Raw genomic sequence first — 140,182 nt, 5'->3', positions numbered from 1 at the left:
CGCCGTCAACTTCTATGCATGGCGGCAGAGTTGCCCTCCACAAGTCGAGCATTTGGACAACATTTAGTCACTTCACAGCAAATGCAAAAAAAAAACAAAACAAACAGACAAAGAGATAGACGGACATGGCTAGATCGACTCGACCATTGCTTATCTCACCCTGTTTCACACATTTCCACAAAAACAATACACCCTTTTTGGCAATTTTCAATGGGTACAGGGTATAATAAATAAATAAAAAGTGCTGCGAATCCTTTTCTGTGTTTCTAGCTTAATGTATGTGATTATATTCGCAGCATATGCAAGGTTTTTTCTTTATTTTATTTTTTTTGCTGCTTTTGTCTTTCTCTAGCGTATTTATGCTTTTTCTTATTTTCCGAGCGGGAGTTTTTTATTTCCGTTTTCCGTGCAGCTTAAAACGAACGTGGCTTAAAAGGCGTTCTAAAATGTTAAGCCATACGTGTAGAGTTTTATGCTGGTTTAGTCAAAGACAAATTTTTCTCATTGCTTTCGCAAAAGCGCTGTAAAGTTCAACTGTGGACTGCACTCTTGAACAAGTGTTCACTTCTTTTAAATTAAATGTTGAATTTTCAGTTGAAATTCGTCTTTTGATGCGCAATTCGATTTAAGCATGGAAGAACAATTTCCATTTGCAGCATAAATGTATATGCATATACTATATATTCATTTGTAATATGTTATACATTTTATAATAATAAACGAATAATGTTGCTAGATTTAGATGACGAACTATCCGAGTGCAAATTCAGATGCAATTTTCAATTTTATAAAAATTTATAGTTTTCGAATTAAATTAATTAATAAATTGATGTACTTACCTACTTATAGTTAATTTTCAGTAGCTTTCTTTTTTTTTCAAAAAACTTAAAACACTTTTATCACAAAACGGAAAACACACACTTAAACACTTTTTCATTCGTACTTTTTTTTCTTAAAAATTATTAAACATTTTATCCGTTAAACACAGAAAAAAGAAAAAAAAATTGTAAAGCACACCTTCACACACTTCCTTTTTGCATTACCTGTAAAACATATATAAAGAATTAGAAAAATTAATTAATTGAAGAGAATATAAATATCTAAAATCATATATAACAAGTAAGAGGTTACAGTCGGGAGCTCCCGTCTAGTGGATACCCTGAACTATCTTCTTCCAACATCAAATGCATATATATATTCTATTTTAGAAGCTATATGTCAAGTTTGGTGACTCTAGCTCTTATTATTTACCAAAATTGCCCAAAAAACTGGATATCGATATCGATTTTTATCGATTGCTTGGAAACGGAGTAAGTTATCGATCATCGGAAACAAACCCAGTTATAAAGGTACGCTTCTTTATCGCTGAGCCTCTGACCAAAGCCACGGACAATTACTGGCATTTGCTTGTGCTGCAGCTTGGACAGCTTTAAGATAAATACCATAAATTACTTATACGCAGTGTATGAACTGAAAATGATTCATAAATAACATTAGCGTCATGACAAATTGTACGTTGACGTTGCCGGCGACTTCAGCCAGGCAATACAAATAGCATAACTTTTTAAATTATTTCTGCACACTCATTTTGTGCGAATTTTCCGAAAATTTGCAGTTTTCTTCTTCTTCTTCTCACTACTCGCGTTGGTTGATGTTGTTGTTGCTTTTTTATTTTTGAGTGCATTTTCCCGTTGCGCCAAAGTTTTGACTTCCCGTTTGCAAGCGCATAAAAATGTTTTTCAGTCAACATTTCCCCACCACATCTCATCCCCCTGCCCCACCCCGTTTACAGCCTTTGCCCCCTGCCCCACCCACTTGCCAGCGTTGTGCTTTAGCATTTGTTTATCTTTTTATAGAGCGACAATTTTGTAATGAATTTATTACTATGCCCATGCTGCAAGGGTTATGCATAAAGCAACAACAGCATCAGAATAAAAACAAGAAAAAAACGAATAAATCTATGCCACAACGATGCCTAAATACCCTGCATTTATCAGCTGTGTGGCATATTTCATTACTTGGCTGTCCTTTGATTTATAAACTTTATTGCCGATCGGGCTTTTCGATATATATTAACAGTATTCTATCATTATCCGATGCTTAAGCAGAATTAAAACTCAAAAAGCTGCCAACTTTGAAAAAAAAGTTCATGCACACATCTAGTTGCCTTTCAATTCTGATCAAGAATACATGTATTTCTATACGTGATCAGCGATACTTTCTGCTATGCTTCACTCATCTCATGCAAAATTTAGTATACCATTTGGTAGTGTATAAAAACTGTTGAAAATAAACTTAAATTAACTTGCGATGCATTGCCGAAGGACGCGGCTTACATAAAGTAGTTGCAAGGCAAGGGGGAGCATTTGGGCCAATGGGGCACACACATATATGGGAGAGGCCCTGGATAGGATATTTCCCCAGAAATTTGTCAAGTAACCAACGACGCACAACTTTTTGAGTGCCATTCCTTTTTAGTCCATTTTGTTCTCTTCATTTTATGATTTTTTTTTTTGTATGCATTACACTGAGCATAACAAATTTGATTTTTACTCTGCAATTGCACAGGGGTATATAAGAAGCTGTATGCCTTATCAGAGCTGCAAGAGCATCGATTAGACCATCGATAGTATCGTTTGTGTGCTGCACGTTATCGTTGTTTCAATATTATCGATAGTAGAATCTATCGCCTACGCATTTTATTTAAAAGCAATTTATTGCTATTATTTTAGAGCCCTTAGCAATTTTTTCAATAATTGTAAATGCATTTATGAAATTTCACGCCGAAAAGTATGCTACATGGCCCAAATCTTAAATTAAAAATTCATAACTAATAAGAACCCTCTCTTCATTACCTTTACAGGGCATTTATGTGTTTCACCAGTGTAGATTTGAAGTTTATCTTCATTTTGCGGGCGCAATGCTAATTTTTCCGCACAGCCAAAAGCCAATTTAAACTGCATAAATTATTCAAGTGGACCACATACTATGACATATTTTTTTTTTTAACTCCAGCTCAAAGCATAATTTGTGGCATGAAACAGACAACTCTTTTGATTTTTTATCTTTGATCTGGGCAGACGGGTCGCTTCTAATTATTGTTAATTACATGCGTTAGCTTAATATTTATGTGCATATGTATGCGTGTACTCTCGACGTGGCTCGTTCAACTTAAATGAGCCTCGCTGATCCTTACAAAACATTTAACAATTTATACACGCCCCATTTGAGTCCTCGCCGGGCAAGGGGACCATGTTGTCATAGAGTCCTGCTTCAACTGTGTATGTGTGTGAGTCAAAGCTTTTACACTTAATTAATTAAGCGTAATTGAAAATCAAATAAAATGTATACCAACTGAGACAATAGAATGGCAAGACAATGGCGTAAAATGGCAATTGATATTGTCATTAAGAGGAAATGAGCAAAATAATGAACTGCATTGACACGCACACGTCCACGCACACACACCCACCCACACACTCACACCCACAGCCGCACTCTATCGAAATGAGTTCATGTTTGCAGCTGCTGACAAAGGCTTTATGAACTGCCAGCCAAGACAGCTGCCAAGTTGCCTCGGATGGCAAACGACGATGCGGCAAGTGCATTTCTGTGCTGCCCACAACAGCAAGAAGCCTTAGTGCAGTAGAAATGATCGACTAGAAGATACCTCTTTGGTGACTATACTTGAGCAGCAGCTGTCGATATTCTTGAACATTTTTATTTAGGATTTTCCAGTTAATGGGTACAGACTCGAGGAATAGAGATTTTGGGAACTTTTTCTTTGTTGTCTTTTTTTTTGTTTTTACAAAAATCGCAAATAAAATCTATAACAGAATCGCACAAAATATCGTATGCAGTATTGTAAATGCGAAATAAAAGCAACCAGTGTTGAATAAATCTTGTGTAAGTATGAGAAAAGACTGTGAAAGCGTTAAAAAGAAATTGGAAATAAAAGCCCGTAAATTAATAGTCCACGTGTTAATGCGTTCGAACCTAATCGAACTGTACTAAGAATCATATATTTTGCATTTACACAAGGTCTATTAACACTGTTTAATATAGCTTATCCAACCTTGGATAAGATATTTTTCTACGATTTTATTATCGATTTTTATAAATGCCACAAATAAAGAAAAGGTAAAATAAAACTTTAAGCAGGTAAATAAGCCGAGAAGAGCTCAACAAATTCCGGGAAATATATGCAAGCAATTCCTCACAAATTATTCAAAGCATAGCATGCATTTTCACAAGCCGAACATGCCCCTGTGGCAACAACAAGAGCACATAAACAAGATGCCGAGCACGCAGCCTGGCAACAGCTGGCAGCAGGAGACAGCGAGAGGTAGCTGGAGATGCGCTGCAACAATTGTCTTTTAGCCGCCATAATAAGGCGCGAGTGGAACTGGGCACGCAAAGTGCACTTGAAATGGGGCATGCCCCCCAACCACATAGTAAGAGACGACGGTAGGAGGGGAGGGGAAGGCTGCATGTACTCGCATTGTATGCATTGCATTGTATTTGGCGCGCCATTTGCGTTAAACGCTGACAATTTCAATTGCTGTGTGCAGCTTGTAAATGGCAATGCAAACATTCGCTGTAGCCAGAAGGGTGCAGCTTGGCTGTGGAGAGGGAGGGAGGCTACCACAGCTAGTTGTCTAAGTTGTTAACAGGCCAAAAGTTGAACAAGTGCATAATTAATGGCACCTGCTGCTTTGATTTGAGCAACAGCAACAGGTAAGCACTTAAAAGGGGCTTGGGGTGGGGTGAGGGGTTTGCCAAGAGTGGAATGGGTGGCAATCACTAAACGCAGTTGATTGGCTTTAAGGCCGTTGCCCTTTAAAACGCAATCAGCAATTTGTCAAATGACAAGCGAGCGCAGACAGCAGAAAAAAGCGTATCTAGGACAAAAAAAAAAATGAAGAGGAAGAAAACGGAAAAACACCGAACGACTAGTGCAATGCAAAATTAATTACTAGAATGCAAATTAATTGCTGTCCGTTTGCTTGCTTGCAGCTTGGCAAGCGCATAAATCTTAACCTCCGTCCGTCCGGGACAACTGTCCGGGCCTAGTGTGTGGAGCACACTGACGATTGGCCTTAGGAGCCCGGCCGGGCGCTGCTGTGGCAGACAGAACGTGGCAGCCAAAGGAAAATGTCGAGCATATATACACCCCTACACACACACACTCACACACACACACAGATGTGCACTTGCAATGACAAACAAATTGCCTAGGCGGCGGCGGCAACCGAAAAAAATCTAGTTGTGGCTTGCAGCTGCCTCTGCGCACTCGTTATGCTGCGTGGGAGAAGGGGGGCTACGACAATAATGCCAAAGCACGCTCAAATGAATTCCAGCCAAGGCACAGCGAGTGTCAAGATTTTCCACAGCTCTGCCCCCAAACAAAACCCTTTGCATCATTTTTTAGGCATTTCTCTGCTGCTTTTTTCTGCCTTTTCTCCTTTTTTAGTGGCGCTTAGCGTCATTGTCGTCAGCTCTGTAAGGTTATTGGCAAAAAACTTGAAGGCATTTAACCAGGCATGTGCCAGTTGTAAGAAGGCTGGACTGAAAGGATGCGCAAGTGCATAAAATAATTGACTTTATCAATAATATGGTTTACTGCAGTTTTGTGTTTTATAATGCCTCACGAGAAGCCGGGATTGTGTTTTGGGAATTTCCAATATCCGACCGATCGTCCTCCAATGTTAATAGTATTTAGTATATGTATGCAACGATAATAGTTAAAATAATAAATGTCGACTTTAGTCAAGATATCCTGATGATATCGTATGAAAGATCATATCGTATTTGATTCAAATATTTCGATAAACAAATAATTTTCTCACACGAGAATCTACTTTTCGAACGATTGTTCCTATGACAGTTACATGATATAGTAGCTCGATCCTGCCTGCAACAGAAAGACGAAGCTATGCAAAGTTTCAAGAAAATAGCCTTAAGGCTGGACGACTAGAGAGAAGGACTGATGGACAAGCAGGCACAGCTATATCAACTCGTCATTTGAGGATGATCTAAAATATATATATACTTTATGGGGTCGGAGATGTCTGCTTCTATAAGTAACACATTTCATTTATCAAGAATTACTTTATCCTCAACAAGGGCATGCAAATAAAGCATTTGTATTATCTAAAATAATGATAATCATATAGATACATAATCTTATAGATTATTATGTCTAACTATTTATAATGCAGATGCTAGAAAGAAATATTTGATATATGCCTGCCTGCCTGCTGCAAAATGTGTTTATATTTTGTTTATATTATTATTATTGTAGGAGGGTTCTTAACTTCATTTAAATGCGACCTCAAATTAGCCGCAGGACTTATGGTATTAAGTGTTATATAAGTGAAGCAAGCGAGATTGTTGTTGTTGTTGCTGTTGTTGTTGTTGCTGTTGTTGTTGTTATTGCAGCAGCTGATCCAAAATAATAACAACATTTATCCAACGGCGACAAATAACATAAGCCGCAGCAAATTTAAATACACATGTCGCTTGTATTGCAGCTGCTCGTGTTGTGCCTTTTGCTGTGGTTCTTCTTGTTGCTGTTGTTGTTGTTGTTGTTGTTGTTGCTGTTGCTGTTGGCTATTTATGTGGCTTTATGCGGCAGTTGTTGTTGCAGTTGCTGCCGCTGCCGCTGCTGAGCGGAAATTGTATTGCGGCCAATATGGTAAATTGCCTTGAATCTACCTTAAAACCATATTTCAACACTAGATTACACAAACAGGCAATGCCGTGGTTGTAGCTACAGCAGCAGCTGCTGTTGTTGTTGCTGCTGCTGCTGCTGCTACACTGCGGTACGCCATTACACCAAAATACTATCATAAAATTTCGCGCAAGCGTGTGTCTCGGCATTTTAACCAACAGTTTTGGGCCATAGCAACAACAAACGACAGCAGCAACGGCAACGGCAACAACTCGCGGCGGGCGCTGCGAACAAGCCGCACACACACACACAAACACACACAGCACTATACAAAATGCACACATGCAAGCCTTACCCACACTCAAACACACGCACACACTTACGCTCGCTCTGTTATTCCGGCCATGCCTCGCTGTTGTTACGGGCTGCGGTTGCGCTTAAATGTGTCATTAAAGTAACAACAGCAACAACAGCAACAACAACAACAGCAACAACAACAGCAACAACAACAGCAACAACTTGATGGCAAACAAAGCGCGCAATGCCAAAGCTTAGATTTGAGTACCGAAATATCCCATTTAAAACAAACACAAACTACGAAAGGCAAAAAAAAATGGTCAGAATGCGGCTCTATAAATCAAACGAAACGCTGACAGCATGTGAGTCCTGTACATTCTCTTTTGCCACTACTTGTTTTTCCTTCTCTGCTGTGCAAATCATTCATAGGGACCAATTTCTGAGAGGGGAATAAAAAAAAAATAAAAAAAAAAAACTAGAGTAGCGACAAAAAACGCAAGCGCAGTGCAAATATGCAGCATAACAAATGCCTCATTAGCATGTGCACAGCCCTAGGAGCCCGTAGACCCTGCCGCAACCCAACCCCACCCCCCCTCCCCCTTAGTTCTAGAGTTGTAATTCGCATTCCCGAATGCAACAACAACAACAACAACAACAACAACAACAACAGCAAGAACAAGAGCAACACATGCAAAACGTTTTGAACTGCAAAGTGACAATGCGAAATTGTCTTTTGTTGCCTTTCGCTAGCTGCTGCTTCTTCTGCTTGTTTTCCTCGTTTTTCTCAATTTTCAGCTTTTCTTTTCGCTTTTTGTTGCATTGTAATTCGTTCAGTTTTTGTCATCAGTGTTGAATTTTTGCATAGAAAATTGAGCTTTTGCCAAACTAACGATGAACTAAAATATGCAAATTTATTTAACATGCTCGCACAGAGAGCGAGAGCGGAGCATAGATTAAGCAAGGTCAAGGGGCGTGGCAATATATGCAACGGCACGGGGCACTACAATAAACAATCAAGCATAGCACAATGCACACTCGAACCTGTGTCAAAGAAAATATAAAACAATGCGCAAGGGAAATAAAAATATAACTTATATAAAAAAAAATTTGCGATTCTGTATTTATAATTTTAAAAAAATATTTAATAAAATAATTGTTTTTTTTTTGTTTAGTTAAATTAGTTATAATATACAGAGTTTAAAGATCATGGTATCAAAAATACGCCTTCCCTATACCAAAACCTAACCTCAAAATTAAAAACGGGAATGGAAAAAAACACATATTTTTAGTCACATAAATTCCATTCAGAGTTAAGAGCTGTTTGAAACGTGAACTCCAGAAAGTGCTTAACAAGCTAGCATTCCACATTTGCTGGGCGCATACTTAGCCAGCTCACTGTCGCAAGCATTTGGCATACGTTTCGGGGCAAAGCCAGCAAGAAATCTGCCCTATTTCATATTGTCGGCACCTACAAGGTGCACACACACACACACACACATACACACACAGAGAGAAGCTTAACGCTTAACGATGCTATAGCATGCAGCTGCACACACACACACTAGCACGTGTGTGACTTGTGTTTGCATTAGTGTGCGCGCACATGCATATGAAAACCGCTTTCGTTTCCGTTTCAAGAAACAACTTAAAAATGGCGTCTGCTGCCTGGCTGACTGCTTGTGGGTTGTTCTTGTTGTTGTTGTTGTTGTTGTTGTTGCTGCTGCAGCCATCAGATAGAGATAGGTGCAAAAAAGTGGCAACTGCAACGTACAACAAGGCAACGAGATGACAATCAGGCAGACACTGCGAGCCGGCAATGGCGAGAAGTGAAAAAGAATAGTAAGCAATTGCTATATGTGGCTGGCCGAAGCTGAAATACACTTACTGACATATAAATAGTAACATACAAAGTGGTGTGTATAGGAGCTATGTATATATTGGGATCCCAATAAGATAACTGGACACGCCTTTATTGACGCGACTGTTGATACTGATCAATAATATATATACACTTTGCGAAATCGGACATGCCTTCTAAGCGTCCGAAATTTCGTAACAATATAACAATACCCTTTGTAAGTGTACAAAATGAGAGAGAGAATTTATTTCAAACTGTATTCTAGTTAATTTACGCATATATACATTTACATACATACATATATATATATTAATGCATGAGCACGCTTACCCGCTTAAGCTTAAGCTTCATGCTGCTCTCTTTGCGCGCTCTCATTCTCGCTCTCTGTCAAATGCGCGCCTTTTTGCGTTAGGTGAGCAAGCTGAACAGCAAAAATTGAACGCGCGTATGTTAAATATATCTTTAAATGAGGAAAACGAACGCAAGTTACACACGCGGCATTTTACAAACACATGTAGCACGAATTAAACTCATTTAACACAATTTGTTTATTTTACTTGGCGAAAAAATGATTTAATGCACACGCGCAGCGCAGATAACCGATCAACAGGACAGACGCGCACTGACTAAATTGCCTCCACACTCCGATGCCCGCAAAGCGCTTAGCGCTTTAATCTTTGTACAGAGCTAAGGTAACGGGATCAAAAGCGTTACGACCAATGGCGTGAGTGCAGTGGACATTTCAATAACCTCTCCCTCTCACAACTTTTACATTGCTTGCCAGCTCTCTGGTGCTCTCTGCTGCAGGCTGCAGCATAAGTGTGTCCATATGTGTGTATGTATCTGCAACGGGATCAAAAGCATCAACGAGTAAAGTAGGCCAAAAGTGGGCAAAGAAATTACCCATAAGAGAAAATATCCACTCTCCGCTTAAGAGCTCTTGCAACTACTATTGCAACTATATGATACGTTCTTTGGCTAATTACATATACTTTATAGGAAGTGTGCATTGTCAATTTGAATGCGTTACATACGCTATTACAAAACTATTATACCCTTACCGCACGTATATAAAAAGTGAAAAATACAATGAATGCTCGTTCGTGCATGGCTGAGAAATAAACAGGAGCACAGGATTTCATTTGGTTTGCTTGTTGGCATTGGTGTTGCCAGTGCAGGTGTTGTTGTTGTTGTAAGTTTTTTCATGCTGTCATCCAGGCAAAGTAAATTATGCGACGTGCAAAATCAATAAATCAACACGTTTATTGCTGTAAACGTATTTTGGGGCCCGCAATCGTGTGTGTGTGTGTGTGTGTGTGTGTGTGTGGGGCTTGTCGAATGAGAAACTTTCGTCGGGTGGACGGGAGCTGCAATCGAGCATATACATACACATATGTATATATGTATGTATTTGTATTTTATTTTGTATATAGAATGCAGTGCCTGATCAGCTGTTAATGCCTTAAATGTGGATTTTAAATGCGTACAAATTGAAAGCTGGCGAACTCCAGCTGGCATATGCCAATGAATTGCAAATCAGTTGCATGCAGATGCCGCGTTCTGGCACAGTTGCTGCAACAGCTGCGTTTCATTACGAAATGTGATTTTCCTTTTTAGCAGCGCGAAAAACTTTACTGCATTTTGCAGTGAGCAATTTTCAAGCTCGTTGAGCAAACTTGGCTAAAGCTAAAATAAACACGCTCAGATACATTTCGCTCCATATACATGCACATATATATACATATGTATCTGTGTGTCCAACTGTGTGTGTGTGTGTTGGTGCCTGCTCTTTACCTTTGGCTTCGTTTGGCACATGGCAAATGTTGAGTGCTTTATTGTTATGTTTTAAAATTCAATGAATTCTAAAAACTCTTTTGCACAGCTCTCTGCCGCCATTTGGCATCGCATTTTGTTGGCTTGCACTTTGAAACGATTCGTTGTTTTTTTTTTGTTTTTTTTTTTTGCTTTGGCAGAGGACAAGTCGACAGAATTGTGTAGTCATCGCATTAACAATATAATGTGGCGCCACATTGTTGCCATTGTTGCTGCTGCTGCTGCTCGCATCGCCCTGATCTGCAGTTCATTTATTTAAAACGTGTGCGGCAGGTGCCACAGCTTCGGCAACAAGGTCAAGCCTGGCAAGACACAGAGGCTGTAAAAGTGTCAAGCAGGTGAAAATGCAAATGGAAATGCAAGTGCAAATGAAATTGTGGCACGGCCTACATTGATTAAAAAAAAAGCAGAATGAGCAAAATAATCACAAAAGATCAGCCATTTATTCTTTAAATATATTATATTTAAAAAAAAAAAACAAAAACAAAATGAATATTCAAAAATATATATATACAACTTAACGTTAGCTTGTCCAAAAGTAAAAACGTACTTTTAAGTACTTTGTTAGAATGAGTATGAGTAGTACTCAGAAAAGAAGTATGCTGCTCAAAAGCGTACTTTTGAGTAGTTTGTCAAACAGCCAATGAGTAGCAACAGTAATGAGAAGCATGTTAGAGTCAATGAAACATCTTAGCTTTTTTCTACTCATAAGTTTGTTTTCTAAAGAGTATGTGTGAGTACTTTGCCAGAATGAGTATGAGTGTACTACTTGTACGTAAGATGAAATTAATTCAAATATGAGGAATAATGATTAATACGTTTATATAAGCTCAATAATATACTTAAAAGTATGCTGCGCAAGAGTGTACTTTTGAATTGTTTGGCAAAATGAGTATGAGTACTAGTCGTACTCATGGTCATATCAGAAAAATAAAAAAAATAAAATGCCACACACATAAGAAAACTTCATTAGAAAGTATTCCTAAGTAAAAATAGTAATATTGATAATCAGCAGTCTATACAATTGAATATGAGTACTATTCATACGCATCACATAAATCATGAGTACTTTTGAGTATGCGTAGCTTCATATCACTAACGCGAACCTTATACAGCCGCATTTCCCCAGTTTTATATGCATTTGCTATTCACTAATAAATACAAAAAGTCCAATATCTATACATCAAACTGAAGACTAGTAACTGTCGCTTAAGCACATTGAAAGTCTTCAACTCTTGATAACGATGCCGCATTGAAGCACTTGTAAGCAGAAGACGCTGCAAACGTATTTGCACAATAGACCACAATTTACCGCCGACCATTGGCATTTGCATAAAAATATGCCGATTGCACTGAAGTGCAAAAAATGTCATCAATCATGGGTACATCATAAATATTGAAGAGCACACACACAAAAGAAACGCACTGCATTAATTCGCTCATGTGTGCGGAGAGGGAGAGAGGGAGAGAGAGAGAGGGGTGTGTAACGTGCGGCGTGTCGCGTACTCATAATTATGGCCAGCGCAAGCGGCAAAGGACAACAGCTGCCGCAAGTCCTTGTCCAGAGCCAGCGCCTGCGCTTATGCAATATTAATTAAGCGCCCAAAACGTGAAAGAAAGGAAAACAGCGGCATACTTATTTGCCGGCCATTGGACAACGCATGCCATTGACTAGAGCCCGGAGCCAAAGCCGGAGCCGAGCTGCAACAGCAGCACCAGAGTGTAAATGTCTCGACCTATGCAACAGCGCAACAAGAGCCACAACAAGAGATCAGGCCGGGCAGCGCCCGGTCGCTTTTGTGCCTGTTAATTTCCAGCTATTGTTGCTCGACGGGCCGTACTTCAATTGAAAGCGCCGGGCATAAATTAAATTTCCAGCAATTGCTGTGCTTGACGGCACTTGCTTTACTTGATGTGTGTGCGTGTGTGTGTCAGAGTGTGTGTATTTGAGAGTGTGTCCCTGTGGCAGTTTCAACACTGATGAGGCCCTGATCTGATGCTGACGTTGAGCTCTGCGCGTGTCGTGTCACAAACACGAGCGACACTATAAAAAAGTATCGAATAAGTATCAAAAATAATTTGAACATCAATTTTTTATTATATTATAATATAATTATAATAATAATGAAAATATTATTAACATTATAAATAACGATAATAATAATAATTAGAAAAATAATAATATAATTATAATAACAATAATATAAATTATAATAATAATAAAAAAAAACTAATGTAAATAATGATGACAATAATAATAAGAATGATGATAATAAAAATCAAAAATATAATTATATGTAATTATAATAATAATAATAATAATAATAATAATAATAATAATTATATTAATAAAAATAAAAATGACCATAATAATATTAACAAAAATTAAAATTAAAATAATAATAATAATTAAAATATTAATAATAAGCATAATAATAATTATAGTAATTACACTGATAAAAATAATTATAATAATAGTAAATTCATAATGTTATGTAAAATAATACTTTATTAATTATGATTAAATAATTCAAATTTCTGAAAGTTCCTATTGCATTCAGAAATATTTGATACATTACAATGTGAAGTTCGTGTCGCGTCACGCGATCATCTCGAAGCTGGCTCTGCAACCGAATCTGACCCCTGGCAAACAGACAATAAAACCATCTTCGGTGCTGTTTTCGTCCATTGTTGCTGCTGCAGCAGCTGCTGATGTTGCCTCAATTATAATTTGCAAATTTACGCCCTGCTGAAATGCATGTCTCACTTTATAATAGTAACTCAAATACGAGTGGCAGAGCGATTACAAGTGCGAGTGCGAATACTCATAATTGCGACGAGTATATCAAATTACTAGCATCAATATGGACCACCATTTGGCAATGCTGCCTCAGTTTGTGGCAACTTGACTTTCGCACATGTGCAAATAGACTTTGCAAATGCAAATAATTATGTTGATAATCAACTAACAATTTGCTAGCCACAGTCACTTTGACCCTTCCTTCTTGGCCCCAAATCAACCAAAGTCCCAATTGCAGCTCTTGCGGTCATCTCATTAATATGAATTGCAACTCATTTCGAAAATATCCATTGAATGCATTCGGTTCGCAATTATTTGCCAAAAACTATTTACCGAAATATGTGTATTAAATATCTGTTGACTGTGCACACGACAGGCTTGTGGATTTTAACTGTTTATATGGCTTTAATTCGTATTTCAACATTTAAATTATCTTGGTATTTAATTGAATAAAAGATATAATTAATTTTAAGTTTTAATATTGATGTAACTTAGAATTTGCTAAGAATCGCAGAACATAGAATATAGAACATAGAATATAGAATATAGAATATAGAATATGGAATATAGAATATAGAATATAGAATATAGAATATAGAATATAGAATATAGAATATAGAATATAGAATATAGAATATAGAATATAGAATATAGAATATAGAATATAGAATATAGAATATAGAATATAGAATATAGAATATAGAATATAGAATATAGAATATAGAATATAGAATATAGAATATAGAATATAGAATATAGAATATAGAATATAGAATATAGAATATAGAATATAGAATATAGAATATAGAATATAGAATATAGAATATAGAATATAGAATATAGAATATAGAATATAGAATATAGAATATAGAATATAGAATATAGAATATAGAATATAGAATATAGAATATAGAATATAGAATATAGAATATAGAATATAGAATATAGAATATAGAATATAGAACATAGAATATAGAACATAGAATATAGAACATAGAATATAGAATATAGAATATAGAATATAGAATATAGAATATAGAATATAGAATATAGAATATAGAATATAGAATATAGAATATAGAATATAGAATATAGAATATAGAATATAGAATATAGAATATAGAATATATAGAATATAGAATATAGAATATAGAATATAGAATATAGAATATAGAATATAGAATATAGAATATAGAATATAGAATATAGAATATAGAATATAGAATATAGAATATAGAATATAGAATATAGAATATAGAATATAGAATATAGAATATAGAATATAGAATATAGAATATAGAATATAGAATATAGAATATAGAATATAGAATATAGAATATAGAATATAGAATATAGAATATAGAATATAGAATATAGAATATAGAATATAGAATATAGAATATAGAATATAGAATATAGAATATAGAATATAGAATATAGAATATAGAATATAGAATATAGAATATAGAATATAGAATATAGAATATAGAATATAGAATATAGAATATAGAATATAGAATATAGAATATAGAATATAGAATATAGAATATAGAATATAGAATATAGAATATAGAATATAGAATATAAAATATAGAACCCATGTATAGATGAAGGGTTTGAACTGCGACACCTGCTTTCTCTCAGAACAAATTCGTTTGCTGTTTTTGTATTTCTGGCTGACTAGTGTAAACGTGCATGTAAATGTGTATGTGTGTGTGTGTGTGTGTGTGTGTGCGTGAATGGAAGTGGTCATTTATGAGTTGTCTTTGGCTGTCCGCTGTGGGCAATTCAAATGAATTTCTGTGCGCCGCTCAACGTTTTTAATTGAAAAACATGTTCGTTTTGGTTTCGTTTCGGTTTCGGTATGTTTTTTAAGTTCGGGAAGCAAAAAAAAAAAGGGGAAAACAGCCGCCACATGCCACTTGCCGCACGCTGGCTGTAAGCCGCTGGGGTCTGGCGCTGCGGCTTGGCCTTGTTGGGGCTGGTGCTGCTGTTGCTGCTTTTGGCCATGTCCAATGGCTGCTGGCAAACAATTGCCGGACGCAGAAACGTACTGTGCGCACGCGTTCGTGCATAAATTCCGCCAAGTGTCCATTTTTCTGATTTGTGTGCAAAGTTTCGGGTTTTCCTTTCTTTAGTTTTTTTGGAATTTCTTTCATTTTTTCTCCTTTTTTTTTTGCATTACTTTTGGCATTGAGTGACTGAAAGTCTGCTGGCCATGCAAATGCGTGTGGCTCAAAATACCAAAAATAGAAAATGAATTCATTCAAAGCAGAAATAGTAGTAAGAATTTTCTATTACATTTTGCGGTAGCCCAAGCGGCGGCAGCAGCAGCAGCAGCAGCAGAATTGGAAGACGCTAGAAAAATGCGCGCAAACAAGAAATTAAAATGCTGGCAAAAACGTTTAAAGAATTTTTAATTAAAAATCAACGCTGTTGTCCGCAAAAGTGACTACAATTCGGTTTAATCAACGCTTAACCACATTTTGCGGCCAAGACAAGTTTTGGTCCATGCCAAATATATATATATATATATTTCTTCTATATATTGCTACGTATACGTAATGTATGTATTGCGCATACGCCGCGTGCCACGCGGCATATTAATTTGTTGCTTAGTTTTCAACTTAGTTTAAGTTCATAGCTTATCTTCTGCTTGATATCGAAGTTAATCTAAACTTAGATATCCTTATCGCTTTTCAACTTGCTTTTCGCCTGCTCCAGCGACAGCTGCGACTGCGGCTGGTGCTCGGCATCGCGCGGCCCAAGGAAATCGACCGCATCCCAGGGCTGCTGGTCGGTGGTGCCCCAAATGATGTACACCAAGTTGCCAAAGAAGAAGACAATGGCCGTCAAGGCGAACACGATTTGCCACTGACTGCGCGAACCCTGCAACAGGAGATTTAACCAAAACAAAAGGCGTTAACAATAGTTGTCCGGCGGCATGTATTGGCTCGACTTACGGGGTCGGTGACAATGACGCCCACCAGCAGCGGCGTTAGCAGCGGAAAAATGTTGCCCACGCCGTTGACGATTGCCATTAGCATGCCGGAATGATTGGGCGACATGTCGATGATGGTTAGAATGCTGCCAATGCCGGAGCCGGCATTGAGGCCCGCATTAATTGTCATCAGCGCAATGGCCAGGCCCGTTTGGCTTTTGTCAAGGAAACCGATGCCAATCAGCGCCGCAGCCGGACCCCAATAGGATATCGTATTGATGGACTTGCGCAGCGTGGTCAGCGACATCCATTGGCGGGACATGGCGATATCGGCAAACACCAGATAGACATAGGACATGCACCACATGGCCAGGAACGGCAGCGCTGAGAACAAGGCATTGCTCTTGATATCCATCTCGAGTACGCCATGCATATAGGCCGGCGTCTGCAGCTGCATTGTGGAGTTCGCCCAGCCCTGGGCGCTGCGAACTATCAGCAGAGCATAGAAGGGTACCGAGGTCCAAATCGCAAGCCACGGTATTGGTATCTTCTGGTCATGGAAGCCATCATTGCGCTTCATCGAACGTTCGATATACAAACGCTCATCGAGTCCCACGAAACGAGAGCTGGGCGCATTGTTGGCACCCAGCAGCAGCCAGAGAATACACCAGATACCGCACAGTCCGGCCGAGACATACGATATGCCCGGCCAGCCCAGCGAGCTGTTGGCAATCAGGCCACTAATAGCCATGGCCAGAACGGAGCCACAATCGGCGCCGGAGTAGGCAAACACGCCTAAACGATTCCGATCCTTGGGCGGTGACCATTTGGCCAGATGCTCGTGTATGCACGGAAAAATTAGGCCCTGGAACAGCCCCATCACAATGCGCAGCACACTAAATGCTACCCAGCCGCCCCAGCCGATGCAGTAGGGCGTCAGTGCGCTCAGCACGGCCGTGGCGCAGGTGGGTATAAAGAGCACCAGCTTGGCGCCAAAGCGACGCACCAGAAACCCAGCCGGAAACTGGGTAATTATGTAGCCCCAATAAAAGCTGGACAGTATGTAGGATCTCTGCGCCTCCGACCAGTTGTATTCCTGCAAGCAGACATGAGTTTAGCGAACTTCACTAGAATGTTAATTAAAGTCATGTTTTAAATACCGGAAAGTCTGGATTGGAGGTCGCGGCATCCGTCATGGCCACAACGGCCACGCTGACATTGAGCCGGGCTATGTAATTGACGACAATCGCAAAGAAGAGCAGCGCTGCCTGCAGATGTCGTATGCCAATAAATGGGCCTTACAGACGAGAATTGACAAGTTTATTAATAATACTCAAGACCGCAAGACGGAAGAGATTGGGGTAGGTTATGTTGGGCTTTATAGTATAAATATAATATTATGAGCACAGCTTTGTTTTCAAAGTCAACAAAGTCAAATGTACAACAAATATTCAAATGTAATTATTCAAATAATAACAAGAGGTTCTAGTCGGGAGCTCCCCATTCTTCTTCCAACATCAAATGCATATATATATTCTATTTTAGAAGCTATATGCCAAGTTTTGTGACTCTAGCTCTTATTATTTACCAAAATTGCCCAAAAAGCAGGATATCGATATCGATTTTTATCGATTGCTTGGAAACGGATTAAGTTATCGATTATCGGAAACAAGCTCGATCTGCGCAGGCACTAGGAGCACCTACATCTAACATTTCAAGTCTCTAGCTCTTATAGAGATCCTGAGATCCCTGCGTTCATACATACGGTCAGACAGACAGACGGACATGGCTAGATCGACTCGGCTATTGATGCTGATCAAGAATATATGTATATACTTTATGGGGTCGGAGATGCTTCCTTCTGCCTGTTACATACATTTGGATTTTTCACAAATACAATATACCCTTATACCCATTTTTAATTCAAATAATATTGTCATATTGTTTCGATATGTTCTGTTGAAAATCTTCTAAAGATATAAGATACTATTCATCTTTCTAACTATTTGACCTTTCTCTGGAATGTTGCACAATAATTTCATTAAATATTTGTAGCTTCTAGAATAGCATTTGTTGTTGATAGAAGAAGTTACAGGGTATCCCCTAGTCGAGCTTTCCTCCTGACTTAAACACCTTTTGCTTGTTTATTATGCTGCAGTTGGAAGTACATGCAAAACCAATTTGTATACTGATATCGAGCTGGTTTTAATTAGGCCAGCTCGACTAGTTTGTGGGGCATTAACATTTTTAACCATTTTTAGTGGGTCTCAAATCAATTGGAAAATCTACGGCAATAAGTTGAACAGCACTGCAATTAATGATAAACACTTATGAAAACAATATTAAGAAAATATCTAGCGTAAATGAAGAACTTGTTGTTCCATATATAATCGTGAGAACAAAAATATTTTAGTTTACTTTGCTGATGGCATTTGTTAAGCTGAGAATATGTTTATTTAATTTATTTTTATTCAAGTTTTGAGTATTATTATGATTAAGAATCGATAAGGCCAATTTGAGGGCGTTGTCTTTCACTTTGAAGAAAAACAACACTTAATAACATTTTCTTTCTAACTAGCTTAGATTATTCTAATACAGACTAGACAGCCATTAAATTTAGTTATTAACTAGCATATTCATTCGTGACACACTTTAACAAGTCAATTTTGAATTATACATGAAATATGCACTGTTTTAAATGACACACATTTAATTTATATTTGCTTTCATCACACTTTTTACGCACATTAAATACAAATTTATTTCATTTGAGCATTATTTGTTATATAAATAATAAAATACGTTCTTAATGTGGCATGTAGAGCACTTAAAATTGCATTTGAAAGGGCACAATCTTTTGTGATTCTTTACACTTGACCTAACCAAATCCTTTAGGCACACGCAAAGATATTCACCTGCATTTTCAACGGCCACGCTCATTTAGACAAATGTGTGTTACACGCTACGCGATTATATATTTTATTGTTTTATACATGAACACACATATATATATATATATAGAGAAATAAAAAAAAAACTGGCTACCCGTTTACAGCCAGAGACAGTCGACAAAACACGAAGCGTCCACGCGTGTCAATAACTGAAATACGTCTGGCGCATTTTTGAATGCTCCGCCTCGGATATATGTTAGTATGGAATTCCATAAAAACTACAAGTGCTAGACATTTATTAGTGCAATTAGACGTACTGACTCGGTTCACAGCCGTTGTGTTCCTTAATATATGTTTTATCATGCCACTGATTAAGCGAACGATAACCGCACCGGCATTTAATTGCCCTGCCTGCATAGCTATAGGCCTGACGACTTATTACAAGCCATTGCATTTTACTACTTTACGATATTATATAGTATAGCATTTAACCCTAGCATATGATTATTTTTAGTGACTTGCAGTATGGCAAATAAGTTTGATAGCATCTCTTGTTAGGTAATAATTGCAAATTATCGAAAGTGAATCTACAAAAAATTTTTAAATTTGCAACAATAATATTAAAAGCCGGAACATTTATAGAAACGGTTTGCCGAAGCTTAAATACCCTTACTCTCTAATATAGCTCTGTTTCCAACTGGTTCTCTCCATAGATACTATATGGATTTCAAATTATCGAAAGTGAATCTACAAAAAATGTTGAAAAATTCAAGCAATGAGCATATATATTTTATATATATAAAAAAAAGCCGAAGCATTTAGAGAAAAGGGTTGCCGAAACTTGAACACCCTCTCAGACATGCTTTATATAACCCCAAGAATCTATTTTCCCTATAACAATATGATGAAATAGTCCAATTTTGTAAACGGGCTGCCGAAGCTTAAATGCCCTCACAGATTAAGTATATTAGGTACATATCAAGCCAGATATACCCTACATAACCCTGATACTCTGTATTCAGCCGATTCTCCCTATAGGACCTAGGATATTGAAATCCAATGTTGAAAAGATTTGGATTGAATGGTTGCCGAAGCTTAAATACCCTAACAGATAAGCCTTACACAATCCCAAAGCTCTGCTTTCAACCAAGGTTGATTTTTATAATATAATAGGAGCAGAGTAAATTTCGTTGTTCTATTCTATAATTCAATATACAATATATATTGTTACAATTCTCATAGCCAGTTGCTAATTAAGGGAATATTTCTTAAGCTGCGATAATATTTTTAGAGCTACAGCAATTATTATTCATAGACAGCACCCACAAAGTGCCCATATTTTTTAATCCATTTTATTTTCTAAATTCGCATTTCTCGTAGGAAAACTCCGTTAAATCTAAGCACTTTGAGAGGCGGCCAAAACAAGCAATATGTGTACATATATGGATGTTGAACTCGCCAACAAAGCAAGTTCTCTAATCTCTCGTATTTTTCTTCTTAAAAGCCATATAACACAAAACATTGAACAGGCAAAAATACATATGGCCAATGTTGAGTTTTTCATGTTGTTGGGCAAGGGGCGCGCTTTTAGCCCAGAGCAGCTGCAAAATAAATGTGAATTTCATGAAATAATGGCGCAAAAATGCTTGATGATGCAAAATGCATGATGGCGACTATAGAACCCCACACACACACATACACTACCCCCCCACCCCCACCCCGCCCCTTCCAAACCGGCCATTCTTAAGGGGTTTACTGGCCCGGCTGCTAAGCTGTGCAACTGCAAATGGCTGTGGAAGCTGTAGATGTGGATGTGCATGTGGATGGGGATGTGGTCCGAGCAGCAGCTGAGCGGCAAGCAGCTGCCACAATCAAGTCAACAGGAGCCGAAAAACGCACATATAGGGTATATGCATGTGTATGTATGTGCTCATGCATGTACAACAGGCATGACATGGTAAATGGACAGTGTTCATGCCAGCGTGTCTGTATACGTGTGTGTGTGTGTGTGTGTGTGTCAGGGTCTAAGGTCATTTTCAATTTGCATAAATCATGTATGTCCATGTGAGACCCAGGCTGCATTAGTGTGTGTCTGTGTGTGCAAATAAAACCACAACAATTGCTTGGTAAATAAAACTCCAAGGCAGACTTAGAGCAGCAGCTGCTTTAAATTTGCCCGAAAATCTATATGCACCATATATGAATATGCATATATATAATATTTTATCGCCTAATCCTAAAATCAGAGCTGCAAGCCACAAAAAACCCAGCTTCCAACTGGATCAGTAAAAACCAGCTGGCAGCCCTGATACCTAACCATACAATAATAATGGCCGCAGGTCTACAAAAAAAAAAGCACGGCTCAGTATAAAACCGGCTGGCAACCCTGGTGCACACACACACATGTATTAGGTAGCTTTCCTTCCACACACACATACATGCATACGTATACGCAACGGCCTCGCAGAATTCTGGTTTGCCTAATCAAAATTTTTGACAAACTACTCGCAGTGCCAACGCGCAACACGCAAAAATTTTGTGCTAACTTAGCAGTTGCAGTCAAAAAGTCAACCGCATGCAATTGTTCTGGCCTTGGCTAACAGCAGCCACCGTGCAAACACAACAACACCCAGGAGTTGATTTATAAGACTTTCATATGGCGGCGCTTGGCTGGTTGTTCGTTTGACGGGGGCGTTGGGGCGGCGGATTGCGGGCGGCTGGCGGCGTTGCCAGACCGTCGCTCGTCTGTTTTGATCATTTGTGAATCATGTCTAGCTGTTTTGACTTTGATTTATATGCTGTGCATATGCACACAACACATGACCACAGGCCCAATTGCGACGCGCACGCAACGACGACAACGACAACAGCTCCAACATTGCCGGAAACGTATATGGCAGCGGTTAGTGTCCAAATATATATGCATGTATGCGTTTATATACTGGCTGAAACGACGAATGCCTGTAAAATGCAAATGGCGCCAGTTCCACATCCACAAAACGCCAGTGCTATAACCAAAATTATTTGATTCAACCAAAAATTGCATTGCACTCGAATTGAGTAGGTGGTCAGTCGGTAGGGGAAGAGCAAGGCAGCCGACAGGGGCGGATACGTTGGTTCGGCTGCGCTTCAGTTAATGCTCGGTACGCTGCCGCATTGTAAAATTTATGTAAAACCACTTAATTGGGTTGAAATTATTTTGTTTATATGCGCAAAATTGTAAAACAACCGCGACTCTAACGGCACAAAGCGTTCAATTGTGGTTATTTAAAGGATCTTTCAATTATTGCAAAAGTATATACGCTTAGCAAATAAATATATTTATTAAACACAAAACAAATCTACCAGACGCGCCCTATTCTAGTATTAAAGGATTAACACAATTCTTGTGGTATTTTTGAGCAGTTTTTACAATATATATGGCAACATTTTCAAAAATGCCAAAAAATATTAGTATGCGAATAATATGGCAATGTTGTGCATGAAAGTTCCAAAAGCTGACAAAAAAAAAACGAACATATTTTAATTACATTTTTAATAATTAAACTAAAATTTAAACATATATATGTAGTTGTAGATATAAAAGCAACGCCGGCAGCATACACCTATCCGTTCCTTTGCATTATCATATTAAACTTGGTTATGGCCGCCTCCACATATTTCTCCTTCTCGGCGAGCTCCGATTTTAGCAGCGTACGCAGCTGCTGTAAATTCGGCATGCTGCGACAGTCGCGCACATTGAGCAGCGTACGGAATATGGACTCCCATGTCTGGCGACTGAAATAGCGTGGAAATGCCGTCTTTGGCATCCATATGCCGCCCGGCTGTCGTTGTGCTACCTCCATATAACGTCCAAAGAGCAGCACATGCATCACACCAACCAATCCGAACAAATCCAATTGATATGTCCAGCGGCGCTGTGTGCGCATCTCGATGCATTTGAAGGCATCCTCATTGTGCACATAGTCGAACGTCTGATTGGGCGGAAAAAGTTTGGTGTCAATCGCCACACCAAAGTCAATCAACTGCACACTAAGCTCATTTGCCTGCACGCTCAAGCTGTAAACAGAAGACGGAAAATGGGAAATGGGGAAAGCAATTTGTAAATTCGATTCTCTCTCCGTTACAAATTTTAGTGGCTACGACTATACTAAATTATATTACTGTAAAGCGGTTTTATAGCTGTTTGGGAACAGCTTTGACACATATATAAATATACTTATATATATTTGTTATTTTATAAGACACGCTCTGCAACAATTTTGTGAGCGGCAGCAATTTAAATTTTGGGTTGGACTCGTCTTGTCATTAGGTATACATTAAATCTTTCATACTGCTATCCGACATAAGAATGCTCCAATCGAGTGTGCCCGACAAGAAGATACCCTTCATGCTTAAATTCAAAACATTAATTCCTAAATAACTCAGATAAAGATTGTCGAATAGGTTTCAGGGCTTAAAGATGCCATAATCCTTGATGATAATGTGATGATTATGTATCAATAGAAACGAAGGATCAGCTCTAACAAACACCAGGCAGTACTTACGGTCGCATGAGCAGAAAATTATCCGCCTTGATGTCCGCATGAATGATGTCCAGTGCATGCAGATGATCGACAATATCCAACAGTTGACAGCACAGATGCATCACAACATGCTCGTCCATATTTTTGCTAGTATGCTTCTTGTACTTATTGCAGACGGTGATTAGCGAACCATAATCCGAGAGCTCCGATATATAGACGCTGCTGTTGTTGCCCACCAGAGCATAATCAATGTTCATATAGGCGGGAATCTACAAAGAACTTTAGTTAGACGCTAAATGGGAAATATCTAGTTTGTAGATAATACCATGTTATCATTTTTCAGACGAGAGTGCACCTCCAGGCAGATATAGTACTCCCAGTAATTGGTGGGTTTCTCCTGTTTGAAGGCAACCTTTTTGCCCGACTTGCAGTGAATGCCGCTAAATATGGAACCATAGGCGCCCTTGCCAATTATTTTGTGCACTTCGAACTGCTCGCCGTTCACCTGCAGCGTGGATTGCGGCGCGACGCGCTTCACATGACCCGTCAGCTGGCAATTGGGCAGCTTTTCGATGTACATCGAGAACTCCAAATGGTCCAGCAGTGAATTGATGATGTCCACACTGAAGGGATTCACATTGCCGCTGGCCAACGTGCTATTCAGCACGGATTCATCAAAGCTTGCCTTGCGATGCCGAAATTCCTCCTTGGACGGCGTGCCAATACTTAACTCTTGCCAAGAATGGTGCGATTGCTTGGGTGTCAGCGGCGTGGCCTTGTAATAAATGCTGCGTTCATCGTCTTCGGGCTCGTCCAGAACAATAAGCGGTACGGGCTGGCTAACGACTGGAGCTGGAGCGGGCACAGGAGCGGCTGTTGCAACTGGAGCGGGCGAGTTACTGCGCTTGCGCGTCTCGGGCAGCAGCGTCGAGTTCTTGATCATGCTAATGTTGCTGGCAAACATTTCGGTGGCGGCATTTAGTTCAAAGTAATCATTGGCAGCTTTGTTGGACTCCGTCTGTGTGCTGGATTTTTCCAAATCCTGCAGAAACTTAAGCTTTGTTGTGCTCTTTGTGGCTGCTGGCGTTGTGGAGCGATTGCCGGACGTGCATGGCGGCGACGGGCACTTGCTCAACTCTGTGCAATCCTTCATAAAGGAAGCGGTTAGATGTGCCGGTCCGACCGTCTCCAGGTGATCCAGCACCGCAGCGCCTTGCGGCTGCGTTTCGGGCAACGTGCAGTCCATTGGGTCAAGCGCCAGCGGCGGCGGCGGCGGCATGTTTGGCAAGGATTCATCCAAAAATATTTCGAAATTCTGTTGAGCTACCGTCGCTGGACTCTTAACGGGCACAGGCAGCGGCAGGGGACAGCTGCTCAGATCCTTCATGAAGGAAGCCGTCAAATGCGCCGGGCCAATCGTATCCGATTGCGTTTCGGGCAGGGTGCAGTTCATCATGGGCGGCGCCACCGGCGGCGGCGGCATGCTCTCATCCAGAAAGATCTCAAATTTCTTTTGTGCCGCCGCTTGACTTTTTCTATCCCTCAAAGCCGTTGGCTGCTGCGTCTCCGGCACAAAGGAGAGATCCGCCATAAGGGAATCGGCCAGTTTGTTGACGCTGCTCGTCGCTTTGCTGCTGGGCTTAAGACCCGACAGCGCATAGCTCTCATCCTTAAAGACCTCAAAGGAGTTCTTCTTAGCGGGCTCCACATGCTTAATGGATTTGCTGAATATTTCGGGTGTGCGCTGCTCGCACATGCGCTTCGAGCTGTCCGCGTAGAGCGGCGAGCCGAATGCCTTTGTCTTGGGCGGAGTCTTGGCGAACAGTCCGCACAAGTCATCGTCATCGTCGTATTCCGTTGGCAGCTGCGGCACCGACGGCTGCAGCAGCAGCTTCGATGCGTTCGCCATGTCCGGCAATGTGAGCGGCAGCTTTGGCAACGTTTCCGTTTTGTCCTCCTGGTAACAGGCCATCAACGGCTTGGGCACCGTTTCTGTTTTGTCCTCCTGAAAACGCAGCGATTTCAGCAGGGGCACACTGGGCGCATTCGGCTCCCAGAGCTCCAAGCGCTGAAAATTACCAGCCGCCGTCGGCTCCTCGCCCACTACGGATAGCTCGCTGACCATTTGTCGCTGCAGACGCGTCGGTCCCGGCGTGTTGCTCAGCATAAAGGCTGTCGCCTGCAAGCTGGGCGATGTGCTGTTCGTGTTGGATGTGGTCGATGTGGTGCTGGTCAGTGTGGATTTGGTGGTGCCATTTGTGGCGCCTACACCATGCTCCGATGTCTCCAGTATGGTCGACAGCTGTTTGCGCAGCATGGGCGATACCGTCTGGCCAGCGGCTGCGATCGCCGCTTCCGATTCGGCTGGCTCCTCGCTCGCGGGCGGCAATGTGGCAGCTGGTGCTGCTGTTGGCAGCGGCGGCGGAGTCTCCTTGAGTAAGGTGCCAAATTGTCGTGCCGGGGCCTGTTTCTGTGGCGCTTTAGGCGTGCTCACTGCCTGCGATTTTATGAATATGTTAAACATTTGCGTGGAACACGTCTCATCTGCATCAAAGAAAACGCTGGGCACTGGCTTCACTGTAGCCGGCGGCGGCAGCATCACATCATCTTCGAATATTTCAATTTTGCGTGTGGGCGGGGCAGGCATCACAAATTTATCCTCGGGTGGAGATGTTACAGCTGTAGCTGGGATTGGGGTGGGAATCGGAGTTGGAGCCACACTTTCAGTTGGCATTGGGGGCAAGACCTCTGCGGCAGGATCTTCCCATATTTGCATGACAAGGGGCTCAGGTGTCTTTGGCTTCTCAACCTGCTGCTGCTGCTGCTTCAACTGCTCTTCCTCTGCCTCCCTGTCCTCGTCTTCCTCCATGACACAGGATATGCGCGGCATAATCGACTTCCTGCTCGAGCCCGGCTGCAGATTGGGAAAGAAACTCTTGCGTCGCGGCATTTGCTCGCCCGGCAGGCAGACCGTCTCCTCCATGTCCATGACGCCGCGCTGTGTGATAAGTTTCTGGCGCCATTTGGCTACTAGCAGCTCCTCCAACTGATATTCCTGCTGCTCTTCATCATTGTAGACCTTGTCCAGCAATGTAGCTAGAGACGGCACCGCCGGTGGCTTGTAATATGCATCCAGCTCGTCGCGTGCCTGCGGCTTCGATACGCTGGCAAAGTTTGGATAGCGACGCACGCCAAAAGCAGCACCATTACCCCACCAGGCCTCGTTGCGCAGCACATACGGATGCTGTTCGTTGCGACGCCTGAACCAGCAATAGGCACGATACTCCTCGGGCGAGAACTCCATATTGGGACGCGGATAGAGCATGCATTTATTGTAGCAGGGCAGCGTATTGGTGTCCGGCTCATCCTCAATGGTTACCGGTGTTACCCAAGGCTCCTGTGGTGTATTTTTCGGCTTAAAGTTGGGTGGATATTTGAAGGGCTTCAGCGTTTTGCCATCGGGATCAACAATCGGCGGCAGCGCCTTCTCGTCCACGTGTATGGGAAAGGCCGGATCGTGTGCGGCCGTCGAGGCAAAGATTTTGCCATGCTTGTGCGGCTTGCTCCAGGCTATGGGCTCTTTGAGATTCTCCTGCTGGCGTGCTGCATCGATTATGGAACGCAGACTGGATTTGCCGTCCGCCGGCGTCTCTAGCTCAGCGATTGGTGGCGGTGGCGGCACATTGAAATCCGCGTTCTCATCGTTGAACACCTCTAGCTGACGGTTGGCATTGCGACCCGCCCGACTGGTGCTGGCTCCAACGTTCTGGAATGAAAAGGAGTTTAGTTTCTTTTTGTATTTTTGTTTTTCTTCTGAAACTTACGTGCACCACGCCGGGCATATTACTCCGGATAGCCGCGCCCGTGCGCACGCTGCCGACGGTGAGCGTATTCTTGCGTTTCTGGCCGTGCAGCGAACGCAACGCCAGGCGGCGATCATTGAGCTCCTGTGTGACAGCAGTTGTCTCCTCGCCCTCGCTGTAGAGCATGCGCTGAGCGACCGTGTAGCCGAAATGCTGTTGCGCCTCCTTGAGCTCCTCCAGCGGCTCGGCGCGACAATCAACGCCCAGGCGAAAGATCTCGTTTGCTTTGCGCATATTGCCGCTCAGGTCGTAGCTGTAGGCCCAGGCTATATAGAAATCTGCCAGCATGGTGCCAATGCCGCTGTTGTACATCTGCTGATAGCACTCAATCTGATCGCCCTGGCTGCCCATCTGTCAGACAAGGGAGCTATTAAGTTTTATCAATAACCCAAGTCACAGACTTACGAATTTGATAAACAACTTGATCAGGCGTGGATCCTGTCTGTAGCGCTCGTCCTGCTCGAAGCGGGTCAGACATTTGTGCATGACCTTTTGCAGGCCGGAATTGCTGCCGCCCGCCGGATAGCTCTGCTCAATCCAGCATATATAGGCATACCATGGCTCCAGCGGATCGTCGCCAGTGTAGTTCTTGATGTCCAGCTCCAGCTGCTTGCGCTGCGCGTTCAGCTCCTGTGAGGCGTCCTGGCATAGCGATGCCTGCAGCAGGCTGACATTGCGCCCACTTGCCAAGGGCTGTATGTTCTCCTTGGCATTATCGAAATCCATCGTTTTTCGACAATACTTAACTAGAATATACAGTAGACAATGTAATACAAGTCAGATAGTACAACCAAAATGCAACAGAAAACCGCGCGCACAAAAAAGCAAACGACGCTTATTTTAATTGAATGGCGGCGCAAATAATCGATAACATGTCGATAGAATCAGTTCAAAATAATAAGCTTGGTACGCTGCAACAGCTACTCAACCAGACAGAGTTGCTAAGCTGTTAAAGTGGCTGTTAGGTTTCAAAATTTAAAAGATTTTAAAATTTTAAATTGCTGATGATAATCGAAATAACTAAAACAAATTTAAAATGTCAACAACAAAAAAAAACTGAATGGTTAAAAATTAGCTTAAGGAAAAGAATAGAAAAGGATTCAAACGCCTGGACTAAGCATTTAGCTGCAGCCCTGGTCATACATTTGGCAGCCCTTGTTCAAACATAACGGCAAATTCGTGGTCAGCTGAAATGCAAACTTTTTAATTTTATTGTCTTCCACGGCAGGGCCAAGGATTTATTATAAATCTTTAGCAATGTCCAGCATAGTATATATTAGCTCAGACGAAGACTCTGATGTAACTATACCCTTCGACTTTTCAGCGGAGCGCCTGAAAAACAAAACCGCAATAAAAAACGAAAACGCTGCCAAAAAAACAGCAACAAAACCCACACAAACCTTTCATGTCAAACATTTAATTGAAATGGATCACAAATATGCCAAAAACTACGAACGCCTTAAATGCGCAACGAAAAAGCTGCGCAAATTACTCCACGAGCAACCGGCAAATCTACACAGTCCCCGGATTCTGGACGAACTAACTCACATTTGGAAGCTGGACAAGCGCTGGGACTGGGAGCTGAGCGTCCACCAAGCACAGTGCCAGACCCGCAGCCCAAAGGCTGAATATGCGCTAACGCCGGACGAGCTGTTGGCCAGCATCAAGCGCAAACGCTGGTGCCACACCTGCCTCAATGCGGCGTTCATCAGCGAGGAGCGACTGTTGGCCAAGTACTTCTGCAGCATCGAGTGCCAGCTGGAGTACTATGATACATAATTTATATACAATTAAATACTTATTTATAATTAATTTATAATCTTCATAATTGAATCATATCAATCATATTAATCATAATACAGCAAACTCTGTGCGTTGTTTTTGTGATACGATTATGGATCGTAGATATTTATATTTTATTTGTAATCAGACATAATTATAATGCATAGCAAAGGTAAGGATTAATATTAAAAAAATATTTAAAAGCGACGATTGGAAAAGGCGCCCCAGTTGCCGCCCTCACTTTGAAAGTTGTTGCCGCTGCCAAAGCCTGCTCCGCCATTGTTAAAGCCGCCGAAGCCTCCTCCATTATTGTAGCCATCGCCTCCTTCATTGTAGCCGCCGTCTCCTTCTTCATTATTGTAGCCATCGCCGCCGCCGCCGCCTCCTCCTCTATTGAAGCCACCACCGTTACCATTATTAAAGCCACCGCCTCCACCACTATTGAAACCGCCTCCGCCACCATTGTTGAAGCCACCTGCACGGTTGCCATAGCCTCCGCCGCCACCATAACGGCGACCACCACCGCCACCGCCATAGCCTCCGCTTCTGCCACCGTAACCAGGACCACTATCGTAGCGCCCACGTTTAGCTGGTCCGCCGCCAGCGTTGTTGCCGCTGGCAACGTTGCGCGACATGTGGGGCAACACACCGCATTCACGCTGAAGCTCATAGTCGCCGGCATTCTGGACGCACAGTTCCCTGATTACGCGCACCAGCCGGGCGTAGGGTTCATCTAGTTGGAGTACATTGCTGGGATTGTCACAGGCAATGGTAATCAGATCCTCAAGGGCCGGTTTAAGTGCACCAATTTTGGCCGCATGCTCCGGATCCATTTCGAAGTTGAGCCAGTTATCCACGCGCACCAGGCCATTGGCCGCCAGATCGATTTTGCGCGAACCAAAGAGCATCACCTGCAGCGGCGCCACCATGGACAATTGCTTGCAAGAGACGGCGCGTGTGCGTATCTTCTCGCCAAAGACAAAGAACGGATAGGGGAAGGTCACGGCCAGATTGCTGCAGTTCACCGAGGTCTTGTGCAGCAGGGCAGCCTTCGATTCGGTGGTCAGGACCTTGCGCTTCTCCTTGTGCACGCAAATGTTGGGATAGAGACCCAGGCAGAGCAAGGCGAGGGATATATCCAGCTCGGGATCATCCGAATTGGCATTCACGTGATGCGGCAACATGCACTCCTCCGGAAAGCCGGCCTGCTGCAGCAGATCGAGCAGCTGAAGCTTGGCATCAAACATTACATTCATTGTGGACATCTGCAGACCCTTCCAGTCGCAGATGCGTGCCTCCTCGTGCTCACCGCGCTTCTTGGCACTCTGCCACATCTGTGAGGCGACAATCATGGCCACATGATCGGAGCATTTGCGACCGCTCAGAGCCTTCTGATGATTGGCCAAACGGCGCTGTCCAATGTCCAAGGCGAACACCTCCGAGAAGGTGCTGGAATAGGAGGCCATGCTGGCCACCAGATCAGCGCAGCCAAACACCGCGCCCAGCACCAACATCTTGCCCAGACGCGGCTCGACGGGCAAACGTGCCAACAGGCGGCCCAACGGAGTCAGCTCATCATTGGCATCCAGGCAGCGCATATCGCGCAACAGCACCTCCGCCTCGATGACAGCATCCACTGGCGGCGGCTCCAATGCCTTGGACAGAAAATGATGTATGGCGCCGAGGCGCAATAGCTTCACGGTTAGCGCAATCTCATGCAACGGTGTGCGGAACATTTCCGGCGTCAAGTTCTCCTCCAGCTGGGCGAAACGTGCGCGTGAGCAGAGCGTAAAGCAAAAGCCGGGACGTACACGTCCGGCTCGACCCTTGCGCTGCTCCAAATTGGTTTTACTGGCCCAGACAGTCGCATAGCTGGTCAAATTGTTGTGGGACGTGAAGAGTTTCATGCGCGCCTTGCATATGTCCACAACAAAGACAATATCATCAATAGTTATCGAAGTCTCGGCAATGTTTGTTGACAAAATGATCTTGGTGATGCCATCGGGCACCGGCTCGAAAACCCTGCGTTGATCATCGCGCGGTATCTGCGAGTGGCAGGGCAAGATGCGATAATGTTGTGGATCACCAAAATTGTTCGAGCTTTGCAAGAACTTCATCAAAGCAAAGATCAGATTCCATCCGGGCAGAAAGACCAGAATGGCGCCGGGAATGTTTTTCGATTTGATATGCAGCAATAGCGATTCGAGCAGCTCGAAGCTGACATCCGATTCGGACAGCATGGCCATCGCATTGCGTGTCTGCAGCGAGTACTTATCCTCGCACACTTTATTCAGATTCTGCTCACCCTCCTCCTGATTGTCGCTGAGCAACAGTTGCTCCTCATCATCGGCCTCTTTGCGCTTGCGACGCGACTCTGCCGAGGGCACAAAGCCAGTCATTTGTATGATGTCCTCCAAAAAGAATTGCTGCACCGGAAAGGCGCGTCCAGGCACCTCCAGCACGGGGCAGTCGCCAAAGTATTTCGAAAAGAGAGTTGTATCAATTGTAGCGGACATCAAAACAACTAGAAAAAAAATTTGCGATATAAAATGAGCACAAGGATTAAGAGCAAGAAATCCAGCTATAGCATACTGTGCAAATCCGGATAGGTGGCGACCATGTCGCGTAAAATGACCAACAAAAAGTCACTGTTCACATCGCGCTCGTGTATCTCGTCGACAATAATGTGCGATATGCCGCGCAGACCCGCCTCCAGTTTTCGCAGCAGAACGCCGACCGTGCAGAAGAGTATGGCGCCATATGGACGTGGAAAAACGGATTCAAAGCGCACCGAATAGCCAATAGTATCGCCCAGTTGCTCGCAACGTTCGCGTGAGACACGCTCAGCGACCGAAATGGCCGATATGCGACGCGGTTGGGTCACATAAATATTGGCATAGCCGCCCTGGCCCGAGGTAATATAATCATCGAGTATATACTGGGCGATCTGTGTGGTCTTGCCGCAGCCGGTGTTGCCGCGTATAATGACAACCGGATTCTCGTTGATGGCGGTCATGATTTCCGAGCGCATGGCTGCAATTGGCAACTTATCGCGAAACTCCAGAAACTGACGGTACTCGGGATTATTCTGGCGACGCTCACACAACTGACGCTCATACTCAATGGACAGATCATCCACCGCGGCGGTGGCCAGTTCGCCCTCATCGATGTTGCAAGCATGCCAGGCATTCCAGTTGGGCTGCGGCGGTGTCCAGGGTATAACGGCAATATTCTCCTGGCGTGCGCGTGTCTCGATCTCCTGGTTGGTGTCCAAGCGATTCGCAGCGACCTACAATGAGAAGGATTAGTAGAGCTGCGAGAATAATGCCGGCAGCACTTACAATCAGCGACATGGGCGCAGCATCGGGCTCCACTTTGATGTTGCGTGGATTAACCACGGGCAACTCCAGCTCCTTGATCACCTCGTCAACGCTATCGATGAGCTGCGGATCTAGCTTAACCGGATACGGCTTCAGTTGCTCGTCCTTCTTCTTTTTGAGTGTGCCGCTAAAGGCCTCGATTACCTTTAGATGGAATAGCTGACGCACCAGCGACAGGGCGCACGACTTGCTGGCCGATTTCTTGTTGGAGCCGGTCTCACGTGCGGTCACCTTGCGCTTCAGGGCCGGCACAAATATGGACAGCTCCGCCATAAAGCTCCTGGTTGAGTGCAATAGACAATTTAATTGTTAATGCTTCGTGCACAACCTTTCCACACTTACCATATCGGTCAAGACATCGAAAACTCAACATGCTGTGCGCAATTGTTGGGAACTCTCCCTCTTTTAAACGGTTTGCCGGAGCTTTCAGAGCCACAATGCGCACGTATATTACAACTCAATCTCAAATCAATATATATACATATATATGTCTTTATATATGCAAGGCGCCCCGTCTTTACTTTTGTATCTGTTGTGCCAAATCGCTCTGAAAGCCCAGCAGCATGTCGCGTTTGTATTTAAGTACAGTACACGCTCGATAGACGCAACACTCTTTCAAAATACAAAAAATACACTAAACATATATATATATATGGAAACAAGTGAAAAAAAGAGAGTGACAAATGTTGTTAAATCAGTTCAACGCTGAGAAAGCCAACACACTTTTTATACCCCTGCAGATGAGATCATAATAAAGTCTTTCTAGTTACAGTTCTAGAGATATTCCGTTAAAACTTGGTATAACTTGGGCAGGCACATAACGCAGTCGATCGGATCGAAATACTATATCATATAGCTGCCAAAGCAAATAGGATCTTACAAGCAAAGTCATGAATGCAATTGTTTTATGATGAACATCGTATTACCATATCATATAGTAGCTCACATCGGAACAATCATTTGAATATATATAATATATGCATATGCACATCTGAAAGGGTATTTAAGCTTCGGCAAACCGAAGCTAATTCGTCTTTCTCGTTAAAACTAAACCACAAAATGATTATAGACAACTTTTAACTAAAAACACAAATCTACCTAATATGAAAGAGTTGAAAGCTTTTCATTGTGTGCACCTTATCGAGCGTTTACTGTCTCTTTATGCTTCTGTGCATTTGCTTGCGGTATATCTGTGATGTTTTGTTTTGTTCATGGATTGCGCACAGCAGTCGATAAGCCATAACTTACGAGCTGCGCTCCAGATTTAGGCCAGAGCAAACGCTAAATCCAGTGCGCAGCTTGCCATACAGAAAAAAAAAATAAAAGAAACCAAAACTAAATCATAGAGAAGCGCAGCCAAGCAGCTGGCTGTCAGGCGGCGTGGCGGCTACGTACCTAGCATGATCCGGGCCCACGGGCGTATACTTGTAATCGTCGCGTATGTTGTTCGATTGTTTATATATATTCAAGCGATCCTTGGCGTTCTCGATGGTCCAGTTGCCGTGTATGGCCGCGTTCACGTCAATCGATTCGGCTTCGTTCATGTCCTTTTGCTCCTGGACATGATCGATAATGTTGAAGCGGTCGCGTCCGCCGTCATGATTCAGCGGGCGATAGGCCTCGCCCAGATCCTGTGGGCCCCGCGATGCATCACCAAAGAAGCGTCGCTGCTGGCCACCCGTGATGCGTCCGCCGCCACCACCGCCTGCCTCAGCACCACCTGCCGAAGCTGATCCAGCCGTATCCGCTGGCACATCTTTGGCATTTAGTTTGCCGACGCGCACCAGATAGTTGACATAGTCGCGCGAGGCATTCTTCTCGGCGTCCTTTTTATTGGTGGAGTTGCCCACGGCCACATATGGGCACTGATCTACGCGCACTTCGCACAGAAAACGCTGGCGGTGCTTTGGTCCTAAAAAATCGATATTCCTTAACGAAATCGGAAAACGGAAAAATATGCCACCGGCTATTGTGACCGTGCATGGCACTTACCCGTTGGACGCACTTCGAACTTCGGTTCGGTTTGATTCTTGGCACAATATGAAAACAAAAACGATTTTATATCCATTTTGTGCAAATATATAATTCAATGAAAAAAAAAAATTTCCAAATTAATTGGAGAGCTCCGCTTCCGTATCGAACGCTCGCCAAATGAAGAATAAATTTTTTGGAAATTGTGAGTTTTATTTAATGGTTTAATGGTTCGTAAACGGCTCGCTCAGATGAATAACTGAACTAAATGAACACAACACGTTCGTTCATTGAGTATTTTCTGTTAGTTCCATACAAGTTTGCATTTTTCGAAGCCGTTAATATTCGTAAAATAATAAAATTGTTAATTTTATTGATGCATTTTTTTAGAAAACAATATTTAAAAAAAATAAATGTTCAAATCTTGTTCAATTGTTTGAGCATCTGTGAAAAAGGCACATAAATATTGCTTACAGCTGTTAACTATCGTAACTGAACATAATGTTGGTTAACATTATTCGATTTTAACACATCGATACAAATTTGCATTTCGATATTAGTCGCTGTGCAAGCCTCTGATGGGCACACATGTATCGATGCTATCGCTTTAGCAGCGCTATCGTCTGTCGCGCAGGTTTTCGGGGAGCCATTTTCGCTGCAGCTGAAACTCGTAAATTAAATAACTTAAAAATGTAAAAGAAATGCAATAAGTGATCAAAAAGATTAGAATAATAATGTGTGCATGTGTTTTAATAGTTTATCAGTGTTTTTGAATTGTTTTTTTAATGGTCGCGTTCGTCTTGTTGTTTGACCATCAGCATCACACATACAACATATACACACACATACATGCAAAAAATCAGAAAAATACATACGCCGAGTTTGTGTGTGTGTAAGCATTTAATTTAGTTAGAGAGTGCTGCAATAAATTATAATAGCCATAAACAGTGGCAGTGCGTGTAACAATAAATTGCAACACCCACAATAAGCCAACATAAATAAATTGATGAACTGACGCGGCGCTAGGTTCAACGCGCAACAAACATAGGCAGCAGAAGAGCGAGAGAGATAAGTGCCAACACCCCATGTTGATCGCGAGTGAGCAAATAAGCAACAACAACAACGAATTGTGAACTTGTGTGTGAGTGTGTGTGTGTTGGCGTTTGCATGCGTGTGTGTGTTTGTCGTCCTCAGTATAAACAAACGAGTGCAATTGAATTGTAATTGGCGTGCATTCAGCTGCGTGCGCGTCTGTGTGTGAGTGAAAGTAACAGTTACTCCACAACTGCAACAGTAAAATCAACTTGGCTTCCATTCATCGCATTTAATACGTCACAACTTACGCACTGAGCGTCCGTTATTTGGCCCAAACTTCAGCGAAACTTCTACTCCCCACTTCAATCACACAATGGGCAATTGTCTACGCACACAAAAACCGGACAACGACAAACCACATGCTGGCGATGTACGCAATCCGCTGGATGATCCCGGCGCCAGCATTGGTGTGGTCGGCGTCGGTGTGGGCGTGCCGCAAATAGCCATGCCCATGCCCGGACAGCCGGCGGAGCAGATACGTCCGGTGCCGCAGATACCCGAAAGCGATGCAGCCAATGCGAATGCCAAAATATTTGTCGCCCTCTACGACTACGATGCGCGCACAGACGAGGACTTGAGCTTCCGCAAGGGTGAGCACCTGGAGATACTGAATGACACACAGGTAAGTGAATCATAACGGTTCCAGCAATGTTGAGAAAGAGAGAGAGAGAGCACGCCCTGTGATAACAGTTTTACAGTTAAATATCTTATCGAACGAATATTAATAAAAAAAAATAAAACATTAATAGCATTCATCCAATTGGTTGCGCTCAGCCTTTTTCGCAGCTATGCATAAATTACAAGTTTATTTAAAAGTTCGTGAAAGCTTTAATTATTCGATTCATTGAAGCTGAAGCGAACGGCGCTGCATGCAATTTCATGTTTAATCATGTTTTTTTTTGTAGTCATGTTTTTATACCTGCTTTGACGTCACAAATGGTTGTTGTAACGACTTATCGATAACTCTCAACCGATTGTTCGATAATTTGATATGCTATCAACAGTTGTGTATAATTTGCCTGTACAACCTTGTATAAAAAATATTCTTGAATATTTTTAGATGTTATATGGCCAAAGCCATAATTTTCTTATCTACATTTGTTTTCTTGCCTTATTTTAAACGGTTTTTATGTTATTTTTTATTTTTCCCGATCCCGATATCTATTATCAAAAACTTATTGATTGTTTACAAAATTCAGTTTCTACTAGAAATCTATAATCATATTTCTGCGCTGCATTCCCAGCTTCAAGAAACTTCCTCAAGCTTATTTTATTATTTATTTACCTAGCACAGTTTGTGGTTTCATTTTCAGGTCTTAAATTACGGTATTTTCTCTATATTATCCACAATTTTAAGCCATGCGTCATGCGGCAGTTAGCCAAAAAGATCTCAGCTATAATTTGCAACTTTTTACTATGTTTTTTCGTTTTCTTCTGCTTTTGTTTTGCATTTTCCTACGCTGTTTGTTTCAATGTCATTTGCTTTTGGTGGTATTTTTTTATGTTTTGTTTTTTTTTTGAAAGCTGGCAGAAAACCAGACGCTGTAATTGCGGCCAACTCTGCCGCCACTTGCCACTTGCCACTTGCCACTTGAAACAGCAACTCATAAAACCAGCCGCCAACAAAACTCAAACTCCAACTTGAAATACCGACTGCACTTTGTATGCCCGCCTCGCAATTTTCGTAGCTGGCTGGTTTTTATTTTTCGTATGCATATACCCTTACTGAAGGGTATGATGAGTTCAATGTGCAGCAGGAGAACATTTGCTGTAGAAACGAAACTGAGTTACAACTTTTTGCATAGCTATCTATGGGAGAGAGAAAGAGAGAGAGAGCTCCGAGCAAGTTATTCTCAGTGGAGATGAAGGATGCATAGCATAGAGAAATAAAGAGAGAGAGAGAGAGAGAAAGGTCTGAGAAAGATATCCCTCTGTGGGTCCTTCTCGGACCTATCTCGTTCTATCTCTCTTTTTTTCTCCCTCTCTCTCTCCCACTCTCTCTCTCTCTCTCCCTCTCTCAGCTTCCCAGCTCCTAAGACTTTCTTTTATGCGTTGATCACAAGTCAAGTCAGTTTTTTATATATAATCAATATCATAAACTATCAAGAAGTATCTCTGAAAGGGCATACAAATATCGACAAGCCGCTCCTAAGTATAATTTCTGTTTGTTTTTGCCATTGGTTTATAATTAAAATGAAAAGCAACAACTGCAGCAGCTCCACTTGAGTAAAATATAAAAAACGAGATCAGACTGTCGCTAGCTGCTGTTGACATATTTTTGTTGGCATATTCTATGATTAGCCATGTGGAGGTTAGATTCCACCACACGCCACCCCACCCCACCCCAACCAGCCACCCACCCATCCATCCATTATCGTTCGGATTTCAGATGCCTTTAGATTGTGTCATGTGGCGCATTCAACTCTTGCACAGATAAATATTATGGCATGCATATTTAAAGCGTTTACGTCAGCACACAGCACAGCCATGACCACCTTAAGGAGGCGGTTGCCGGGGCGTGGCGGGGCAGTTGGCCAATTGCGGCCGCGCCTGGTCGCCTCGCTGACTGCTCAGACAAGTGGCGGCGCCTAAAGGCATGTCGTCCACCTTTGGCTGACGGCCAACAGTTGCGCTCACTCACTCACCATGGATGGGCCAAAAGGGGTTGGCGGATAAAATGTGCTGCAATATTTTTGGTAGCCCTGCTAATTGAACGCATCAAGATTTCTACCGAAGCCAACTCTCGCTCGCTCACTCGCTCGCTCCCTCTCTCCTCTCTCCTGCCTTCCCCCCTGGCAAGTAGAGTAATCAGCCAGCAGCTCTCGCTGCTGTTTCCGGTTGCGTTTAATTAACGTACAACTACAACAGCAGCAACAATTGCTTGCAGTACAGCAACAATCATACTTAAAAACAACAACAACAAACATGTAAGAGTACTCTAGTCGGGATGGAACGACTAGAAGTTACCCTGCAACCAGCGTCAGGCGGTCGTTAGCATCTTTCTGGTTGCATTCTGTAGGTGGAGGGGTGGTGGCGGGGAGGGGGGCAGGTGCCCAAAAATGAAACATTCTTGATATCTATTAACTATAAAATAATCGCATAATCGATTGTTATCGAACTTGCCTCAATTGAGGTTGTTATCGATTATTAAGAACTTGTTTAGTATATTAACTGCTTACTTCCGCCTGTTATACCCCTCTTGCGCCCGTTTGTAATGCAGGGTGTGCAAAAAGCTGCCCGGCTTCCTTTTGTTAACTTTTTTAACTTAACAACAACAACTTCGCACAGCTCAACGTCATGCATAGATATCAAAATAGTATGTTTAAATATTTTATGGGTGTGACGCCGCCGTCGTCTCTTCTTTTTCTTCTTCTGTGCATTGTCATTTGGCGAAGAAGCAGCGCTTAAACACCCAACACAGAAGACACACACACACACACGCACACACACACAACATGCACACAGCACACACTCATCTCGCTCAGAAACGTACACTCATTCGCACACACACACACACACACAAACACGCACACACACATGCACATGCAGTTTTGTCGCTTGCATATTGCACATTCTTTGCGTGTACAAGAAGAAGAAAAGACTGAAAAGACTGAAAGAAAAAAAAATGAGTCGCTTTCAAAACGCTTTTGGGCCCGACCGGAAGCTAAGTGAAACCCTTCAAGGATAATCAACTACAGACAGAGAGAGAGAGAGAGAGAGACTGAGAGAGAGAGAGAGAGAGAGAGAGAGAGAGAGAGAGAGAGAGAGAGAGAGAGAGAGAGAAAGAGAGATTACACGCTGACAACTTGCTTTTGTTTGCCTTTGCAGCCTCTTAGTCTGGGCTTATGTATGGGCTTTTAGTTCAATAGAAAAGTTCTAGATGATTATGTGTCAACTTTTAGAGCTAGAGAACATAAAAACTGATAATTAATTGCCAAGCGCAAGCCAAGGCAATGCAAAATTGTTGGGTTCTTAGATAACTTGCGAAATATATCTAAAAGTTCCGCTGAAAGTCTTAGGTACTTGTTCTAGCCCCAATCAAATTATACCTACACTTAAATCTCGACAGATTAGAATGAACCTCGAGTATTTCTTAGATAACTGTCTAGAAAGATACATCTCGAAGAGTTGAAAAAGTTATTGAAAGAAGTTAAAATCATTTTGAGCATTTTCTACCAACTGTAAAACCAAGTGAATGTCTGCATTTGGGTCAATGTCTTATCTACGAGCTACGCTAAGCCTTAAAATTCTTGAACCTAACTAGAACAGAAATCGATTTATATAAAACTCAAAAGTCCGAAATTTTGTCTTAAGCTGGCAACAAAAGAAAAACCGACTGGTAATTCACTTTCGAAGCGTATCTAAGAATAAAATCACTTTAATTTTCATTGGAAAAAAGGCGCACATAAACACAGATTGGTATACATATATGTATATATACATATATACATATGTATATATGCATGTGTGTTGTATATGCTTACAGTAGCTACCAAAAGGCAACAGCAAGCGATTATGAAATGCACTTGTAAAGCAAGGAGGGTGGGAGGAGAGAGGAGAAGAAGAGCGAGTTAGAAAGAGAGCGAGAGAGTAAAAGAAAATCAAAGTAAACAACAAATAAACAATGAACCCTAAAACTGTGCTGTGTGTGTGTGTATGTGTGTGTGTGCTGTGTTCATTGACCTTTCCACTGAGTTTATCGTGTGCCAGGCTAATGATAGCAAAAGGCACTTGACTCTGAGAGCAGGGCGGCGGGTCGAACAGCCGTGGGCGGGGGGCGGGGGTAGGGGAGTGTGGCAGTCGATGGTTATTGTCTATCAGATAGGAGAAGATATCGCTTGGCATACAACAAAATCAATTGCAATTAATTGTTTTGAATTTTGCTAAAATAAACTAGTTTTTGTCCTAAAACCTTCTGAATAGCTAACTGTTTCTGTTTTGCCCGCTTTTATCTAAGCCAAAGCCATGCACAAATTTGGCAAAAGCGAGTTTCGGTTAAAGTTGTTAATGTTGTTGGTCTTTAACAAAACCCCGGGCCCAGACATGGAAAGCGCGTTAGCAAAACCAAGCAAAAGAAATAATAAATAACAACAAGCAACAACCGATTGTATTAAGTTTTTAATTTAATTTTCGTTTTTTTCAACAACTTTTTCGTTATTTCATTTTTTCTTCATTTTTTTTTTTGTAACGAAGCGCAGCCAATGTGTGAATGGTAAATTGCACGAATATAAAGAGCACAATATGTAATAAAAATTGCAGACTGAAAAACAGTAAAGCAAATAAACAAAAGCAAGTAAAGTATTGGGTACGACTAGAAGGATACCCTGTAGAGAGCAGCAGTTGAGCTAAAAAGTCAAGTTTCTGTTAACCAAGTTTAAAGAATGAAGTTAACTAAGCTACGCTGGAAAGGCCGAGAAAAGCAAGCAAGATAGACGAAAATTTCAAGTTAAAATTAAATATAAATTCTGAATAAAATAAAATTACAAGACTTAGAGAAAAATTTGATATTGAAATTAAAAAAAAAAAAAAACCAGATAGAGAACAAATTTTAAATAAATACGAACACAAGTTAAATGGAGAAAAATTTTAAAATATAAATATATAATTTATAAGACTCATAAAAGTTTGTTGCTGCAACATTCCTTGAGTGAAAAATGTTTTCCATTCAAAAAATTACAGAAATGCCAATTTAACTGAGAAATAAAATTTACAGGAAATGGACTGCGCTCTTGACATGTTGTATGTAAAGTTCGTGTGCTAAAGCAGACAGAAAAAACACATATGCTCATTTTTTTTTTAAATTTGCAAACAGAGTATGCTGAAGCAGACATCATAAATTGAAGTTCATCTTAATCTTAGCACGCTTCAAACTAACACTTCCGCATTTCAGCTGCCAATGGGCATATGCTCGCTGCACGCGCTGTTTACAGGGTATTGCAAACAGAAAAAACCGTGGCTTGGCGTGTCTGCCTCCTCGCTGTTGTTGTTGTTGTTGTTTTAGACTGTTATTTTGCTGCTTTTGCTGCTGACTGGTTGCGTGAGTGCGCGATTTTTGCTGTAGCCCCAAACAGCTGGGCCCGTCATCGCCCACTGCAAATTGATAGTCGAACAACAATCGAGTCAAACTTTTATTACCCGCCCAGACAAATATGAACTCTGTGTCCAACTACTGCGTATGGCCAGCGACTATGCCGTCGGAGTATTGCCTCCAAAATGATATGGCATATATATATATATATATGGTATATATATGCATAACTCTCCATAGTGGCTGGCAAGCAATAAAAGACTGCGAAACACGTTTTTCAAACAGCGAAATGAAATTGTACGAATCTTAATTCATACGAAATTCGCGTTCGCTTTTTTATTTCACTCCTTGACGACAGCTAAGTTAATTATAGTTTCAGCTTTTGTGTGAAATGTTGTGTTGCTCGAATGCAACAATCACAACAACAACAATCACAACAACAACAATCACAACAACAACAATCATAACAAACACCTGGCCGCTAGAAAAGTTGTTTCCTAATTAATCACAAAATTGTTAAGCTTTTAGCAAAATAAATCAAATACGTTTGCTTGCGCAGTATTTCTGGCTTAAGCTTAAACAAAGACACAATTTTATTATAAATATATATATTTAACTAATATTTAAATGTCTTGGATTGTTATTATATTAAAATATTTGTATCGTTATTCACCAGCGAATACTATTTTTGATATATTTCTGACTAAGCCAAATGCACATTTCTCTTAAATTTATGTCAAACAATGCTTAAGTTTTGGCATATTAAATTCATTTATTCTACATCAAACTTTATGGCTTATAAATAATAAATCTATATGCAATTCGTCTTGTATAATCTTGTATAATCTCTCTAGCAAATATATTTAACTTTGTGGTTTGTAAATAATAAATTGACGTAAAGTAAACTGCAGCCTCTAGCTCAGCTTTAGTTATTAACTAATTTTAATTGGTGAGTCAGTTGTGTTTATTTCCCATGTCTGGCTCTATATAGTATATACAGATAAATATATATATATACATATATGAAGCACAATCCATGTTTGACGCCTATCGCACATTTGTATTAAAACCAATTCCCTTGATAACTAGCCACTTAACGAGTAGCTTTATCTTGTGCCTCTTTCTCCCTCCACATTATATGGTATTTATAATTTGGTTTAACTGTTTATCTGTAGCTTATTTAGTTTTATTGACGTATTGTTCATCATTTACAGGGTGACTGGTGGCTGGCGCGCAGCAAGAAGACGCGTCAAGAGGGATATATACCATCCAATTATGTGGCCAAATTGAAGTCTATCGAGGCAGAACCGTAAGTAACAAATAATTAACAGACTTATTAATTAAACAATTAGTATTTCAAACAATATTTGAAGGCATACGTAATGCAAATAAATCAACATAAATTGAATTTAATCCTAAATGAATCTGTGCACGCTCCCATCTATACGTGTGGTTTGTGTCTCTGCTAAATTCACGCGATGCTCAAAAGTATGCAGCAATTTCTTTGCCCACATCGCTGGGCAGCATTCAAATGATTTTTTTTTGTTTTTTTTTTTTTTTTAATAAAATTGACTTGAATTTGCATTTTGTATATAATTTGCATTCATTCATAATGTTTGTTATTTATGCTGCTGCCGGGCAATTGGCAAATTTCGTTATTATTTTTGTTGTGGTTGTTGCTGCTATAACAACAAATGTTTTGCATGTGACTTGTGCCTGGCGCCAAGTTGCGTTTAAATATGCTATTTGGTATATGACATGCATATTCATATCCAAAAAACCAACACTCAAAAACCATTAAAAAAATAAAAACAAAAACAAAACTAACTGACACAACAGCAACTGTTGGCTTTGATATTTGGCGGAATTTCAATGCGAAGATTTCCTTTTAAAAAAAAATATATATATATATATGAATATATAGAAAAAACTATAACAACTGTGTCAATTGTTTCATAAACAAAAAAGCAGCATAAATTTATTAACTGTTTTTTTTTTTTTTAAATTATTATTTTAGTGTTATTTAAAAAGTCGCTATAAAGAATTACACAAAAATTAGTAGGCTCAGCAGCGCGTTGAGCATTGCCATTTATGGATATTTAATGTGGCAAATTTTCCGCTGCTTACAATAATGTGAATTGATTGACATGTATTGATATATATACATATATATATATATATAACTGGCGGACCCTTGAATTTTGTTTAACCTGAAGTCATTGCCAATGGGTAGAAGGGATATAATTTGTTTTGTGCTAATGTGTGTAGCAGGCAAAAGGAAGCATAAGTATATATCGAGTCGAACCGTCTGTCTGCTTTTGAATAACTTAATTAGTTTCCAATATCTATTGAGCAGCCCTCGCAATAATTGTGTGTGTCTGTGTGTATGTGTGTGTGTGACATTAGCATTTCGACAAAGCAATTAAGATTTGATGAGCAACCTTTATGTGAACGAACAGGCAGCCAGTTACATATCAATTGTTTTTAACCAAATTGTAAACAGAGTTTCCGTTTACAGTCGTTCGACTATTAATTTATTTATTATTTTTAGTACTTTTATTTATGCTTCCTCCCGCTCATATTGATTTAACTAAATGTTCTGTTTGCCATTTAAACACGTTGATAATTAAACCGAACGCGTGTCAGTGTCAAGTGTAAATTGCCTTAAGAAAAAAAAATATAACTCATAGACTTGACCCAAATTTGTTGTTTGTAACTGATTTTAAAGCTCTTTAATTATGAAGGATTAACTTTGTGTGAGTGGTAGGGGGGGAGGGGGAGGGTTAGGGTTGAAGGTAGAGCCTTTTTCCTTCTGTGACACACATTCCTTGCCCCAGCCCCAGTGCAAGTCAGAGAAATGCAATACGAAAAAACCGAAAACGAAATGAAACTAAAGAGAGCTGCATAAATTAAGTGAAAGAGAGAGCTATACATAATCTAGAGAAAGAGCGATATATATATATATATATAGAGAGAGAGAGAGATATATACATATATATATATATATTTTAATAAATGGCCGTCTGCGTCTGGGCGTAGGGAAAAGTTCAAAAACCGGTAAATCGAACCAAAATACAATCACAAAAATCGTCATTAATTAAATTTATCTCAGCGCGCTGTTGTGCATAACGGTAAAACGGTGCCCAGAGGCAAACGCCTACCCCCGACCCTACCCCACCCCCCTTCTCTCTCCCACTCCCTCTGAGCCAGTTGAATTGACAAGCAGCATTTTGGTCAACAAGTGTTTAACAATGTTTTATTTTTGTTTTTGTTTTTGTTTTTGTTTTTATTTTTATTTGTATTTTATTTTTAATCAGGCAATGCCCTTAATGCCACGCCCATTGTTTATATTTGTAATGGAAATTTTTGCGACTTTTGCATTAGTTTTTTGCATTTCATGTGACATTTCCCAAGCATTTTTCAAGGCCAGCCAAACTCAAAGCTTGTTGGCCATATTATTTTGGCCTAATTGCGGCAAATTGTGGCCCGTTTTGGGCTGTTTTGTTGCCCGTTGCCTGCCTCTTGTTATCCATTTAATTGTATGCATAACTCAGCATTAAGTCTGGCAATTTCTTGTATTTATTTGCCGTGCAATAAATTGCATTTAACTGTAAGCTGCAGCATCCAAAGCTTTCTTCTCCTTAAACAGGCTGCACAATTTCATTTCTTTACCCAGTTTTTGTATACTTCTTTTTTTTTTGTTTAGCAAATTTACATTAAGTGCCGTGCAGCTTCTGAGAAGTGTGCCCCTTATTTCTGCTCATATTTTGTTGGTCATTGTCATTGCATAATTTAAACCTTCCTTTTAAGCACTCGTTAACTTGAATTTCTTTGATCAGTTTCTTTTTCGTGGGGGGAGGGGGCTCATCTTTATGCAAATGTTTCACACAAAATATTTGCGGCTACTTCCGCCTGGTCACGAGACTTTATTGAGAAAACTGGGTCTATGCATATTAATTGACTGCATTTGGAAATCTATTGCAAAAGCAGCGCCGGGAAATTGGGTAAAAGCCCATGCTAAGCTGCGCTTTAATTAATGCATAAATTTGGGCTTAAATTTCATTATAACTCATAAAAGAAAGTGTTTATTTCTTTCTGGAAACGCTTAACTCAAGAAACACTTAAATGATTTTCATGGGGGATTTTTGCTATATTATAATAAAGTGTTTTGTGTGTTTAAAATAAATGTGTTTATTTGTCCCATTATAAAGCCATGAAGCTTAAGGATGTTGCACAAAAAGGAATTGATAATAAAAACATGAAACTATAAAACTGACTGAAAGAAGCACAGTTAAAAATAGAAACAAGTTGTATGTACAAAATCTTTAAGGATGTGGCACAAAGGAGATTTGATGAGAGGAACACGGGACTATAAAAGGCTGAAAGCAGCACAGTTGAAAAAACGTTTAAGGATGTGGGACAAAAGCGAATTGGCAAACAAATGTCTTCAAAGATTAACGAAATGATATTGGTAAAGCCACAATGAGAGGAATCGTGATGGAGAGAAAAAAAGAGAGAGAGACAGAGAGAGTGTGTTAGTGAGAAAGAGAGGGAGAGACAAAGAGAGAGAATGTGAGTGAGCCAGACTTTTTCTGTTAGACAGAGAGAGAGAGAGAGTAGGGGGAGAGAAAGAGAGAGAATGTGAGTGAGCCAGACTTTTTCTGTTAGACAGAGAGAGAGAGAGAGAGAGTAGGCCAGAATTTTCTCCATGAGGCAGAGAGAAAAAGAGATCGAGTGAGACAGAGAATTATACAGAGAGTAGGACAAAGAGTGAGACAGAGACAGAAAGAGAAAGTCTTTCTGAGGCAATTTAAGACTTTTGTACAGAGAGAGAGAGATAGAGGAATCTATATGGAGTAGACAGCATAAAGTACTCGATAAGGTTTCCTACTTTGAATTCGGCAAGGTATATTTCAGCACATTATAGCCGCATCTCAATAAGCTCTTGCATGCCGCATGCCATATTCATAACGACCACTCGACTATAGGGTAGAGGGTGTGGTCTCAAAGCAGGTTCACATGTCAACAGCCAATTGGCAGCAATTCGTATGCATTCGATAACGATAGATGACCTGATAGTAGCTCCTCGACCTGCTCTGCTGTAGACCCGACACAAGTGTAACCTATGTAGGTCACACACAGCTGGAGGAAAGCACTACATAAAAAGGGTGGGGGACGGTTAGAGGGAGAGGCACATTAAACTGCAAATGACGTCAGCGATTTTAAGAGTTGACAGCGCAGAGACGAGGTTAAAACATGTTAAAATTCCCGTGAATTTTCATTGCCTCTTGTCATTTATAAATTCATATATATATATTTTTTTGGGGGAAATACCTGGTAGTTTGTCGCTTTCGTTTTTGTTGTCGTTTTTTATTCATTTTTTTTTTTTTTTGTTGACTTCCGTTGATGGGAAAAACTGCGCGAATTGCAAACTATTTGGCAATTGGCTAAGCGTTTGGGCCGTAAAATCACAAATGGCCATTATCTGGCCACATAAATCGCTAATAATACGCCGGCCCGTCTGACTGCCAATGAGCCCAATGCGCAGAAGGCGCATCCGAAAACACCAAAAACAAAAAAAATAAATAAAATCGGAAGTTCTATGGCGCATTGAACCCGCTTGCAAATTAGCACGAACCCAAGCGCCACCCACAAACCCCAAAAAAAACATATTAGAACAATTATGGCGCATAAATCTCAACAATAGAAACGTTGTCTATAGAGTATATGTTGTACACTTAACCCATTTGCAAAGGCTAAACAGGGTATAATGTTGTTTTTTTTTTTGCTAACGTAACAGGCAGAAGGAAGCATCTACCCTATAAAGTTTATATATTCTTGGTCAGCATCAGTAGCCGAGTCGATCTAGCCAGGTCTGTCTGTCTGTCCATTTGTCTGTACTTCTGTCAAAGGTCCTCCTAGTACTGAAATTCGTGTAAGTTTTCGATAATCGATAACTTATCCAGTTTCCAAGCAATCGATAAAATCTATTAGATATAGAGTTCCCAAATTTGACTTCTATTTATCATTTTAAAGCTATGGCGCATTTGATGTTGGCAGAAGAGGCTACAGGGTATCCCCTAGTCGGCAACTCCCGACTAAAGCACTCTTTTTTTTATCGTTTTAATAGGCGGCAAACGTTTCAATTGAAATGCGAAACTTACGCAAGTGCAAGCTCAAATTCAAATCTACAATTAACAATTGCTATTGTTGTTGTTTTCTTTTTGTTGCTATCCATCTGATAGCTGCCTAGTTAGACGATCCAATTGATGCGTGTTTGCGTTTTTATTTTGTATACACACACATATATATATATATATATATATATATATATTTAATATGTTTGTGAGCGAACCTCATCTTCCGACATGGAAGGCGACGCCAGACTCGGCTGCTGTTTTTTTTTACTCATTTTTTTTTCGCTTTTAGTTGCTTTGAAATTGTCGCAGCGAAATTTTGTTTTTATTTTTCTTTTTTTTTTTTTTTTTTGTTTAGCCAAATTTCAATGTCAGTGGCACTCAACTCTCATGTGCATATTAATGGCTTTATTTAATTGTTTAGTTCCGATCGAACTGCATACGCTTTTTGCCTTTTGCGCCACATGTGACAATTGTGGGGCTAAGTTGAAAAATCCCAGCTCGAATCGCGTTCACTGGGTCTAGAGCATTTATCCTACTCTATTTTCTGTACACACAGCTCGCTTGAAGAGCTGCTAATTAGCTGCCTAAATGCTGTCAATACGATATTTGTAAGCATTACTCATAATTGCCGTGATTTATTGTTACAATATTGTGAATATATCTATGTTATAAGTCATGATCGCAAACGTATAGTAATTTGACTGTTTTTTTTTCTGTGCTTCTTTTAAACAACCGCTTTTTTCCCATTTAAGCTGAGATATTACTTTGCGGAAATAAATATCCCAGCGCTGTATCGACTCCCCCGTTATGCCTATATAGGGAAATTCGGAAGGGATGTCAGGGAATCGGGTTAAAATTCATGTTCAAATAGCTTTGGGAGGATTTATTTGTAACGTGTTACGGGAGAGGCCGTGGTATACCCGCTAGTATCATATATATATATATTTATATAGGCAAAAGTATATTTATGAAAGGGAAATTCGCAAGACAAGTCAAAGGAAATTCGTAACGAAAATCCTTTCGAAGAAAATTAAAAAATTAATAACAAAGTATAGAGATGGCCGAACCTTAATATGTATATTGGTTTATAGAAATAATCGATGCAATTTAAGTGAACGAATCCCTCAAAATAAAAAGAGAAAATGGCAGCCAGTCTGTAAATTCTTAAGTCTGTCTCAAATCTTTTCATGTCAGCTATCTAGATCTAGATTTAGCACGCAATCAGTTAGCTTTTATTTATTGGCCAATATTTACGTTAAATATCATAAATAAATGATTTTTAATGTTCGTTTACAATTTTGTGTCTATTGCAATTGTTTTTGTTATTGAACATGAAACAAAATGTCATCGAACTGTTGGGATATTGTTGTTTTTGTTGTTGCTCGGCTTGATTATGGATTGCGTGTCTGCCTTTTTTTCTTCATATTTTTCATATACCAACGAGCTATACTACATATATAAATACGTTTTAATTCAATTTTGTTTCTTTCGATTCATGTTGGGCTGTTTTGTATTCGCAAACGTTGATGACGAACTGTTCAATTATATGTGGCATGTTAACAACAACTCAATAGAATACAACAGCAACAACTGTGAGGGAAAAAAAAACAACAAACAATTGTTTAAATATTTTGCCAGAAGATACGCGGGCAATGCTCTACGAGGAGGTCAAAAATAATGTTTTATGCATAATATTTATAAATATTTTCACAAACTCAGCAATTTAAATGATTCGCAATGCCAAACTTTTAATTGGGTTTTCACATGACTTTTGTGGAAATATGTCGCAGGAAGTTCGAAAATTTCCAAATTAAATGTTCGCCAGCGGAGCTAATTAATAGATTAACTTAACGATTTTATGAGCTTTTAATGCATAAACTACGATTTTCGACTGACAGTCGCCAAATTGATTGCAATTGAGCTGTCTTAATTTGTCAAGAGTTTCGTATTACAGTTACGAATGCACTTTGTTAATCAATTTGGAGGCTTTAATTTTGTATTTTTTTTTTTTTGTGTCCAGAATTTGCATTCAGTTTTGGCATTTAATTCGCTTTTTATTGCTTTCCTGATGGCCTTTACACGCGTTCCGATAATTATGGCGGGCAATAGACCTGCGTCAACCAACTGTAGTTTTACGATCGATTAATTTATAGCATATGCGTCATAAAACTACGAGTATCTAGTAGCTAACGTTTTATGCCCACTTGTTACTCGGCTTCTTATGGGGCATATATAGTTTTTGACTAACTAATCCAAAAGAAAACTAAAGTATCGATAGACACCTCCTAGAAAACTCAAACTCATAAGACATTGATCTAACTTTTGTGAACCAAGTCATTTTTGCATTTATCGAGATAGCTGGTAAACTATCGATACTATTTCGAATTGATAATTTCGTCAGTCGATTGCAACCGCGGTACTATCGATTTTTTCAAATATTTTACATGATCTTAACACTCTTCTATTTCGAGACAGCTAAAAACCTATCGATATTGAACTACAAGTTTTATCAGCCGATAGACGCAATATTATCGATATTTTGGACATTTATCATCATTTATCCACCCGATTGTCGATACTATCAAGGGCTTTCAATATATAATCGATGTTTGCAATCGTAGTGCCAATTATTTGATTAGTTTGTAATCTATTGTTGCGATTAGAGGCAAGCGACAGTATTTAAAAACAAAAGGTTTTTAGATCAATTAGTAATCGATTTGTTATCGATTTTCCATCATATATATTGGATAGTTTACTATTAATTTTAATTTAAACGAACTAATTTATATTGTTTATTGATCTGATCCTCTTAACTTATAATTCTTCTCTTTGTTTCTTTTCTAGGTAAGTAAAATGCATGAAAAACACGATTAATTAAAAATCTGGAACACTTTTGGCATCACGTATTTAATTGAACGGGTAACTAACTCCGCTGACTCATATAATTTCTGATATATTCATATGCGTTTATTCTATATTTAACTATATTTAATTATATCAATTTATTACGGTTGTCGCATGCACTTGCGGCCAGAACTTGTGTTATCATAAATTTTCGCCTGAAAACGTGTATCGATTAATATGCCTGAGACGGCCTAAGCTCAATCATGTTTTTGTTTTTTAGCATTCCTTAACAATTACGAGTTCAATAGCGTTCACAAGAACTCAACAGTTGGCATTTAAAGCGCATAATTTCAATTTCAGTGTTGCGTATATTTTTTATATAAAAAAAAAGAAGAAAAATTGCGAGCGACAAAATGTCAAACAACAATAAGCAGCAAGTTAATTATATTAAACTGATCTTTACAATCAACGCACTTTATGACTAATTACACAGGTAATTGTAAAATAAAGTAAACTCATTTATCTTGTCAGCACCTGTTAAGAGAGCCTCAAAATGGACAGTAAAAAAAAAAAACAAAAAAAAAAGAGACAGCTTCTTCGCAAGCTGCTGTTGTCTCTCTTCTGTATTAGAAGAGCACACAAATCGGATATCAGCTGTTGTTGTTGTTGTTGTTGTTTTTTAGAGTGCACTGAGTGAGATCTTACCATTGCGGGCAACTTCTTGTCAAAGCAGCGTATAAGAGACAAAAGCGACAAAAGAGCGCAAAACTCACGCATACAAAGCCAAAAGCTGGGCTCCAATTGCGCTCGAAGCACACATAGACACATACACACACACATGCTGCTGCTGCTGCTGCTGTCGCTGTGTGTGCGTGTGCGTGTGTGTGTGTGTGTGTGTGTGTAAGTAAGACTTACCGCCGCAGCGTCGTTTCGTGCGCTTTAAAACCTTTCTATAAAAATTTCATAAACGTATCAGTTGTCTGCGAAGCGGTGCACAAAACGGACGTCACACGGAAGGTGGCAAAACTTAACAAACAACAAAAAATAATAATAATAATATTAATAAGAAATACAAAATATCGTGTGTGAAGCATAACATTTATATAGGAAATTAAATTTCAAACGCCAGCCTCAATTACTTATTGTGTATTTAACGTCGCGTTTTTTTCTGTTTTCTGCAACATTTTGTAGACACAATTTGGACATTTGAAAATCGCTGGCAACACAATTGATTATATATAAACTTGTTGCACGAGAGCGCGCGCGCGGCATGTTCGCATACATTTAGCAGCGACTGTTTTTCTTTGTTCAACAGTGGCTCCAAACTACGTACGTACGTAGATTCGTGTCTCTTTCTCTCGGTGTGTGTGTGCGCGCGCGTGTGTGTGTGTGTGTGTGTGTGTTTAAGTGCATTTACACTGTGATATGGAGCAGCAGCGCTGGCGTCTTGGCAACATTTCATAGCTTAGCTACATGTTGCTGCAACAAACTACGAAAGGTAGAGATCGAGAATTGAAGCGCACAAAATGTTAACAAAGTGGCAAAAGCAACAACAGCAACAAGCAACACCCTCGTCAGCATGTTTATTGTTGTTTGTTCGTTTGCTGTTGTTGTTATTCTTGTTGTTGTTGTTGTTGTTGTTATCTGTTTTGCCGCTTTGTCAAGTTGCGCGCTGGCGCAGAACTTTCTATTTTCTTTGCTGTTTCGTGCTGTGCTTTTTATCTTATAGCTGTATAAGCTGAAGATACAAATACAAATACACATACATATACACATCTATATGTACCTATATATATATCTTTTTGTAGCCTTTAGAATTTCAATGAATGAATTTCATAAGAATTTGTACATGTCACACAACCCACGCATTTACCGTTGAATTGCCTGTTGAGTTTTTTAATTTTTTCTGGTTTCTGTTTAGTTTTTTTGTTACCTTTACGTAATGCCAGAATACTGTCAATAGGTCTATAGCACAATTTGCAAGAACATCCCTAATCCTCTTATCTGGGTCTATGTGCTTAAATGTGCATATTTTTGCGCCACTTTTTGCAGCAGTTGGTTGCCTGCAAAAAATTGGTATATACAAAAATATAAAACTCTTAACTGGCGATATAAATACAACACTTAGTAGGGTGGAGGGAGGGGGCAGCGTCAGAGTTACCTGTTGTTGCATATACTTTGCTCGACTTTTCGAATTGGTGTAGTTTTTTATATATATATATATGTATATGTATTTCTGCCGCTGCAACCTGCGCCATATCAATTTCTGAACTTACGTGACTTGAACAAATTGCACTATTTTGCAAATACACAGATGTATATATATATATATATATATATATATATATATATATATATATATATATATATATATATATATATATATATGTATAATGGCATGTTGGGGGGCTCCACAACTCTGTTTCCATGTCTTGTTGGTTTTTCTCTATATATATTTATATATAGTTGTCTTTTATAATTCTTGGACGTCATTTAAGCGCGTTTCTCTTATCGCCACTAAGCGACATGACGAACGCTTTATGGCATTCAAATGTTTTGTTTTTATAAATTAAAAAAAAAAGTACACCTTATATTATAATAGATATGTGTACTTGGAAACTATGGTTTTACGAGGCTAGGAACTTGAATTCTGTAGAGTTTTTTGATTATATGATGTAGATGATATGATATGATATATATGATATATATGATTTTTGAGTTGAACGGATAGTTAATGGATATAGCTACAAATTGATTACTTGGGATGGGGAAAAGGAATAAATTATTTGTTGTTCTTACTCTAATATTTCATTTTTCATTGAATATATTCACTTTACACACTCTCTATGGTACTCCTTTCTCTATTTATCTTACTATATACTCTCTACAGTCTACTCTCTCCCCTTCTTTCTTTCTCTCTATCTATCTCTCTAACTCTCGCACCCTCCTTTTACCTTGCCCTTGGTCCACGTGCTAAGTTCATGCTTTCCATTTCCTTTTTGTGCCATATCCTTAATGGTTTTGCCAATCGCTGTGCCTAGCTATGAAGAAGAGGAACGGTTAATAATTTATCTTTTAAATATACTTTCGTTCATATTATTTTTTAAACATAAATATATTTAACTTGGGCTTAAACTCCGCAATTAAATCTTTCATTTAGGGTATAGCCGAGTCGAGTTTTCTTTTCTATCTGACGCGACACACACCTTTGATTTGTTTGATTTTCTACAGTGTCTGCTGCATGTTCCCACACACTCCTTACAACACTATCTTTGGCTGTTTTCTTAGCCACTTTGCGTCACACAGTTGGCGTGTGGCTGCTGCTGCTGCTGTTGTCTCTTCTCTTTGGGCCGTAAATTTCCTGTCCGTGACTCATGCGGTCGTCAGCAGTAACCGATAAAGATACAGATACATACGTGTACATGAAAATTGCTTACAAAAGGGCAGAAAGGGTACAACAGAAAATAAAAATAATAAGAAAACAAGAGTTTTACAGAACAAAACAAGGCGTGTAAAAAAGCAGTTCAATTGTTTTGTTGTTGACATTTTGCAACAGTTTTTGTTTATTTTTTTGTTCTCTCTGTTTTTATCTGTGAAACAACAAATGTTATATAGTATATAAGGTTTTCAGCTTGACAAGCACAATAAATTCGACCAGCAGTTATTATTACAATGACGTCCAGATAAACAAGAAGAAGTATTTCAGTATTGGCAGAAAAACATTTTGTATTATGGTTGATTTGAAAGAGAACTAAAAAATGACAAACTATATACTAAATAGCTTAAAGTTAGGCTTCTTTTAACTATTCATATATGCATTCACTTGTAGATAATCAGCTTAAGAGGCGGGCTAATTGCCTTCTTTTGAAAAATTTGCGCGAATTTTGTGAGCTGGAAATTTCCCACAATGACGTTTACTTCTTGGAATTCAACACCAATAAATATACATTTTTTTTTGCCTTTGTTTTTTGGGTGTTTTATGCTTGAAAACAACTCAAACTCGAAACTGGTTGTCGAAGGAGCTTCACTTTTATTTAATACTAAGCCTGAACTTTGTTCAGCTTTCGATTTTTTTTCCTTCTGTTTTTTAGTAGTTGTTGTTTTTTTTTTCTTTTAGCTCTAGCTGAAACGGCTTCCAGGCCATTTACAGTAATTACATCCGAGGCTGCAAAATTGTGTGGTTTTTTTTATACCCTGAACCCATTAAAAGTTTTTATAAGGGGTATAATGGGAAGTACATCCAGTCAAGGCTCTGTCTGTTCATCTAGCTATGAGTGAGTGTGAGTGTGTCGCTTTTAGACTATATTAAATCAAAAGATTTTAAAGATTAACTGGAAAGAGTTCACAATCTTGACTCATTTTTAAAATATCTTTAAATATCGATAAGGAGTCTTGGTTTTCTAAGCATAACTTGACTAAACTTTGTATAAAGGTTCTTGCATGGTAAGCACAGCCTAAGTATCTTTCACTTCTTGAATATCTCCGCCCTTGAAGCAGCAGCTGGGCTTGGGTATAGGGCATATGCCAGCGGGCATGCCCAACTAAAGCACTCACTTGTTTCTTATCTACTTCTTTTTTGTGGGATGTGCTCTTTGGGGAGTCTGGTGAACTCGCTGCGCGTGGCCAAAGTTATTTGGCGCTACTAAATTTAGTCGACGCTCTCGTTACCATTGTGCAATGACCCAAATCAAAGCCAAACTCATTTGCTGTGTGTTTGTTTGGGTTTTGTTTTTTTTTTTTGCCTACGTTTTTTGGCCATTTTAAAATTAGTAACAATTTGCACATGAATTTGGAAGCTGGGATATACTAAAAACGAATGTTTATATATATATATTTTTTTGCGTTGGAGAAAGTATTTGGGTTTTCAGCATGAATTGCCTGCTGTTTGTCTGTGTGAGTTAAATTTAGTTGATTATCAATAATTTCGTCTGGGGCGTGTTCAGGTTGGGTTTCATAATTTGCTTGGCAACAAATGCTTGGCAACAAAGTTGCCAACAAACGGCAAACGCTTGGCTCTTAACTTGGCTCACACACAGACACACACACACACACAGAGAGAGACATAAGACAATGAGCTGAAATGGTAAAAAACAAACCGGTTCAAATTGGGTCGTAGTACTTTTGAGTGCAATTGTTACCTTTGAGCAGCAGCTCCAGCTCCAGCAACAACAACAACAACAATAGCCAAACACTTCACTCATTATGGCTGGCTATTATGTTGGTCTTGTTTCAGTTTTCTTGGCACGCGCTTTAAGGCCCACAGTCCAACACCCGCCGCCGCCTACACTTGGACATTTTGTAACACATTTCGCATTCGGTTAGCATAGGTCAGTCTTTAAGACCTTCCTAGGGGGGGGAGGAGGGCGGGAAGCGGTTGTCCCTTAAGGCCTTCCGCTGCTAACCTTGCTGGTTCTAATGCCAAAGCTATGGCATTCCATTGAAAAATGGTAGCAAAAACCTAGCAACAAATCACTTATTAAACATCTATTAACGCACATTTTGCATACTCACAGTCTCTCGCGACTAATGTCGACTTCCAATATATATTTGTTTCTTTTATACATATATTTTGCGCTAATTGAGCCCAAAGTGCATAACTCTGAGTTGTTGCTGTTTTAATAACAAAAAATAACAAAGCTTGACTAGTTCTTGTGACAATATCCAGCTAATTAATACACATGCACACACACGCGCACACCTTGTCTTATCGGCACACACAGACTTTCGTCTGGGGGGTCTGGTTCGACAGGTTTGTGCGTGCTTTATTAATATTATATAGAATATTGTTATATCTTGTTGTTCTTGTTGTTGTTGTCATTTTTAAGCACAGCTGTTTTATGGGAAACAGTACTCATGTGATCACAATATTTTTATACATTTTGCGCTGGCCAGCCAGTTCTTTATTGCACTTTCAGCAGTAATCGATAACTTTTAAAAGCTTAAACATTAAAACGAAGGTGAAGTGGAATATTATATTTATTTGCTAGACTTAAACCTAATTTAAAGGTGGACTTAATGTTCTTCTATCGATGAGTTACCAAAACGATTACTCGATATATTTAAGTCGATAAATTTGTCAAGTTGTCGAACACTTAAGCTGCGCCTTATAGTAAACGAAACCTTAACTACCTTATAAATTGAATTTATATACTTCAATCGATAAGTTAAGTTTTTCAAAAAGGGAAGCGATAACTTAAGAACTCGATTAACCGATATAAATTAAATTCATAAATTTTTCAAGTTGTTAAAAGAACTCTTAACTTCTTCAAAAATTGAATGTATCTTCTATCGATAACTAAACAAATCGATAATCGATAAATTTGAATTGATAGAATTGTCAAGTTGTTAAACACAACATTAAATTTTTCAACTGGAAAATCAATTCAAAAATATATTTATTAATTAGAAAAGAACACAAATCAGAGCATATATCAACTTATAGAAGGAATTATTGATTAAAAGACCTTATTCATGCCTTTCTATAATTTGTTAAATGTCCAAAATATGCCATAACTGTTTGTTACTTAAGCATAAAGTTACAGCTCTTTAGAATGCTAGCAAATTGTCTAAGAACTTAGAGAGCGGATCAGTTCCGAATGATCACAATCAAGATGTGCCAGAAACGTATAGAAAACAAATATCAAATTCGGTCATCTTAGCTGTAGAAACTCATAATAAAAATCTATTATAAAGTTAGCTAAGACATAATTGAATTGTTTTACAAAATGTATTAAGATTGATTGCATATAAATATAATTTATATAGATAGCTATGTGTAGTTAGCAATATGTGGGCTAGTGTATTTAGATCTTTGGCATTCTTAAATGAAATTTTTCGTGTTTTAAGCACATTTAGCTAGCTTTTGTTATATGCAAATCGAATCAGAGCAAAACTCTCGGATGTTAAGCGCCTATCAAATGCTGTTAATGGACTCGAAATGATTCTCAATTTATGGCTGAATGCAAATATTAAAGAAAAAACAAAAAGAATTGCGACGCCTTGATGCAGTTTTTTGCTGTATTTTTCTTCTTTTTTTTTTTTTTTTTTTGAATTGTCTTGTTTTATTTATTTATTTTATTTTTTTTTGTATTGTTTGCTGTTTTCGGTTTCTTTGTGGCCTGACATTGACATTTGCTGCTGATGTTGCCTCTGTTGCCTCAGTTGCTGCTGTTGCTGCTGTTTTTATGATCCGCAGTCTCTGTTAATTGTCTTTGGAGGGTTAGCGATATGTGTAACTAAAGCCATTTGTCTCCAGTCTGTCTCCCAGGATGTTCACTTCGTTGCATATGCCTGGAGAGCTGCCCTCTAAATCGTTTTCGTCTCAAGTGCTGCTCAAGTTGCTGACCCATCTGGCCAACGTGTTCCCCCTCCCTGCTCCCCCTGGCTGCTAGTTTGTTTGCTTTGTCGGCAAGTTATCAGTCAGTCAGTCAGTCAGTCAATCAGTCAGTCAGTCACCGTAAACTTGAACTGCTCTGCGACTGCTGCCAAGTCCAAGTTGTTTCCATTTCCATTTGCGGCACTGCAGCCTTGAAGTCACACTTATTTACATACACGCTCGCATGTGCGTACTCTTGTGCACTTACATGGCACGGCAATATTCAAAAAGTTCATTGGTCAGCTAATGAAGCCCACCTTCAGATCTTTTGCTGTTGCTGTTTCTGTTGTGGTTATTGGCTTGGGCTTAACTTGCGCCTCTGACACAATTGTTACCAATTATTTCAAGCTCAAAGCTGCGCCCACCCGTTGCGAAACTAGAAAATTTTCCATTAATTTGTCACTTGACATCAATCATAAAACTTCAGACATAAATCACGGTATTATATTTGCTTACCGCTAAATATGGCCAGCTCTTAAGAACGCCAATAAACCAAAAATATAAAACTTGTTTGCTCAGCTGCTTGCATATTTCGCGTTTGCGGAATCAAACACCAGAACGCAGTCGCTTTGCGACATCTTTCAACTGGCAATTGTTCTCTATATATATTATTTATCTTTAACTAATTGCCATAACTAACATGTGCTAAAAATTATTTACAATAGATTAGCTGGAATTTGAAAATTTATATGTTTATAAATAGCATTTCGGTTGAAAACATATTTTTTTTTTTTCCTGAATAGAAAAATTCTTGTGCAAACGAAGCTTATTTTACCTTTTGGCTAAATTCTGTTCGACCATGTGAAATAAGCTGGAACTTAAGCTATAAGAATATGTGGTTTTCTTTCTGTAACATATCTATGCTATCTTTTCTGTTAATTAACAGCGTACGTTTTCTTTGAATATCTGATCTTCAGTTAAGGATTGCCCTGTTGCGTTTTTTCCATAACATTTCTATGTTATCTTACAGGCAATAACATTTGTCTGCAGTTATGAGGCGCTCTTTCGATAACATTTCTATGTTATCTTACATTGTATGTCATGTTAAACATTTGTCTGCTGTTATATTTAATCTTGACATTATTGTAATGCTCTAACACTAACTAATATTATCTTAAACTGAACTATCCATCACAGACAACATAAAATGTTCGCTACACTCGATTCTGTTTAATATTTCTTGTATTTGAAAATACTACTCGAATGACTAAAATTTATAGTGAGAAAATGGTCAATTTTGGGTCATTCACTAGAAACTCACTCGTTTCATAGCACACCCAATTCCATCACATGCAAAATCTATAAAACAATCCAAAATTGACAGAGCGCCATCATTTTTGAATGGCATCCACACGACACAAACATTTGAATTTTTGTTTTTAATTTATGCCAGGTCGAACAAAAGCGACAAAAACGAAAACCAAAATACAAAACAAGCAAATAAAATACAAAATAGATACAAAACTTTTGTCATAAACTGTGAAATGTACTCGTTTATCTCTCGTGCATTCACTGCAATTGTTTTTGTTTTTGTTTTTCAAGGTTGTCTCTCGCTAGGAATTGAGTTGTATGCACTACAAAACTTAGATATTAAAACGAATAGGTTTCAAAAAAAAAAAAATAAATAAATAAACTATCGAAAAGTAGTTTTAAATCGGACCAAAAGCCCAACGGATTTTGGCGCGCGTGTGTTCGACATTATTTTGTAGTTGATTTTATCAATAGTTTTTGCGAGCCACAAAATGTGCAATAAACTGGCAGATTAGCCAAGCAATTTGCATACCCTGCACTCAGTGGGGTATATTGATTGTTGTATACATTTTGAAAGAGTTTGTAAAGTTAGCTTTAAATGTCAACTCAAACCCTTTCCAGCAAGTCTCCTCTTGAGTTGGGAAGTTGATGTCGATTTAATGGGCTTAGTTTATTTGCAGGGTATTCTCCTCTTCGACTCTAGATTTCTGTTACATATCTTAAGGCGTTGCAATTAAGCTTCTACCTATGAATATGCATAATGTCCTACCTTGCGTTGGATATTTGCATAAAAACTTCTTCTAGAAGAAACCGAAAAAAGGCAGAAAAATGGAAAACTGAAAACGGAAAACAATATGTAAACAAGTAAAAGCCCAAGCACAGTACGAAATAGTTGAAGGTAAAACAGCAAAGTTCAAGCGCAGCGAGAAAGTTGAACACGAAAGAAAAGTGTTTTTTTTTTTTATATTGAAGTGCTTTATTTTTTCTCTTTCTAACAGTTTATTGCCTGCTCGCTCGCTCGCACACTCTCCATCCAGCGGAGATTGACAAAAGCGTACATTGAACTATTGAACTATCTGTCATTTTCATTGTTGTGGTTAACGTGATTAACATTAGACTCGTTGTGCACATTCCCATTCCCATCAGGATGACCACCATGCCCGTGGTGTGGTGCACCGATCCGAATTCGGTGAACAACAAACCGACTGCGTTTGCCCTGCACGGCATACAGCTGCAGGGCAATGTGACCGAGAAGCAGGTGAATGCGTTGCGCGAACTGGTCAATGCGGCGGCCGAGGGACGTCTTATACTGCCCTCGGATGGCACATTTATGCTGCTCGACAGCGGCCTCAGCATCGAGAGCTCCATACTGGCTGGCAAGCAGACGCCCGATGTGGACAGCAGCCACATGGAGCCCGCCAAGAATACCAAGAACACATATATACTAATGCCGGTTAGCAATAATAAGAGCACAGGCAATGCCACAACAACAACAACAACAACAACGGCAACAAATTCCACAACAAAAACAACAACGATGGGCAATGGCCATGGCCAGTGCACACCGGCGGCCATTGCTGCCGCGGCGGCACAATTGGAATTTCTGTTGGAGCCAAAATATTCAACATTAACGCCGCCCAATTCACCGCCTAGCTCGGAGCCGGGCCAAGAGATTCTGTACGAGTTTTTGTGCTGCGCCAAGTGCATGAACGAGCAGCGTGCGGATCATAACGGCACCTGCGGCAGCCGGCGACTGCAGCGCTTCCTGCGGCACTGCAACAATGGAAGTGGCAGCAACACGGAGCCGCCGCAGTTCAATGAACTGGCGCCAGATTTGAATGTGAATCCTGTGTGCAGCATTGCCAGCAAATATGCGCGACGTCAGCAACAGCTGCGTCACAAACAGCTGGCGACCATCTCAATGGGCATTGCACGTAATCGGCCCAATGAACGTCGTCATCATGGCAAATTACCCATGCACAGTGTGAAAATCTTTCATAATCGCAGCAGTTACACTACCACGAGCGTGGGCGTGCCAGCAACAACAACGACGACGACAGCGACGGCGACTCCCAGTGATAGTCGCCCGGCGACGGCAGCAACAGCAGCTAGCGCGAGCGCCAGTTTAACGGTGACAGCGGCACTGTCAACAACGCAGCAACTGCGCAGCGGAACGCCGCTCTATGCGATTGTGAGCAAAAAGCGTGACGCGAGCATTCAAAACTATGAAAAGAACAACAACAGCAACAGCAACAATACTAACAACAACAGCACAAACAACATCATGTTAGCTGCTGTGCCAGAGGAGCCCAGCCATTCGAGCCCCACAACGGTTCAAGATCTAATCAGCTTTGAGGATGATGAACCCATTGAACCACAAAATGCCAGCTTAACCAATGCAGCAGCAGCAACAGCAACAACAGCGGCAACAACAACAACAACAACAACTAGCAACAACTGTGATAAGCAACAACAAGTGGATCTGCTCTGTGCGCCCAACGATGTGACCGGGCTGCTATCAACGCTGCTAGTGACGCCGCCACCAACGCCGCCCAAGCCCAATTCGCCAGGCTCGAATAGTTCCAGTCGGAAGACAAGCTTTGATTCCACCTGCACGGTCAGCTCGCTGGACTCGGGCTTTATGGAGATGCAGAACAAATTGGACGCGTTGGCTGCCGCGGCGGCTGTTGCTGCTGCCGGCGGTGAGAAGATCGCGCGACGCAACTACAAGGAATGCCTGACGCAGTCGCGCAATCGCCGCAAATCCTATGAAGAGTTCAAAGCCATGTTTGCCGAGGTGACGCAGCCGGAAGCGCTGGCGCGGCTCACACGGCGACGCTGCGGTGCCATGCAGGAGCAACTGCAGCAGCAACAGCAGCAACTGCAACAACAGCAGCAACAAGTGGTTGCAAGTGTTGAGCTGGCAGCGGCGGCGGCCATGCCCGTGGCGGCAGATGACGCAACGCCAGCAGCAGCAACAGCAGCAACAACAACAGCAACAACAACTACAACAAACAGCAATAACAGCGTGTTGACAACGCTCGCCTCAATATCAGAACAAGAAACCACAAACAACAACAACAACAGCAAACCGGATTGCGCAAACGAGTTTGCGGATGAAATGGATACCGGCGACGACTTAACAACAACAACAATAGCAACGGCGACAGCAACTGTTGCCACCGCCGCCGCCACCACAGAAGCAATGCGCAAGAATTCCGATTTTCTATCGCAAATACTTGATCAACAGTTGGCGGCCAAGGAGCAGCGGGCCAAGGCGCACAAACGACGGACATCGTACGAGGAGTTCAAGCGTCTTGTGCGCGAAATCGATGCCAGCAACAGCGACATGGAGCAGCAAGCGCTGGAATGTCAGCTGGACACACCCACAGCAATAGCAACAGCAGCAACAATAACAGCAGCAGCAGCAGCAACATCCCCGCTTAAGCGTCAGAATTCGAGACAGCGCAAAAGTTTTGCCTCCTACTTTCTGCCGCGTCGCAACTCGGCAGCCAAAGAGCCAAAGACTGAGCAAATTGAACTGGCAGCTCCAGAGCAACAGCAACAGTTGCAATCGTATGCGAAAATGGCGAGCAGGAAAGACAGCTGCAGCTCCAGCGTGAGCTCCAGTGCCAGCTATAAGCGTAACTTTAAAATCTATGATAAGCTCATCTATGGCACCATCTATGACATAATACAGCGCAAGAATGATATCTATCAGTTTACCTATCAGAAGTACGACAAATACATGACCTATGGCACCATCTATGAGATACTGCATCGCAAAGCAACGCCCATGCAGGGAAGCAACTCGCTGACCACAGGCAGCGCCGACAAATGGCAGCGCAAGAGTCTCAGCTCCATACTAGAACGCGACACGGCAGCAACATGCACAGCAGCAGCAACAACAGTTGCTGCAGCAACAACAACAACGGCGCTGCAAATGCATAAATCAAATGATGTGATTTATGATATAATACAAAAGCAGCAGCAAAAGCGCGAAAAAGAACGTCAAGAGCAAAAGCTGAAACAACAGCAGCAGCAGCAACAGCAACAATTGCTGCAACAGGATGCAGCAACAGACGCTGCCACAAATTTGGGCACGCATGTCACGCACAAATATGGCACAATTTATGACATCCTACAAGGAGAGAAATTGGAAACCAGCGAGGAGGCAGCCAACACGAAACCAGTTGCTGCTACAACGCGTTTCGTGGTCAGCCATGTGGACGAACAGCAGCAACTGCAACAGCAGCACCAACAACATGCCGCCGACAGCAGCAATGTTGTCGCTGCGGCCGACACGAAGTGCAGTAAAATGCGACGCTTGTCGAATATTCTAAGCTACAACAAATCAGGCAGCAACCAAACGCCGCAGGATGCCGCCAGCAACGACAACAGCGAACAGCAGCAGCAACAGCAACAGCTGCTGGCTAAACGCAGCCAGGCCAAGCGTCGCGTGGGCGTTAGCAATCTGCTGCTGCCGCTGGACTCCGAGGAGCTGTACACGCGCATTATAGCGCAGCAGCGATGCGCGGGCAGCAACAGCACCAGCTGCGGCAGCAGCAACAGCTCGGGCAGCGATGCCGACTGTCAGGTGGCGCTGACGAAATCCAATTCCTTAGATGCCATATCCATGTCCGTGGCCATTTCGCCGCCAGCCACGCCCTCGCCGCCACGCCCGCGTCGCAGTCTCAAGCAGCACAAATGCCTGCAGCAGCAACAGCTCCAGCAGCAGCCGCAGCAGTTGATGAAGAAGCATTCGCTGGACAATTGCCTGGCGGCGCCCAAACAACCGCAACGTCGCTGGTCGAATCAAACGCTGCTCAAATGCACCTGCCACAGGCTCGACGAGCTCAGCCATCGGCCCGGCCATAGCCATAGCCATTGCACTTGCCCAACGCCCACAATAGTCAGCCCGCACCCGCAACCGCCCCCACCGCCGCCGCCGCCGCCGTCGTCGTCGTCTCATGGATTGTCTGTCATTGAGAAGTGCCGCTCGCTGCCCGCCGCCTGCTCACATACGTGCGTAAATTTAAGCCCCGGCTGTGCCGATGCGGCGGCCAAGTCTAACACGAAAACTACAACAACGACAACGACAACAACAACAACAACAACACAGCTAACAACGTTGACTGTCAAGAAAGGCAAATCGCGTCGACTTTCGGAATTTACGCGTGGTGAATTTTTAAATGAAAAATCGTAAGTTTCCAGAGCCTTCCCGCTCCGCCCCGCACACACACACACACACACAGTTTATATTCATTAACTTATGATTAGACTATTGACAATAACATTTTATGCTATTTTTTGGCTTTATAGACTTTGCCTTGCCATTTGCCATTTCATTCAGCTGCTTTTTTTATGGCACTTGGAAAGTACAAACGGCTGGCCAAAAAAAAAAAAAAAAAAAAAAAAAAAACAGACAGTATCGCCAGTTGCTGGCAATTCAAAGGCAAAACTCTAAATGAATCTTAGACTAAATTCTTCTACAATTTTCCCATACACCAAATTTACTCTAATTATCTAGACAACTCTGAGCAAGTCTTAAGTGTATTTCTTTCTGAAATATATTCTCTGCAAGCGCGTTAAATTTCCCAAATGACGTCATGTTTGGTGCATTTGCACTTGTGGGATTTATGGCGCACAATAGGCGTCACACCCATTCCGGGGCACCATACTAATTGTGTTAGATCCAGACACAGCTGTCAGGTATTTTTTTTTATTATTATTTTCTGTTTTCATTCCGCAAATGTGTAGGCCAAAAACGTATGTAAAAATGTACAGTACATGCCATGACTTTCATTCTGTAGAAAATCTTGAAAAAAATATAAATAAAAAATAAACCAAAGGGTGACTAATCAGAATGCAGGCACTTGACCATTGAAAAATAGAGAGGTAGAAAAAAACCAAGCAATAATTGAAATTCAAAATAATTGTTCATGTATGACAAATGCAAAAAAAAAAAAAAAAAAAAAACGTCACACATACGCAAAACACACCCAAGTTCGAAGACGTTCTAGTGTATGGTGTTTGTTTACAAGTAGGTGGTAAAGTGCCTGGTAAATATTTTTTTTATAATGAAACAGCTTCTGCTTAATAACTATGCCAGTGTGTCTTGTTCCCACACGTTTCTCTCTCTCTCTCTCTCTCTCTCTCTCTCTCTCTCTCTCTCTTTCTCTCTCTCTCTCTCTCTCTCTTTCTCTCTCTCTTTGTTTTGTCGCGATCTTTCGCTTCCATGTTGTAATCAGCGCCAATGTCACGTCTTTATGTTATTAACCTGCCAATTATTTGACTATCCAAAATCAGTCAGGTACGTGGCCCGCAGAGCAGCTACTCCTCATTATACCTTCGGGTATTTTTGGTACCGTTTTGTTTTCAGCTGTTGCCATGCCCCGAAATGAATGGGAGTAGAAAAAAAAGTCGTGACAATTTTCGAGACATGCTTTAATTAAGCGCTAAACAAACATGGCTCGACGCATTTCAAACTTTGTCTTTTTTTATATTTATTTTATTTTTTGTTATGTCTTTTTCTTCGAGTTTATCACCAGGTTTACAATTGTTTGCCGCTGCTGGCGCTTGTCTCATTTTTGGGAGCTTTCGGGCTTTTTGCTCGAGTGGCTCAGCACGTGTGGCCCGAAACAAGTACAATATGTTTGTACAATTTCGTATTGATATGCAAATTGGTGGACTGAACCAATTTGAAATGCATTTTGGCCTTGAAGTTAACTTGAATTCAATTTGTTTGACGTCTCTGCTAGAGTAGATTTATGCATGTTTGTGCAGCTACATCCAACAAATATTTACAATAATGAGAGAAAACCTCGATTTAGGGCTCGAGCAAGATTTAATGAGGGGTTTTATAAAAATATCATAGAGTAGAGTTTTGACCGAGTTGTGGGTGTGGGAAATATGGACCCATGTCTATATAGGATTTTGGAGGTGATGATTTTTACATGAATTTGGACCAAAAATGATATTGCCAGATTTAAATGCCAAATTTTTCTAGAGGCAAAACCATGAATAAAAAGGCAAGCTCCATGAAAATCGGTTGAGTTTTGACCGAGTTATGGGTGTGGGAAATATGGCCCATGTCTATATAGTAAGTATGGGTGTGGGAAATTTGGACCCATGTCTATATAGGATTTTGGAGGTGATGATTTTTACATGAATTTGGACCAAAAATGATGTTGCCAGATTTAAATGCCAAATTTTTCTAGAGGCAAAACCATTAATAAAAAGCCATGCCTCATGAAAATCGGTTGGGTTTTGACCGAGTTATGGGTGTGGGAAATTTGGACCCATGTCTATATAGGATTTTGGAGGTGATGATTTTTACATGAATTTGGACCAAAAATGATGTTGCTGGATTTAAATGCCAAATTTTTCTAGAGGCAAAACCATTAATAAAAAGCCAAGCCCAATGAAAATCGGTAGAGTTTTGACCGAGTTATGGGTGTGGGAAATATGGACCCATGTCTATATACTTAGGATTTATTAGGCTAGAATTTTTACATGAATTTGGACCAAAAATGATGTTGCCAGATTTAAATGCCAAATTTTTCTAGAGGCAAAACCATTAATAAAAAGCCATGCCTCATGAAAATCGGTTGGGTTTTGACCGAGTTATGGGTGTGGGAAATTTGGACCCATGTCTATATAGGATTTTGGAGGTGATGATTTTTACATGAATTTGGACCAAAAATGATGTTGCTGGATTTAAATGCCAAATTTTTCTAGAGGCAAAACCATTAATAAAAAGCCAAGCCCCATGAAAATCGGTTGAGTTTTGACCGAGTTACAGATGTTGGAAATTTGGACCCATGTCTATATAGGATTTTGGAGGTGATGATTTTTACATGAATTTGGACCAAAAATGATGTTGCCAGATTTAAATGCCAAATTTTTCTAGAGGCAAAACCATTAATAAAAAGCCATGCCTCATGAAAATCGGTTGGGTTTTGACCGAGTTATGGGTGTGGGAAATTTGGACCCATGTCTATATAGTATTTCGGAGGTGATGATTTTTACATGAATTTGGACCAAAAATGATGTTGCCAGATTTAAATGCCAATTTTTTCTAGAGGCGAAACCATTAATAAAAAGCCATGCCCCATGAAAATCGGTTGAGTTTTGACCGAGTTATGGGTGTGGGAAATATGGCCCATGTCTATATAGTATTTCGGAGGTGATGATTTTTACATGAATTTGGACCAAAAATGATGTTGCTGGATTTAAATGCCAAATTTTTCTAGAGGCAAAACCATTAATAAAAAGCCAAGCCCAATGAAAATCGGTAGAGTTTTGACCGAGTTATGGGTGTGGGAAATATGGACCCATGTCTATATACTTAGGATTTATTAGGCTAGAATTTTTACATGAATTTGGACCAAAAATGATGTTGCCAGATTTAAATGCCAAATTTTTCTAGAGGCAAAACCATTAATAAAAAGCCATACCCCATGAAAATCGGTTGAGTTTTGACCGAGTTACAGATGTTGGAAATTTGGACCCATGTCTATATAGGATTTTGGAGGTGATAATTTTTACATGAATTTGGACCAAAAATGATGTTGCCAGATTTAAATGCCAATTTTTTCTAGAGGCGAAACCATTAATAAAAAGCCATGCCCCATGAAAATCGGTTGAGTTTTGACCGAGTTATGGGTGTGGGAAATATGGCCCATGTCTATATAGTATTTCGGAGGTGATGATTTTTACATGAATTTGGACCAAAAATGATGTTGCCAGATTTAAATGCCAAATTTTTCTAGAGGCAAAACCATTAATAAAAAGCCATGCCCCATGAAAATCGGTAGAGTTTTGACCGAGTTATGGGTGTGGGAAATATGGACCCATGTCTATATACTTAGGATTTATTAGGCTGGAATTTTTACATGAATTTGGACCAAAAATGATGTTGCCAGATTTAAATGCCAATTTTTTCTAGAGGCGAAACCATTAATAAAAAGCCATGCCCCATGAAAATCGGTTGAGTTTTGACCGAGTTATGGGTGTGGGAAATATGGCCCATGTCTACATAGTATTTCGGAGGTGATGATTTTTACATGAATTTGGACCAAAAATGATGTTGCCAGATTTAAATGCCAAATTTTTCTAGAGGCAAAACCATTAATAAAAAGCCATGCCCCATGAAAATCGGTAGAGTTTTGACCGAGTTATGGGTGTGGGAAATATGGACCCATGTCTATATACTTAGGATTTATTAGGCTGGAATTTTTACATGAATTTGGACCAAAAATGATGTTGCCAGATTTAAATGCCAATTTTTTCTAGAGGCAAAACCATTAATAAAAAGCCATGCCTCATGAAAATCGGTTGGGTTTTGACCGAGTTATGGGTGTGGGAAATTTGGACCCATGTCTATATAGGATTTTGGAGGTGATGATTTTTACATGAATTTGGACCAAAAATGATGTTGCCAGATTTAAATGCCAAATTTTTCTAGAGGCAAAACCATTAATAAAAAGCCATGCCCCATGAAAATCGGTTGAGTTTTGACCGAGTTACAGATGTTGGAAATTTGGACCCATGTCTATATAGGATTTTGGAGGTGATGATTTTTACATGAATTTGGACCAAAAATGATGTTGCCAGATTTAAATGCCAATTTTTTCTAGAGGCGAAACCATTAATAAAAAGCCATGCCCCATGAAAATCGGTTGAGTTTTGACCGAGTTATGGGTGTGGGAAATATGGCCCATGTCTATATAGTATTTCGGAGGTGATGATTTTTACATGAATTTGGACCAAAAATGATGTTGCCAGATTTAAATGCCAATTTTTTCTAGAGGCGAAACCATTAATAAAAAGCCATGCCCCATGAAAATCGGTTGAGTTTTGACCGAGTTATGGGTGTGGGAAATATGGCCCATGTCTATATAGTATTTCGGAGGTGATGATTTTTACATGAATTTGGACCAAAAATGATGTTGCCAGATTTAAATGCCAAATTTTTCTAGAGGCAAAACCATTAATAAAAAGCCATGCCCCATGAAAATCGGTAGAGTTTTGACCGAGTTATGGGTGTGGGAAATATGGACCCATGTCTATATACTTAGGATTTATTAGGCTGGAATTTTTACATGAATTTGGACCAAAAATGATGTTGCCAGATTTAAATGCCAATTTTTTCTAGAGGCGAAACCATTAATAAAAAGCCATGCCCCATGAAAATCGGTTGAGTTTTGACCGAGTTATGGGTGTGGGAAATATGGCCCATGTCTACATAGTATTTCGGAGGTGATGATTTTTACATGAATTTGGACCAAAAATGATGTTGCCAGATTTAAATGCCAAATTTTTCTAGAGGCAAAACCATTAATAAAAAGCCATGCCCCATGAAAATCGGTAGAGTTTTGACCGAGTTATGGGTGTGGGAAATATGGACCCATGTCTATATACTTAGGATTTATTAGGCTGGAATTTTTACATGAATTTGGACCAAAAATGATGTTGCCAGATTTAAATGCCAATTTTTTCTAGAGGCGAAACCATTAATAAAAAGCCATGCCCCATGAAAATCGGTTGAGTTTTGACCGAGTTATGGGTGTGGGAAATATGGCCCATGTCTACATAGTATTTCGGAGGTGATGATTTTTACATGAATTTGGACCAAAAATGATGTTGCCAGATTTAAATGCCAATTTTTTCTAGAGGCGAAACCATTAATAAAAAGCCATGCCCCATGAAAATCGGTTGAGTTTTGACCGAGTTATGGGTGTGGGAAATATGGCCCATGTCTATATAGTATTTCGGAGGTGATGATTTTTACATGAATTTGGACCAAAAATGATGTTGCCAGATTTAAATGCCAAATTTTTCTAGAGGCAAAACCATTAATAAAAAGCCATGCCCCATGAAAATCGGTAGAGTTTTGACCGAGTTATGGGTGTGGGAAATATGGACCCATGTCTATATACTTAGGATTTATTAGGCTGGAATTTTTACATGAATTTGGACCAAAAATGATGTTGCCAGATTTAAATGCCAATTTTTTCTAGAGGCGAAACCATTAATAAAAAGCCATGCCCCATGAAAATCGGTTGAGTTTTGACCGAGTTATGGGTGTGGGAAATATGGCCCATGTCTACATAGTATTTCGGAGGTGATGATTTTTACATGAATTTGGACCAAAAATGATGTTGCCAGATTTAAATGCCAAATTTTTCTAGAGGCAAAACCATTAATAAAAAGCCATGCCCCATGAAAATCGGTAGAGTTTTGACCGAGTTATGGGTGTGGGAAATATGGACCCATGTCTATATACTTAGGATTTATTAGGCTGGAATTTTTACATGAATTTGGACCAAAAATGATGTTGCCAGATTTAAATGCCAATTTTTTCTAGAGGCGAAACCATTAATAAAAAGCCATGCCCCATGAAAATCGGTTGAGTTTTGACCGAGTTATGGGTGTGGGAAATATGGCCCATGTCTACATAGTATTTCGGAGGTGATGATTTTTACATGAATTTGGACCAAAAATGATGTTGCCAGATTTAAATGCCAATTTTTTCTAGAGGCGAAACCATTAATAAAAAGCCATGCCCCATGAAAATCGGTTGAGTTTTGACCGAGTTATGGGTGTGGGAAATATGGCCCATGTCTATATAGTATTTCGGAGGTGATGATTTTTACATGAATTTGGACCAAAAATGATGTTGCCAGATTTAAATGCCAAATTTTTCTAGAGGCAAAACCATTAATAAAAAGCCATGCCCCATGAAAATCGGTTGAGTTTTGACCGAGTTACAGATGTTGGAAATTTGGACCCATGTCTATATAGGATTTTGGAGGTGATGATTTTTACATGAATTTGGACCAAAAATGATGTTGCCAGATTTAAATGCCAATTTTTTCTAGAGGCGAAACCATTAATAAAAAGCCATGCCCCATGAAAATCGGTTGAGTTTTGACCGAGTTATGGGTGTGGGAAATATGGCCCATGTCTATATAGTATTTCGGAGGTGATGATTTTTACATGAATTTGGACCAAAAATGATGTTGCCAGATTTAAATGCCAAATTTTTCTAGAGGCAAAACCATTAATAAAAAGCCATGCCCCATGAAAATCGGTTGGGTTTTGACCGAGTTATGGGTGTGGGAAATTTGGAGCCATGTCTATATAGGATTTTGGAGGTGATGATTTTTACATGAATTTGGACCAAAAATGATGTTGCCAGATTTAAATGCCAAATTTTTCTAGAGGCAATACCATTAATAAAAAGCCATGCCCCATGAAAATCGGTAGAGTTTTGACCGAGTTATGGGTGTGGGAAATATGGCCCATGTCTATATAGTATTTGGAGGTGATGATTTTTACATGAATTTGGACCAAAAATGATGTTGCCAGATTTAAATGCCAAATTTTTCTAGAGGCAAAACCATTAATAAAAAGCCATGCCCCATGAAAATCGGTTGGGTTTTGACCGAGTTATGGGTGTGGGAAATTTGGAGCCATGTCTATATAGGATTTTGGAGGTGATGATTTTTACATGAATTTGGACCAAAAATGATGTTGCCAGATTTAAATGCCAAATTTTTCTAGAGGCAATACCATTAATAAAAAGCCATGCCCCATGAAAATCGGTAGAGTTTTGACCGAGTTATGGGTGTGGGAAATATGGCCCATGTCTATATAGTATTTGGAGGTGATGATTTTTACATGAATTTGGACCAAAAATGATGTTGCCAGATTTAAATGCCAAATTTTTCTAGAGGCAAAACCATTAATAAAAAGCCATGCCCCATGAAAATCGGTTGAGTTTTGACCGAGTTACAGATGTTGGAAATTTGGACCCATGTCTATATAGGATTTTGGAGGTGATGATTTTTACATGAATTTGGACCAAAAATGATGTTGCCAGATTTAAATGCCAATTTTTTCTAGAGGCAAAACCATTAATGAAAAGCCATGCCCCATGAAAATCGGTTGAGTTTTGACCGAGTTATGGGTGTGGGAAATTTGGAGCCATGTCTATATAGGATTTTGGAGGTGATGATTTTTACATGAATTTGGACCAAAAATGATGTTGCCAGATTTAAATGCCAAATTTTTCTAGAGGCAAAACCATGAATAAAAAACCAAGCCCCTTGAAAATCGGTAGAGTACATTAGTTAAGAAAATATTTATAATAATATACCAATCAGTCAGATTAGCAAAAAGTAGCCAACTTTATTCTCGCACAAATTTGTATTATTATGGTCCAAATATTATATATTGTTCATGGCCATAAGATGCCTGCCAAATATGGCTATATATAATAAAATGTTGCATATTGTAGGCTAAACCAAAAGCCAAAATGTGATTGAACTCTACAAGAATATAATTATCAAATTTTGTGTCTGTAGCTCAAGATTTATTTCAAGTGTCACGGCTTAAATCGATATATATATATATATATTTTTTTATTTTTTATTTATGAATGAACAACTGCTTATCGCTTATGATTGTAGGGCAATCTCGTTAATTTGTTTCATGTAAACTTGGCTACCTTCAAAATGACTTGCAATTGCAAGCGCATAGTTTAGTCGCCCAATTGCCCAAATGACTTTTGCCACCCACATGGAGAAGTCTTAAATGATATTTACTTGGAGCTCGGAAATTAAAAACACATTAGAAGTGGCTAAAAAGAGTGCATTGGGTGCAACGACATGCGAGACGGCAATTTGTTGACAATTTGAGTATATATACGTATATCGTAGTTAACCCCGCCCGAACCGGCTATATTTATTGTACATTTCTCCATGTGTCTTCTATATGTCGAACCGTTAATTTGCAGTGACTGCAAATGGCATGGGTGTGGTTGGTCTTGTGTGTGTTTGTGTGTGCGTGTGTGGCTTAGTCGAGCCGCCCAACTAAGCATTGGAATTGTAACGCCTACTTGGCCAAATGCTCATCATTAGCTTTCAGCGTTTGCTTTTGCCTTTTGATCGGATTATTATATAAGAGGGCAGCAAATGCAACGTATGCAGCACGTGATTAATTCAATTTATAAGGCGTGTGTACACTCAAAATACTTGACAATTATTTTCGAATTGCACTCAAGCGTTGCCATAACGACAAATTCGTACTTCGGACCAACTGCCCAATTGTGAACAAGCTATCGAACTCGCAACTGCGATACATTTGATAATTACTATAATTTGAGATGGGATTTTTATCTTCACGACAATTGTCGTGGAAATTATATGGCTTAGTCAAGCTGGACATGCATGTCTGAGGAGGGTTAAACACTGTGTAGGAATTCTATATTCTAATGCTAAACTTAATGAAAATAATAATTAGATATAAAGTGGGGCCAAAAACGAAACACGGATACTTCCTTACATTTATACATTTCTCTGAAATCGAACCAAAGAAATTAGTGAACCTCAAGCTAAGAATTGACGAGCAAACATTCTACAAGGAAGTTGTAAAGTAGAAGGAAGTTGTAAACTAGAATTATATTCTACATGATCTTATGATCATTTTTATAATCAAATGAACCAGTAAATTAGCATTGTAGCACACATTCATTTTATAAACAATCGGCTTCCCATATACAGTTGTATATAAATATGGCTGATTGTTGTCAAAGAGTTGCCATTAAGTCGAAAAGTTCAATCATTTGTTTACTTCTCAGCTTCTAGAATATACTTTCAATACACATGTATGCTCTTAAACACATTTACAGGGTATCTGGACAATTAAAAACCGTCAATGCAACCGATTTCCCATTGTTTACAGTTGTGAACAATAAACTCAGACACCCCCTCTATGCATATACTATGCACAGATACAATAATAAACTCATGATTTCTGTTTTACCTTTCTATCGAAACACAGGCCCAGACAATGCAATTGACATTGAACTGCATGCAGCTTGGCTCTGAATTCAGCTGTATATAGCTAAAAATCCGGCTGCAGTTGATTTCAAATAGATACACAAATTGCTTAATAAAAAATAATGTATTTTAGCTAGCCATAATTTGCTAGCCAAATTGTCAAGGCTTAAATTACATTTGCGTGCTGGGAGAAAAAAAAGGGAAAGATAGAACGTGTGTCGCCCGTGTACTAAAAGCAGACAGCACTTGTATAACCTTAAAAGAAAGGGTATCTTAATTTTGTCACCAAATGTGTGCATGCATTATAGTAGCAGACATCTGCGACTACTCAAAGTTATATACTCTTGACTAGTATTAAAAGTCGAGTTGATATAACCATGTCCGTCCGTCTGTTCTTTGTAAAAAAGTTACAAATATTTCGTTATAAATCTTTGACTTGATTCGTCTGTCAAATACAGACGACTATATCATATTGAAATCATAGGCATAATTAGTCGAATTGCAGGCAGTATGTGTGTCGGAATTGGCCGGATCGGAACCATTATATTATATAGCTATCATAGGAAGGTTTAAACGAATTACAGGCTATATGTGTGTTAGATCAGGAGACTGTATCACTATAACTATCAGACTTAATCGGTGGACAATTCACTCTTGTAAGAGCAACTTTTTTCTTTACCAATCTTGGAGATTTTTGATTTAAGCAAAAGCCTATCAACAACAGACTACTTTATTACATAGATATATAGAAAATTCAATTGTATTCACTTTTTTTGACCAAACTCAACAAATGCAAGCTTAACCATATCAAAGAGGTCTACTATGCATTATATATCATCTATATATACAACAAAGTGTTTATATGAAAGCAATTCTAGAAGGGCATTAAATGCTCGCCATACCGAAGCTGGTCATTTTATATTTTTGCCAAGTGATGTTATCTGGAAAGCGCATTTTTCCGAACGCCTGAGAAAATGGTCAGCAAACGGTGCCCGTTGCCGGAACTTGATAATTTTCTTGGTGCTGGCTCTGACTTCGTCTCCGACTCCGACTCCAACTTCGACTCTGGCGCTGGCCTTTTACTTACAATGCATTTTATGGCCTGTGGCCGTTTCTATTTGCACATTTTCACTGCTAAAATGGCAAGGTGCAACCTTCTAGCCGGGCCACATTGCTGAGCAGATTCTTAACAAAAAACGAACAAAAAAAGCAACAACAACACCAACAACAACGTTTGTCCGTCGCATTAGCAGGCATTAGCTGCACTGCCGCAAAATCGAAAGCCTGGCATTAACAAATTATTTCTGCATAAAATTGTGGCCCGGCCCGGGACATATAGGCAGCATGCAACAGGCAGAGGCTGGCAACTGGTAAATGCTAGTTGGATAGTTGGCTGCAACTTGGCTATTTTTAGCCAGAGTTACAGCAGGCTCTCCTGGCAATTTTGTTGCCATTAAGTATAGCCGGGCGTTGTCCGTTCATCCGTCCGTCTCTGCATTGATTTCAAATTTGTTTCGCACGAACTGCAATAGGCTGTAGCCACGCCCTGCCTATTGCCTTATACGTGCTACTAAAATAAATAAATGTCGTTCGTTTGCCATTCGTGTTAGGCAGCAGCCACAGTACAGGATGCCCGGCGCTACACAGACTCTGGCTGGCAAACAACAATTAAATAATCGCCGGCAACTGTTGCCGCTGGCAATTGCTGCTGTTTGCTACTGGTTAAGTGCTGCTCTGCAGCTAACAATAACTAGCTAAACAGCATTGGCCATTGGCCAGTTTTCTTATTATTATTCCATTTTTTTTCCTAGCCCCAAGGCTTATTCAACCAGCTTCGGCTGCTCCTCAATTGGCGCCAGCAACAATTATGTTGTGTATGTCTTTGTGATTTGGTTTGGTTTGGTTTTATAAATAGACACTTTGCTCCCATTGTGGTCCACAACTGTCAGCTGTGGTGCGTGCTGTGTCCAGTTCCAGCTCTTGTGATTGGCAGCCAGCTAACGCTTAAATGCAGCCAGGAAATGAAAATTCAATTGTGGCTCTATCAGCATTTCGTATCTCGCTTTTTTGGTCTATGATCAAGAATACAAGTTTTCCGACTATAGTTTAATATATATAAATCAAGTTATATTTTTTCGTTTAAGTAGCAGCTGCCCAAGCAACGCTTACATAAGTAGAATCATATGTTGAAGAAACTTTTAAATATTAAGTAGCAACTGTAAAAATGTTATAGAACGTATTATAAAGTTGTGGCTTAGAAATTGACCAACACCCGTAAAGAGCAACTTTCTCTACAATCAAGTAAAATTTCTGCTAGTCCTATAAATATATTCTCTACGTACATATATTATATGAAAAACTTTTTAAATCAAGGGTATTTACAATTCGGCATAGTTATTCTATAAGAAAACAGTCAGGTATGGCATATAGCATATATATATATATACATAGCTTGGGCATATATATATACGACCTTAATGAACCATATTTAGCTTTCCCCCGACCCCTGCATCACGTATTTGCCCTAATTAAATATGCATTTTACAACTAACTGCACTATTTGCCCAGCATGACAGGCAATTTCAAGTCCAATTGGAAGTTGCTTTTGCTGGCTATTTGCATAGCTGTTCGGGCCAGGTTGAGTCTTTGGCAAGTTCATTCATTTATTCCACAGCTGAAACAAATATCGATATGCACATTTGATTGTGAGTGTCTTGGCCAAGACAAGTGCGCGCCGCAATAAATGTAATAGATGCATAAATAAATAATTCATTTCGCTTTCTTATTTGCATTGTTTCACCTACAAATGTCGCGTGTCAAAAGTGCTGCCAGTTGTAGTTGTATTAAATATTTATAATTATTAACCATTTTTAATGCATTTTAACGATAACTAATTACATTTTTTTTTCCACCATTTCTTGCAGGTAAGTTTGAGAGCTTGACTTGAAAAGCGCTGTGAAAAACAAAATCAAAAATTGGCTAAGTATTATATGTGCTAAGTTTATTTAGGTAGATAGATTTATTCATTTTTTTTACTATATTTTCAATGCATTTAAAGCTTTATTCTGATATTACGCATACGCCGCGTTGCACAGGCCGCTTAATTGGCCTGTTGACAGCATATTGCACGTACTGTTTGTTGTTTATTTCGCGCCGCGTTCGGGTTTTATAAATGTTTTTAATTAAAAATATTTAAAAATAAAAACATGCATGTGGACAGGCGACGGTTATCGGAACAAGCAAAAACAACAGCAACAGTAAATATAAATAAAATCAAAACATGACCAAGACAACAATTATAGAGAAAGTGACAGTTGCAAACTACATGCCGCATACTCCAATTAATATGCATAGAAACAAGTGAAAAACCAAATCAGGAATTAAAGCTGATCGAACATAGATGTGTGTGTATGCACACACACACACACACGCACACACAAACAAATAGACAAATTCAAAGACAATGAACAAATTGGCCTCGTGCTCGAGGAAAAGTTTTGTTATTTTTTTTTTTTTTTGTTAAAATTCAGCTAAATTAACAGCTTGTGCACTTTTGGTCCGGCCCAATCACACACACACACACAACAGTCGCTTACGTAGTGTCAGAGTTAAAATCTTCTGAGGTAATTCACAGCCTCTGAATCATGCGTGACGTTTCTTAACAACAACAAAGAAAACAAAAATAAAAACATTAAAAAAAACTCGTTTGCCAGACGAGCGCTAACTGAAAGCGCAAATTACATGTGCATATGCATACATATATCTTTATATATACATACATATGTATATATATATTTGTGTATATGGCTTATAATGCATGGCTAATTGCACAAACAATGCAACAACAACAACAACAACAGCAGCAGCAACATCATGACCTGCTTCAATAAATCCAACCCAAAACCCAATGCAATTGAGCGACTGCCGCTGCCAATTGGCAATTGGGGCAGCCGCTTAACAATTGACAGTGGAACGTCTGAACCCGTTGCTTGGATTGGTTTTGATGTTGTTTCTGTTGTTGTTGTTGTTGTTGTTATTGTTGCTGCTGCCAGAGTTAGTTAGTGGCACAATTTGTGCCTCAATTGTCTAGAATTGGGCACGGTGAAAACAACATCAACAACATACACACAAACACACACACACCCCTGTGTCTATCACTGGGATTCCAGTGGGCACGTCATGTGTTGGCCAGGCAAATTGGAGCAGATCCCGTGGAAAGATATGACACCTCCCCCTCTACACTAACCCGCTCCATATGTCATGCTACAGTAGCAGACATACGAACTCGAACAGGTGAAAAGAGTATATATATTTTAATGATATATTACACAGCTACATTAAATTGTGCCTTGATAACAAAATAATTATAATAATATAATTAATTATTATATGATATATCAATGTAAACCTGACTATTCCTATTTTTTTGGACGCCGCTGTAAGCAATGCGCATGTGCAAAGTGCAGACCGGACACAGCTTCAACTATGCAACAACTAGCCAAGCACTTGGCCACTATTTTGGCCAGCTTGTTGCATCTAATCTAATTTTAACTCAAATGTGCATGTCGAAGCGCCTTGTTTGTGCATAAAATGCAGCGCCTGCAATTAAGTTAACAGCCAAAACAAGCCAAACGTGTTGCCCCAAAGCAAGTGGCAAGTGGCAAAAGCAGCAACAGCCGCCAACAGAGTCGCATCGTTCCACTAACCATGGCCAAAAACTCGCCACTAAGCCATGGCTGACGTAGAAAAATTGTAGAAAAAATATATGTGTGGAATATAAACAACAAGAAAGAAAGAAGCTTCAATACACTATACTTGAGAAGTATAGCTTACAGCTTTTTTTACAGACATATGAAGAGAGATGTGGGATTTATCATTTGAATGGTCCTTGCGAAACCTCTGTCTGTGTATAGAGCTAAATGATAAAGCAGTCCGATCCGGCTGAATGTGACATATGAACCACAAAGACTTATCCTGGATATATATATATGAACCTTATGAATCCTCCTTCTGTGTGCTACAGACTTCGTGACAAAGTTATAATACCCTCTGCGAGAGTATAATAAAGTTAACAAAAAGCCAAAACATGTAGCAAGTATCTTTGGCTCGCTGTTGCAGCCGCAACAACAACGGCAACTGCAACATCAACTGGTGTGTATATTTTTAGACATTACGTTGCGTTTGCGTTGTTTAAAAATAGTTGCGCCCCAGTCGCCACAAGCCAAGTGTGTTTGTTGTTGTTGCTGTTGTTGTTGTTGTTGTAAAAGGCTGCGCAGTCGCAACGCATTTGATTTTGGCTTTGGCTTTGTGCAGCCAAGCAGCTCTCCATAGACAGACAGAGAGACGAACCACATCTATAAATATCGCTACGCTTTTTCTAGAACAATTTTTCATGTTAGGCCGCTGCGTTCATTTGCCCTGTAATCATGGTGTTGCTTCTACATGAACATAATATATTGATATTGATATGTCTGGCCGAGCAGAACTTATTACAATTGGCAGTTGAGCACATAACAAGGCACGAGATATGTTGTCTATTTACTCATAAATACACTCACGTTCTTATAACTACTCTCATATGCACGCATCGTATGCATACACTCGCGAAAAATTGTGCTTCTAGTGAGTAACTGGTACTAGGCATAAGAAGAACATATTATGAAACTAAAATAAATGTTGCCCATAATCTTAAATGCTTGATTATACTCGTAAAGATCTATTAGTACTCATAAGTACTCGTAAATGCTCGCAACTACTCGTAAATACTTTTGAGTACGCATGAGAACTCATAAATACTCGCAAGTACTCGTAAGAAATCGTGAATATCCTAAATTCCGAAATGAGTACTCGTAAATACCCGTAAATGAATACTCGGAAGTACACATACTTTTAAGTACTCGCAAGTGCTTGTAAGTACTCCCATATGTGTGTACTCGTAAATACTCACATATAATCAGCTTTAGCAGTCTTTTGACTACTTCTAAGCTATACTATATGAAAACGTAAGTCTTTCCTGAATTCCAAAACATTTTTCCCAAGTTACCAATATTTTTTTTGCCTGCAATAGTTTCCCATAGCCAAGTTCTGCGTGTCTAGAGTCTATTGAATTGCAAAAGTCTCGAATTCCAATGCCGTAGCTCAGCTTCAAGTCGTCTATAGCCAGCGGTGGTGCTGTGTTGCGATGGTTTGTGGCTTCGTTTCACATTAGCCGCCTAACCAGAAAAAGAGAAGCACCATGGAGCACGCCTGCCAGCTGCAGCGGGCCAAAAGGATGCGCATGTGCAGCCAGCCAAACAGTGTGTAATTAAAGTGTTGCATATTTATGAAAGTCATGCAGGCACACACAAATAGACACAAACACAAAATGGCCAGCAATCGATGTGGTCTATAAATAGGCTAAATGCTATGGCCAGGCTAGTGCAAGAGCAAAATGCATGCGCCTTAATGGCGTCTAATAAATGCTCATTGGCATAATAGACACGTGCTCCAAACTGGCATATGCACATTAATAATGAGTTGATTGATTGATCAATCAAAGTGCTTGCACTTGAGAGTCAACATTCATTCACAAGGAGCTGCTGCCTGTCATCCTGCTGCCCGTTGACGGGCAAATTGGCTTTGTTGCAAAAGTGCTCGTTGATGATGTTAGCAATGGCAGACAACCGTTTGCCCGATGACAACTCCGCAGCATGTTCTAATCAAGAAAGCAGCAACAGCAATGGGAAAAAGTTAACATGTATAAATGCTGTAAACGGGTTTAACCGACTGCCTCATACCTATTTAAAATTAAACAGACTAACTGCCCAAATAGCTAAGATATATAGATTTATTTGATCCTTCCTCCTGGTTGTTTGAATCAATCTCAAGAGGAGTATCTCCAGCTGTGAATATTTACAGTATGAACTTTGGGATAAAACTTGATAGTTCCAGTTTAAAAGCTATGGTAGATATAGATTAAACCCTTTCTCCTAATGGACATGGCCATTTATTCGTATATATTCGCAAGTTTATACGAACGCACGAATGAGCACCTCGCATACAACCAGTATACCCAATCTTCACTTTGTGAACGAACATAATAAGACTCAACAGACACAACTCCCCTAACGCAGCAGACAGCCAATTAAAAGTGCCAGCCAAGTTAAGAGTTGCGTCGAGTTGAAATCGAGTCCGAGTCCGAGTCCGAATCCCAGTGCGAGCTCAGGTCCGCAAGTTCTTTTAATAATAGCTTTAAATGGCTTTTGCGCAATCAGATTACTTGCAGTTTTGCCCGTTGAATTCCAGCTAACTAAATGGCTCCAGGCAATACCATAATATACAACAACAGCAACAAATGGAATAAAAACACGCACTCGACTCGTTCCCAGCACTCTATCTGCCTTCTGCCTCCAACTCTGCCAGGCTGTTTGCATTCTAAGCCAAAGTGAAATTCAATAGAACTGGCAAATGCCATTTGCGAGCGGTGCTTGTGCTCCATGAAGCCCATCTAGAATCGCATCCCATTCTGTCTTGCCAGTTGCTGTGCATATTTCTATACCACGTAACTGTGCCCACTCAAAGGTTATATATGGCTAGCTCAAAAGTCTTACAGTTGCAATTATCAAGCGCTTATTATAGCAACAGCTCGTAAAGTTCATCTGCCAGGATCGGGCTTTATCTGGTCGATAAATATCTCGGGTAAATACAGTCCGATTTCGAAATGATATTCCTCTTTCTACTAGCACGGATACCGACTATCGATTGCCATTCAAAAATCCCCATTCTAAGAGGTGATCCAAAATGAGAAAAACTGAAGTGGTTACATCACGTTTTTTGTTAAAAATTACTTTTTTCTTAAGTCAATAAAACTTTAATGCCATTCTATTCTAAGCGCCTTCGCGAGTTCAACGCATCCAATCTCTCCACAGTCGGGCGTTATTTGACCTAGATACGGCCATTAAAAGTTTTAAAATTGAAATATCTCGGGTAAAAACAATCCGATTTCGGATTTTTCTTTAATGGAAAAGCTGAACATCATCGATTATTTTTATCGCAATCTACAAAAACTATTAAATAGATCGATTGTCAACCCCTTTTAATGATTTTATTTAGTTGCAATTGATTTATTTTTGTTTTATTTATTGCTTATAAGTATAATCAAGTTAGGTCTAAAAAGATATCGATTGTCATGCCTATCGCGACTCAATCAAGTTTGTGTTTTACAGCACTATTAATTATTGAGTGTTGCCACCTTTTTTATAGGCTATCCTTTTGGTATATCACACCCTTGCACTACTTCTTCCCTGGCAGTTAAAGCTAGGCCAGGCTGTCCACTCACCTGGTCGCACTTCGTGGACCTTCCCCCGGGTGCCAGAGGCTGGAGTTGGTTGAAAGTTCTCTCTTATGCAAATGCTTTTGTGTGGCTTGGGGCATTCCAGGCTATTTGGTTGTTTCTGTGCATGCACAAGAGCCTGTTGCCTTGGTATTTGTGTGCACATGTGAGCATGTCCTTGTGCACAGCATTTTTTTTTATATTTTCACTTTTTGTTTTCGCCACGTTTTAAGACTCAACACGCCCCTCACCAGCTGCCGGGGCCTGTGTCGTTGTTTGTGGCTGTCGCATGCATTGAAATGAAAAGTTTTGTACGTCCGGAAAATGCTTTCTGTTGCTGCTGCTGCTGTTGCTGCTGCTGATGAGTTTTCTTTATCGCATTGACGCCAACATCTGCCGCTGGGCAGCGAAATCGTGAGGGACGCATACAAAAAATACAACCGCAATTCAATGTTTAGACAAAAGATCGCAAATGGCTTCGTTTCTACACATAACCCACATAAGAGTTGACTCATCTACAATGTGTTATATGTATATACCTATACATATGCAAATGTGTGTGTCAATTATTGCAATGCAACTGTCAGATACATACATACTTTGTGTGCATATATGTGTGAGTATCTGTGTGTATTTATGTTTTTACAACACATTTTACATGCATTTTTATGATATGGCACATTTTGATCCAAGATTTTGTCATCTCTTTAACACTCTGTTGTCACGAACTTCAATAATGTGAATTGGTTTTGTTGCGGCTCGATTATATAACAAAAATCATTTTTTTAATTGTATCTACAGTTGCCCGATGAAACAGCATAAAAGGCAAATAGAGATAAAAAAAAAAGATAGAAGAGAGGAGAAATGAACTCAACAACAATAGCAGCTAGTTTATTAAGGTCAATGTTAATGCCAGACAAGATACATTTGACAGCTACTTGTAACAAATACAATCATGTTATATGAGACTTTGGTGTATTTATCATAAGACTGTTAAGTGTTTAAAGGGGATTTTCACCTAAAAAAAAACGAATCGACAATAAAGCAGTCAAGCGTCACGTAAAAAGACTGCGTGCCTTAGAGGTCTGACTGTTGAACTAGCAAGTGTAAGGTCGCTGGTTCAAATCCAGAAGAAAATAGCCATCGATAGACGTGTGTCGGCAGCTTTAAAGGCTTTGCATAACTCTGAACTGGGCTGGAATTATACAAACAATTTCTTTGCCACTTGCATTTTCAGCATTAATCACTTCAACCAGGCAAAGCCGCTTAATTTCTTGCAGTACTTGCGCTGTTGTTAGTTGAAAATATCATTTAATATAACTAAAGAATTGTATAGTTCATTCGAGTGCCATAAATTGTTCATATATTTTATAAGGCAAATGGCAAACTCTCAACAATTCAGCTTAATTTTCAGATAAATTCAACTAGTTAATGGCACACACAAATCGCGGCAACACTTCACATAAATATTAAAAACTAAAACAGAAAAAAAATGAAATCAGAAAAAACTTCAAGCAATTTCCGCAATTTTCGATTCGGAAGCGCAATTAAAGTTGAATTTAAAATGCTTCCAAAATGCATAAATAAAATAAATTTGTCGCTAAGAAAAATGAGTGAAAAAAAAGCAAGTGGTGCATAGTATAAAATTGTTGCATAAATTACAAAACATTTGCAATATTTAAAAACAACAAAAAAGGGGTTAATAATTGACAAAAAAAAAGTAAGATAATTTAAATAAATTGTGCACGTTTCAGACTAAACTAATTGCATAATAATTTAATTACGCAGCTAAAAATTACGCTATGAAATACATCTGAATATTAAAAATAGAATAAAACACGTTCCACAAAGCTGATACAGTAGCTAAAGCCCAATAAATTGCTCAATCCAGTTGCAGCTGGGTTGTGGCGGTGCGATGTGTGAGGGTGCGGGGGCAGAGGCAACATCCACGCACGTGCCTCCTTCTGTGCCCGAACTGCATTGATATGAAATTTGTTGTTATAGCCTCGCTTTAGCAGTTTCCTTAATAAAACCTACAATTTTACGACTAGCTTTTAACTTTATATGTTGTGTGCATTTACATATATAAATATATTTCGCTAACGACAATTTCCTTTTGTATTTTTTAATTGTGATTGCAGTTGGTACTTCCGCAAAATCAAACGCATTGAGGCTGAGAAAAAATTGCTACTGCCGGAGAACGAGCACGGCGCATTTTTAATACGCGATTCCGAGAGCCGTCACAATGACTACTCGCTATCAGGTGGGTGGGCTATAAATGGCATGCGTAATGCCATTCTACTCTTTGAATTACAATGCATATATACTATAACGAGATATATATATAAATGTATATATGTCTAAATTGCAGTTCGCGATGGCGATACGGTTAAACATTACCGCATCAGACAATTGGATGAGGGCGGCTTCTTCATTGCCAGACGCACAACATTCAGGTTAGTTAACAAATACGTTTTTAATCCCGCCCTCTGCTAATCGACTCTCGTCTATAATTAACTTTAAACAGAACCCTACAAGAGCTTGTCGAGCACTATTCCAAGGATTCGGATGGCCTGTGCGTCAATCTTTGCAAACCCTGTGTACAGGTAAGCCATAAATATTCCGTATTATGCCTAAATTCATGGTATTACCTTTTGTTTATTCGTACATGCATTTTAACATGCACTTAACATTCATCTAACATTACGTCTTGCTAACATTAACATGGCATATTTACATTTAACATTTAACATTTTATTATGATTTCTCATTATTTACGTAAAAACTTAACGAAAACGATTTTAAAATATGTTTTTTTGTTGTATTTTTTCCTTTAATTAATATACTAACGATATTATGAAAAAAAATACTAACAAATAAAAGACAAATACATTTACGGGTATTTTTGAGGTAGGATTTTGTACTTAAACATAAACGTTAATGTGTGTGTGCGTATGCGTGTGTGTGTGTCTTTGCCACTGCCAAAAAAAAAAAAAAAAAAAAAACACCATCACGCCAAAATTTATACCAACAGAAAAAAACCCATTCATTTTATTTAATTCATGAATAGCCAAAGTACAAAGTGCAATTAAATGCAAAAGAAAAAATCCCAAAACAAATTATTCAAAATTAATGCCAGTTATTTTTGGAATCTTTTAACCAAATAAAATGAAAGATATTTATATGGATATAACAATTGTTAAGTCAGTTATAAAATGCTGCACTTAAACCAGTTCAGAATTATAAGCTGGCAATTGTAAATAAATACCCCTACGCTTGCTGCTGCGCAATCCTATTTCTCGTCTATAACTTTGCCTAATTTGTTGTAGGCACTTTCAAGCTTACGCCAGACTCTACTTAACTCCTCTATAGTATAATTTATATACTTTGTGTATATAATCTTGCTTCATCGAGTGTATATACATATATGCGCATTGTATTTGGTGCAACTGCCAAATCGCGTGTCTAATTTATGCAGAAAACAAAACAAAAAACACAAAACTCTGCGAAGGGCATGCAAAAAATGTCAAGTAATGCACTTTCAAATTTACAACGCCCCGTGAGTCAGCGCGTTTGGCTTAAACAATGCAAACATTTAATTAACCGACTACAGCTAAATGCACTTTGACTTTGGCTAAAGGCCAACACACAATTGTAATAATAATAACAACAGCCAAATTAAAACATTAATAACTCCTTCGCTCTACTTCAACAATCAATTAACAATCGAATATGACTAAAAACCATTTTTTGTACATAATGCCTAAATGTATGCCACATTTACAACCGACTCTCAATTGGCACCATCATTGAAACGAGCCCACAAGCACACAGCATATCTAAACAATTAGCTCCTTTAAATATATTGCATTTATTTATTTATTTGTAAAACTAAACTAATTTGTACTCTATCGCAGATTGAAAAACCTGTCACCGAGGGTTTATCGCATCGAACACGCGATCAATGGGAAATCGACAGAACTTCGTTGAAATTCGTACGCAAATTGGGCTCCGGACAGTTTGGCGATGTCTGGGAGGGTCTATGGAATAATACAACGCCCGTGGCCATCAAAACTCTCAAGTCGGGTAAGTCAAACAAGATTCTTGATCGAAATATACCTTAAAAATGCAAATGGGTAATTTTCCTATTCGATTTTCTTAACGGAATTAAGATTGAAATAGTGTAGCTTAGAATTTGAATCAAAATCTTAAATACTTAATTTTTCTCTTCTCTACTTAAAACTAATTCTATCTGGATCCAAATATACTATAAAATTTAAATAGGAAATCGCTTTTTATCGATTGCTTGGAAATGGAGCAAATTATCGATTATCGGGAACTGTAGGGATCTACGTTAAGACAGAGGGCAGACAAACAGACAGATAGATAAAATGACAGATGAATAGACTGATCGACTCGGATATTGATGCTGTTCAAGAATATATATGCTTTATGGGGTCGTAGATGCTTCCTTCTGCCTGTTACATACATTTGCACAAAAACATTTTCAATGGATAAGGTGTATAAAAGACCATTTTCTTGAGCCTGTTCTTAGCTTCCTTCGGCTAGCACCTTAATGTGAAAACTGCCTTTAAAGAACATTTTGTCTAGTTAACATTAACATTTCTCAAATTTCGACTTGCAGGCACAATGGATCCCAAGGACTTCTTGGCCGAGGCTCAGATAATGAAGAAACTGCGCCACACCAAGCTCATACAGCTATATGCGGTCTGCACCGTCGAGGAGCCCATCTATATTATAACAGAGCTCATGAAGCATGGTTCCCTATTGGAATATCTGCAAGGTATGTCGGTATATGGGTTATTGTTCAAGTTAATATCACAAAATTGATTAACATAGCATTTGATTCATGAACGCCTCTCGACAAACGCTTTATCAATCCATCGTGCCATTAAATAGTTCTGATGTATGTGTTTTTAATATCTTTTAGCAATTGCAGGCAAATGTCGTAGCATCAAAATGCAAACGCTGATCGATATGGCTGCCCAAATAGCCGCTGGCATGGCCTATTTGGAATCGCAGAACTATATACACAGAGATTTGGCGGCGCGTAATGTGCTCGTTGGCGATGGGAATATCGTAAAGATTGCCGATTTCGGTTTGGCACGGTAACTACAACGAATACAAAATTCAATTTCAATTGTAATTTGAATTTAATCAAATTTTTTATTTGCCATCATCAAGACTCATCAAGGAGGATGAATACGAGGCACGCGTGGGCGCACGCTTCCCCATTAAATGGACAGCGCCGGAGGCGGCCAATTATAGTAAATTCTCTATTAAATCGGATGTGTGGAGCTTTGGCATTTTACTCACCGAACTGGTCACCTACGGACGCATACCCTATCCAGGTGCGTTTCCCTTAAATATAATCAATTTATATTTCAATGCTGAAATCCGTCTATTTCCTTCCCCTTTTGGTAGGCATGACCAATGCCGAAGTATTAACCCAGGTGGAGCACGGCTATCGTATGCCCATGCCGCCCAATTGTGAACAGCGTCTGTACGAGATTATGCTGGAGTGCTGGCATAAGGATCCGATGCGCAGACCCACGTTCGAAACATTGCAATGGAAGCTCGAGGACTTCTATACATCCGATCAGAGTGACTATAAGGAGGCGCAGGCCTACTGATAAATGCTTTATGCGCCCGCTGCCAAACATTGGCAAACTGGCTGCAACAAGGTGGCGCCCGGCTCTGCAGCCAGCCAAGCGGAGCAGACCAACAACAGCAACAACAACAACAAGAAGAAGAAGAACGAAACATGAAGCAACATTGCGCCGTACAACAGCAACCCAAAACGGACAATTCTTATTTAGTTACTTATTTCAGTTTTGCACAGATTTTCTATGGCATCATAAAGAAACAAAGGAAAGGCAAATATGTAATCCCACGCTCCACCAAGAGCTGAGTGTACGTCTAGGTATCAATATATATATATATATATATATTGATATATCTATATATATATACAAACATATATAAATATATAGGAATTACATGTTATTAGCGTTTAAGGCAGGCGGATTTTAGTGTTTAGGGCAGGCGGATTGCAGTGTGCTAAGAATGAAAGTACATATATATATATATATATATATATTATATGTATGTGTATTAATAATATTTGTATTTTTGATTACAAAACATTTCTTTTGTTTCATAAAACGCATGTACATATATATAGCTATGTATGTAACATATATCGTCATGATTTATGCAATCGGGCGCTATTCTAGAACGCTGATTTATATATTGTGCATATATCTATATATCGGATGTATTACTAATCTAATATGGCACACGCATACATATACATATAGTTCACATATATATATATATATAAGTATATACACGAAACGCATAAAGTCACAGTTTTTTATAGGATCTTCATATGCATATTTGTTCTTTTTAGTTATTTAGCCATTATAAACGATATTTAAATACTTATATATTTATGCTTTTAGTTAAAAACATTACGTGTCTTACCTTATATTCAAAACAAACAAACACACATATATACACACACACACACACACACACACACACAACATAATCAACGACATATATGCTTTATCTTTATCGTATAATCGTAAAAAGCAAAAGAAAAAACAAAAATTAAAAAAGAAAGTAAAAGTAAAACGATTAAAAGTAATTAATAATGCAATGCAATAAAGTAAACTCCATATTATTAATGTTATACATTTTAATTGTAATTTTTAACCATTTAATTATACACACAAACGCATCCAAACACGAATCCATGTACATTTAGTGAACAAAAACATCAAAATAAAAATTTATTATCGTAATTTATATAGAAAAAAAAAAAGAAAAAACAAACAAACAGAAATGTATTACAAAATATTCATTGCTAAGGTTTCAATTTTGATTTTTCAGTTCTTGTAACTCATGTTTTAATTTCGGTGAGTATTATTTTAATTTTTGATAATACACTTTTATTTATATTTGCCTTTTGACTGAAGTGCAATAAACTGCTTATACTTACAATAAATTTCGAGCCCAACTAAGTTAAATACCTAAAACTACGTATATATCTTAACCAAGAAAGCATGAATTGAAGGCTGATTTTATAATGCTAACCCTAGTACTTATGTGTTCTTATCTAGTATGTATTCAAATGATTTGCCACTATGCGTTTTGCTTCTACCTACAATGCACAAAGTATATAAACAATAATAAATTGAAAGCAACTGTAATCAAAAAACAAATAAGTAGAAAACATTTTCAAACGGTACTCAAAGCGAATTATTCAACAAACCGTTTTTCTTTTTTCAAACAATTTATGCAGTACTGTCACAACTTAATTATAACTAGAAAACTGTCTTTAAAAAATATATATATATATGTGTTTAAACAAGTTACAACAATTTGTGGGCGTGTCAAATATAAACATACATGTATAACGATTGCAATAAAATAAGTTTGATCAAATCATTTGCGTATATGTAACAACTTTTAAGCTATAAATTGTGAAATATATACGCAAGAAATTGACAATTTCGATGATATAATAAAGCGAGCATATATAAATATAGACGCATATATATATAAATGTATGTCTGTCTATGTATATGCATATATGTATATCAATTTTTTTTAAAGGCCACCGCTTTTGATCTTCCACATATGGACGTGTGTGAGGTCCCAAACTGGTCAATAATAGTTGATTGAATTTTTGGTCAATGCGAGTTTCTAAACCAAAACAAAACAAAACGCATTGAAAGCCCTGCCTAAAATGTCGTCTGGCAGCCCGCACCGCACCGCACCGCACCCCGTTCCGTCGCGCTACCCTGACATTGTGGTCAAGCAGGCAAACAAATACACTCACTCGCACTCGCACACACAAAACAATTGCCAATTGATGACGATTCCGTTTTCCAATGTTTGCCGCTGAGTCAGTCGAGCAGCACGCCGCCGACAATCGCTCACTTTTGTCTTGTCGATTAATTCGGGCATAAACTCGGCACATTTGCTGCTAAAAAAGAGGAACACATGATTCTACAATTGTACAGACAGACATGCGCAGGTACATATATGTTTAGCTAGACTGTAATTGTTGCCTTTTAAGGTAAACGGCTGTGTCGACCACAGCTGTTTTTTATTTTATTTTTTGTTATTTTATTTTTTGTGTTGGCAATCAATCAGGGGTGGGTGGGGGATCGGCTGGCCGGCTCGTCACGCTGATAAGCCGCTACGAATCATGCCCCGCATATGCAGCAACAGCAGCTACAAAGAATAAAAACAATGACATATGTAGTTGTTAATCCAAACACTTCCTGCGAACTGAGCTTTTGTTTATTTTTGGGCTGAAATCGAACATCTTTGGGGCATTAGTAAGCCGCCGCCTTATCGACAGACGCCCGCGCGCTGGCAAATCTCATTTGCATTCACTTATGTCTTAGTCATATACAGAATGCCCGCTTAATATTTAATAATTCACAAAACAATATGAAAAGTCGTTTAACCATATTCAGTTCTTCATCGCTTTTTATTGTTTTTTTCTTCTTTTCGTAGCGGTTACAAATGCTTTTTAGTTTAGTTTTCTTTTTGTTTTTATTATTTTTATTTATTTTTTTTGGGTATTTTTGAGTATGTGTAATACATAATAATATATGTAGGAATGCTTGAGAATGTTTAATGTTTAATGCCGAATATGAATAATACATACATATATGCATATATATATTTTTTATATAATAATACCAATGTGCGTATGAACTCGTGAATTTCGATAGAACACAAAAATATGCTAATTTCTTATGTGTAATATGTGTGTGTGACTATGTGTGTATGTGTATGTGTGTGGGTGTGGGTGGGCGTGTGTATGTGTGCGTTTATATGGTATGAGTTCGTATAAAATTGTTATAAAAAAATTTAGTTTATCTTTGTTTTTGCTGTTCCTGTTTCTGGTGCTGGTGCATATGTCCTGTCTGTGTGCGTGTCTGCCGCCCGGCACATCTCTTCTTTGTTCTCTAACCTATCCCTTATATGAAAAAGGAAATCAATGCAATTTTTGTGTGTGTGTGTGTTTGAGGCGTAGCGCACACAGACAGGACCACGCCCAGCGTCAGTCACAGTTGTTCTTGTTGTTGTTTTTGATGTTGTTGTTCTTTATGCTGCTGCTGCTGCTGCTGCTGCTTAGAAGCATTTGCGGTGAACAATGGATGGGCCGGACTCGTCGTACTCCTGCTTAGAAATCCACATCTGCTGGAATGTGGATAGGGAGGCCAAAATGGAGCCACCAATCCAGACGGAATATTTACGCTCTGGTGGCGCCACAATCTTAATCTTCATGGTGGACGGAGCCAGAGCCGTAATCTCCTTCTGCATGCGATCGGCAATGCCTGGATACATGGTGGTGCCACCGGACAGGACAGTGTTGGCATACAGATCCTTGCGGATATCAACATCACACTTCATGATCGAGTTGTAGGTAGTCTCGTGGATACCGCATGCCTCCATGCCCAGGAACGAGGGCTGGAAAAGTGACTCGGGACAACGGAAACGCTCGTTGCCAATGGTGATGACCTGTCCGTCGGGCAGCTCATAGGATTTCTCCAGCGAGGAGCTAGAGGCGGCGGTGGCCATCTCCTGCTCAAAGTCCAGAGCGACATAGCACAGCTTCTCCTTGATGTCGCGCACAATTTCACGCTCAGCGGTGGTAGTGAACGAGTAGCCACGCTCGGTAAGGATCTTCATCAGATAGTCGGTCAAATCGCGACCAGCCAAATCCAGACGCAAAATGGCGTGTGGCAGGGCATAGCCCTCATAGATGGGCACGGTGTGGGTGACACCGTCGCCAGAATCCAGAACGATGCCAGTGGTACGACCGGAGGCGTACAAGGACAACACAGCCTGAATGGCCACATACATGGCTGGAGTATTGAAGGTCTCGAACATAATCTGAGTCATTTTCTCGCGATTGGCTTTGGGATTTAGTGGAGCCTCGGTCAGCAGCACGGGATGCTCCTCGGGTGCCACGCGCAGCTCATTGTAGAATGTGTGATGCCAGATCTTCTCCATGTCATCCCAATTGGTCACGATGCCGTGCTCAATGGGATATTTTAGAGTCAGGATGCCACGCTTGGACTGCGCCTCATCACCCACATACGAGTCCTTCTGACCCATGCCGACCATCACGCCCTGATGGCGCGGACGGCCGACAATTGATGGAAAAACGGCGCGTGGTGCGTCATCACCGGCAAAGCCGGCTTTGCACATGCCGGAACCGTTATCGACAACCAAAGCGGCAACCTCTTCGTCACACATTTTGCTATTTGGATTGGTTTTGGTTTCTGCAATTGAAGAAAAAGACGAACCAAATATGTACACTCGTATCGGCAAACGGCTTACGACTGCCGTCGCTGCCCAGACTTGAGCTGAGACTCGAGTCGGACACGCACAAAGAAAGACTGAATTTATTACCTTTTAAGGAAATATAAGAGACGAATGAAGTTTTTTTGTTTCAGATTCTCTGAATTTACCGCTGCGCAAACTTTGCACAATGACTGACGCTTCACAATTGAAACGACGCCTACTTTTTTCAAAAGTGGTTGAAATTTGCCGAGCGCACAGCGCTGCCACTCTTTTTAAAAATACCGAAAAAATACCCAAAACAGAAAATGCCTAAATAACGATGTGTCTATCGATAAACAATAAGACGCAACAGCTGTTCAAGCCGCTAAGTGCATGTTCTTGGCGTTTCTTGTTTGTCATTGGTTTAAATGTGCAATAAATTTGGTTGTTTAGATAGTAAATTAAGTTAATACGCAGGCGCTTACGATATATTTACATAACCATCGCACATCTCTAGTCTAGCCAGCCAGCCAACCACTCACAAGACCACCCACCCGACGATAGCGCCATTCCGACTTATTTGATAGCCGCGCATTTATCAATCATGGTCGACATTAACTTGGAGTGCGTAAAGTTGATTGAGCCACAGCCAACAACAACTACAGAGCAGCAGCAACAGAAATATCTAGAGGCAGCGCGCATACTGCTCGTGCTGCTCGAGAATGTGCTGAGTCAGCCAAATAACCCCAAGTTTCGCACCATACACCTGGAGAACAAAGCGATCAAGGAAAAGCTGCTCTCGCTGAAGGGCAGCGAGCGACTGCTCGATGCAATCGGGTTCAAACGCACGCCAAGCTCCAATGTGTACACTCTGCCCAGCGAAGTGCCGCTGCTGCAGATACAAAAGTACAGAGACGTATTAAAAAAGCGGCGCGAGGCCTGGCTAAACGGTTCATTGCCAAAAAGTGAGTAAAATAAATTATGTTAATTCAAAATTAAGCTTAACTTATAATGTCTAGGTCCAATTAAATCCCACGCAGCAACACGAGCAGAAATGGCCACCACCTGTACCACGCCCCTATATATACAGCCTTCAGTGCCCTACAGACAACGCATTGCCTTTCCACGCATGCTGGTTAGTTAACGGAGCTGTCATAAGTGCATTCAGTAATTAGAATTTGCATTTTTAGCGCACGCCCAATCGATTTCTGCAATCCCTGGAGCTCTACAGCGATGCTGTCATGCAGTATGAGGATGAGGCGCTGCTGGCCAGCGGACGCAGTCTCATCCCCGTCGATGAGCTAACAATGAACGCCAGCAGCCAGCTACTTGCCATGCAGGAACTGATTGCATCTGGCCAGTGCCAGGAGAAGGAGCCTTGTATACGCGATCTGCTGTTAGTTGAGCTAGTCGGCTGGTTCAAAACGCAGTTCTTCGAGTGGGTCAATAATATACCTTGCCAAGTGTGCGGTAGTGAAGACGGCAAACTGCGTCGCACACAAACCGAGGGTGATGTGCGCGTCGAGGTCACCGTTTGCTGTGGCCGGGAGACCAAATTCCATCGCTACAATGACATTTCGCAGCTATTGGTAACCCGAAAGGGGCGCTGCGGCGAGTTTGCCAATTGCTTTACATTCCTGTGCCGGTGTCTAGACTATGATGCGCGCCTAGTGCACTCCCATTTCGATCATGTATGGACCGAGGTGTTTTCGGAGACGCAAATGCGCTGGCTGCACGTGGATCCATCGGAAAATGTAGTCGACTCACCGCTCATGTATCAGCACGGCTGGAAGCGCAGAATTGATTATATATTTGCCTATTCGCGGGACGATGCACAGGACGTGACCTGGCGCTATACCAACAATCATCGGCAAATATTGCAGCTGCGCAGGCTGTGCTCCGAGAAGGAGCTAATCGAAACGCTGAATGTGATCAGGGCCAAGCGCCAGCAATTCTCTAGCGCCGAACGCAAAAAATTCCTCAGTCAACGCTACATGTGCGAGGTCATTGCAATGACCGTGGAACGGTATGCATTAAAATTCATTAATTGCTCTTGTTGTTGTTGTTGTTGTAGTTAAAGATGCTCTTTATGTATTCTATTTAAACTACGCAGCAAGCCAACCGAGAGCGAGCTGAAGGGTAGAAGCTCGGGCAGCTTGTCGTGGCGACAGTCGCGTGGCGAGCACACATTCACCAATGTAAGTCAGCAACTGTTGTCGTTAATTTTCTTTGTTCATATAAACACACGATCTGTGTCATTATTTAATTGCAGATCTTCGTATTTACGCCAAATGAACGCGAGCTGGAGCGACGTCAGCTCAATCTACGCTACAGTTGCGCCAGCGATACGTATGAGCGATATACCAAAGGTTTGTTAGCAATTTCTTATCAAATCTACTGATGACCCATTGCTTTCTTTTTATAGATGGCGAGCGTTTGGACATACTCGAAACCTACAAGACGTGGCAAAGTGCGCAGTTCTCATCGAAGAACATATTTCGCAAGGTAGAGCAGGATTGGAAAATGGCCTATTTGGCGCGCCTAGGTAGGCTCTTGATATACCAAACTATCCCAAGTTTATAGCTAAAAACAAATATATGTTTACAGAGGACACGGACAGCGCTGAAATCATTTGGAAATTTAATTTGAGCAAATCAAATCTTAAAGTTAAATCATATAAACTCATATTCGAAACGAAAACCTTTGGCGAGGGCAAAATTAATGTGAGCATGGAAACCAGTGATGGCAATAATTGCATCGAAAACGCCAGTGAATTCCAGATTGTGGCCAAGTTGAGTGGCGTGAATTGGCAGCATACGCAACTCTTCAGACAGAGCCTTAACTCAAGGGAATATCCGTTTGAGTTGCAACTAGTATTGCATTGACGCGAACAATTACCAATTACTTTGTAAATATACCCGACCTACCTCAAGCTTTCCCATTGTGGATGATGTTATTAAAAGGATTTTTAAAAGACAAATGTGGAAGATAATAGAATAAATTAAGTCCGACTTAAGAATGTTATGTATTTTTTAACTCGTCTAATATAAGTCATAATTTACCCGAGATAACGGTTGCAAAATTTCATTGCACTGGACCCGGCCGTTGGCGCACGATTTTAATTTAATAATTCAGCTGAAATACCAGGCGAGCAGAAATGCCCAGCAAGTAGATGCCCAGAAGAATTTATGAATAAAATGCGTTTATTTACAGTCCACTGTTGAGTAGTAACAGACCACTGTAAACAGCAATGAAAAAGGGGCGTCCGAGTTGTGAACGAAAATTTAGCTAAAATACCAGGCGAACAGAAATGACCAGCGGTAGCTGCACAGAAAATTTTTTTTATAAAAATTTTCATTGCATACCCAACAGGTGCAAAATGTTAAGGTAATGGTGACTTGCAAGTTTTTTAACAGTCCACTGTTACAAACAGCTGCATCTGTTAGCAACAGCTGTTACTTAACAGACCACTGTAAACAGCGGCGGCTACCGGGGGCGTCGGATTTTGTCGAAAATTCAGCTGAAGTACCAGGCGAACAGAAATGCCCAGCAAGTAGATGCACTAAAATTTTTGTGTATGAAAAATTTCATTGCATACCCAAACGGGGCGCCCGGAGGAGCAGCTGGGTGAGTAGATTTTAACGCATATTCGGCTGAAGTACCAGGCAAACAGAAATGCGCAGCAAGTAGACGCACTAAATTTTTTCAAATGAAAAAGTGCTTTGCTTTCCCATAAGGTACTGGGGTTCCCAATAGTTATTATACTGTAAAATGTCGCTGTTTATTTAATATACATATTTATTTAATGTACAACTGATCGACTTAACGATTAAAGAAACAATTTAATTCAGCTTAAACTAAATAATATAAAGGTTCAATATTTTCAAAGGTTTACAAAAAAATAAAAAGTGTTCACTCCTGTGCACTTAACAAGTAGGTCAAAAATAGCATACAGGTTCGTCCAATACACCTACTATATACTACTATATACAAATTAAACAACTATTCACTATTGACTAATTCGAACCACTGTCTCATGGCTTCGCTGAGCACCAGAGGCAATTGATTTAGGTCGCGTACTATCACATAATATGGAAAAGGAAAACTATCCAAATATGAATTGATTTTGACCGAACCATCAGCATTCACCTCCACGTGTTGTATGTCCAGTATCGAATTCTGCAAGCACAAAGGATGACAATTAGAAAAATATGAATGTTCTATATATAATCAGAAGCTTACCTTGTTTTCGGGATTATCGATGATAATGTATACAAGAAATATGCGCTGCAGTCGCGCCAGCTTGATGGCATTCTTGACTTTCAGATTGCCCTCACTGAATATATTCCGTCCATCGCTCAATATAAGCAGCAGATTCTCAAACAGGCCATTGTCACCGCCCAGACCGCTCTCCTCGATGTTCACGGTGCGTATAAAGTCAAGCAGGCCCGCAATTTTGGTTTTATCCTGGGCAAAATTGAGTGCGCTAACCAAACGCGGTCCATCAAACTGTTCCGTATGATTGAGGATAATTTTCGGCGCTTCGCCGAAGGAAACAATGCTCAGGCGACCGCTTTCCAGCAGCGTTAACGCCTGCGACACCAAGGAGATGGCCTCCAGTGTCAGCGTCTTGGAATTGTTATGATGCATCGATTTGGAATCGTCGATGGCTATGGTTATTTTATAATCACGTTGTGCCGGCTTTGTGCGACGTAACCAGATCTTGTCCTTGCGGAATTGTGAGGCTATATACGGAATAATCTTTTTCATATTGATGCGGCGACCCGTGCGATAGTCACCCTTAAGCCGTGTGCACTTTGTGGGTTCCAGGATTAGACGCAACTGTTCGCACAGCTCGCGTGCATTTTGTGTCATGCGGTTCGATATGCCGGACCAGCTCTCATAATCCTCATGCTGTGGCAGGATCTGTTCGGTATTCAAGAGATTAACAATCGACTTTTAAGCCTCTGAATCCTACTTACGGCATTTGCGCTGGTCAATTGTTGCTGATACATTTGCCGTAGCTCAATTTGCTCGGCTGTGCTCAGCTCCTGGGCCAGTGTGCTTTTGTCCAGCAGTAGCTCCGTGCTATAAATAGTTGACAATTGAATATAATAATAATAATCGGGTATTTATAGTCGTTCATTACTTGCTGTGCGCTGTCGTCTCAGCGCTGCGCGGCACTGTCATTGTGGGCACCACTTCGCCCTCGATTTCCATTTGCTCGGCCGTTTCCAGGCGTTCCTTTGCCTGTTCCGTTTTTGAGGGTTTGTCGGATTTTTTATCCGTTCTCTCAGAGCTTAGCTGCTCCAGTTGTGCATCCTCCTCCTCGGGCGCTGTAGTTGTTTCCTCATCTGCCATTAGCTCATCTGCATTTTCGGCATCCGCATTTTCATCCACATTGGGCTGTTCGTCCTCTTGGTGTTTGATTTGCTTGGATTGCTCCTCTGTGGCATTGTCCAGGGTGGTTTTATCGCTATTCTTTGGCTCCTTGACATGCTGATATTCCTCCGCCTCGGCATGCTCATCCGGTTGATCCTGTTGCTCGCCTTCGTTTTGCTTGGATTCCTTCATTTGATCGATTGTCTTCAGCTGCTTCAATTTGTTTTGCTCAGCTTCGCCTGGATGAGAAAACGAAATTTAAGTTTAGTCTAGAGATTGAAAAAGTACTTGACGAGTAGCTACCTAGCGTGCGCTCCTCATTGGTGCGTCCTTGCTTCCGTTTTTCCTGTGTCTGTTTCTCATTCTTACGCTCTTCATGGGAGACCGTTTCCTTGGTCTCGGCTATGCCCTGATGGCCGCCGTCATTCGTCTGCAATAAAAGAAAAGGAAGTCTTAGGTTTATATTAAATTAAACAATTGTAAGACTCACATCATTTTCGGCCTGTCCCACGCCATCTTTTTCTTCGCCCGTCTCCTGCTCGTCCATCTTCTGGTCTTGCTTGATATTTTCATCCTGTTGCTCTTGCTGCAGCTGATCCGCTGAGCTGTTCTGTTCCGTATCGGGCACAGACTGTACATTATCTTCCTTGCTGGACTTGTCCTTGGATTGTGTGTGCTGTTCGGGTTTCTCTTCGCGCGCCTCTGGCTCAGCGGGTGTTTCCTCTGGCTGTTCATCTTCCTTATCCAAATCACCACGAGTTTGGGTTTCCGGTTCGGTATTTTCCTTCTCTTCCTCAGCCACCGCGTCCTGGTCTTCTTCACCTGGCGCCTTTTGGGTTTGCTCTTGTTCCGTACCCTCCTCCTCCGCGTCGGAGTCGCTGTCATCCGACATGGGCTGTTCCTCCTTGGCCGGATCTTCCTTGGCCGGCTCTTCCTCTGGCTCATCGGCTGCCTGCATGTTCTCCTTCATGGCGTCTATGTCGAAGGGATTCTCATCATTCAGTTCATCGGCTTCGTTGTCATGACCCTCATCCACGTTGTTCATATCACCCAAATCCATTTCCTCTGGCTCGGGCGGCTCTTCCAGCTCATTGTGCATGGCATTTGTTTGTTCCTCATCGAGCTCTGGATCCTTCATGTCATCAATATCCCTGGCCTGCTCCTTGCGCTTGTCCTCGCCACTTGGCTCATTCGTCGCATCCAGGCCATCTTTCTCGTGCTCATCCTTGCCATCCTCCTTGGCAGCCTCGTTCTTTGTGTCTAGATCGTTGTGCTCATCCTTTTCATCCTTGCTGCCCTTGCCCTGATCCTCTTCATTCAAATCGGGCTGCTCCTCTTCTTCGGGCTGTTTCTCCTCATCATCGCCCCAGATCTGGTCATCTAGCTTTTCGGCGCCCTCCTCTGTTTCGCCCATTTCCTTGTTGAGCTCATCTTCATTTTCGGATTCGCCACTATCATCCTCCTCGTTCTCCGGTTTCTCCACGTCCTGCATTTTGGCATCGAAGTCGTCGCTCATTTCGATGCCCTTTTCTTCTTTGCAGTCGGGCTCCTCCTTGTCGCCCTCATCCTTGCGATCCTCTGGCCGTTTGGCATCATCCAACTGATCCTCGGATTCGATTTTATCCGATGCATCGTTCTCGCCGGTGCCATCTTCCAGCCCGAAACCCTCACCGTTCTTTGAATCCTGCTTGGACTGACCCTCCTCATCCTGCATCAGATCTGGCGGCACACAGAAACCTTTGCTGCCAATCTCCACGAAAGCGGTTAGCATAATGGACAACATCTTGGCGGAGACCTTGTGCGTGCCCAGCTGCTGTAGCAGCATGTAGTCCGCCAGCAACTGATACTGCTGCAACACGGGCACCAGGGCTACCGCCCGGCGCAGGCACATCAACTTCTCCTGGCTGGGCTGGGCGTGCTTGAGCACGAGCAGCACATTGGAAAGCTTGCTGAGGGTACGCGGCATTCCCAAAAGTTGCCAGTCCGCATTTAGCTGACCAGTCAAATGCTGCTTTAGATGCTGCTCCTTGAGTGCCTCCTCCTGGTCACCATCCGCCGGCGCAGGCTGGATTTTGTGCTCCTTGTAGATCTTCTGCAGCGCCAGCAGTACGCCATGTGCTATGTTCAAAAGCTCCGCATCTACATTGGTCAGCTCAACGGGCTCCGCCGTGGCATCGGCATCTGTGTCCTGGCTGTGCTCCAGCTGCTCGAGCAGCGCCAGCAGCGGCTGTGCCAGTGGCAGATGCTCAGCATGTCCAGCGTCTAGCTGATCCAGCGCCTGTTTAATGTGATCGACAATCTTCTGATAGCTGCGCTGATAGTACAGCAGTTTGTTGCTGTCCAGGAACTCTGTGGGAGCACGCTCCAGCTCTAGCAGGAGCGCTTGGCTGCTGCGCAGAATTAGGCTGCACAGGTCCAACAGCAGCTCGATCTGAGGCAGCGACTGGCTTTTGAGCAGCACGCTATGCTCGCCGAGCTGCTGCAGCGGCGCACAGTTAAGCAGCAGCTGCCACTGCTGGAGCACATACTGGATCTGGCAGAGCTTATGCTTTAGCTGCACACACTCATCTGCATTGCGTGCAAAACTCAGCTGCTCTACGGCTGCCTCTGTGGGCAGCACAATGTCCGCCGCTTGCTGCAGTTGCTGCAGTGCCTGGCGCAGCTCGTGCAGCTGTCTCGTCGCGCTGGACAGCTGCTCGCGCTGCTGCTGCACTTGGAGGAAGAGATCGACGGCAAAGCCCTTGATGCGCTCTATGTTGGGCGGTCCCAGCTCGGACAGGGGCGTCAGCATGATGTTCTGCAGCAGCTTCAGCTTGAACACGCTCTTCATGTAGTACATGTCCACCTGCTGGTTAAGCGGCCGCCATCTGCCATGGAGCTGCGGCAGCATGGCCTTGATGCAGTACGGCGGCAGCTGGAAGTTCTCGAATTCCGTGCGCAGCGACAGCTCCATGAGGCCGGATCTGTAGCTGAGGCCGAGCCGTGCGAGCATCTTGAAGAGATCGGTCAAAGCTTTGCGCTTCTGCTGCAATATTTGCTTGGCCTGCAGCTTCTGCTGTGGTCGCTCCTTGCTGCGATCCACGTTGAGATTGCGCAGATGCTCGCAACGCTGCAGCTGCGCATCCACCTGGTCGTCAAGCTCAGCCAGCAGCTTGCCGTAGCAAGTCTGCTCGACCGTCTGGCGCACAATGTTGCGTGCGGTGCCAAAGTGTTTGCCCAGCTGTTGGAGCAGGGGCAGCTCATCAGTGGCCAGGTCCTTCAGCTGAAACTTGTCACGCAGCTGCTGCGGCGCTACAAAGTGTTGGCTGTCCAGGAGATATTGATTTGCCTTGTTCCGTTTATCCATGCTGTAGTCCTTGACGGTGGCATCTTTGGGCTGGAACACCTCGCTGATCTTCTGCTCCAGCAGCAGGCGGTACTCCTTGAGAAACTTGTTCAGATTGCGATGTACGCTGGCCACATTGTTGCGCATGCTAAAGTAGCTCAGATCCTTGTTGTAGCTCTGGATCTTGACAAACTCGCGCAGCTTCTTCTCAATGGGCGCCCGCCGTGCCCGGACCGTGTCCGCCACCTCCGGGGCAAACTGCGCAAAGTACAGCTGCAGATTGTGCAGCGCTGCGATGAGCGGCTGCAGCAGCCGCTGATGCCGCTTGCCGGCACGCTCCACATGATGCAGATACATCTCGAAGCCGTGCAGCAGCTGGAGGCGCACATGGAAGTCACCAAAGCAGGCGGCTTCCACGAACTGGCGCAGCGTACGTATCAGGTCGGGCAGCTGCTCGGCCTCGGCCTCGGTCTGGAGCAGATTGTAGATGAAGAACCAGTAGCGATAGGCCTGCAGCTCCACCAGCTGACCGGTTTGATTAAGGCAATTGCGCCAATGCTGCAGCTCCAGCTTGGTCCAGCGCTGCACAAACTCCGCCACCTCGATCTCCTCGGCGACCAGATTGTTGTTCTTGTGCGCCACCTCGTTCCACAGGGCCAGCTTCTGGCGCAGCAGCTGGAAGCCCGTGTTGAAGCGCACCACGCTCGCATTGGCGGGCAGCCGGCGTATCCTCGCGATGACCAGCTTGATGTCCGCCAGGCCAGCATGCTCCGGATAGAGCTCCAGCTGGGCCAGCACCCGCTGCTCTATGCGCTCGAGCACGTTCAGGCAGCCACTGACCTCGGCTATATTGGAGTCCTTGTAGTAGTCATAGGCTTGGCTGCTGCTCGACTGCATCTGCTCCAGTTCCAGATCCTTGAGCTGTCGCTGCTGCAGCGCGAGGGCAAAGCTTAAGGCATTGTACACGCTCTCGTCCAGCGTCACGCCCAGCGCCGTCTTGTAGTGCCCATGCAGCTGCACAAATACCTGCAGGCGTGTCTGGTACGGCTGGATTAGCTGCAGTTGTTGCTGTTGCGGCGTCCGCTGCTCCGGCTGCTCCTTGTAGTTGACAGTTGTGTGTGTGCTCATTACGTCTATAAAATTGCGTGCAAGGAATACGTAATCCTGTTCGTTGACAATTTGCGCTAACTTGGCCTTGGTGTGCGCCTTCTTGTCCAGCTTGAGCACCTGCTCCAGCGTTGGCTTGTCCACAAACTCGGCAAAGTCCTCGTCCAGATGTGTGGGAAAGTTCTGCTCAATCTCTTGCAGCTCGACAAGCTCCTCATCCTCGATGCCGCCCAAGGTTTTCGTCTTGTACAGACTCTCCTCCTCGGCGCGCTGCTCCTTACGACGCTGTTCCTCCTGCTGCCAGGTGCGATTGCAAATGCTCAACGCATCATCGTAGGCCGCGAAAATGGTATCATCAATGCTCGACGCGATGCCAATAAAGTTGCGCAGCTCGCTCAGTTTCGCCTTAAGCAGGCGGAAGTATTCGTGCTCGCTGTGCGGCAGCTTGGCCAGCAGTCCGTAGACATGGGTATTTCTGATGGCCAGCGGCCGCTGTGCTGGGAACTGCACCATCTGTGAGATGGTCCGCTCCAGCTTAAGCGCCTCCTTGGCACTGCCCGCCAGCAGCAACCGGCTAAAGAGCTGCTTCAGCTGCTCCAGGCCGAAGCGCATCTGATTCACGGCACACTTGATGGGCTGCACAAAATCCTGGTAGTAGGCTGCATAACGCGCCAGCGTATGATGCACGAAGCGCTGGGCATTGGCCAGCCACAGCTCCAGCTTGTTGAGCAGCTCCGCGCCAAGGCGCAGCTGCGTCTCACTGGCCGCCTGGGCGCCCGCAAAGTGCGCCCAACTCTCCCGAATATTTACAATCAGCTTGTGCAGCGTCAGGCAGTCGCCATTGGACTTTAAGAAGTGCACCAAATCCTGCACCAGGCCGGCGTACAGACACTGCGCCGGCCGCAGCGCCAGCTTCTGATTGAGATGTTGCTGTTGCTGCAGCGCCGCGTGCAGACGGTGCTGCAGCTGGTCATAGATTTGCTGGCCAAAGTGCTTATAGCCCATGATGATCCGCATGAAATCGTAGACAGCGCTTAGATGCTGCAGACACTCAATATCCTCGGCCACATAGAGGTTCTTGAGGCGATTCTTCTCCACGGGATCGATCAGAGGCGTATGTGTCAGCACGCACAGCTCCAGGACGCCGATAAGCGTATTGCCCAGCGCCGCATTGAAGCAGCTGTCCAAAGATGGCTGCTGTTCCGGCAGCAGCAACTGCCGCAGCACCTCCTGCAGTTCCTGCTTGCATTTATCAAAGCCCGCATCCGTTTGTGGTAGCTGCTGCTGCACATGCTGCAAATATTCCAATTCCCCGAGCAGCTGCCTGCCGCTCGCTGCGACCAGCTGCAGATTGTTGTGCTCCGGACTGTGACGGCGAGTCAGCAGCTGCGCATTCTGCCAGAGCAATTGACGCGTTTGCTGCAGCGCCTGACGCCAGGGCTGCAGCTCGCTGAGAGGCACCGCCAGCAGCTGTCCATTAGGCTGGCAGAGCAGCGCCAGCAGCGCATTGGTTAATGGCGCACCCTGATAGTTATAACGGCACAAGAGTTCCGGCTCGCTGGGCAGCTGGGCGCAGTCGAAGCGCGTGGCCAGATTCTCCAGCTGATAGCACTGCAGCGCCTGGCGATATTGGCGCTGATAGCTGCGCAGCGCCTTGTAGCTGCCACCCAATTGCTGCAGCAGCGCCTCAAGCTCTGTGGGATTCTGCAGCTTTTGCAGCTCCAAGGCCAGCTCATGCCAGGCTAGCATTATGTTGCCGTGTGTGGCACTGTCCAGCGTGTTTAGGCACTGCCAGAGATGTCCGTTCAGCGTGAGTAGCTGCTCGCTGTAGAGCTGATTCACTTGCTCATTGAAATCTCTATGCAGAGTCCTGCTTAGCGCACGCTCCATGAAGTAGTCACGCAGCGCGGGCAACAGCAGCTGATATGTCTTGAGCTGAGGCGCATTTAAATCAATTACATGCTCATCGTCTGCCTCTTCCTGGCCAGTTGCTAGCTGCTCTCTAACCTGCGCCAGATCCAGTGCCAGCGCAGCTGCGACTTCCCCCTGCTGCAGCTGATCCTTCAGCTGCGTCTGCAGTCGCAGCAAGGCCGCCTGCAAATCTCCATTGGCTCTCGAAGCAACTGGCAGCTCGAACAGCTTCAGACTGCAGTTGGGCGTGTGTGTGCGCAAAAAGGCGCGCCATTTGTGCGCCTCATCCGATTGCAGGGCCAGCCATTTGTGCAGCCACAATTTGCTATCCATGTTGCCATATTGTGGCACCACATTCAGCAGCTGCTGCAACTGCGCCACTTTCTCATGCAGCGTTATCTGTAAAATGAAATATATTTATATAGCTGAATTTATATATATTAAGTAGTTTGTTCAGACTGACCTGCTGCTCCAGATAATAAGGCTGAAATTGTGTAAATTGCTTGGCATACATCTTGCAGGACACGTTTATGGGTCGCTTGGTCTGCTGCACAAAGGACCTCAACTGCGCCAGGCTCCCGCGCAGCTCATCATGGACATCGAGGAGGTCAGGCCATGCCTCCACTAAGGCAGAAATTAGATGCTTCTCCAGCCAGTTGAAGTGCAGCACGAGTTTGTGCATCAACGGAGCATGCAGTTCGTTATTTTGCAGCAGTTGCTGCTGTGCTGTGTCCAGCAAACGATTGAACCAGCTAAGTTTGGTCAGGAACTGAGCGTATTGTGGCAACTCGAACCTAGCAAGGCCCAGATTCTGCTGCAACGCCAGCTGTAGGCTTGACAGAAAGCCGGAGAGATGGGAGAGAAAATCATTGCTATACTTGTCCGTTATCTTCTGCTCCAGCAGGGCCTGTGAGTATTGCAGCGCATCCAGGTGCTTCAGTTGGGTAACAGCTCGCTTGGGTATCTTGACCAGCAGCAGCTGGGCCAACAAGGCAGCACTCAGCGCCAAGGCGGCTTCTGGCCCGGCATCGTTTGGCTCCAACTGTGTGGCATAGTCACGCAGGCGTGGAAAGAGTTTCCTATGCCAGGGCAATTCGGTAAGACTGCTTCGGAAATGCTTGCCCTGCTGCAGCAGGCAGGCATGTAAGCAAGCTGAGAGCTCCAGCAATTCGGGTTGATCCCGGAGGCACTGCTGCATATAAAGATGCCGCATTTGCAGGTCATCGAAGGCGCACACCTCGTACATCATGTGTACAAAATAGCATCTCAGTTGTTGCAGCTTCAGCTGACTCAGGTCGAGCGCATCCATGGTCTGAAATAGCGACACGAGGTGTGCCTTGGGCACCTCCTGCTGCTCATTGGGCGCCTGCAGCAGCATCTTCAAGGCGGCCGCTTGCAGTTTTATAAGCGCCAGTTTGTCCAATTCATTTGTGTGCAATATAACATCGCTGAGATAATCCAACTGCTGCACTGCATCCTCCTCGAAGGTGTCTGTCTGAGCCAGCACCACTTCGCGCAGCTTGTTCTGATAGTAGGACAGACCGTAGCCCATCAAATCCATGCTGGCCGCATACACATACACCTCCATGGCGGCCACATAAATGGCACGGCGCAGCTCGTAGCCAATGCGTTTGTAGGCGGCGCTCAGGAACGCGAACTGTGTCAGATGCGATATAGTATATGGATTAAATTCGGTCAGCTGAACGATGCCGCGATGTATGGCCAGCATGCAGTCAATGGCGGCCAGCTGATGCACGCCCTGGCCATGGACAATGGCGCGCATATCGTCCATGCTGTAGGCATCCTTGGTCGGGCATAGCGACAGCTCTACGCAGCGATTGCGCATGGCGCGCGAGAGCTCGCCGTTCTTGGGATCCACGGTGAGAAAGGCGCGAAAATTGGGCGCTTTGCGCACCACCTCAGCGCTATCCTGGCCGCTGATGCCTTTCTCCGCAATCAACAGACTGCCATTGGGCTCGAACACGGGATTCAGACGATCCAGCACAGCCGATGAACACAGATTCACGTGCTCCAACAATATGTATTGACCGCACTTTAACGATGTAACAATACGCGAATCCACCCACTCGAAGGAGCCGCCCGTGTTGAGTGAATCAGCCGATTTGATGTAGGCCTGAAGCAGCGTTAGCTGCGATTTGTACTGCGGCAGCTGCTCGAAGAGCGAAACGCGACATTTCTGTGGCGTCTGCGCCAGCTTGGCAATGATCTGTTCCAGAGCAGCCAAGCGCTGCTCAAACAGCTGCAGCTCCTCGGCAACGCTGTGCTGTGTTGTTGCTGAAAAAGAATAGATAAACGTTTGTTAAGAAAGGAAATAGAAGAGAGAACGGCTAACTGGACATGCTCACCTGTGCTCACTTTAACCAGCTGATTGTACTTGCTCCAAGTGGCCCACAGTTGTTGGACAAAAGTGTGTTCCTTCTGCTGAAGAAAAGCCCTTTGAGCCACGTTAAAGATCAACACCTGCACATCTTTGTATATGTCCTCCAGATGACGATTGAGATCGACCTGAAAAGAAGAAGAGATTCATGAAAATGTGCAGAGAATTAGAATCGCAACTAATCCCACCTGTTGAAAACTGCCCGTCACGGAATCATCAATGTTGTCCGAGTTACAAACGCGATTCGAGAGCACGCAGAGCGCATCGATTAGCTTGGTTTTGCCACTGTCCGTGGCTCCGCACAGCAGCAGCGGCTTCTCCATGTGCACCGTTTCCACAATTTGCTTGAGCAGCTGTCGTTGTGTGCCCAGCAGCAGCGGCGCCTGCTCCTGGCTTTGAGCCGGAGCGCCCAGCGGCAATTGCGAGCGCTGGAGCACCACATCGTTGAGATAGACCTTCTCCGTGGTCCAGTAGAGCGCCACATCCTCGGCAATGGCATTCAGCTGCTCCGCATTGCAGTTGAAAATGCTGCCAAAGGCATCGCGTATGTAGAGCTTGTCCTGGTCGCAGCGCATGCGCTGATAGTAGACCAACTGCATGCGCTCGTAGAGCGTGAGCAGAAAGTCCTGGAAGGCAACATGGAAACTAGTAGCTCGCCTCAGCATCAGGTAGCCCGTTTCCGGATTATGCAGCAGATCACACCAGCGCAAGATATCGCGCAAATTAAACTCGTAGGGCCCACCCTTGTAGCCAAACTCCATGCTGGCCACACCGCGATCGAGTAGCTCCGAGAAGCGCACCAGGCGGGCGGCCAAATCGAACTCGACTTCGTCAGCGGTGGCGGCCGATCCACTGTGCAGCTCAAAGAGATTGCCCTTAGGCAGCTGTGCCACCTGCAGCAGCTCAGCAAAGTATTGCTTTAGATGCTCAAAGTAGGCGGCATACTTGACATTCACCACATGCAGCAGATCCTCGGTGCTCAGCTTGCGCAAGTAGACCTTGTTGAATCTATTTAGGAAGGATTGCGGCAAGCCTTTGCGTCCGCCGCCCTGCTTCAATGGATTCTGGCAGGCAAAGATGCGAGTGGTGTTCGTCAGCTGGAAGCTCTTGTTCAGCTCCGGTATGTATACCTCGCCACGATGATCCAGTACCGCATTGAGACCCTCCAGCACAGATTGCGGCGCCAGGTTCAGTTCATCCAGCAATATCCAAGTGTTTGGCGCCTTGAGCGCGGCCAACAAAGGGCCATCGCGCCACACGAAGCTGCCCAGTTGGCTCTGAGCCTCGACACGCTCGAGAAGATTGTCCTCGGCGGGCAGATCAGTGCCAAAGAGATCAGCCAGATCCGTGTGCTCGCACAGATTAATGCGCACTATGTGATAGCCAATAGCATGCGCTATGCTCTCCACAATGGAGGTCTTGCCCACGCCAGGTGGACCCTCCAGCAGCACGGGCTTCTGTAGCGACAAGGCTGAGAGCAATCGAAACAAATTCTGCTTGGTGGTGGGCGCATCAAACAGGAAATCCGCATTGGCAGGCATCAAGCGCTCCGGATTGACGTCTATGTAAAACGGACGTATGCCAAAGCGCTGCTCATCCAGCTGCACCTGTTGGCCACGCTTCAGGGCCAACTCTGAGAGATCAAAGTGCTCGCCGAGAATGCCAGCCGCTTGCTGGATGGCATACTCTATGATCCTGGCCTTGAGCGTCTCGATCTGTGTCTGTGATTCATGCGGCAGCATTTCCAGTGCATCGAGAAAAATGGTCTCCAAGCCGAAAATGGCCTGCTCCGCGAAGGTCAAGTGCGAATTGCTGACCATATAGTTGGCCCAGGCGAGTATATCTCGCACGGAGAACTTGAACTTCTCATTGGAGTCGCGTATGAAGAGCACAATCTCCACCAGATATTCGGCTATTTTATGTGTGTCCTTTAAGCTGCTGGCGCCGCGCTGCATGCAGTTGTGTGCAATCTCTATGAGATCCGGTTTATTGTCCGAGGGCAAACACCAGATCTCTGTGAAGCGATTGCGCAAAGCCGGGGATAATTCCTTCTTGCCGAAATCTCCACCTGGATTCATGGTGGCCAGAAACTGAAAGCCCGACTTGGCTTGCACAACAAATTCGTGGCTGGGATCGGGCTTGTTCTCATCAGCTGCCACTTGCTCCTCCAACACGCCACCTTTTTCGGCCAGCAGCACGCTGCGTTCCGGCTCCAGTATGCAATTGAGTCGCTCCAGCACCGAATCCTCTGCCAGAGATATTTCATCGGCCATAAAATAGGAGCCCTCCTGCATGGCATAGATGAGCGGTCCGTCCGCCCATTCGAATAGCTTTTGTGAGTGTTGCGCATTGTCCTGCCCGCGACAGGGTCGTAAACCGCCTAAGAAGTCGGCACCCTCCGTGTGCATATGACAATTGAGAATGCGGAGACGCACCTGAGCAATGCTTGCCAGCAGCTGACAGACTGTTGTCTTGCCACAGCCTGTGGGACCCACCAGCAGCACTGGCTCGTCGAACTGCAGCGCCTTGGCCGTGAGCACCGCCATGCGTGTCATGTTCCGGGTCCAGACAATATCGCCGCGCTGCTTAAAGTTGCGTATGGTATCCAGTATGCTCCGGCTGACGGCGGAGGACTCGCGTTGGGTGTTAATATCGAAAAGCAGCTCCAGATCGATGCGTTTCTTGAAGTTGCCATACAAGGTTTGCTCGATTAGCTGCAGCTCCTCGCCGGTGCGCACCTTGGCGGAGAGCACCAGGTAACCCTCCTCAATCAGGTGCTGATTCCAATCGTATTTAGTATCCTGCTGCAGTGCTTTGTCCGCCAGCGTATACCGATTGCCCCAGCGGAAGAGATCGCGCAGCGTAAACACCTGCTTTGAGGTATTCCTGCGATGCTGCTGCAACTGCATCATGCACTGGACCATCTTGCGCGCATAGGAGGCGGGTATAAGGCAGCGTTGCTCCAATATAATTTCTAGCTCCGCTCGTGGTATATCCGCAAAGTGCAGTTCAATGAATCGATTCTTAAAGGCGCGCGACAGCGTCTTGCGTCCGCCATAAAGACCCGGCGGATTCTGTGTGGCAAAGAGCATGAAATTGGGATGCGCTTTGACCAGCGTCTGCGTCTCGGCTATATACAGCTCACGATTGTCGTCCAGCACACGATTAAGCGCCTCCAGAATGTCCGTAGAGGCCAGGTTAAGTTCATCTAAAATTATCCAATAACCATGACGCATGGCCTGCACCAGGACGCCCTCGCGGAAGCTCAGCTTGCCGCTAAGATCGGCCGCATAGGTGCCAATGTATTCCTGCAGATCCGTGTGCTCATGATTGTTGATGCGCAGACAGCGATTGCCGCTGCGCCGGGCGACATAGTCAATGAGACTCGTCTTGCCCGCGCTGGTGGGTCCCTGCAGCAGAATGGGCAGCTTGCCAATGGATATGATGCGCGCCAGATCCTGCAGATTCTTCTTAACGCTGTCAGTTAATATGTAATGCTCGCAGGACTGCGGCTCCAGACTGCCGCGCTGTATCCAATAGCCCTCGAATTGCAGATAATTCTCGCCCAGCTGAGGCAGCGACATATTTAGCACAGCCTTGGGATTTTGCAGCAGTGCATCGCGTATGAGCAGCAGCACCAGCTGATGCGATTCCGGATCCAATTGTGTGAGAAAACTCAAACAGAAGCTTTCGTACAGATTACGCTCAATCGAGCCGCACAAATTCCGGGCGCATATGCGCAGACTGCGGCAGAGTGTGCGCAGCGAGTAGACGGGCCGGTTGCCGAGGCCATCATTAAGCTGCAGCTCGGAGAGACGGCGCAGAGATTTGTATAGCTTCACAATGCTGTGCACCGATTTGCGCTGTATGCCTGTATTGGCCAGGTAATCACCAACCAGCAAACCCAAGTCCGCATCAGTGGTCAGTTCATCCACAAAGAATTCGGTAAAGCGATTGCGTATGCCCACGGGCAAATCCTTCTTGCCAATATCCGTATTGGGATTCATGCATGCAAATATGCGAAAATCGGGATGTCGCTTCACGGGCATAAAATCGCCACGTTCCAGCAGCACCACCGAACCCTCCGGCTCCAATATGGTGGACAGGCACTCCAGTGTCTCAGCCGAGGCCAAATTGATTTCATCCAGCAGCACCCAATCTCCATTGCTGATGCTATTGACCAGAGAGCCGGGTATAAAGGCAAACGATATATTTATGCTCTTGTCCAGCTGCATTTGCAGACGCTGCAGCTTCTCGTGCAGCGTTTGCCAGCGTGGCAGCAAAGGATTCGACCTGTGCTCCGGCTTGCTAAACAAGCTATTCGTCACACTCAAGATGGTGCGTATGATGACGCTGTGGCGTCCATTGTTAAAGTGGGTGGCGAAGATGCGCAGAAACTGCAGATTCTTATCGGAATTGAAGGTGTGCCGAAACAGATGCTCAAACTCATAGCGCAGCGGAGCGAGCACATAGTTCAGCTCGACGGGCTTAAAGCCGCCCACTAGATCCGAGACATCTGATTGATTATTCATATTGATGGCCACCAGTTTATGGTCTGTGCGCTCTGCGAGAAACTGCACCGACGACGTTTTGCCCACACCCGTTTCGCCCACCAGCAGCACCGGCTCCGAATGACTGACACAGACCGCAATGCGTTCCATTATGCAGCTGGCCAGGCGCGTAAACGAGAAGGTGGCACGCTTCGGTGTTTGCTTAAAGATTGTCTTTGTGGATTGCATTGTTAGTTTTTGTCTCTTCGATCCGCTTTGGCTTTCAGTGTTTGGCTCCTCCTCTGCTTTTATTGTCGGCAGCGTTGCGCGCCCAATCTTAAAGCTTTCCTTGCCAAACTCCACATCGGGTTTGTATTCATTGGCGAAATGTTCACAGCGAGATCTGATGATGCCCAACTTGGCGCCAATGTTCGTAATCAAAGTTGTCTTCTCCTTGCTCTGCGGCAGATACGAACAAAAAACATCGACGGCATTTTGGAAGACAAAGTAAGCGCACTCGGCGCTGGTCACCGAGAACTGAGCATTTGCGCGTTGGCACAGCTTGATTAGATCCCGCGTGGATACCAGACGACCCGAATTGGGCATGCTGGAGAGTGTCACCTGTTCGAAGGGGAGCGCTACATAATTCTCCTTGGTATCTGCCTTGTCGCTGCTCTCCTGTTGGCGCAAATTATCGGCAGCCGTGTGATTGCCACTGGAGAAGGTTAAAAAGACATCGACAATGCGATTGGCAACGGTCGCCAATTTGGCATAATTTGTGCTCACGACCTTGCATAGTTCGTTGCGGGACAGCGGCAATATGTTGATGGTATATAGATATTTCTCCAGCAGAGAGTACAAAGATTTCTGGCTAGAGTTGCTAGACGACTTGTTGGTGCTGTCATAGAGAATTTAGTATAATGGTTAAAAACTCCAAGCTGCAGAGTTGGCCAACTTACCGCACAGTAAAAAACAGCTGAAAGCCAGGCTCAATCTTGACGCAATCCCTAAAGCCAGGCACGCTCAGATAGTTGCGCTCCAAGAGGCTGCTCAAGATTGTATAGGTATCCTGCGTGGTAGCGTCTAGATCCTCCAATAGCAGCCAGTAGCCATGCATGACAGCCTGTTTATTAATATATTTTAATACTAACAGGACGACTTTGGGGTCAAACAAGACAAGATATATTATGCTTACCCGTGTCAGCACGCCGGGCAGCCAAACAAACTCGCCGGGCACATCTGTGCAACGATATTGACCCAATAGCATTTTACTGTCGGTCTGATCACCCAGCTGTATGCGTAAGAAACCATTCCTCTGCGCCAGCCCATCTCCATCTTCCACCACCATAAGCTCCTCCAGTGGAACCTCGGCAATTTTGCGCTTCTCGCCCGCATTCTTCAGCGCTTTTGGTTTCTTTTTCGGTTTGAGTAATTCATCCTCTTCTTGCGCTTGCCGCAGCGCTTGTTCACGTGTTTCAATCTCCTTTGGCTTGGGGCAAATGCGTCCCGTCTTGCGCGCCAGATACTCTATTAAAGTGGTTTTGCCGCAACCAACGGGACCGGAGAGGCAAATTGGTTTTGCAGCAGCCACGCCCAGTGCTATGCTACGCAGATTTACACTGGTCGAGTCTACTATGACAATGCGATCGTAACACCCATCGTTTTCTCTATAGAATTCCTGATTGTCCTGGTTGAAGATGGGCAGGAGCACACCTTCGATATTGGTTACGGTTTGGTTGGCCTGCGACAGCTTCAGCGTGAGCTGTTGCTCCGGCAGATCTGGTAAATAGGTACATTTGGTGTATGTCGGCAGCGTCTCCTGTTCCTCGAACCGCAGCTGCACTTGGACGGGTACAGACGAGTTCAGCGCCTGCAACTGTGTTGTGGTCATATCTGTCAGCAGGGCCAAGATGTGATTGCAGTACAGCTGCGACAACCGACATTCAAGTTGTTTGTGCGTATAGTTTGCCAGGAACTGTGACCAGTCCCAGAGCTCCCGATAGTAAACTGCGTCACTTTTCAACAGGTGGTAGCAGCACTTGACGATCTCCAAATCCAGTTGCTGATCTTTCGATTCCTTAGAACCATTTGTAATTGTCTTTTTGGTCTTTTTACTGGGTATCTGCATGCTTTCATTGCTCTGAGTCTCCTCGAATGGCGCTGGCTTATTACGAAAGTAGCTCTTAGCAAATCTGGGTGTGGCATAAAAAACTGTTATGCTGGTTTAGCTTATTGGGCAGCAACTCACCTTTTTGCGGCAACTGAAATCTGCAACAACCTGGACAAAGCAATGCATTCCAATTTGTATTGTTGCGCCTGAGTGGCTGCATCACAGCGCAGCGAATTGGTCAGCAGGAGCAGTAGGTGCTCCTCAAAGCTCAAGGCTAGGGGCAGGGTGTACCCAGGCAGCGTAAGTTGCTGGCTTAGACTGTTAAGCAATCGGTCCACATCTTTCTCCACGTAGAGCTTTCATAAAATTACATGATATTGAGGGATTTTCTTATTGCTTGAAATTTTGATCAACTCACTTTCTTCTTGAGGAACTTCTGCAAATTTAATATAAACACATCGTCCTGCGGCTCACTGGCGGTTAGCTGTAAGAGTTTTTGTACACCACGACGCAGCTTGTTAATATTCACGTCCATAACTACGTCTTGGCTTGCATTAAAACTTTATTTTAAAGCACAATATCTAAGCGGACGTATTAACAATGCGAAACTTTAAAACACGTGCAATGCAATGCCCGGTTGAAGTGTGACCGCAGCCGTCGAAAATACTAAATATACAAAAATACATTCAGATGCCCGCGCAACAGTTTGTTTACATTTTCGTGGCGAATGTTAAGCGTAGAAGAAGAGCAAGGCATCTAACTGTTTTTCGCGCACCATTCAAAATAACGAACGACATAAAATTTTACATTCGAAAATTTCGCTTTAACAGTGCTAAAATGTATTCAAATTATAAAATTTTAAATCTTAATGCACGCTCATCACCGCCGCAAGATAAGGAATCGTTTCCCACTATTAAACAGCCACATCGTGCTGGCGAATACAGTTTATCACCTGAGGGGCATTACGAAGATTCGCCTGCACGACTCTGTTTTCTAACCCAACTGGGACCAAACACATTTCCGTTTTCTTCAAACGCAAGCGGGGAGTCTATAAATACGGAGCAATCCTTTTTAAAGCCAAGATACTTGGATAATATGTTCTGCTTCTTGCGTTGTTCAATAGAAACACTTATTAAACGCCACGAAAACGGACATCTGCAGGTGGACGCGGATATTGTGTGCAGCCGGGAAACATTACAGCTAATAATGTGCGCACCGTATGAATACAAGAATAATTGGACAATTGCCGTAAGCAAGTATCGCAACACCATATACATATGTCCAGTGCCCGATTCGGAAAGACCACAATCGTTCTTTGATCCCGAGCATTTAAAGAAACTAATGATGGACCATTGGATGACAAAACTGCGGCAGCGCTGTCTGGTAGCAATGGGTAACTATTTGAACCCGGCTGTTGCGTAATGATACGCCCTATATAGCTCAAATTTCAGATGACGACATTGTCCAGCCTGGTTCTTATCAGCAGAAGAAGCTGGATGGACAATACTATTGTGTGTTTAGTATGGATATATGTGGCTTACATGTGCTTTTCGATGCACCCATTTTGGCTGAGCATTGTCCAAATCCATTGTAAGTACACATACCCTTGTAAAACGGCCGCTCAATAATAAATGTGCTTGTTCTTCATAGCATTGGATTGTCCAAAACGTTTGTGGATTTAAGGATGCGCCTGGATACGATGAGCCGTGCCGAATGGTCAGCCCATAATCGCAACGAAGTTCTCAAATGGTGGGTCGAATCCTTTCTAGTTGGCATTGAGAAGGTTTACATTGCTTACCATGATAAGGAAGGCTACGTGCAAAAGATTAAACACACAATGGTTCGCGAGCTGTGGCGGGAGTGCGTGAGTAGTCGAAATCATTTAAAGCTTTATCAATAAATTTATAACGAAGTACTTACAGGATAACGATTGGTCGCCAAATATATGTGGCAATTTTCTGCGACGTTTTCTAGGCTCAATCCAGTTGCTGTTGGCAAAGGTGGACAGCGCCAGCACGGTTTATCTGTTGGAATACGATTCAAAGAATGGAAATATCACCTACAAATACTGTAAGGAGCGTAATGAACATTCGTTTATACCCGACTGGTTTCGGATTCTGATGGAGGAACACATGGACCATCTGAATGCACAAGTTCGATATAAAATTTAAGTGTATAACAATATTTATGTGTATATACAATATGTTAATAAGATGAAAGTAGTTATTACGTTTATTGACAGTATTAATTGAATTTCAAGAAATCATCACACTATTAAATAATTTAATACACATGTGTTTTTTTTTGTTGCTTTTGCGGTTGGCTGTTGGCTGAGAATGCATTCGATTTTACAAAAATATGGAAATGCTACTTGAGTTACACGCTAATTTAGATGTACGCAGACGGCGAGTTGGCGTCTACAGCTCGGTCTTCTTGGGCTTGCCGCTGCGGTCGTAGCCCTTCAGTTCTGTGGTCGCCTCCTTGGCAATGTACTTGATAAAATCATCGATTTCGCGACCGCCATTGTAACTGACGGGCTTGTTCTTCGAATCCTTTGGCAGCCAGAAGAGCGTGGGGAAACCGCGCACATTGAACTCTGGCGGTACATCGTTGGCAGTGGCATCCATTTTGACAATGGCCACCTCTTCGTTCTGCAGCTTCTCAGCCAGCTCCTCGTAAATAGGGGTCAGTTTTTTGCAGTGACCGCACCAGGGGGCATAGAACTCGACCAGCGTATCCTTGCCATTGTTAATAACCACCTCATCAAAGTTCTTGGCCACGGCAACCTTAACAGGCGTATCGTTGGATTCTGGAATCGGTTCACTCTTGATGTACGGCTCCAGCTCATTGTCCAGCAACTTCTCAACAAAGTCTTTCAGACTGTCCACGGAGAACTCCTCCTTCAACGCATACTTGAGATTCTTGGCGTCGCGAGCCAAAATGACGGGCTTGTCACCAACAAAATCGTAACCATACTCGTTCAATTCATGCTGGAAATCATCCTTGGAACTGATGGCAAAGTTTATCTGGCCGACAAACTCCTTGGCTACCTTAAGCACACGATTGCGCCAGTAATTGGTGCCCTTGGGGTTCTTCTGGTAATCAACGCTATAGTAAGCAGTGATCAGAGGATTCTGGAAATCGCGCGATGTGTCCTGGGTGCGATGACCAACCAAGCCATGGCTGCAAAAATTAACATTAGCTAACCGAACAGTAAACGGAGTTAATTAGTGTAACTTACAAATTGTCCTTTATGAAAGTGCTCAGATCGGACTCAGAGCTGCCCTCAAACTTAATAGTGGAAGACTCGAATTTGTTGCTCAAGTGTGGGGCACGTATCAGCACAATCTTATCTCTGTATGGAAGATAAATTGTTTGCGATTAATTGGATTTCATCTACTTAAACAACTAAAATACAATACTCCATGTTTTAGAACTTAGGAAACTATAAAATCTGGCTTGGAAATTGCAATATGATTCGAATTGCAATGTATAAAACAAGACATTACAAACTATTTATTAAACTTAAGAAATATATATAGTTATGAGTTATATATGCATGGATATCTCATATCCAACTACCCCATCTCGATTCTTGCGCATGCACTCGTCCCTCACTTACGTTTCGCCTTGTTGCTTCAGCACGGCCTCGTTGTCGCTGTGTCCAAAGCGATATTTCTCGCGGTTCTTGTCGGCAAACTTCAGGAAGGTCTTAGCCAATTGAGAGTCAATATCCTTAAAGTATCCAAAGATTGTGGTATCCTTGGTGTCCAGGAATTTAGCGAGCTCCTCAATGCTGCGCACCTGCTTGGAGGCGGGTCCCACCTGGGCGCGCATGTACTTGGCAATGCCATTGGCCTCGCGTGGTCCATTGTAATCCTGCGACACCTCATCCTGGCGGAAAATTTTCAGCGTGGGATATCCGCTGACCGAGAATTTATTACAAATCTCCTTGCCAGCTTCGGTACAATCAACCTGTTTCACAAAAATATGAGTTTGTAGTGGGCGCATTAACTGACTTGAATTTTCATTTAGTTTACCTTGGCCAATTTGATTGGGGGATCGTCATCCTTAACTAGCTCAGCCGCTTTGGCATATTCGGGCTTTAAGCGCTTGCAGTGTCCGCACCTACAAAATTAATATATATGTTTTGAGACACTTCACATAGTTCTCCAAATAATTTAATTGTCGCTGTTTATCAACACACAAGTTCCCAAAAATTAATGAAGTTTAAATACCCTTAAAGATATACATATAGGATATTTGCTTTATATTTGTTGCAAAGACTGTGCTTGCTTTACGGACGCAGCTTTATCGCCCGGCTCTTAATGCTGATGAGTATATCTTCATAGTTTTCGAAATGTCGCGTACCTACAGGCAATAATTAGAAAACTAGTTGCGCCTTTTAATAGCGTACATTTAATGTGTCTTATCGTACAACAAACAAGCGACTCAATTAATTAGCTTGTTCTGTGCTTATGCTCCAGCTGATAAGGTTCGCTTGAGATGTGGTTGGCCCGGCCGGCATTTGAAGCTGGAAGACTTGCTTTCTTCTTTGTCTACACAAATACCAAACCACAAACACACATGCATACATACATGTGTACATACAAATGTACATGCATAAGGCAGGCAAGTTTACAGCTTACTTTATCAGCCCCCACACACATAAAAAGCTTCTATTTGCACACACATATGTACATGTAGCAAGTTTCTACTAAAATGGCCGACTGTGACATGTCAATCCCGATACGTGCCCTTTCTTCGCACGGCAGCGCTGACGTGTACTTTTAATTCGATTAATTGCGACACAAGTGCACTTATATATTAACAATTATGATGCGACAAATGTAAACGACCACGCCCACAGCCCACTTACCAGGGTGCATAGAACATAACCAATGTCGTCTCATGCTGCTTCAAAGTGGATACGAAATTGTCGTCACCGAGTTCCAGCACATCATGTTCGGCGCCGGCAACAGTTGCAATAAAACCGTATATAAGCACTGCAGCTACTAAGCGCAACATTTCGTTATTTTGTTTTTCACTTTACTTATTATTTAAAATCAGAAATATATATATATGTCTATATATATGTATATTTTGAATACTGTCTCTGAACCGCCTGCTATGAAAATGTACGTCCAGGCCGGTCAAATGCTTTACGAGAATTGGATTCGTTTTGATGGGTTAAGCCACGTCATTGACATTTTATAACACTGTTGGGGGAGTGACTGCGCACTTTAACATAGACCACTCCACCATTTAACATGAATATTTGCAATAGAACAACAAAATCGCGTAAAACGGCCACACTGTATGCTATGCTCTCGATACTCGCGGTGCAACTCTGTAACGCCACGCTTGCAGAAACGAGGCTACAAGCTTCCTGTTACGCCGAACGCTCGTTCACTTTGTTCAAGTCTGTCGCCGGAATAGCATAGACTTTGTGATTTCTCATTCAATTTATTCGAGAGTAAGTTCTGTTACCAAGTGAAAAGAAATTTAGGTGCATACCTATTTAAATCAAATATGTGCAACGAACTAGCCTAGTGCAGCAAACAAATAGTTTATAAACAAATATGCAATTGAACTTTACAAATGTGCATATTTGTTAAAATGTGATGTGTATGTGTATCTGTGCACTCTAAAGTTAACCTATAAGACGGCGCAAAGTGAAAGGTGGTGACGATGACCGATGCGCAAACACGTGGCAGCACAATTAAAATTTCACCATTGCTAAATTGTTTATAGTATTTGATTGTTCAAATGAGTCACTACATTTTCTGCAATATGGTGTAATTGCTGAGGATGCCACGCCCACATGTGTGTGGCACATGTGAATGGTCCATTATTAGCTACGGCTAATTAGAGCGCACACAAGTCAATTTGTATCGGAAAAAAATGCTCAAATAAAAATTTATTTAACCAGATGAAAATGCTAGAAAGTTGCACAATTATACCAGCAAACGTGGTTTTTTTTGCATGCGCGAAATTTTCCGCCTTTCTCTATACGTATGGGCATAGAATTTCAAGATGGCGGCTCACAAAGCGATGGTGTGACTGAGTAAAAGTGCTTGCAATAACAAAAAGTCAATCGGTGCCCTCACCGGCATTGCTTATGTATGCGAATTGATTTTATTCGATATTGCGAAATCAGAAATGTCACCATACCAGCACATATGAATAATGTTATCTTGGCATACACTCTAGGCCAAGATGGCCGGCAGTCCGCAATGCACTTTAGTTCTTCGATCGCTGCTCCTCTATCGCGCAGCCTAACCACTGCTTGATCGTCTGCCTTTGTTCGTACTGCCCGGTCGCCATTTTTCTTTGCTTTCTCGCTCACTCACTTGCGCCACTAAAGCAGCCGGCAACAGCGTCATGCACACACACATACATACACACAGCCACATGGCTAGATTAGAATTGCTGGAAATTTCTTTGCACGTATATGTATATTGAATATGTATATGTGTATGAATGACATGTATACATATTGAATTTCATTTAAATTCTAGTTCTCGATTTAAAATGATGATATTTATTCAGTTCTGCTACTGAAGAATTTTGACGAAAGCAAAAATACCAAAATCACTGAAAAATCGAGTGTATAATACTAGTTACAAATTGGACCTTTTTGTATAATTCTTTTTTTTCTTTGCACGTTCCTTTTTGTTGCCAGTTTCGTTTCTGCCTTTGTTACACACACTTCCACCACCGCGACATGCGGCTGCGGTTAAACCTAACCTCAAAGCAGAGTGCGCTCGCGATGCCGAAGTGTGGAAAATGCGAACGCAAACACGTTTCGTTTTGAGGTTAGGTTGAATCGCTTGCATGCGAACTAGAGTCAAAATTTATGAGCGTTGGCAAAAAATGAATTTTAGTCCATTTTAAGAATTTCTATGTACTCAATTTACTAATATTTGTTCCCATGTTAATTATTTTTTGCTAACAAATTTTGTTTACCCTTCTGTTTCTTCCCCCCCGATTGCTGGTTCTACCTGTGTGAACCCATTTTACATACACCCTCACAAATACACACCTGATGCACGCTACGAATCCCACAAACAAACGAACCCAACAGCTCGTATAAAGCAAGATGGGTAAGGAAAAGATTCACATCAACATTGTCGTGATTGGACACGTCGACTCTGGCAAGTCCACCACCACCGGTCACTTGATCTACAAGTGCGGTGGTATCGACAAGCGTACCATTGAGAAGTTCGAGAAGGAGGCTCAGGAAATGGGCAAGGGCTCGTTCAAGTACGCATGGGTTTTGGATAAATTGAAGGCCGAGCGTGAGCGTGGTATCACCATTGATATCGCCCTGTGGAAGTTCGAGACTGCTAAGTACTATGTGACTATCATTGATGCTCCTGGCCACAGAGATTTCATCAAGAACATGATCACTGGTACCTCCCAGGCTGATTGTGCTGTCTTGATTGTTGCTGCTGGTACTGGTGAATTCGAGGCCGGTATCTCCAAGAACGGTCAGACTCGCGAGCACGCCCTGCTTGCCTTCACCCTGGGTGTCAAGCAGCTGATTGTTGGCGTCAACAAGATGGATTCGTCTGAGCCACCATACAGCGAGGCCCGTTATGAGGAAATCAAGAAGGAGGTGTCTTCATACATCAAGAAGATCGGCTACAACCCGGCGGCCGTTGCCTTCGTGCCCATCTCCGGATGGCACGGCGACAACATGTTGGAACCATCGACCAACATGCCCTGGTTCAAGGGATGGAAGGTGGAGCGCAAGGAGGGTAACGCCGATGGCAAGACCCTCATCGAAGCCCTCGATGCTATCCTGCCACCCTCCCGCCCAACTGAGAAGCCCCTGCGTCTGCCCCTGCAGGATGTCTACAAAATTGGCGGTATTGGAACAGTACCCGTCGGTCGTGTTGAGACTGGTGTCCTGAAGCCAGGCTGCGTTGTTGTCTTCGCCCCAGCTAACATCACCACTGAGGTCAAGTCCGTGGAGATGCACCACGAAGCCCTCACCGAGGCCGTTCCCGGCGACAATGTTGGTTTCAACGTTAAGAACGTCTCCGTCAAGGAGCTGCGCCGTGGCTACGTTGCCGGTGACTCAAAGGCCAGCCCCCCCAAAGGTGCTGCCGATTTCACCGCTCAGGTCATCGTGCTGAACCACCCTGGCCAGATTGCCAACGGCTACACTCCAGTGTTGGATTGCCACACCGCTCACATTGCTTGCAAGTTCGCTGAGATCAAGGAGAAGGTCGACCGTCGTTCCGGCAAGACCACCGAGGAGAACCCCAAGTTCATCAAGTCTGGTGATGCCGCCATCGTCAACTTGGTGCCCTCCAAGCCTCTGTGCGTTGAGTCCTTCCAGGAGTTCCCTCCTCTGGGACGTTTCGCTGTGCGTGACATGAGACAGACTGTCGCTGTCGGTGTCATCAAGGCTGTCAACTTCAAGGATGCTTCTGGTGGCAAGGTCACCAAGGCCGCCGAGAAGGCCACCAAGGGCAAGAAGTAGCAAGTTTCCATCGAGAACAACAACAATAACATCAACTACAATAACAACAGTAACGTGATGAAGCAGCCACAACTCAGCAGCAACAGCAATAACAACAGCAGCAGCAACAACAGCAACAATGATAAGCACAACAGTAGTAGAACACATACACCTGTCCTGGGCAAGATGAATGATAAGATGATGTTCCAGCAAAAGCAAAAGTTTAATTTTTTCCATCGCAAAGAGTTTCGTCGGATACGAATGTTAAACGCCATCGCCGCCTAGACGATTGAGAGGAGGAGCAACAGCCGCAGAATACGAAAACTTTACACCCTCGATCTTAAGTTTACCTACATATATATATGATATTGTACTAAATTGATTTTATAATGATATCATATTTCATAGTTCGTATAATTTGTGTAGCAGTAGCGCAGGCGTATAGCATTTATATATTGTGTATTTGTTAAAATTAAAGTTTTGATTTTCCTATATCTTATCCTTTTTTTTTTGCACAACTACTTTGTACACTAATTTTGAAACAAGAAACAGAAAACAATACTAGAAGCAAAAAGATAACTCTACAAACAAAAATAAACACATTTTGTATTTATTCTGTTTCCATATGATTTTGGGTTGCGAATTTTTCGTTTTTTCAGCTAAGTTCGATTTTATCATTTTGTCTGCCAAACATTTTTGAAAGTACAAACTACACGACGAGAAGTACAAGGAACTGCAGAACTATACAACAGATCTATACCTCATTTAAATAAAAATACAAAAGGTTTTGAAATAAATCATATAATTGCAAATTGGGACACTCGACTCGTTTTTTAATTGAGTAGTTCTCGACGATGACATGAATGGAAAATTTGGCAACAAATAATGTTCACCTCGTCAAAAGTCTTTGGAATAATCCTTTAAATGGTTGAGCAAAGCCATTTTAAATTGCTGCTGGCACCTATTTATTAATCACTAGAGCAGGATCTTTATAGCATACCTTGAGATGCCGTCGTGGTTTCTCCTCCTCTTCTTGACAAGGATCCTCGTAACGTATTCCATAGGGTGTCACAATGGCGCACTTCATCAAGTATTTACCAAACTTTTGGATTTGCATTGCCGATATGCTATCTAGCACCCAGAGGGGCGACAAATAGATGCGATCGTCCTCTGCGCGTCGCTTATCGCCCACAATAAACTTGGCCTTATATCGATTCTCAGTTAACTTGGCGCCACCCAGCAGCAAAAGCTCCTTAATATTATTGAATGTTATGGGTCGGCACAGGGATGACACGTAGAAGGTCTCCATGTAGCGAAATAGTTCGCAACGATAGGATAAGCCGAAGGCCTGACGTTCGGTTCGGCAAATCTGGCAGGGATTGGGTATGATAAATTAAAGCAATGTTAATTTTTGATGAATATATTTGGCCAACTCACTTCAACGGCTCGCGAAAATGAGGTGAGTTCATATTTCTCCTCGTTCACCCACTTGCCGACACGTATCGATTCGAGCACCCACTTGTAGCTGACAATCCAGACGCCGCGCATCAAACCACGCAATAGATTTAGCGTGCGACGCGGCTCCAGGCTAACCAGATGGGTGGTGCGCTTGGTGACCGTTGGATCCAGGCGCATTCCACGCAGTTTGCGTATGGCCTGAGATGGCGTGTCACAAAACAGAAGGTCAATTGGAAGATATCGGATAATTAATGGCAAAACCATTAATTGGCTACACAAATACAAACTTAACTTTGTATTTGGCTTATTTTTGTATTTTTTTGTTGTTTGTTTGTTAATAATCAATGTGTAATTTATTCGTGTGAAAGCTCAAGAAATTAATATTTTACGACTACTCTGGGTTATCCATGTTTTATCAATAATTACGAAATTCATGAGCTAGGGCATAATTATTACAAATGACACAACTGTGATTATAAACTAAAGAATTCGAATAAATCTCTCTATCCTTATAATCACAATTGAACTACCTTTGCATAGGATAGGGACGAGACTACCAACTAGCGAGCAGAAGAGTCAAGGCCTAGCCCATCTATACAATATACAAAATTATATGCAATATCTCTAAAAGTGTGTCGTTTAATGCCGCGTTGCCGTATTACCAACCTTATGGATGACCTGCACCTGATCCCTGTGCATATTGGTGTGCACCATCGTAAAGACTGTGCGACGCTTTTTTGGCGACCGGACGCAATCGCCGTGCGACTCAGATGCACTATCTATTGTTGTCTCTGATCCACACGGTGTCATAAATTCCTCAGTGCCCGGCTCACTTTTCTGCACAGTTGGATCAACCGCTGCCGTTGGCTTCAGAGCCGACAAAGTGCGTCGTCGCTTAACTGTGTCGGTTGAGGCGTTGCTGGTGCCGCCGATGCTTTGGCGTGATTTACCGCTCGAATATGATGATGATGGCAGAACGGCTATTTCTTCGTTTGGCGTATACAGACGCCTCATTTTTGATTCAGTCAATTTTGGTTCCTTGTTCATTGCATCCAATGCCACTGCCTGCAGTGGCGCCAAGGCACGGCTCTCGCCCAACTCGGCCTCATTAGCCAAGGCCAGCGAGCGTCTTTGCGAAGTTGTATTTATCGTATTGATGCGCTCATGAATAAGCTCCATGTCCACATTGAACAGCGAGCGTCGACGATTAATGGAGCTGCTACCGCCGCTGCCTGGCAGCCGGGTTGAGCTGAACACCGGCACCGGCGTGTGCTCATTGAAGCTGTCCAGAGATGTTTGTGTGGTCACATTCTCCATGGATTGCACCAGGTAGGGATTTCTGTTCTCATCGTTTACTTCGCTTATCTCCATGTGGTGGGTCGTGTACACCGTGCGGCGTTCAGTTGCTCTGCCAATGATAACAGCACGTGACATGCAGATCTCCATCGTTTGTTGCACATAATTGGTTTTGTTAAAAATCGTCGGCGTCTTGGCCTGAGCGACAGGCGTGCCCATGTCCATCGAGCTGGTAGTTGCGGACTCCACCAATGGCTCCTCGGCGATGGCTTGAAATGTGGGTTTCTTCAACAGCTTCGGTGTGCTGGGTTCCATAGTGGAGACGCTGCGGCGACGTGCAATGGACTGTTCCGGTTGCGCCGGCAGCTCAGGCATTGCTTCGGCAATCAGCGGTGCAGCTAGCTGCAAGGAGCTGCGGCGACGTGTCATGCGTGGCTCGGTCTCTGCCGCAACTGCTGTTGGCTCTAGCCCCTTTTCCTTTTCAATGTTTGTTTTTTGGGACATGCTTAATAAGCTGCTGCGCCGCCGTGTCATACGCGGCTCCGAATGCACTTTACAAGAGTCAAGCTCTGCCGTAAGGGGCTCGCACGCTGAACTCCGGCGTCGACTTGCGCGCAACGGTGTCGATACCTGAGTTGGCTGCACTGTGAAGGAATTGCTCCTGCGCATGGTGACACGTTTTCCGTCGCCGAAGTCTAGGCTCTTCTGGGCCGTTGGCTTTTCAATGCTGTAATCTCCAATGCGATCTAAATCAACTTTATTTGTTTTGTCCATTTGGGGGGCGATGTCGACTGCCTGGATTTGCGTTTTGAGCGGCGTGAAAGAGCCGTTAGTTATTCTGTGGTTAAAAAGAAGAAGGAAAAAGCACACATTTTAGAATTTGGACAACCAATTGATAAAAAATGATTTCAGATGGAAATTTTGACAGTAAATGCGATTCAAATGTACCTATTCAGTAAGTTGGTAGCCGGCGACTCTGTGGGCTCGCCTTCGGCCAGGTGCTTGGTCTGGCTCAGTGGCTTAAAGAAACGCGTGATGTCATTCTGCAAGATTGGGATGAGAAAACTATATATCCGTCTTGGTTAAGGGCAGAGAAATCACGACTTACCTTTGGCGTGGTTGTTGGTGTTAGTGCCGATCGCTTTTGAGTATCCTTCTCCTTGTCCTTGGTGTTGGTGGGCGTGCCTTGGCGCTTGCGCGACCGCTTATTGAGCTCGGAATCCGGTTGCATGCAACGCACGCGCTGCAATGAGGCATGGAATAAGCGTCAACGTCAACTGATAAGGCAATAGAGACCTTTGTTTTTGCTACTGCTGGTGCGACTACTGCTGCTGCTGCGTCTGCTGCTTTCGCAACTGCTTCTGTCAGTCACTTTTTAGCTAAAAACCACTGTTTTATTTGTTTATAATGTACGTGATATCTCAGCCGTCGCTGTCATTTGTTGATATTAGCGCGATATTATCTCTTGTGGGCGCTCTCTTTAGTCCGCATGTGGTGAAAACTAGTTTTGACTGCTCTCTCAATGCAATTTTATATATAAGAAACATATTTTAAAACAGTATTTGAATGTTGATGTCTCTAAATAAAACAAACTTCAATGTTTTAGCTGATTTAAATGCGTTTTACGTTTTCGTTTGAATTTAAACGCAAACAGGTGTGGCAACACTGACCCGTGGTATTGCAGCCCTGGCTCTGCTCACTGCGCTTGCGCCGTTCTGGCAGCGAGCAGAGCAAGAGCAACCACCGCCGTTGTATAAAAATTGCCACAGCACAGCCGACAGCCTCAGTCTGCGGCTCATTCAGTGTCGGTCGCGCTCAATTAGCAATTGTCGCAAAACAGAAACACAACGAATAAAACTTTAAACTAGCAGTATTACGCGATAGTACAACATTCCATAAACTAAACACAATTCCACTTAAAGCACGCATCCGCGATAGATAAGCAACAAGTGTGACAACCCCGATCCCTCAGGGTCCAAAAGCCGTAATTCATTCAGCAGCAGCAGCAGCGGTACAGCTGCGAGCAAAGGGAAAGAGAGAGCCAAAACAAATCGAAAATATTGTTTGTTTTGCCACAATTGTCAAACGGAACCAAAATAAAACTAAAACAGAAAAAGCAACAACAAAACAGAATCAGTGCGAAGAACAACTAGGAACGTGGCACTTTGCAGCAAGTAAACAAACTTGCGCCCTGCCGCCCCCTCTGCCCGGAGTCTTCAGCGTCTGTTGCTGTAGCTTGGGAAATAATTAAAAAAAAAGAAACAATCAAAACTTGTTTTTGTTTCCTCTCGAACAGATACCGCGATAACGCTTACACGAGTACATAAATTATAAGAACGCCAGCGACTTAGCCAAGAGCGAAACCTAAGCAGACAGACTGCCAAGATGATAGCTGGCTATGGACCTGTCACGCAAGCCCTGTTGGGCACACTGCTCACCTGGGGCCTGACGGCCGCTGGTGCCGCGATGGTCATCTTTGTGCGTGGCACTCAGCGACGTTCATTGGATGCGGCGCTGGGCTTCGCGGCGGGCGTCATGATCGCCGCCTCGTTCTGGTCGCTGCTTGGACCGGCCATCGAAATGGCCGAGAGCTCGCATCTGTATGGCGTCTACTCATTCCTGCCTGTGGCCGGCGGCTTTCTGCTCGGCTCAATCTTTGTGTACGGCTGTGATAAGCTGATGTCGTATCTGGGCCTGAACAGCACCAACATGATGATACAGATGACGCAGAGCAAGGACAAGGCTGACATTGCCATTGACGAGCTGAAGCGCAACGGTGCCGCCGCCAGTGCACGACATGCATCCAAGAGCCTCGACAGTTTCTCGGATTGTCTGAGCGTGCAGCACAGTGGCGAGTCGCGTCGCCGCAAGAAGGGCAGCATCAACGAAATGGAGCAGTGTACTTACACAGCGGAGGCGACACTCGAACAGCAGCGCGCGCAGGAGGCGTTGTCGCAATGGAAACGCATCATGCTGCTGGTGGTGGCCATTACCGTGCACAATATACCCGAAGGCCTGGCGGTCGGTGTCAGTTTCGGCGCCGTGGGCACCACAAACAGCTCCACATTCGAGAGTGCACGCAATCTGGCCATTGGCATTGGAATACAAAACTTTCCCGAGGGATTGGCCGTCAGCTTGCCGCTGCATGCAGCCGGATTTAGTGTGATGCGCGCGCTCTGGTATGGCCAGCTGTCGGGCATGGTGGAGCCCATCTTTGGTGTGCTCGGCGCAGTGGCTGTCACATTTGCCAATCTTATATTACCCTATGCGCTGTCCTTTGCTGCCGGTGCCATGATCTACATTGTGGCCGACGATATTCTGCCGGAGGCGCATGCCAGCGGCAATGGCACAATTGCCACATGGGGCACAGTCTCTGGTTTCTTAATAATGATGTGTCTCGAGGTGGCGCTGTCATGATCTGGCCACGCAACTACGAAGCAAACAACGCACTTGTTCCTAGCAGAATTCCACCAGGGCACAGACAGCAAAGGACTCGCAAATCATTTTAGCGTAAATTTAAATTATCGCACGTACTTATTAATGCGCATTTGTCTCGTATGTAAATAGTTAAAAAGAACCGGGCTTTATGATATTCGTATTGTTCTTGTTCGATTCTTTTAAATGTACATATGTCTATGTATTTGTTACAATCTCAGAGAACGTTGCCTGCAGCGCGTTTAACGCCAGCCCAAAAAGCAGAAGAAAAAAGAAAAAAACCCCAACCGTAACTAAGTAGTTTTATATAAGCGACTTGGCTTATATTATTGTTGCCATGTACATCGTGTTATGTAAATGTGCGAGGCGTTTTTATATGTATACATCTACTACTATCTATATATATTTATAATTTAAATTCTTGCGAAACGGCGGTAAACAGACGTTTGCATGTGCAATAGGTTTTAAGTTGTCAGCGTCGTTCTTAAAAAAAAAAAACAACAAAAACAAAACTGTCGTAATATTTATAAGTAATAAAACATAATGTCTTGTACGTATAGTACAATATATATTAAGAATTGCATTTGTTCTCAACCTGGATACTTGGTAACAGAAGGCGCATCATAGCCAACTTCCTGGGCACTGATAAGCACGGCCGCCGCAAAAAACACGTTGTGTTACACGCAAATTGAATTAGATAACCCAACGCGTACAAACAAGCAACAACGCCCAGCTAAAGTGCCTGACATTTGTTGTCTGTGATAAGAATCTGTCGAGCGAAAAATACGTGAACTTGCAGACGGCACTCAAAAGGGGCTCCACAAACATATCGTTTCCATTTTTAGGGATTTGTGCTGCCATTTTTGCAATTAATCAAATCAAACAACTCTAATCAAAAGGGCAGGCCATAGACTTGCAAAATCTGACCAGTTGTCCGATATCCAAAAGGCGTGAGAAGTTTGAGATTAGCATACAAATCTTAACTATTCAACTACAAACATGAGCGTACGAAAAAAGGGTTGCTCAGCTGCTTACAGGGTATCTGCCAGCATAGCAGACAAGAGATTGCTTTTGGACAAGAGATTTTATCTGAGTCATTGTCGTGGTTCTGTGGGTCTTATCAAGAATGTGGGGCGAACCAAACAACTAATCAATTTGTTTATTTTATACTATTTTTATGGCATCAATAAACCAATTAAATAGCCACTAGTTTTAAGTGGAGCTGATACACCCGAAACAATTAAAACATGGGTTATTTACAATGCCTGATGGCTTACGCTGGCTGGCAACAACAATCGGTGCTTGAGACATGACACAATAAAAATTGTTATATACACATTTGCAGGCAGCTATCAATAATTTGCATTGATATAAATGCAGATGGAGGTTCGTCCAACCACACGTGTTACAAGTAATGGGCAAAACCAGATTTCTACTAACTATTATAAGCATAGCATAATATATATGTATATTGGATTACTTACTGACAGTTTGCCGTAGAGCTCCGGGTATTCATACATGTGAATATTGCTAATGGGAAACTGTTGTGGATCGCACAGACGTCGTTGCACCTTGCAGGCCTCAATCCACAATATGGACACAATTGGTATGTTCCAGCTCTGAGCGCGCTTGTAGGTGGACAATAGGCCGTCCTTGAAGACTACATGTGTGGTATTGCTGCCAAATGAATTTGTATTTAAACATTAATATTGATTAGTGTTATCAAAGAGTCAAACTAACCGCAACAGACGATCGTTCACTTGGGCGCCCAGCTTGGCAATGATGGTCCTTACGCCCTCGGAACGATTATCATTGCCAGTGCGCACTTCAACGTAGACAATGACGTCCTTTAAAATCTCCGAGAGCGTTGGCGGCGGTGGCGGGTTGCGTTCCTCGGCTGTAATGATGCTTATTTCAGCATGTGGCACATCAAAGTTGTTGTAGATGGCTCTGGTGGGACTTCTGCTTGCACAGGATACAAACACACAATCATTTCGGATAAAGATTAGTTCAATTTCTTTGCTCACTTGAGGGCACGCATTGCGCGAAAACGGAGCGCGGCGCTGGGACTGTTGAGATCACGTTGTAAATGGTTGAGACTGGGATCCTGTTTAGGCGTCTTGGCAGGCGTGTGCTTGGGACTACTGGCTGCTGGGCTATAGTCTGCAGCCCTGGGTTTGGGCGCCATTATCATGTGGGCAATTGCTGGTGTTGTCGCAATAGAAGTAACCGACGCGCAGGCTTCGATTGTGACAGCCCTGTCTGAAGTACAAAGATCCGTTTGCTTATTTTTATCTGCATTGTGTTTCAGGGTATTAAAAATTTCTACATTGGACTGAGCTTTGGGTAAGATTTGAATAAACGCACTTTCACCCATTATTTGTGTTCTCCACATAATATAGTTCCAAGACTTGCTTAAATTTTAGCTGATACTGAAAATTTTGAGCACGCCAAAATTAAACAGGAATTTATTTATAAAAATAAGCTGAATTGCAAAGCTAACCTGCTGACTCTGCCTGGGTTGCCTTTAAATGCCAATGGAACTCGTTCACTTTCATTTATTTTACCGTATTTAGTACGATTTGTCAAACATATGTGTTTTTTCTAGGTTATGGAGTAATATTGTTTTGCTTTTTGTGTGTAATATTAAATATTTGCTAACAATTGTTAAAATTTACAAATTTCACGCGGCCGCTTGGCGTTGGACAACCGAGATAACTAGGGTTGCAGAATGAGTATCGAGTTGAATGTATCGATCTTTTAATGTTAATTAACAAATGCCAGCTATGTTAAGCTAACATATGTTATTGTTATCGATTATTCGCTTGCATTTGGCGGCCCCGATTGTCTTTTCAAATAATATTCACAAGCAGCCAAACAAGTTATAAATAAATAACGATAAATAGATCAATGATTGAGCATTATTTCTATATATATTATACATTTCTGTTGGATTTAAAATAGATAAATAAACACAGTTCTGAAAACTTTTTTTTATGCATAAACGTTTATATAGTGTTCACATGTGTGTTATATTCGAACTTATTTACATATGAAAATGTATTTACAGGAAATAAAACAATAAAAGTTAATCGCCTAAAGTAGCAAGCAATTTGCCTATGACAACAAATCCTTATACTTTCTTTGCTATCAAAATGTGCACATTTATTGCGTTTATATATATCATATTTCTTGCTTATTCTTTTATTTTTGTGCACACACCTCGACTCTAGGACGTTCTCAGTCTTAAACGATTTAAAAACTATGGCAAAATTTTAATCAATTATTACAAATTGCATAATTATTAAATCTCATCTCTGGTGTCTAATCCATAACTGCGTTTTAATTATTATAAGTGTTATTGGCAATACGCCCAAAATTATGCTCGACAAAGATGGCTGCACTTCGCGTAATTTATCATCACAAAACTGAGCGAAATGCACTCCACTGACCAAATTGAATAAACATTTGCTTTGACTAAATAATTGTAATATAATGCTAGGCGATGAATAAATTAGGGCCAGCTCCTCCTTCCAGCTCATTCTGCAATTATAGAAAATTAGAGAGAGTTTTCTTGGGGTTAGGTATATTTTTGGGCACCTACCATGTGCGCTGATTAGACTGCGCGCATCCCAGAGCGATAGCTGCGACTGCGACAGCCGATGCTGCGGCGGATAAAGTTTGTAGGGGAAATACGAGTGATGGAACGTGGCAATGGGTATGGGCGTCGTTGTGTGTGGCGCCTGCTGCTGCTGCTGCGCGGCGAGCAGGAATTGATGATGCTGCGCCGATATCTTGCGCGAGATCTTCGGCTCCTTCTTGGGTTTGTTGGCGCACTGCTGTTTGCTGGACTTAATGAAATTAGGGATGCGTGCCAGTAGGCCGCAATAGTAGGGATCATCCTGCTTTTTGCGCTGTGGCGTATTCTTCTGACGCTTTTTTTCCGTATAAACAGGCGCCAAGGATGCAGCCACCTCGTAGTCCGGCTAACAAAGAACGAAACACACAATGAAATATCATGGGAGAGCTACTTTTAAAACTCGACTCACCTTTGGCACATAGGGGCTTTCATTGAGAAAGGCCGCACTGAAGACGCTGCGTCTGCCCTTGCTCGAATTGCTCGAGTTTTGCGAATCATCGGAGGCAGCTGGCGTGGGATAGATTAAACCCACTTGACTCTCAATAGTGGAGTAGGGATCCTCGCTGCTCTGTGTGAGGGGCACACGCATGCCCAGCGCATCCAGAGATTTGGGCAGCGTTTGCAGACGATTCTTCAGCATATCCATGGCAACCACATTGACAACCATTATCCACAGCGGCGAATTGATTAGATTATTGTTTGACTTGACCAGCGAGACGGCCGACAGGCACTGGCGCTCCAGACGGCTGCGTTCCGGATAGCTGCGCGCGAATTCACGGTTTATGTTCGTCTGGAACTTCTTCATGTCGAACAGCTTGGACGAGGTGCCAGCCGTTAGCGACATTTGCGGCATTTGCATAATATCGGCACCGATGACCGTCTCCTCATTGGCCAACGAGGTGTTGTTCACAAAGATGCTGCTCTTGCCGTAGCGCTTGATGAATATGTTGCCGGTGTCGTCCATTTTGATCTTGAAGCCATCGCCGATTGACTTTTTGATCACTTTTGTCTCGGCATCACGCATGGGATTGTCAAAGCCGTTCAGGCCAATGCTGCAAGAGATTGTGGGGCCCAGTTAGTAAGGCGTTGGATGAGCTTTAGCCAAAGGTACTTACCGTACGCCATCGAAGCCATGCTTGGAGCCGTTAATGGTTATCACATTGGAGCGCGCATAGGCCTTGGCCACGCGTCGATTCTTCTCAAAGACAATGATCTTGGCCCAAATCTCATCATCGATTTGCTCCCACTTGGCCAGCACTTCGTTGATGTGATCCTGCAAGATAAATCCAAGCATTTTACATATACCCTTCCTCGTATACAAATTGATTAAATACTTACGCGAAAGAGTTTTTCGCGATCGTGCCAGACATCCTCCTCTTGCTCGTCTTGCCCGATCGCATCCAAATTGTCCAGGGAGCGCGATATAATCTTGCGGCGCGAAATCATTTTCGTGTAGGTGTTTATGCTCGCACTGAAAAGACCGAGTTCCCCAATTATTATTATTATTTTTTTTTATTTATTTATAAATATAATTACAGCAGCTGGCGGCTGGGCCTGCACAACAACAAGAACAATTAACTGCTCGTGCGAATGACTCTTTGAGCGCCATTTGAAATGATTAGATCTGGACCGGGCTATTAAATTGTTGGCGTGTAAAGGAATCAAATTATTCTATATATATATATATATATATATATACACACATGGATTGTAAAAACTTTAATCCGGCATAAGATTATTAAGCAATCAGCCAATCAATCTGCGAGCCAATGAACTTGCCTGCTCAGTTTGTCGCCTAAGTCTTTTGATTTTGAAACTCTGCTTTTTGAAATTGTATAGAAAAATGATATTTGGTATGCCGAAATTAAACAATGTCACCGCGCGTAATTGTGTGTGTCTCTTTTTTTTTTTGTGTTTTGCATTTTTCGTCAGCCAAACTTGCATTGCATTTCAATTGCCATTTTGGTTTTTCTTCAATTTTATTTTATTTAATTTTCGTTGTGTTGAAAACAGATTCAAAGTCAAGCTGATTTGTTTATGCGCATTGTGAACGTCTTGTGACAAAATGCCAGCTAACAGCTTGGCATATCAGGTGTATTGGCGGTCATGCACGTGATTGGCATTCAATGCGATTAATCAATAAGTATATGTATATATATATATACATATGTGGTGCACATGGTACGCAATGTATGTCACACGCTTTGAAAGTGAGTCTGAGAACCAAAGCAGCTGCTCACTTCCTAGCTTCATTCTATTAAGGGCGTGCTGCGTGCTGCAAGCCAAATGTTTGCTTTTAATGGCTGGCGGGTTACACGGCATGCTTAATGGCAGCGGTCAAATCGGTCAATTCCATTGAAGTCATTGCCATTTGGCTTTCTATTTGCGTTGGCGTGGGCTTTAATTATCAAACAGAATGGCCATAAAATTGATATATGTCACGCATAATACCAAAAAGCCACGGGCAGCCAATAATAAATTTCTAATTTCAACGGGTTTTTCTGTCGCCTAGAACTTTTTATACCCTCGCAGAGTGTCGGCAAGTTTTGTCACGTAATGTGTAACGCATTAAAGAAGACAACTATAGGCCAAGTTTATATAGTCCCGATTAGTGTGAAAAGCTGGTCTGGCAGAGTTTCCTTGAAAAAACTTTGCTTGGGTCTTCTTATATATCACATATCGAACCATTGTATCAGATTTGCAAGAGTATTTCAACTTCAGCCTGCTGAAATTCTCTTTTGTTTAAATTTTTGCATATTCGCTGATATGTTTGACAACGCCAATGCTGACACGCCCACTAAACAAACAACATCTCAGCCCCGTGCTGCTGGAGACACAGCTAAAAAGCCATCTAAGCTCAATTAGTTTTTTCTGCATTGCAGAATTTTTAACTTAGTTCATATTCGTTCATGAGTCAACGCCGGCTCTTAATAATGCTTTGGCCCCATGGTTATCATTCAGTGTCGAATCTCGAAGCACACTCAAGAAAAAAAAAACGCCCGAAACTTCAGATTCAACAAATTTCTGTTTCATCTTCTATTTTAGAGTGCTGTGATTAAGTTCCAGCAGAATGCCAAAAGTCTTTGTTTTTTGTTGTTGTGGTTTCTTCTCTCTGCTCAACTGTTTTTATTTTGTATATTATACAACGCGTAACATTTCGTTCTTTTCACCGCTTTGTTGGCGTGTGGTTGGTTTGCTAATATATTGTGTATAAAAGTTTTTTGTACGCCGAACGTGCTGTTGATTTTTTAGCGATGATCACATGGCACACCAACACACACACACACACACACATACGAACATGAAATTTAATTAGCTAGCTGGCCTTTTGGCCATCTCGCAGGCCACATTTATACATATAAATGTTAGGTGCATTGAAATCAACTCATTATTATACACTCTTATTTATTTAAATTAACGCGATTATTTTCCTTATGCTGCGTACAATATGCAAGATTTAAGCAAATATTTGAATAATTTTCGTTTGTCTTTTGCGCGCTTTTTAATCAGCTGGGCAAATTGTCGAGCGGCCAGATGAAAGTTAAACTCGAGTAAAATGTACAAAATGAAATAATTAATGAAATTGACTAACAATATGCTGTTAAAAGTGCATTAAGTGTTAATTGAGACGCTGTCGCTGGCGATTGATGTGCGTCACAGTTGCAGTCAAGTTCGTGTCTTAAGTCTTTCGTTTGCACGCGCCGATTTTCCGCATGCCAGACTTAAGAAATATATACAGTGTATATAGTCGTACGTGGCCTAGCCCCAAGGCACTTGTTTATTGCAATTAATTATGTAAGCTGTGGTCTCCACGCTGGCCAAGGCTCTTTATTTATAGCACAGACGCATTCTGAAACTGTTCTTGGCGTGCGTGAAACTACGTCTCGCACTTCGCCAAGGCCGTTCGCTGCGGTTCCTGCGCAGAAGTAAGTCTTTGCTAAGCGGCTTAAGTGTATTAAAAGAAAAAACTTGCTGACTAGCCACACAGCCATTAATACCCTGCGCCCATTAAAAGGGGGGGGTATAAAGGCTTTGTGCAGATGTTGTAAGAGGCAGATGGAAGCCTCTGCTATTTAAGAAACAGCATAGCTCGCAGATGATAGAAGCGGTTACAGGGTATCTGCTAGCCGTGCACTCTAGCCTCATTTTGTATATTATTTTAATTGCTGTTTATGAATCATGCCGCAAATTGCGCAACTGCTGGCTGCTAGGCATGTGCCACACGGTGGCAAGCTTGCGCTCTGCGCGCCTTTCCAAACGTTTGACGCTGACTTGTCAACCTCAAGTGAACTAAAAGTGGGGCATACAGACGGACGGACGAACGGACAGACGGACGGGCGGACCCACACCCAAATGCAATGCTAAATGTATGACAGCTGCCGCCTTTCGGTTTGTTTTATTTTTATGTATTTATTCTCTTTTTTTTTTTGCGCAAGTTCTTGGCGTGCGCTGCAACCTTGAAAGTGGATACCTAAACGACTTGAACTGTGAGCGCATTTATGCCTCATGCGTTGGCCAGCTGCTGGAGCAGGGTGTGTGTGTGTGTGGGGGGAGGGGGGGGGGGGGTGCTTACATGTCCGGCTCCGGCTATAAACGAGTTTGGGCTTTTTATTAAATTGCTTTGTTCGCGTACAACAAATTCTATGCATTGCGTTCACTTTTTTATATAAGTGTATTTTTTGGGGTTCTGCTTTTTATCTTTTATGTGACCCATCAATTGTATAAACAATGCGCGAATATATTGCCAAAAAAAACAAAAAACAAACGAGCTAATTAGCTAATATACTTGATTTAGAATAATATTAAATGTGTTTCACGTACTTTGGAGATTTCTATTTAAGTGTTATAATAATAATACTAGCTGGTTGCCAAGCCAGGCAATCAATATTTATTTAATTATTTATTTTTTAATAATTACTGTTTCTATATATATATATATATATATATATAGAGCTGTGGACTACCAAAAGATTGTCTTTGTTTATAGCTTGCACAATGGCTGGGCTTATTGTTTTTGTTTGCAGCGCAACTGTAACAAACAACAATGACAAAAAACGGCAGCAACAAAACCAACAACAACTGTGGTTAACATTATTTTTATGAGTTGGCTTTTTTCTGCTGCCTTTTTGTTTCATGTGAGCAAATTACATCTGGCACTGGCTGCCGCATAAAAAGGGCCACGCAACATCATCAAAATGTGAGCTACCCGAGGTGGGTGCTATACTAAACTTAGTTAGGTTATAGTCTCTTTTATAGGGGGGGGCGGGGGCTGCTCGGCACGTGCAGATGTCAAAATAATGTGGCAGAAGCAACAGCAGCAGCAGCCAGTTGCACACTTTGCTGTATTTGCAGGCAAATGTATTCAGCTTATGTCATGTGCTTGGCAAACAAAAACAGTGTTGAGTAGGAAACTTGTAGTGTGGCATAAGTTGTAGAGTAAAATCGATCGATATGTGTGTAATTGTTATCTGGCTAAGGTTTGTGTCTTTTTATGTAATTAATAATAATTTTTGAATAGATTTTACCTCTTTGCAAGCTCAATGTTAAATTGTTAAATTATTTTCATTTTTTATAAATGTTGGAAAATGCATTCAAAAGTATTTCAAACAAATTCTTTTGATGCCAAGTGATATTATTATTTATCATTTCAATAAAAACAGCTTCAAGCTGATGTTAGTAAATGTTTAATAATTTTCTCAATACATTCTTTTAATGCCAAGCGTCTTTTAGCTTCGTTATTAATTTTGTTGCACTCATTTCAAAGGTTTTTAGGTCAGTTCTAGTGTGTGCAACAATTTGCTTTTATCTTTAGATGGTTTCAGCTTCTGTTGCACTGTACAATTCGGCGTATGCGCAACTTGTGCTCTGTCACTTGATGTGCATGTCGCTCATTACATCATCATCATCATCTGCAGCAGCAGGGGCAACTGTGGCAGCCCCGCAGCAGTGACAAGTGCCCCGTTGCCTGTCGGCAAATTCATGGCATTCATGGCAATGGGGGGCGGGGTCGCGGGCAAAAATGTTGCGGTTGAAAATCGGCCGCGCTGCATGGCACGAAATTATAAATTCCAATTTTCACTTGCATTTTCAGTTGAGACGCGGCGCGCCGGGCTTTCATAATATTTTCGCTAAGTTATTTGTCTATCGACTGTCTGGCCGTCCGACCGCCTGCCTGCCTGCCTGTTGCAACGCTGTTGAGAATTCTCACAAAAATATTCATATTCGCATTTGGTATTCGTGCCAGGAAGGCGCGAAAGAGAAAAGACAAAAATTACACAGCGCTTTCGTGCTGCGGGCTTCAAATGTGACTTTGACTTCCGCTTTTGTTATTTTTTGATTATTTTTCTTATACGCTTATTTGTTATTGTTATTGAGTGATTATATACCTATATATATATATATATATACATTTATATAGCCGCGATGGCATTGTTTGCGCCATTAAAAATTACTTGCACGATTCATGTTTCGGCTATTCTTAGCCTGCGACAAGTGGCAAATCTATAAACAAAAATAAGAGATGAAATAACTGAGAATCATGCCAGAACAATGCAGATCTCGGAGCGTGTATGTTTGTTCATGTTAATTAAATAATGTGTCTCGTTATGCTACAAGATTTTGACAGCAGCTCAGCACAATTAGTCACTCAGCCAATCAATTTGCCTATGTTAATTTTTTTTGCTTGACATTTAAACGTAGCGCGTTGTAGTTTATATGATTCACGATCTGTGCACAGATTGATGCTACCTGCAGCACTCTCAGGTGATCAGTTACACCGTTACAAGCGCAATTACATCATAAACTGAACGCAGAAACAACTTTAAAAGTGCGTCCATCAAAGGCAACGCAGACGGCAACTCATTAAATAAATTAAACTACAATAACTATATAAATAGTCGCAACAACAATAAGCATGTCTGAAGTCTTATTTCAAATAGGTTTTTTCTTTTCTTGCTGGTTTTGTGCTTTACGCTTAATTGGAGTTCATTAATTTTGGCTTCGAATTGAAATTGAGCTGGGCGCACAATAAAATTCCTAATTAAATACGAAATGGCCCGCAAATTATTGAGCCATATCATTATAAACACATCGAGTAGTTGCTGTAATTGAATTGCGTGTAAAATTCTAGCAAGTAATCAATAAATAGTTAGCCACAAATTCACGGACAAAAGACTTAAGACCCGAACTGGTTTCGCTTGGCTTGAAAATAAATCGCAATCGAATGCCAGAGACTAGATTAAAATGTGATTCATTAGGGTTTTGGCCAAAAATTATTTATATAAAAGAACAGACCTTAAGAACTGGGTCGCATGCAAATCAGCGTGAGAGAAACGTGGACCTTAACTAAATAAAACAATATATTATACCAAATGCAGTTGTTTTCTTTTGTTGTTTTTGTTTTGCTATTTTATTTGCTAGCAAAAATCCCAATTTTGGTGTGTGTCACATGTTTGTGTGCGGAAAGAACCAAGTCGGCTTTCTTTCATAATAAAGCCAAAGCGTAGGCCAAAGACCCCAGCTTGGATATTACGATAAAAATCTGTCACAGGTAAGAAACGACACTATGATATCCAAAGCGAGCGTTACGCATCTGATTTGTGTGCCTGACTCTTATTTGGGATATATTTCGCCTGCGTTCGGCTGCAGATTACATCTGGTTGCTGTCAAGGCAAACCGAAAAAATACAGCTGACATTTTGCGTTAATAAAATGTGAAATTATATTAATGTAAATGCTAATCTGGGCGTAAATTAAGCACACGCAGTTCATGTGAATGCCGAACGGGTTTACGTTTTTTTTTTTTTTTTTTTTTTTTTTACCATTGAAGGTTGCCTGGCAACAACAATAAATGCTGCACAAAAATTGTTGTAACAGTGTGCACTGTATATTGTGGTTGTTATTATGTTTATTAAATGCGTTGGCTTAGTTTCTATTTCATGCTTAAGAACCTTTTGTGCCTGTTGCCTAAACAAAAGACTCAAGCAACGAACTTGATTTTGTAATTTACATGCCTACAATGCCTAACAGCTGTGGTTGTTGTTGTTGTTCTTGCTGCTTGTTGTTGCTTAGTTTTTATTTCACATTCACGGACAACAACAGCTTCATCTTGTT

General features: G+C 42.0%; 13 protein-coding genes and 1 non-coding gene across 22 annotated transcripts; 6 read left to right on the top strand and 8 right to left on the bottom strand.

The window, feature by feature from the left end:
* Positions 1–15,851: 15,851 nt before the first annotated feature.
* On the bottom strand, positions 15,852–19,438 carry LOC115762484 (putative inorganic phosphate cotransporter). The gene is made up of 4 exons (XM_030704722.1): positions 19,318–19,438; positions 17,563–17,699; positions 16,425–17,498; positions 15,852–16,350 (listed from the first exon to the last, which is right to left on the bottom strand). Exons 1-4 carry the CDS (start codon positions 19,340–19,342, stop codon positions 16,141–16,143), a joined length of 1,446 nt encoding a protein of 481 aa, XP_030560582.1. The 5' UTR covers positions 19,343–19,438; the 3' UTR covers positions 15,852–16,140.
* A 2,172-nt stretch (positions 19,439–21,610) lies between these two features.
* Positions 21,611–28,429, bottom strand: LOC115762437. Its single transcript, XM_030704633.1, has 5 exons — positions 28,088–28,429; positions 27,644–28,033; positions 24,145–27,585; positions 23,841–24,088; positions 21,611–23,352 (listed from the first exon to the last, which is right to left on the bottom strand). Exons 1-5 carry the CDS (start codon positions 28,406–28,408, stop codon positions 22,899–22,901), a joined length of 4,854 nt encoding a protein of 1,617 aa, XP_030560493.1. The 5' UTR covers positions 28,409–28,429; the 3' UTR covers positions 21,611–22,898.
* Positions 28,430–29,578: 1,149 nt separating this feature from the next.
* On the bottom strand, positions 29,579–34,988 carry LOC115762438 (dosage compensation regulator). 2 transcript variants are annotated; one of them, XM_030704634.1, is made up of 5 exons: positions 34,837–34,988; positions 34,240–34,756; positions 32,806–33,124; positions 32,057–32,753; positions 29,579–31,988 (listed from the first exon to the last, which is right to left on the bottom strand). In XM_030704634.1, the coding sequence occupies exons 1-5, from the start codon at positions 34,910–34,912 to the stop codon at positions 29,662–29,664; spliced, it is 3,936 nt and encodes a 1,311-aa protein (XP_030560494.1). In that variant the 5' UTR covers positions 34,913–34,988; the 3' UTR covers positions 29,579–29,661. The 2 variants fall into 2 exon arrangements, with proteins under 2 accessions (XP_030560494.1, XP_030560495.1); XM_030704635.1 differs by lacking the exons at positions 34,240–34,756; positions 34,837–34,988 and adding an exon at positions 33,187–33,780 and having other exon boundaries at positions 29,580–31,988.
* A 443-nt stretch (positions 34,989–35,431) lies between these two features.
* LOC115762213 (tyrosine-protein kinase Src42A) lies at positions 35,432–88,857 on the top strand. Of its 4 annotated transcripts, XM_030704345.1 has the most exons (11): positions 35,432–36,532; positions 43,153–43,247; positions 84,850–84,971; positions 85,080–85,164; positions 85,236–85,314; positions 85,592–85,618; positions 86,626–86,794; positions 87,354–87,512; positions 87,660–87,837; positions 87,914–88,080; positions 88,154–88,857. In XM_030704345.1, exons 1-11 carry the CDS (start codon positions 36,224–36,226, stop codon positions 88,360–88,362), a joined length of 1,599 nt encoding a protein of 532 aa, XP_030560205.1. In that variant the 5' UTR covers positions 35,432–36,223; the 3' UTR covers positions 88,363–88,857. The 4 variants fall into 4 exon arrangements, with proteins under 4 accessions (XP_030560205.1, XP_030560207.1, XP_030560206.1 ...); XM_030704347.1 differs by lacking the exon at positions 85,592–85,618 and having other exon boundaries at positions 35,433–36,532; positions 87,669–87,837; XM_030704346.1 differs by lacking the exon at positions 85,592–85,618 and having other exon boundaries at positions 35,433–36,532.
* A 2,725-nt stretch (positions 88,858–91,582) lies between these two features.
* LOC115762287 (actin-42A) lies at positions 91,583–93,272 on the bottom strand. Its single transcript, XM_030704451.1, has 2 exons — positions 93,176–93,272; positions 91,583–93,045 (listed from the first exon to the last, which is right to left on the bottom strand). The coding sequence occupies exon 2, from the start codon at positions 93,017–93,019 to the stop codon at positions 91,889–91,891; it is 1,131 nt and encodes a 376-aa protein (XP_030560311.1). The 5' UTR covers positions 93,020–93,045; positions 93,176–93,272; the 3' UTR covers positions 91,583–91,888.
* Positions 93,273–93,433: 161 nt separating this feature from the next.
* LOC115762285 (peptide-N(4)-(N-acetyl-beta-glucosaminyl)asparagine amidase) lies at positions 93,434–96,065 on the top strand. Of its 2 annotated transcripts, none has more exons than XM_030704450.1 (7): positions 93,434–94,011; positions 94,087–94,181; positions 94,237–95,072; positions 95,160–95,244; positions 95,319–95,415; positions 95,472–95,591; positions 95,654–96,065. In XM_030704450.1, the coding sequence occupies exons 1-7, from the start codon at positions 93,651–93,653 to the stop codon at positions 95,929–95,931; spliced, it is 1,872 nt and encodes a 623-aa protein (XP_030560310.1). In that variant the 5' UTR covers positions 93,434–93,650; the 3' UTR covers positions 95,932–96,065. The 2 variants fall into 2 exon arrangements, with proteins under 2 accessions (XP_030560310.1, XP_030560309.1); XM_030704449.1 differs by having other exon boundaries at positions 93,435–94,011; positions 94,066–94,181.
* Positions 96,066–96,833: 768 nt separating this feature from the next.
* LOC115762260 (midasin) lies at positions 96,834–114,304 on the bottom strand. The gene is made up of 13 exons (XM_030704416.1): positions 114,188–114,304; positions 113,908–114,125; positions 112,855–113,851; positions 112,619–112,782; positions 107,358–112,557; positions 107,138–107,297; positions 105,235–107,066; positions 98,919–105,170; positions 98,732–98,858; positions 98,196–98,667; positions 98,029–98,134; positions 97,289–97,972; positions 96,834–97,225 (listed from the first exon to the last, which is right to left on the bottom strand). Exons 1-13 carry the CDS (start codon positions 114,302–114,304, stop codon positions 97,049–97,051), a joined length of 16,506 nt encoding a protein of 5,501 aa, XP_030560276.1. The 3' UTR covers positions 96,834–97,048.
* Positions 114,305–114,975: 671 nt separating this feature from the next.
* Positions 114,976–115,940, top strand: LOC115762307 (protein cutoff). Its single transcript, XM_030704473.1, has 4 exons — positions 114,976–115,162; positions 115,221–115,359; positions 115,420–115,633; positions 115,692–115,940. Exons 1-4 carry the CDS (start codon positions 114,976–114,978, stop codon positions 115,938–115,940), a joined length of 789 nt encoding a protein of 262 aa, XP_030560333.1.
* Positions 115,941–115,991: 51 nt separating this feature from the next.
* On the bottom strand, positions 115,992–118,914 carry LOC115762406 (protein disulfide-isomerase A3). Its single transcript, XM_030704596.1, has 5 exons — positions 118,649–118,914; positions 117,810–117,897; positions 117,392–117,744; positions 117,011–117,124; positions 115,992–116,952 (listed from the first exon to the last, which is right to left on the bottom strand). The coding sequence occupies exons 1-5, from the start codon at positions 118,795–118,797 to the stop codon at positions 116,187–116,189; spliced, it is 1,470 nt and encodes a 489-aa protein (XP_030560456.1). The 5' UTR covers positions 118,798–118,914; the 3' UTR covers positions 115,992–116,186.
* Positions 118,915–119,150: 236 nt separating this feature from the next.
* Positions 119,151–122,736, top strand: LOC115762409 (elongation factor 1-alpha 1). Its single transcript, XM_030704597.1, has 2 exons — positions 119,151–119,245; positions 120,857–122,736. Exon 2 carries the CDS (start codon positions 120,872–120,874, stop codon positions 122,261–122,263), a length of 1,392 nt encoding a protein of 463 aa, XP_030560457.1. The 5' UTR covers positions 119,151–119,245; positions 120,857–120,871; the 3' UTR covers positions 122,264–122,736.
* LOC115762532 lies at positions 120,299–120,373 on the top strand. Its single transcript, XR_004017806.1, has one exon. It is a non-coding gene; the product is annotated as a small nucleolar RNA snR61/Z1/Z11 (small nucleolar RNA).
* Positions 122,643–131,004, bottom strand: LOC115762405. Of its 3 annotated transcripts, none has more exons than XM_030704594.1 (9): positions 130,935–131,004; positions 130,459–130,693; positions 130,172–130,393; positions 129,916–130,108; positions 126,105–126,239; positions 125,945–126,039; positions 124,367–125,834; positions 123,680–123,898; positions 122,643–123,611 (listed from the first exon to the last, which is right to left on the bottom strand). In XM_030704594.1, the coding sequence occupies exons 1-9, from the start codon at positions 130,987–130,989 to the stop codon at positions 123,204–123,206; spliced, it is 3,030 nt and encodes a 1,009-aa protein (XP_030560454.1). In that variant the 5' UTR covers positions 130,990–131,004; the 3' UTR covers positions 122,643–123,203. The 3 variants fall into 3 exon arrangements, with proteins under 3 accessions (XP_030560454.1, XP_030560453.1, XP_030560455.1); XM_030704593.1 differs by lacking the exon at positions 130,935–131,004 and adding an exon at positions 130,799–130,923 and having other exon boundaries at positions 130,459–130,726; XM_030704595.1 differs by lacking the exon at positions 130,935–131,004 and adding an exon at positions 130,799–130,923.
* Positions 127,063–129,006, top strand: LOC115762410 (zinc transporter ZIP11). Its single transcript, XM_030704598.1, has one exon. It carries the CDS (start codon positions 127,382–127,384, stop codon positions 128,411–128,413), a length of 1,032 nt encoding a protein of 343 aa, XP_030560458.1. The 5' UTR covers positions 127,063–127,381; the 3' UTR covers positions 128,414–129,006.
* Positions 131,005–131,516: 512 nt separating the features above from the next.
* LOC115762206 lies at positions 131,517–134,024 on the bottom strand. Of its 2 annotated transcripts, XM_030704331.1 has the most exons (7): positions 133,775–134,024; positions 133,608–133,705; positions 133,410–133,542; positions 133,187–133,344; positions 132,481–133,123; positions 132,036–132,417; positions 131,517–131,974 (listed from the first exon to the last, which is right to left on the bottom strand). In XM_030704331.1, exons 3-7 carry the CDS (start codon positions 133,515–133,517, stop codon positions 131,970–131,972), a joined length of 1,296 nt encoding a protein of 431 aa, XP_030560191.1. In that variant the 5' UTR covers positions 133,518–133,542; positions 133,608–133,705; positions 133,775–134,024; the 3' UTR covers positions 131,517–131,969. The 2 variants fall into 2 exon arrangements, with proteins under 2 accessions (XP_030560191.1, XP_030560192.1); XM_030704332.1 differs by lacking the exon at positions 133,608–133,705 and having other exon boundaries at positions 133,851–134,024.
* Positions 134,025–140,182: the final 6,158 nt, after the last annotated feature.

This window comes from Drosophila novamexicana, unplaced genomic scaffold, assembly GCF_003285875.2.
Source record: "Drosophila novamexicana strain 15010-1031.04,08,12 unplaced genomic scaffold, DnovRS2.1 tig00000564-arrow-pilon, whole genome shotgun sequence".
Lineage (NCBI taxonomy): Eukaryota > Metazoa > Arthropoda > Insecta > Diptera > Drosophilidae > Drosophila > Drosophila novamexicana.
The sequence above is the reverse complement of the archived record's forward strand: the minus strand, read 5'-3'. Positions and strand labels throughout refer to the sequence as shown.

What these genes read in the sequence shown, in the direction of transcription:
- LOC115762410 (XM_030704598.1), top strand. Translation starts at nt 127,382, where the DNA reads ATGATAGCTGGCTATGGACCTGTCACGCAAGCCCTGTTGGGCACACTG.
- LOC115762285 (XM_030704449.1), top strand. Translation starts at nt 93,651, where the DNA reads ATGGTCGACATTAACTTGGAGTGCGTAAAGTTGATTGAGCCACAGCCA. An exon ending in GTATGAGCGATATACCAAAG is followed by an intron (nt 95,416 to 95,471) that starts GTTTGTTAGCAA and finishes TTCTTTTTATAG; the next exon opens with ATGGCGAGCGTTTGGACATA. An exon ending in GGCCTATTTGGCGCGCCTAG is followed by an intron (nt 95,592 to 95,653) that starts GTAGGCTCTTGA and finishes ATATGTTTACAG; the next exon opens with AGGACACGGACAGCGCTGAA.
- LOC115762437 (XM_030704633.1), bottom strand. Translation starts at nt 28,408, where the DNA reads ATGGATTTCGATAATGCCAAGGAGAACATACAGCCCTTGGCAAGTGGG. An exon ending in ATATGCCCGGCGTGGTGCAC is followed by an intron (nt 27,586 to 27,643) that starts GTAAGTTTCAGA and finishes TTTTCATTCCAG; the next exon opens with AACGTTGGAGCCAGCACCAG. An exon ending in AATTTTCTGCTCATGCGACC is followed by an intron (nt 23,353 to 23,840) that starts GTAAGTACTGCC and finishes TTCTGTTTACAG; the next exon opens with CTTGAGCGTGCAGGCAAATG.
- LOC115762260 (XM_030704416.1), bottom strand. Translation starts at nt 114,304, where the DNA reads ATGGACGTGAATATTAACAAGCTGCGTCGTGGTGTACAAAAACTCTTA. An exon ending in GAGACGACAGCGCACAGCAA is followed by an intron (nt 98,135 to 98,195) that starts GTAATGAACGAC and finishes AACTATTTATAG; the next exon opens with CACGGAGCTACTGCTGGACA. An exon ending in AATTGACCAGCGCAAATGCC is followed by an intron (nt 97,973 to 98,028) that starts GTAAGTAGGATT and finishes AATACCGAACAG; the next exon opens with ATCCTGCCACAGCATGAGGA.
- LOC115762307 (XM_030704473.1), top strand. Translation starts at nt 114,976, where the DNA reads ATGTGCGCACCGTATGAATACAAGAATAATTGGACAATTGCCGTAAGC. An exon ending in GCGCTGTCTGGTAGCAATGG is followed by an intron (nt 115,163 to 115,220) that starts GTAACTATTTGA and finishes CTCAAATTTCAG; the next exon opens with ATGACGACATTGTCCAGCCT. An exon ending in GCGAGCTGTGGCGGGAGTGC is followed by an intron (nt 115,634 to 115,691) that starts GTGAGTAGTCGA and finishes AAGTACTTACAG; the next exon opens with GATAACGATTGGTCGCCAAA.
- LOC115762484 (XM_030704722.1), bottom strand. Translation starts at nt 19,342, where the DNA reads ATGAGCGTGGCCGTTGAAAATGCAG. An exon ending in CGTGGCCGTTGAAAATGCAG is followed by an intron (nt 17,700 to 19,317) that starts GTGAATATCTTT and finishes CTCGTCTGTAAG; the next exon opens with GCCCATTTATTGGCATACGA. An exon ending in GCGTCATTGTCACCGACCCC is followed by an intron (nt 16,351 to 16,424) that starts GTAAGTCGAGCC and finishes CTCCTGTTGCAG; the next exon opens with GGTTCGCGCAGTCAGTGGCA.
- LOC115762409 (XM_030704597.1), top strand. Translation starts at nt 120,872, where the DNA reads ATGGGTAAGGAAAAGATTCACATCAACATTGTCGTGATTGGACACGTC.
- LOC115762287 (XM_030704451.1), bottom strand. Translation starts at nt 93,019, where the DNA reads ATGTGTGACGAAGAGGTTGCCGCTTTGGTTGTCGATAACGGTTCCGGC.
- LOC115762213 (XM_030704344.1), top strand. Translation starts at nt 61,833, where the DNA reads ATGTTAGCTGCTGTGCCAGAGGAGCCCAGCCATTCGAGCCCCACAACG. An exon ending in TTTGCAAACCCTGTGTACAG is followed by an intron (nt 85,315 to 85,591) that starts GTAAGCCATAAA and finishes AACAAATAAAAG; the next exon opens with ACAAATACATTTACGGGTAT. An exon ending in CATTTACGGGTATTTTTGAG is followed by an intron (nt 85,619 to 86,625) that starts GTAGGATTTTGT and finishes ACTCTATCGCAG; the next exon opens with ATTGAAAAACCTGTCACCGA.
- LOC115762405 (XM_030704593.1), bottom strand. Translation starts at nt 130,826, where the DNA reads ATGTGGAGAACACAAATAATGGGTGAAA. An exon ending in AGCTCTACGGCAAACTGTCA is followed by an intron (nt 126,240 to 129,915) that starts GTAAGTAATCCA and finishes GCCTCATTGCAG; the next exon opens with CGCGTGCGTTGCATGCAACC. An exon ending in GCTACCAACTTACTGAATAG is followed by an intron (nt 125,835 to 125,944) that starts GTACATTTGAAT and finishes TTTTAACCACAG; the next exon opens with AATAACTAACGGCTCTTTCA.
- LOC115762438 (XM_030704634.1), bottom strand. Translation starts at nt 34,912, where the DNA reads ATGGATATAAAATCGTTTTTGTTTTCATATTGTGCCAAGAATCAAACC. An exon ending in GTTCGAAGTGCGTCCAACGG is followed by an intron (nt 34,757 to 34,836) that starts GTAAGTGCCATG and finishes TCGATTTTTTAG; the next exon opens with GACCAAAGCACCGCCAGCGT. An exon ending in CTGCGCCCATGTCGCTGATT is followed by an intron (nt 32,754 to 32,805) that starts GTAAGTGCTGCC and finishes TTCTCATTGTAG; the next exon opens with GTCGCTGCGAATCGCTTGGA.
- LOC115762406 (XM_030704596.1), bottom strand. Translation starts at nt 118,797, where the DNA reads ATGTTGCGCTTAGTAGCTGCAGTGCTTATATACGGTTTTATTGCAACT. An exon ending in CCCCAATCAAATTGGCCAAG is followed by an intron (nt 117,745 to 117,809) that starts GTAAACTAAATG and finishes TTTGTGAAACAG; the next exon opens with GTTGATTGTACCGAAGCTGG. An exon ending in ACTTTCATAAAGGACAATTT is followed by an intron (nt 116,953 to 117,010) that starts GTAAGTTACACT and finishes TAATTTTTGCAG; the next exon opens with CCATGGCTTGGTTGGTCATC.
- LOC115762206 (XM_030704331.1), bottom strand. Translation starts at nt 133,517, where the DNA reads ATGATTTCGCGCCGCAAGATTATATCGCGCTCCCTGGACAATTTGGAT. An exon ending in ATCGCGAAAAACTCTTTCGC is followed by an intron (nt 133,345 to 133,409) that starts GTAAGTATTTAA and finishes TTTATCTTGCAG; the next exon opens with GATCACATCAACGAAGTGCT. An exon ending in CATGGCTTCGATGGCGTACG is followed by an intron (nt 133,124 to 133,186) that starts GTAAGTACCTTT and finishes AATCTCTTGCAG; the next exon opens with CATTGGCCTGAACGGCTTTG.